The sequence below is a fragment of the Pleuronectes platessa genome, chromosome 2 (genome assembly GCF_947347685.1).
Source record: "Pleuronectes platessa chromosome 2, fPlePla1.1, whole genome shotgun sequence".
Classification (NCBI taxonomy): Eukaryota; Metazoa; Chordata; class Actinopteri; order Pleuronectiformes; family Pleuronectidae; genus Pleuronectes; species Pleuronectes platessa.
In genome coordinates, this window is record NC_070627.1 from 10,229,553 (window position 1) to 10,373,731 (window position 144,179).

General features: G+C 42.1%; 8 protein-coding genes and 1 long non-coding RNA gene across 10 annotated transcripts in view; 4 read left to right on the forward strand and 5 right to left on the reverse strand.

The window, feature by feature from the left end:
• The window catches only part of itga7 (integrin, alpha 7), a 36,905-nt gene extending 12,436 nt beyond the window's left edge, over positions 1–24,469 (reverse strand). Inside the window, exons 1-6 of the mRNA XM_053442924.1 lie at positions 23,970–24,469; positions 7,558–7,685; positions 7,122–7,201; positions 6,665–6,920; positions 5,339–5,470; positions 98–305 (exon numbers count right to left, since the gene is read on the reverse strand). Coding sequence (XP_053298899.1) covers positions 98–305; positions 5,339–5,470; positions 6,665–6,920; positions 7,122–7,201; positions 7,558–7,685; positions 23,970–24,187 — 1,022 coding nt within the window. The 5' untranslated portion in view covers positions 24,188–24,469. The remainder of the gene's footprint in view (positions 1–97; positions 306–5,338; positions 5,471–6,664; positions 6,921–7,121; positions 7,202–7,557; positions 7,686–23,969) is intronic.
• A 3,025-nt stretch (positions 24,470–27,494) lies between these two features.
• LOC128458205 (protein shisa-5) lies at positions 27,495–31,928 on the reverse strand. The gene is made up of 4 exons (XM_053442951.1): positions 31,534–31,928; positions 30,487–30,632; positions 30,005–30,154; positions 27,495–29,461 (listed from the first exon to the last, which is right to left on the reverse strand). Coding segments are annotated over exons 1-4 (447 nt in total). The 5' UTR covers positions 31,536–31,928; the 3' UTR covers positions 27,495–29,312.
• A 772-nt stretch (positions 31,929–32,700) lies between these two features.
• LOC128425005 (protein shisa-5) lies at positions 32,701–45,413 on the reverse strand. Of its 2 annotated transcripts, none has more exons than XM_053411492.1 (6): positions 45,074–45,413; positions 43,465–43,709; positions 41,654–41,807; positions 40,377–40,519; positions 36,153–36,434; positions 32,701–34,741 (listed from the first exon to the last, which is right to left on the reverse strand). In XM_053411492.1, exons 2-6 carry the CDS (start codon positions 43,529–43,531, stop codon positions 34,566–34,568), a joined length of 822 nt encoding a protein of 273 aa, XP_053267467.1. In that variant the 5' UTR covers positions 43,532–43,709; positions 45,074–45,413; the 3' UTR covers positions 32,701–34,565. The 2 variants fall into 2 exon arrangements, with proteins under 2 accessions (XP_053267467.1, XP_053267458.1); XM_053411483.1 differs by having other exon boundaries at positions 43,465–43,712.
• A 2,905-nt stretch (positions 45,414–48,318) lies between these two features.
• alas1 (aminolevulinate, delta-, synthase 1) lies at positions 48,319–53,603 on the forward strand. Its single transcript, XM_053411472.1, has 11 exons — positions 48,319–48,492; positions 49,495–49,725; positions 49,820–49,984; positions 50,085–50,231; positions 50,414–50,633; positions 51,152–51,336; positions 51,503–51,682; positions 51,797–51,961; positions 52,522–52,790; positions 52,933–53,095; positions 53,269–53,603. The coding sequence occupies exons 2-11, from the start codon at positions 49,518–49,520 to the stop codon at positions 53,427–53,429; spliced, it is 1,863 nt and encodes a 620-aa protein (XP_053267447.1). The 5' UTR covers positions 48,319–48,492; positions 49,495–49,517; the 3' UTR covers positions 53,430–53,603.
• Positions 53,604–59,226: 5,623 nt separating this feature from the next.
• Positions 59,227–61,542, forward strand: LOC128458612 (uncharacterized). The gene is made up of 3 exons (XR_008342039.1): positions 59,227–59,538; positions 59,618–59,686; positions 60,822–61,542. It is a non-coding gene; the product is annotated as an uncharacterized LOC128458612 (long non-coding RNA).
• Positions 61,543–63,916: 2,374 nt separating this feature from the next.
• LOC128459468 (B9 domain-containing protein 2) lies at positions 63,917–64,904 on the reverse strand. The gene has a single exon (XM_053444499.1). It carries the CDS (start codon positions 64,756–64,758, stop codon positions 64,231–64,233), a length of 528 nt encoding a protein of 175 aa, XP_053300474.1. The 5' UTR covers positions 64,759–64,904; the 3' UTR covers positions 63,917–64,230.
• A 1,658-nt stretch (positions 64,905–66,562) lies between these two features.
• Positions 66,563–100,026, forward strand: poc1a (POC1 centriolar protein A). The gene is made up of 11 exons (XM_053411677.1): positions 66,563–66,891; positions 69,432–69,516; positions 69,650–69,821; positions 70,036–70,215; positions 70,426–70,533; positions 70,993–71,108; positions 72,998–73,131; positions 76,558–76,626; positions 76,762–76,911; positions 88,293–88,565; positions 98,422–100,026. Exons 1-11 carry the CDS (start codon positions 66,886–66,888, stop codon positions 98,542–98,544), a joined length of 1,416 nt encoding a protein of 471 aa, XP_053267652.1. The 5' UTR covers positions 66,563–66,885; the 3' UTR covers positions 98,545–100,026.
• Positions 67,678–68,490, reverse strand: LOC128425158 (B9 domain-containing protein 2). Its single transcript, XM_053411688.1, has one exon. The coding sequence runs from the start codon at positions 68,359–68,361 to the stop codon at positions 67,834–67,836; it is 528 nt and encodes a 175-aa protein (XP_053267663.1). The 5' UTR covers positions 68,362–68,490; the 3' UTR covers positions 67,678–67,833.
• Positions 100,027–115,535: 15,509 nt separating the features above from the next.
• Positions 115,536–125,925, forward strand: dusp7 (dual specificity phosphatase 7). The gene is made up of 3 exons (XM_053434761.1): positions 115,536–116,082; positions 117,767–118,195; positions 121,108–125,925. The coding sequence occupies exons 1-3, from the start codon at positions 115,671–115,673 to the stop codon at positions 121,422–121,424; spliced, it is 1,158 nt and encodes a 385-aa protein (XP_053290736.1). The 5' UTR covers positions 115,536–115,670; the 3' UTR covers positions 121,425–125,925.
• Positions 125,926–144,179: the final 18,254 nt, after the last annotated feature.

Consider the following 144,179-nt stretch of genomic DNA (forward strand, 5'->3'; position numbering starts at 1 on the left):
ATCTTTTCCTGCGAGTCTAGGCGATCATCCCAACAACCTTCCCATAGCCACCCCACTTGCCACCAACTCTAAGATCTAGGCCTCAGCATTTCCTCACCCGTCCCTGTTCAGATCCGCCGTCGCTACCGAGTACCCAAACGAGGATGCCAGCTCCTCCCCCCAGAAAATGTGCTGTGGCACCAGCCGGTACACGTTATCCTTCCTCAGCAGCACCACCGCCCCTGTGTGATTGGCCCGGGGAGCGCCCGCCACAAAAGTCAGCTCTCCAAGACTCGTTATCCCGAAGGCTGAGTCCACAGAAAACCCTGTAAAAAGAAGGAGGAGAAGGAGAAGGAAAGGCAGAGTGGAGGAGGAGGAGGAAGGGTCATGGGTTAGTATTGAGCACGGGTCTCAGAGGCTAATCTCCTCTCAGTGTAGCGTGTGGTGCTCATCTTCTTACTAATGAAATGTGTGCCTTAAGTGACTATTGATTTTATGCCAAACTCATGAGGGGTATGAATGTCCTGTGTGCTGCGTTTGTGGGAGGAAGGCGAGCGGCTGTGCATCCACCAGTGAGAGCAGAAGGGCAGAGGGAGATGTATGATGTCTCCTGAGATTCATGATCTTGTTGTTCTGAATCAGCTGCCTCTGGTGAAGACAGTGTGTAAACACAGTGAGTGCATATTAATCAGATTTTTGGCCTAAAGCATCTCCTCCTTTGTGTGAGTGTGCATTGTGATAGTGTGCATGTGTATGCTTGTGTGTGTGTGTTAAGGAATGCGAGGATGTGTTTGCATATAAATCAGGTAAAGCAGAGGATTGAACAAGTGGAAGGGGGAAGGGTGTGTGTGTGTGTGTGTATGCGTGTGTGTGTGTGTGTGTGCTTCGTTGTGTTGTATTTTCTGATCAAGCTGTGAAAAATGGCACGTCATATCAAACATTTCACTTTAGCAGAAGCAGTCGCATGCATTTGCTTCGCTGGTTCATAAAAGAAAAGCGTGCAGAGGGTGTGAAAAGGAGGATAATCTATCAGGATATTTGTTAGTGCTGAGTAAACATGCAGAAGGAGACAAAACAGAGACAAACAGTGGGCAGCTCCAGGGTGGCAGGTGTGGAATGCAACAGTCTGCATCACAATTCCTGTAAAAGCCCAAATGACAGAGAGAACGGGCTATTTGTTCCACACAGGGCGGCTTTTAGCACACAGGCTTACGACAAGGTCGACACTGTAAAACTAAATGGCCGATAGAGGCTTGAGGGCCGCAGTGGGTTTTAAAAAGGGGGTGGGGCCCTGCATCCGCCTAGTAAAGGTGGGACCAGCGATAGTGATTTCAATCCACTGTGAGGATTCACTTTGTTTCACTGGCCTATAAGAAATCATTTGTAATAACTGGGTCCCATGTTATTCTTGCAGGGATTTTATTTTTGTATTTTTAAATCCTATTGCAACTCTAAGGCAATACAAATCCAAGTAATCCATATTAATACCTCTGCAAAGGAGGTGATGTTGTCATTTGCATTTGTTTATTTGTTTAATTTTCAGCAGGATTACGCTAAAGCTAGAGGACAGATTAGCTAGAAACTCAGTGGAAGGATGTGGTATTGGTCTGTGAAAGGACATATTCAAATTTGTTGATGATCTAAGATTACAATTTGTATACACTTTCCTTTAACATTGAGAGATTTTTTTTTTATGTTTTCGTTCATTTCTCAAAGAATAATTAATGGATATTGAGGGAAAAGGCATATTTAGGGGACTGATATTGAAAACCTGGAAACAGATGCAATAAATGTAACAACCTCAATTGCTAAAAAAAAATGGCTATTTAATCACGCCCAACTTAAATTAACACCCTATTAAAAACAATTTTTGTTTAATGATATCTTTAAGCCTTTAAGCCAGAGGTAAAAATTGATGAATGCCTTTTATATCCAGCGCTGCTCCTTGGATAAATAGACCAGTAAACCTATCTGTTGATAGATTTACTGTTTGTATTCAAGCATAGTCAATAAAAAGGAACAACTGGACTCCTGTGCCATGTGAGATTTAACAACAGTTTAGGATAAGACTTCAGCAGTATAAACAACACTGTCTGTCATTTTAGTAAACATGCAGGTGTGGCATATCATCTGGTTAGGATCAATGGAAGCATGTGAGTTATAAATGGAGGCTAGAAGGTCATGTGGGAATTAGTGTTGTCAAGGAGACGGCTCAATATGGTGAGTGGGAGGGTAAATAGGCGTGGAGGTATGTGAATGAAGAGATTTATTGTAGATCCAAACATTTAGTCAAAGTAGAGATAGGAACCACATGGCAACTGTAAACAAATAAAAAACAGCCTGACGATGAGTCATTGCACATCGACAGATTATCTACAAAAAATTAAACAAATGGTAATCCACCACTTTGGTCCAGACCGAGACCTTGTCCACACTACTGTGTCTTGATAGCCTGACGTTGTCAGACTCACAATTCTAGTCAGAATGTGAGTCTGAGACCGCTCCATTGGGCTGTGATTATGGGGCGTGTTTCAACTGACCAGGAAGTAAAATTCTTCTTCGCTCAATTGGATAGACCTACAACCAATCAGAGCAACGTAGTATGTGACGTATGCTAAGCAACGCATTGTGAGTTATTTACTAACGCCGGGTTCACACCGGACGCTTCAGCGCAGCGCCAAGCCTTAAATAACAGCTGGCTCCCATCCACTCCCATGTTAAAACTTTGTGCCGGTCACACCGGAGGCTGAAGCACCGCGAGGCAGCCTTGGCGCAGCGCGGTGCTTCAGCCTCCGGTGTGACTGGCACAAAGCCGTGCAGCGATCTACTGGATCAACGGGTGATATTATTAGCGCTGCCCGGCGGTTCAGCGTCGCTTCAGTGTCCGGTGTGAACAGCCAAGCGCCGGGGCGATAGGGATTAGCGCGGTGCTTTGGCGTCGCCTCCACGTTCTGTGTTCCTCTTTCAAAATGAATGCGCTGTCGATATCTTCTAAAACAGACTCAATGGCAGCATCTACACATCTCAGCTCGCCAGCGGCAGGCATGTTTGTTGAAAACGAATTCAACCCAAGGGCACTTTGATGACGTGGTTGATTACGTCACCGTTGATCATCTGTCAATCATCGTATAAAGCCCGCCCTGACAATCTGATTGGCCCGGTCGGGCATAATTTTTTCCCAACGGAGCGACTCCAGACCGAACTGCCCGACCAAAAATGTTGTGGGCGGGGCTAAATACGTCTGGCATCCAGGCTAGTGTCTTGACACAAAATACAATGCTCTCAAACAAGCATGCCAGGCCAATAGGTGGCGATAAAGTTCACATCAACAATCTGTCAAATGCAACAGAAGAACATTATGCTCAGTGATCTTATTCTCATTTGGAGGTGGCAACTTCCAAAACAATAGTAGCGCCTCATTTTTTGCTATCGTATATAAATTGGGATGGCAGTGGCCTGCGAATGCCGGTAATGTGGTAATGCTAAATTAAGCTGCGAACTTCTTATTAGACCTAGCAATGCTAAGCAAATGTAGACAAACCAGTATATATCCGCCTGTGACATAATTTTTCCAAATACTTTGATTTGCATGTATACAAGTTTTATGAAAATCTGAAAGCATTTCTATAAAATCTGATGAGAGGCCCAAAGCCTAGAAGAAAGTTCACTTTGCAAAATATTCCCACTCTAGTGTGTGGGCATGAAACAGACTATGTCAACAACTGCAGGATAGATTGTTGTGATATTTGATACAAACATTCATAGTCCCCAGAGGATACCACTGAGTTTTGTGATCCCCTGACTTTCCTCCAGCACTGATGTTAGATCAATGTTCTCAGTTATCCAATGAAAATATCTTGTTCCTTGTTTCCATGAAGATGCATCTTAATAACTTTCGGTGATCCTTGATTTTTTTATCTAGAATTATCATCAGGTCAAAATATTAAAAAAAGTTCCAGTACTTTGGTAGCGACAAAACGAACCTCCGCTGTGTGTTAGCTTTTTTGTTATGTGCTATCAGAAAATGTTAGTATTTTAACATTCTAAACTAAGTTAACACAGTAACCATTATACTCACTGAACATCAGTACGTTATCATTGCGAGCATGTTAGCACACAAATATTAGCTCAGAACACTAGACCTGGAGCCTTGGTTGTTAGTTGAACCCTTTTTATAAGTAAAACGACGACAACCCACGAGAAAACCACCGCCACCTGGAAAGCTTCGAACCAACACACACATGCAGACTGACTCGACACGCGACAGACGACAGACAAATCTACAGATAGAACAGACAAACACCTGCTGCTATGAAAAGAGACAACCATCTTTATCATTAGGCTACTAGTTAAAGACAAAACGGGGAAAAAAAATCATCTTCAAAAACAATAAATAAAAGGGTTTATAGTAGACTTTTGGTTTTGGATGGTTGTCTCTTTATAACAGCGAAGGTGAAACTGTCCCATGTTGTACACACTACATTTTATACACGTAGACACGAGGTAGACAGGATTAAGACGAAGAGGGTGGGACTACTTCCACTACAAGCCCAGTCCGGTCCAAACAACAACACGCCACGCCTACAAACCTAAGTAGCTATTATGAGCTACGTCCTCAAATGGCGTGGGCCGGCTGGAGGGCTCCAGAGTTTTGTACAGCAGTGCATCTTCAACAGGGCTAGCCATGAACAAGAGCCCTACGGCCCGAGACAGGAAGAGAAAGACAGAGAGACGTACAGAGTGCGGGAGGGGAGTGATGGGGTGGTGAGGAGAACAAAAAGGAGTGAAAAGAGAGAAAAAAAAGGGGGAGAAGGGAGGTGCAGGTGAGACAGGCTGTGAATGATTGGTGTTTTGTCTTTGCGGTGCCGCAGCGGGTTTCTCTTTCCCCTTGGAAACCACTGGGTACCCAGTAGAGAGATGACGTCCATGGCTCAGACTGTAGCCCGACACTGGACACCACCCACATTACGTTTTGACATGTTTTCCCATGGTTCATCTCTAGAAGAGGGCGGCGGATGGCATGGGGGTGACATCATTGTTTTGTTTTTTTAATTCATGTCAGGCCACAATAAGTTTGGACGTATTTGAGGAGTCCACCCACATTCATATGAGAAAATGTTGGAGGAGTCTTACACAGGGCCTCATGACTCACAGCAGAAATACTTCGTTGGGAATTACAGGGGACACTGAATCAAATGTAATCTCTACCAGTCAAAAGCAGTTGCTACTGTTGCTTTAGCCACTGTGGTTATGTCCGTCCAGTTTGGGGTTAGAGTCTGAGCCCTGGTGTCGCCCCTCCTCCGGCCCTTGCTTTCTCTCCTGTGCACCGGCAGCAGTGAGCAGGGAGGGCAGATCCTACCCAGGTAACTGTGGTAAGGCAGAGGGATGAGCTGAGCATTAAGTTCTTTCTGATCTGCCACCTCGTAGGGTCCGTCATCATAGAAACCGAGGTCAAGCAGAGTCTGGTTTAGGAGCTGGACACGCATCTCGCCTGGAATGGAAACAGGTGAGGACACAGCAAAGCAACACAAGAAGACATCGAGCTACAGACCCTCGTGCTCTTTGCTTCAAAAATACACACGCACATATGCATACTTACACAGTTTCACATTGTATATACGAAGAGGAAAATATACAGTTAAACATAGCATTAATCTTCTGTTGCAGACGATGACGATACCACTGAAGAAGATAAATCTCAGTACTTTCTTTGATTAGCTGGATGCTGCTGCTCTCCATAGGTTCACCGTCCAATCACTAGATTGGCTATTGAATCAATTACTTTCCCCCTGAGTCCTTTCAATAGTATGTCTTTAATTAGATTGTTTACATCCTAAGATAATCAGCTTTATATTTACCATATATACATGTCATTGTTTCAATATAACTCTTTTTTATCTTAACAAGACACCAAATAAGTATAATTGCCTCATTATTCCGTCATAAATCAGAGAAAACTCTGTACATGGTGATGGCAAACAAGAGTATCCAATGCAAAGTACGGAGTTCAATCCAATGTAAGTATTTTATATAGATACCGATCAAACATCTAACATCAGATTCTATCTGCTGAATGTGGCCAATTTCTGACAAACGTATAACAAACACATTGGCCATAACATTTAGGCCAAGAAATAATAAAGGCTGGTAATATACTTAAAGGGATAGTTCACCCAAAATTTGAATTGTACTCATTATCAACCACAAACTCTCACCACTATGGTGCATGTGAACGTGAATGCGGATCCAGAGGAGGATATCAGAGGACATTTTGGCTAAAAACATGGTGTAGATGAAGTCGTTTCAAGTCTAATTTGAATGTTGGGGCTTATGGACACTTGGATGACACCAAACGTGCAGTATGGATGCATTTTATATATTTTTTATGTTTGAAGAATCGGTCACCGTTTAGGTATTGGATTTGGTTGCAACACTGTTTACACCTGAAACTCCAAAAGTGTTTTGTGGACTTAAACCCTTCACCCAGCCCTCCATAGGATGGTCCTGAGTAGATAATGAGTGAATTCTCATTTTTGGGTGAACTATCCCTTTAATAGGCTTGTTGCTGCCGCCTAGAGGTATTCAAATTCGAAACATTTTTCTATATTAATAAAACATGCCTGTAATGCTATGCGAGGCTTTGTTTCTATGATCCACCCTTCAAAAGGCCAATAAGACTCCGTACCTTTCCAGTTGTATGTTCCCGGAGCACCAAACAGAATGAAGTTGTTGTCTGGGGTGAAGCTGACAGACAGGCCCTGCTGACAGAAACCAAACTGCTCGTGTCCCTGCGGTCGCCCCTCGCAGAACTTCCACTCGCCTCCGTCCAGGTCGTCTCGCTCCGTCAGGTCCTCACTCAGGACGTAGCAGCGTCCAATGGGGTCACGAGTCTCCGAGGGTTGATTTACACGTTGCCTGAGCTCGTACAGGTGAGCGCAGGTCTGATAAGAGACAACAGGCAACAGCACAATGTAGTTATTTTCACAATTTTAAGGGAGCGATGACAAAATAAGCTATAAAGGTTAATTTAACGGGATCCAAGGGAACGTGTGTCTATGACTGACGCATCTGAACTACAAGGTAGATAACACTCTCTATGATTTCCTGCACTAATGAATTTACATGATGTGGTCTTTACTCACCACCACCTTCCCTCCAATCCCCTGACTTTTCACGGTCACTCCCAGCCACTGGTTGTCTTTGCTCTCTCGGTCCAGACTCACTGAGGGAAAACACAGAAGGAAACAGCAAACATGGTCCGTATTGTAAACCAATTAGAAACTGAGCCAACACAAGCAAAAAGCACAATGCAAAAGAGAAAATGTAGAGGAAATACATTTTCTAGTTAGTTTTGAAAACAAAGGTATAACAATGTGCTCATTTTTCTGCAGCCACCCAGTGGACATAAAGGCTTACATCCGGACTCAACAGAAGGAAGGAAGTCGCAATAAATTCGTCTCAGTGGAAAAATTAAAAAAACAGAGGGTATGTTTTAAAAGTGCTTAAATCTTTATATAATATAATAGTGTGTCAATATTCTTTGAACATTAACTGACTGATCATTTCAGTTTTACTCACCTTCTCCGTCAATATCCACCCTCTCACAGTCATACTCCTCTGGTGTGATCGGACACCTGAACAAGGCTCCTGGTCGAGTGCCCCGCAATTGACCTAGCCCCGCTGCCTGCGGCGCCCCCACCAGGATCCTGAAAGAACATCAGTGACAATTCCTTTAATCACATGGTGTAATGACCGATCTCTTGTGTAGCATTGGTCTACACCACAGATTTTAAACAAAGATGGACGAAATGACTGCTTTCCTAAAATTGTCACAGATCTTTGCATATAATTTGATTGGAAATTTGATTCCACATCAGTCTCTGTTGGCTGAAGGATGGTTTTATAACAGCAAACGGCCCTTAGCTTTTCTGTCTTTTTAACTGTGATTTTAGGTTGTATAGAAACCCATACATTTTCAGCAGTAATGTAGGCTAGCCTGTATGTAACAGGGAGCAATACTGAAGATTATTGGTGTGAGTGCCAGTTCATAATCAGAGACATCAAATAGCAATTTGTTTATTGACCTTCTCCAATTGGGACTGTAGTGATCAAAATACCCAGACACAACCACAATGCATTGGACAACAACTGAATTCTGCAAAGTGAGGGCACCTTGTTACCCCATCTACAGAGGAAGTTACAACCCATGGTTGATTCACATGTGACTTTGGGCAATTTTCACCCAATGATATCCTAAACTTACTGAAGCAACGGTTGCTCCAAAGTATAAACACTGCTGCAGCTCAAACTGAAATCCTGCTGACGGCGCCAACAGACGAACTGTCCTGTTATCTTGACCCAGAATTGATTCAAAGCAGCTCTGTGGAGTCTCTAGCTTCTGTATCTTACTATCAAGGCAAGGAAAAGTTTTATGCCCAGTGAGGTGGTTGCTGATATTCTGGGGCCAGTGTCACTGCCCTCTGCCTTATTAGGACCGGCTGATTCAGACTAGGATGCTATTTAAAAACTGAGCGTTGAGCCACATTCCACCCAACACCGTCAGCCGTGGCACAGACTACCCTATGCATGGAAGCGAGACATGGGGTAAGTGAGCGAGAGCAGACAGAGCACAGAATGTAAAGATGGAAGGAAGGAAAAGAGGGAGAAAGAGAGGATTCAAACATATACAATAACAGAGACCAATCCTGGGTTTGGTGCTACAGCAGCAGTTATAATACAGCTTGGATTTAATTAAAACAATGACGTTGGCCAGGAAAAAGCTCAGCTCCACGTCGTAGCCACAACTATCTGCACTGCCTGTATTAAAAGTTCCCTCCCATCATTTCTACCGTGTTATGTACACACTTAAATTAGAGCTCTCTGGGGCTGTGAAGTGTTTTTGCCTATAAATACAGAGTTGCAAGTTGATAGCACTGCACTGACCCAGGCAGGAAAACAGAGAGGTGGACGTCTGAGTGTTGTCAGAGGGGCAGCCATAACAGACACTCCTCTACACTCTTGTGCTGGTTGGGTGTTTGATATAACTCATTTTAATATCGGTTCCACTCTATTTTGGGTTTCAGTAAGTGGATCACATATGATACACAGGCAACAGGTGAAGACACAATACTATTTACAACTACCATATTGGCGAGGGCATAATGAGGTTTCAAAATCCTTGTTCATAACTGCACAAGTGTAAGATGCTGTCGTCATCTTTTTATGTTTTCATCTGGAAGTAGCATCTCTTGGTAAATCTATCGGTACAATTCATCTGTAAAGCATCAAATCGAAACCTATATTATGTTAAGTCACTAAACCCAACAGTTCAGACAATGTGAACACGAACGGCGACAGTGGAGAGTAGAAACTCCCGTTCGTGTGGCAGAGAGAGTTGATTCAGTCTAATTGCTGCAACACAGCGTGATGTCACCTGGCAAGACGCTATTGGCCCGTCTCATACATTCAGGCTCATTCCCACAACTGCACTTCACTGCCTCACTGGTACATGAAACAACACACCCACCAACCCAGCCTTTGGCAGTGTTTTAATGAAGAGCAAATGTCTGTCTGAATGGGGCCTTATGCTGTGTCCAAAGCCACCCACTCATTCCCTATTCCCTACTTCACTATATAGAGATAACTATAGAGGGCCTAAAGAGAGCTCATCGGGTGAGGAAGGATTAGGACGTGCAACAACCTAAACGTTGACAACTGGAAAATCCCACAGTAAATTTTAATCTTTAGTCATCTTTAAATGTAGAAATAAACTCCTAATGCTCTCGCTCCTCTTGTCTCTCCACCATGAGCACAATGCTTGATGCTATATTTTGCTCAGTTAGTGACCATCAGTTATACACTACTTTTTATGATGCATTGTGGGGAAAAAACTTGTGCACTATATAGGGTATAGAAAATGTGGACACCACTACAAAACGGAGTACGCACTATGTAGTGAGTGAATTCGAACACAGTGTTAGTCATGGAGTGATGCCCCAAGTGCTTCTCAATTGGGCTCATGCTAGCTCTAATCCTACTGTTAGCATAGCTAAATATTATGACGTTCCACAAAACCATCCACTTTTCTTCCTGCCAACTTTTGACAGTAACTCCCATCCACAACCATTGTGGGACATTGAGCATTAACACTGGGGCCACTAATCACAAGGAGAAGCAACCATGGGAACCTTGACATGTTGAGGGTGATGGGAAAGTAAGGATGGACTCTAGTGTTCTAAGTTACATTATTGTGCTAATTTACAATCCAACAACAGCAGTAAATCTTGCTTTAACAGATACACAAATCAACTGTGATACCAACCAGACTGCGACACAGCTCTTTTCTCTTCTACTCCGGCCTTTCCTGCCTCTGCTGAGCTGCAGTCATGCATCAGGAGTGATTTCCCTATCCTTACTGAATGACAACCCACAACAGTGACCCAAAGCAGAGACATCTCATGAGAAATAATGACCACTAAACATCACCGGTGGTCCACGTGAAAAATCCATCCAAAACAGTGTTGATCCACTGTAAACATATTAAATAAAAAGGGATCTGGTTAAGAGGAAGAACGTATCACTAAAAAAAGCTGATTAGATCAGCTCAGCATTCCAGGGGCCTCTGGTTTATGTTTAGACGTTACGATGATACCTCTCTCTTTACCCCCCACATGTAGATACACAGGCAGGTGTCGGGGTGTGAGGGTGGGGGGTCTGCTAAGCTGTTTCACCACCACTATTTGGATTTAAAAACTGGGATGGTTTATAACATGTCTGAGCAGCAAAGCTTTATCTGTGGTCATCTGTACGACTCCAAGAGATGGAGGTGATTCTTCAGCGAGAAAACATCTTACTGTCAAATAAAAAATGATAAATGCTAAGATAGGCTAAAGATTTATCCTTGTTGGCATCACATTTAAGTGATGGTAGATGAGAACATGGATGGTTAGGGTTAGGGTTAGGGTTAGGGTTAGGGTTAGTGCACACCAGGGCATATCAGGTGAGGGACTTAACATAGGGAAAGACAGATGTGTGCTAATGTCATTAAGTCTTTTTGGTCCAAACCCTATAAAGCATTACTTGCTGTACATGCTGTAGTTTTGTATGCTTGCATTGAAAATATTTAAGTCTGTTTACTCCACTTAATCTCCAATAGAATGAAAAGCATAATTTTGTAGAAAGAAGAAAAACGTTTTGAAGATGCTTGGTTCAGGCCAACGTGCAACGAAATTTAGCTCCAACTGTTCCTGAAATATCGTGTTAACAAGAATGGGACAGACCTGAGGTCATGGTGACCTTTGAACCTCAACACCAAAATCTGTCACTCTTGATTACAAGTGTGTGAAAGTGAAAGGGTCTGCCAATCTGAAGCCATTTGTAAAGACATTCCTAAGATGTCACACTCAAGAAGATAAACCCACTTGTCCAAATCTACTTTCTCCAAACCTTGCTTCTCACATATGAAGAATGCAGCAGGAGATTGTCCAAGTCAGACACGCTCACAACAACAAGAACAAGTGATCAGATAAAGGACGGTGGTCAGAACTTGCAGGAGGCAGGATTGAAAGTCATGGCTGAGTAACGCTTTCATGTATTTGCCCTTTACCCACTGCTGAGTTCACTTCATTGTTCACTACTGAGTCAGATAGTATGATCACGATTTCCACTGCCAAGCTCATCTTTCAGCAAACCCACATTTGACATGGACTTACACAAGTGCTTGTATGTCTGTGTGTGTGTGTGTGTGTGTGTGTGTGTGTGTTTGTGTGTGTGTGTGTGTGTGTTTGTGTATCTGTGTGTGGGGGGGGGGGGGCTGTGTCTGTGTAATTTGAGTGGTTACAGGTATGTTGTTGCTGCTGCTGCACACTGAGCCTAGAGGAGATATAAGGATATCAGGGGGTTGAGTGTGAAGGTGATGGAGACTAGTGAAATACCCACATGGACCCAGACACCACAGGCACCAGCATGGCTGAAGCGTTTGTGTGTGTGTGTGTGTGTGTGTCTGTGTGCGTGTGTGTGTGTGTGTGTGTGTAGATAAGGCACCTGGGGCCTTACAAATCTGATGAACTGATTAAAACAGAGTCTGCAGCAATTCTGGCGGTGCAGTTGTGCTTTGAGCAAAATTCTAACATCAGCATTCACTATGCTCTTCATTTGAGTTTAGCCTGTTGGAACGCCAATGTTAATACATGTTAATATTCCAGGTCTATGGTTTGAAATCCCTTTACTGGACACATTTAATGTTTAACTTGATTATATCACGAGTGGAAAACGTAGCCACTTGGAACAATGGAATATAGGATGTATCCTCTTGGGAACATGCATGTATGATTTCATGGCAATCCATCCCTTCATCATCAATCACAGAGATGAATGGATCATTTCCTTCACTATGAACTTTTCTATACGACCATCTGAAAGTACCAGCGTAAATGCACCAAAGACACAAGAACAAGTTGTAATGCTATCGGCCAAACCAACTCCGGAGATGGTCAAGGACGAATTGTGACGATACTGAATGTATAAATGCATTTTCATAGTCAATAAACATAAACACATATATGGGTAAATGCAAATAATCACATGTGACTGAAGTAGCTAGGCAGATAACAACCAATAGCCAGTAGATCCACAAAGATCCTCAGTCTTCAATTATGGACGTTGCACAGGATATATGAAAGCAAGCAAATAAAGCAATCTCACATACTATCTATTGTTTGAGGTGGGGGGGTTCTGGACCCACACAAGTGACAGGAGGACTTTCTCCATGTGCCCGTGTGTTAGTCTCTATTTTCTTCTCACGGTCAGAACATGCAGGTTAGATTTATTAGGGAATCCATATTGCTTGTAGGTGTGAATGTGAGTTTGAATGCTGGTTTGTCTTTATTTGTCAGTCCTGTAATAGGACTGGTGACCTGTCCGGGGTTTACCTCACCTCTCACACAATGTCAGCTGAGACTGCGTCCAGCCCCGTGCCACAGTTAAAGGACAGCTGATAATGGACGGATGAATGAATGCCATCACTGAAGCAATAGCAGTGTACTCTGTCAAAACCATGTTTGACAGTGTTTTATAACCACATCCTCGGTCATCATCCTCATTCAAACACAACACAACACACAGCGGCCTCATTACACTGCACTCATGCTCATGTGTTTTTTCATTCAGGGGTGTGTGCAGTGACCCCAACACACTCTTTCCACAATCCTGTCTGCCCCTCCCCCTCGCCCAAACCCCTACACACACACACACATACTCAATTCCATCTTCATTCACTCCCCCCCCCCCCCCCCCCCCCACTCTTATAGGAGTCACATCCCAGCATAAACAGCCTCAGCAAAAGTGACAGAAAGAGTGTATAACAATGTGATAGAATTTAAGAAGAACATCAGACCAGCATGAACTCTGTAAATATCTCAGAAGTAGACGAGAAATAAAATGTGTGCGCGGGCTCATCTCATTTAAATGAATGACTGACAACCTTATAACATGATTAAGTCCAGTAATCTTCAGTCTGGCGCCCCCATACACTTTCACTTGCAGCTTGTTAAAAACCGTGTGGGCTGTTTTTATGTGTTACATTGTAGGATCACATACTCCTCAAGCACTGACACAACTCCCCAACTTTTGTGCTGCTAAAACATCACTTCATTGTCGCTCAGAAGTTCACTAACATGAGCCTGAAAACAAACTTACATCCACAGTCGAACAAAACTCACAAGCATCTGCAGAAGGATATCCAGTGAACACCCTTTCCATCTTCCAGAAAATGCCCAGAAACAATTTTCTAGACGTTTTCCAGAGTTTGCCTTTCATATATGAAGAATGCGTTTCCCTGCTGTATTCTCCCATGGGTTCACGCAGACATTTTTCAGGACATTTATCTTTGGGGCAGGAAACGTTCAGGAAAATGTCTGAAGCAACTGACTCAAATAGTTGGAGATTGGCACAGCTCAGACTAGTTGGCCAATCAACTCTCCCTGGATTCAAAAGGAGGAGAGACTTCATGAGAGATGAGCTGCAAAGCTAGGAGCAGGCTAAAATAGCTGGCAAGCTTATGTTAAGTGTTTGTGAGCTTATCTTTGACAAACTAAAAATATGCTGAGAAAGGAACTGGTTTGTCTCTGGCTGTTGTGGTGAGACCCCGCTGGCATCGTCCAATGCCAAACAGCCCCTCCAGAAAATAGTCCGGATTTCAATACTTGCCTGGGAGTAGCTTAGGATATTTCACGCATGTTTAAAAAAATCTAAAAGAAAGAAAAAAGTGGAAAACACATCCAGGCGCTGTGTAAAGGACTCAAACTTGTTTTTTCACTCTCAATTTATGCAGAAGATCCTTTTCAAGAGCAATTTAAACAGCAGAAACAAACTTCTTCAAAAGCAAACCCTTCCTTGGAATTTTCCAGGCGTGGGTATTTAAACCATTTAAAAGTTTGTGAAACGATGAACCAGTCACACCCCAAATATTTCCAATATTTCGTTTCCAAACCATCTCAGTCGTTGCCTTCTAATCCGCCTGCTCACACCCTTTAACATCTGTCCATCTCAGAGCAGTGTGAGGCTGCGGCTCTTTACACAGTGGCTCTACAGGATCAGCATGGGGGCCAGGGGCTCTTTAGGCCTTCTGTTGTTGCCCTGAGGCAAGATCGTGACCTCTGACCTGCACACACAAACACACGCACACACATACACACACACACACACACACACACACACACAATCACTTACACACTCACACACGCAGCATGTGCAAGCATGCAGACATTAACAGAAGCGCAGAGTGTGCAAATAACCAGAATTTATATGGACACACACAAATATGCCCATGTGCGGATACACACCAGACAACAGAAGGCTGTGCAGCAACTGTGTAAGCTATGGATCGACACGCTGTCTGCAGCCTGTCCAACAACATCCACTGTGACAATCGCTCCCATAAAACTGAGCTAAAGAACCCGTTCCAGAGAATCCCTGCTCTCACACCTGACCCCAGCTCCTGCTTTCAGTCGTGCTGAGGAGAAAACAGCAGCTGAGAATGAGGTGACCGAGCTCTGAATCATCTCGTTCGTAACATCTCAACTCTCTCCCCCCTTCAGAGGAGACGAGAAACAGGCTTGGTAATGTACAAATAATGTGGAGAGAGAGAGAGAGGGAGAGGGAGAGAGAGAGAGAGAGAGAGAGAGAGAGAGAGAGAGAGAGAGAGTGACAGAAACAGCTGCCAGTCCCTGCAAAAACCCCTTTGGGACGTTGAGGTTCACTGCCCACGGCTGTGACTCAACTTCCTGCTTAAACGATCCGTTCAACGGGCATCGCAGAGGGCACTTAGGTCTTTATCAAACTGAAACATTTAGCGATAAGCCCCTTTCAACATCAGACCAACAGCAAAAGTGTATTTCAGGAAGGTTGAAAGTACAACCTCCATGTTTTCCTGTGTATTAGGAGGAGGAATGTGACTCCATCCTCACTTCACATGCATCTTTAAAATACCCTGAGCTCACCACCTGCCCCACGGCTGATCAATACATGAAGGGCGGTTTCCAGGCAGAGCTGAGGTAATGATTGGCCCTCAGGTCCAAAGTGAAGATGACACAGCCCTGACACCGTCCCTCCCCTGTTTCCTTTTAATCTCCTCCTTTTCTCCTTCCCCCTTATCCACTCATCCATCTATTGATTTGAGCATATAGATACTTACTCAGTTCTCGTATAACACTTTCAGTTGCTCTGTCTTTCCTGTCCTTGATGTCTTTCTTCAAAAATAGGCAATTACCACATGGTTCAGCTAAGTTCATGTGCATCATCCATCCATCTTTTCAGGTTTCCACATCTCAGTAAATGAGAGAACAAAGAGCAGAGACAGCGAATCATTTCTCACCAAATCACAAATAAACCCTGATGTGAACGTCTGCTAATTTCCGATTTAACATTCAAGTCATATTGACACGGATGTGGCTTAATAAAAACCCTGCAGCTCAGCCCTGACCAATATTGGGATAATTATTTGTAGGTTGACAGTCATGTTCCCTGTAGTTATGGTAATTCTCCTGGGTCTACTTCATGTCTACTTGTATTGACTTCAATGAGATGAAAAAGCTACTTAGATAATGTATTTATCGAAACATGGTGTATTTCTGTCTGCTCCAAAACGACCCGGACACCAACTAAAGGTTTTGATTAAACTTTGAGATCTATGACAGATTTGACACCATGTCCACAATTCACTTAAAACCTGATTCAGTTTAATCTCACATTCATCTGAGATAATTCAGCCCACAACTGATGGAGGAAATTAGAAAAGGGGCTCTTGCACACCACAGACATCCACAATAGATTCTCCCTGCCCATGTTTCCTGTCCTCTACTGTCCAATAACAGTACAATGCCAAAAAAGGAATCTTTAATGGATGCAACGGGAATATATATATAAATAGCTTTTGAATCAAACAAAAAGCCTCCACCATCTTTCGCAATTTCCTGTTTATTTTTTGGCTTTTATCGCCGATGTCAGGTCAGTATCAGTTCCCACTGAAGCTGCCGCCCGCTGATTGATTATCCTGCATCTTTATCAGCCCGATTGCCTTCAAATGCACACAAACACACACACGTGGGCACACTTACACACACTCGAGGGCACACATTCTCCCTCTCTCTCTCACACACACACACACTCACACACACACACACAGATCTTTAATCAAAGGGACGGCCTGCCATGATTTATTCATCCCTGCAGCTCCCGTTCCCATCTGACCCTCTCCCCCTCCCCCACACACACACATCATACGATATTCATAGTCTTGTCAAGGTAATGCATTAACAGCTACTTTATCAAGCAACAGGGAAAGCAAGCGGCACTAGCACGAGCAATTCACACCAAACATAACGATTAGCTGCTCCGATAACGCAGCGAGACGCCGGCTGACATCGTGACATTCTCAGATGACCCCGTGTGTTCATCCCCTGAAGTGAAGATGCAGAATCTCACAGCTTCTCCTATCCGCTGCCAAACTTTGTCTCTGCATCTCCATCAGGTCTGAGTTGCATGTTTCCCCCTGACTCTGCAGATTGTCCCTTTCACTCCGGGGAACACGTGGTCCGCAGAGTAATATCCCTGAAAGCTCGGGGCCAGGCAGCGCTGCTCCCCATCGAGCTTTTGTCCAAACCGAGGCAGTGGAGGAATGGGAGAATGCTAAATAGACAGAGAGTAAGTGGGAGGTAGTAAAGAGCATTAACCGTGTGTGTGTCTGTGTGTGTCTGTGTGTATGTGTGTGTGTGTGTGTGTGTGTGTGTGTGTGTGTGTGTGTGTGTGTGTGTGTGTGTGTGTGTGTGTGTGTGTGTGCGTATACTAGACTGTAAAGCCCATGCTATATACCCTTTGCTCTCTCTGATTTCTCAAGCGCTGCGACAGGGTGAGTTCCTACATTTACGAGGCTTTCACTTGAATGGCCTGAGACATTTAGCAACAAGAGTTACTGTGGGACAAGATGAAGAGAGAGAGAGAGAGAGAGAGAGAGAGAGAGAGAGAGAGAGAGAGAGAGAGAGAGAGAGAGAGAGAGAGAGAGAGAGAAAGTCATGAATTGAATTAGGGAGGAGGAAAGGGGAAGGTTCATTCTCAACTGTTAAGCCGGGGGCTTAAAAAGTTCCTTTATCTTGCCATTTTAATGGAAATCAACAGAAATTCTTCTTTGTGATATGAATGTGAGACGAAGTTATGCTGTGTTCCATTTAAACACAATTATAGATGTGTGCATATGTAAAATGTAGGGTCCAGAGGATATTGAGTTTGTCCTTTCATCCATCTCCAAGAAAATGGAAACTATTGCTTCAATACAAAAACATGTTATCTTTAAGTGTCAATAGGAGTACTGCTGTGTGTCTTATCTTTTGCATTTCACTTCACCTTCAATCTCTGTAGCCTTTCAGAGGTCGTCTGAACATGACTTCCATGCACCACTCTTGTGTTTTAAGCTGTGTTCATCAAGCCTCTGGTTCAATAAGAGGATTTGTTCAGCTTCAGAAACCCCATGCTCGATTCTCACTCTGCCAGTGAGACCGAACTGCAGACTCGATGTCTGGGCTCAGCTACCTGCGGCCCTGCTACCAGTGAGACGATTCTGGCTCAGAAAGAAAAACCAGGTCCAGAGTAAACATGAACCTGGCTGCAAACCTGAGACTTTCTATCTAATCTTTGATAGCAACGCAGCAAGTTCTAGGTCTACTGACGCATTGATAAATCGAGGTCTGACAATACTGTCAATGACACGTAACATGCGGGAACCAAAAAAGACAAAATCATTTTTTTAATGTCTGAATTTGCCTCAGAAAGAAATATTAAGGGAAAGAGACAAGAACCAACCCATTAGGTTTCTCTCAAGGCGAAAAGAAACAACAACAGATGATTTGTGTCCTCCATCACAGCAGACCTGCCTTCCCCCACCTTTGTCGATGCACTCTCATACAGAACCTTTACATTAAATCACAAGTTCAATTTAAAGAAAGACAAGGAAATGGAAAAGCTGGAGCTTTTCCAGCCAGTAAGAGTATGTTGGATACAGTATGATTTACACGGCCGCTGCATTGACCTACACATTTATATCTGCAGAATGCTTCATGCTTTATCATCCTGCCATGGGGCTGTGGTATGTTGAGTCAGGACATTAAAGCCTGTCGTACTATCTGCTTATAGTGAGTATCTGTGTTTTCAGGCAGAAGAGCAGGGTGCTTCTAAGGACCACTGCGGTCCTGACTAAAATATTTCAACAAATATTAAATGAATTACCTTGAATTTCCTCACAGCGATGATGCCCAGAGGCTGAATCTGACTGACCTTTCATCTAGTTGGAAGTTTTTTGTATAATATCTTGAAAACTATTTGAGTTACAGTAAAACTTGATGTGGCGAACTTTTTTTGATATCTTTATGATATACCGTTATTTGTCCAATATTTTGGGTTTATTACCAAATACCATCAACGTTAATGACTTATCAGGTTTACTAATTCAGGACAAAGATGTCAAGAGTGTTTGTGGAGATAAGAGCTGACACATGTGTCTGTGTGTTTTCAAGAAAATCACGTGATCTATGCAGCAGAGTTAATACGTCACTTCCTGCCTCTGCCTGCTGCACCTGCCTGCTCCACCTCTCACCTGGATAACGTGGAGGATTTGATGCTGTTGTGAACGCATCTGCGCAGAGAACCTAACCATGTGTTGTGCGTATGTGAAAGGCAAACTCTTGGTAAACTCCATAGACACTTCAACTTGTGGATTTTACCCACAGGACATGTCTGAAAACGGCTTAACGCTGCTCTTAAGACCTGCTACTGCCCACGATGCAGGAGAAAAATACTTCCTAGATGGTCCAGGTCAGACAACAAATCATTCTCAACCAATTTAGATTTTTTAATCTGATTTTCCTGAACCCAGTACACAACATCCATCTGGCTACAGGAGCCCTTTGGCTCAAACCTGCGGAATATGCCTTTTACTTGGCAGAAATCGAGTTTGGGTCACGTTGCCTCCACAAATAAACCGCTCCAGCATTTGTTTTTGACTGTACACTAACTGTAAAGGGTCGGAGTGCAGCTGCTTGATTTCGTCCACACCCTAGTAGATTTGCACAAACTCTACGTGACAAGCAGGAAAACAAACCAGAGTCTGGTTCAAATGAACAACACCGGTAAGACAATCTGCTTTGAAGTGAAAATGTAAGCACAACATGAACATATACAGCGTTTATCCATTGCCACCACAACTTATTCTCCTTTTTCATTAGTGGTCGTATATAAACCGGTATTCTCCTGTTATACGTTATCTGGCTGATTTACGACAGAACAGAAAAAAACATGCAGAAGCTGTGTTAAGGAACACTGGCAGATGAGGGATTAAGGTCATGGGGGCTTCCTGTCTTCACCCGGCAATGAAACTATTCGTGGAAGCACGTCTCACAGCAATACAAATAGCAGACCCCCACATAACTCAGACTCAAATACCCTCTCATCCCAGCCTCTGTCTGGCATCAGCAGTAGCACAAGAAGCCCCCTGAGTTCAGCTTTGGGCCTCAGCTGCGGGACGACAACAACGGAGATGGAGAAAACAGAACGTTTGCAGGAGTCTGAGTTGCCAGATCAAGGCTCTGTGTGTGGCATACCCCGACTTCCTCCTGACATGTCGCTGAGCGGGATCTCCTTACTGGACGTCAATCATCGTGAGATCCTTGTGTCATGAGGGTTGACCTTTGCCCGGGTCTTTGGTGCCATATTGAAAAGGAAGTGGAGGGAATGGAAACAACTACAATCCTGTACTGAGCAGATACTGTAAAGCTGAACAAAGACACTCATTCCGTAGACCTGCCATATCTGTTCTTGTAGTTGACTCTTTCCGTTTCCGGATGCTGTGTAGCTTTGCTTTGAAGAAATAAACTTAACTTCTCTGAGGCTTAAGTATGATGGAGTATAGGGGTCGTATTGAAGGAAAGAAAGGGAGATATCAAGAATAAAGTAAAGTTGTAATGTTACAAGAATAATGTGTAGTCTCATGAGAATTAAGTTGTGATTTAGTGAAGGAAAAAAAGCCATATTTGAAGAAAAATCTGAAATAACTAGCATGAATTCCCTAATATTCTGACTTTCCTCTCTAAAATAGCACATATCCCAAAATTACAAAAAGTGTTCTCGTATTATTATGACATTATTCTTCCCCTTGAAGAGGCTCTACTATACTGTCCTACTTGAGAAACCAGCCTCAAACCCAAAGAGTGTGTAACTCTACAGGAGCGACCATATGACTAAGCTGATCCGTACGAGCACTTTAACAATAACAGGCTGCGTGATACAATCGTGAGTCAGCACAGGACAGCACATCAAAGCACATAGATCCTTTTCACCCTCGAATCCGGTGGCGTGACACAATAACGCGACATAGTGTGGCCACCGGCGACAGTAACACAAGCCTCCAAGATACAAAGAGAGGATGAGTCCACAGCGTCTGATTACAGCAGGTTTCGGGCAAATTGTCTCATGACCGTATATCAGAGGAGATGTGAGCAGAGATGATGGGACCACCTTGGAAACTAAACTCTGGTCTGAGCTGCAATAGCACAGAGAGGGTACTATCATAATGCTTAATGGAAAATGTATTATTCAGAGAGGAAACATAATTGCTCTGTTGCACTACCTGAATAATACATTATCTGAAAACGTAACAACAGAAACTCCGAATATTCTGCACTCCAAATTGTCCGTCTATTTTTAACGGGGATTTGGGGGTTTGAGGGGCCTGCAAATTTTTGATTCTATATAAGTGGTTGTTTTATAATCTATAATCCTTATTTCACTCACTATATACATTTTTGAGGTAATTTAAGCCCAAAATAAATGAATAAATGAAAAATAACCTATTTGAGTCATCGACAACTTTTTTTGTATAAAATTAAAAATATGAAAAGTACTATGACAATGTGAAAGGGACTTGTTTATGGTGAGGAATCTAGAAAATGATTTTCAGCTAACTGTCAACCTACTATTCTTTAGACTTTCATGTTGTTTTCAAATGCATCATGAAGCAGTTTTCACTGAACTAGCACTAAAAATCTACTGTTCATTATGTCTCAGCACCAAACAACAGACTGTCAGAGGTAGCAACTATCGCAGGTGAACGAAATGGAGCATGTAGAATCTAAAGATTCAGAAATACTCCTCAGTGGCTGGTGGAGACCAAAAATAGAGCTAAAATAGGCTGAATATTGGACTTAAATTCACAGAGCAACCAGAGGGATGTATTTATAATGATACTGGATATGTAATTAAAAGCATTTTCTAATTTTCCACTTCAACTTATAAGGTAGTGATTTATTGGTATGTGTTTAAAACTCTTAACTGCTGCTCCCAGATAAACATAAAGTAAGTTAGAGCTTATCGTGTGTTCCTCTATCGACTGAGAGCACATTCTACTTGTACATTTAAGGCAAATCAGACTATTTCTGAATGAAATTAACTGAATCACAAAAGTGAAAAGGGAAAAGGGGTTTTCCTTGATCATGAGAAATTGAGATTGAGATTCATATTTTTACAGAGCAACAACTTTCAAGTTGGAAAAGGGGAATATTTACAGTTAATCAAATGAATAAAATGTTAGGAATGAAAAAAGTTTTTCAAATGTCAAATGTTTTCTGGGTTGGGGGCACAATGAGCCATGACCTCAGTATTTCTACAGCAAGTCATGTACATATCCAGAAGGTGTGATGTCACAGCGTGCTGGAAGCAGCATTATTCACACCACTCTCTTCCAGTAGGTGCATCACATCAGCACATCGGGTTAGACTCATTTATGCACCATCTCCTGGCACTCTCAGCTCCTCTGATGCAGCGTGGGCCCTTTCTCTGCTGCACTTTGGAAGAGGCTGCAGCAGAGAGTGATACAACACTAACAGCTCCTGGTGAGTTTTTTAAATAAGTTCCAGGAATGCTGCTGGACGATGAGCAGCAGGTTTCAGAGCGGTGACACGACTCTCACTGACCGACTGTGTGACTGCTGATGTCATTCCCCCGGTCACCAGGCGACAGGGTGACTGCAGCCGTGGTTAAACTGAGGAGCCGACTGTTAAATGTGGAGCTCTAAAACAGGGACCTGTAGTCAACTAACTCCCCTTCTGCTTTGAGTTATACCACGCACCAGTGTTGCTTTTGTTTTACTGACAGGTGGAAATACCTCTGTGCATTTTGGGTAAATTTAAGTAACTTTATATTTATTCAGCACCACATTTCAAAGGGAAACATTGTACTTCAAACACTTATATTACAACTACTATTACTAGTTAGTGTGCAGTTACAGATTTTACACAATAATATAATTTTTTATCAAATTAAATATCATAATTATATATAATAAGTGATTTTATTTAAGTGATAATCAATTTAAGTGATAATCTATAGTTTAATACTCACTAGGGCCATTTTGTCTGTTTGTTACTCTAATGGAATGTTTTATATTTTAGTGCTAAAGGATCAGACAATTTCTTCCATCAGTGGTGAGAATTATATACATATATTTTTTTACAATCTGTACCTATGCAATGGCTTGATGCCTCACGTGTGATGCTTATTGTCTTCTCTTCTGAAGGTTAATAATATTGAGCTTTTGGGGTTTATAGGGATGTGCATGATAACCAAGTGAAGTTGAAGTGAAAAAAGCATGTTTTTGAGAGAAAGCATTTTGAATTACAAAATAATTCTCCATAGAACTTAGTCTGAAATATCTCAATATTTGAGGTTAAATAAGGTTGACCTCTTGTTTTCAGGCTCGCAGTAAACACTTCCAAACATTTACAAGCAAACCTATTGTTATGACTTATTCCTAATTTCTGGAGGACTTGTTCCAGTCCCACTGAAAAACACATGAAAATAGCTGTTGGCGAATAGCAGATCAGAGAACAGGGGACGGTCACATGGACAAGCGAACACACATGCACCAGTCAGCCAACACAAACACACACACACAGTGGGACACTTTAGAGTCTCCTCTCTTTGACCCATCTGAGGATCTTCAGCATCTTCACCTGAGCTGCTCTGGGACGATCACACACCTTTTTCTCCCTTTTACCGAAATCACTGCCTCTCCGGCTGACTCAGCAGAGCTCCTCTCATCCACTTACTGTAAATCATCATCTATTAACTCAGAGCTGAGGCTGCTCTCTCTCTCTCTGGACGTGGCTCACATAAACATGCTAAAACTCCTGCATCCCGCTCAGAGTTACGACTGTGGCAGGGACTGAGCAGGTCCCAGGATTGGTGCAGCACAGAAATGCTGACTGTAGTGGCCACACAGCTCAAACAAAACCTGCTTTTACAAGGAAAATTCATGTGTGTGGGATCATTTTGTATTGTTGGTGAAGGAGCAGGTGCAGATACACAATATCACACATTTAAAGTGAGTGTGTAACCACAAAAAGTCAGAAAATCACACATGGACACACACTCAAAGCCTGATCATCACTCACCAGCTCTGAGGCGTAGGGGTAAGCTGCTGGTGGAGGGCTAGAGAGAAACCAAAGAAGGTGCCGTGGTCTCCCAACTTGTGCAGAGTGTGGGTAGTATCCAGGTTGAACCCCCGCACTTGGCTTGTGAGGGTCAGCAGCAGCCAGAGGAGGGCAGTCCAGCCATGTGAGGGGCAAGATGAGAGGGAGACGGTGTTCCCACGTCCCACCGGTGCTGCCATAGCCGGGTGCAGGTCCTTCAGCAAAGCAAAGTTCAGCTCAAGAGGAAGCACAAAGGGGAAATAAGGGGGCAAATCCTGTGTGAGTGTCCTTTCCCTCCTTCCCTCTCCCTCGTTTCCAGTCCTCCCTCGCTCGGCCGTGCTGGCTCTCCGCTCCGGTTGCTGCTGTCAGTCTGGAGAGCAGGCTGTGAAAATGTGGCTGCTGCTCGTCTGTGTGTGAGTGTGATTCTCCCAGTGCATGTGCGCCTCCCCCCCTCCTCTCTGCTCCCAGGGAGACAGAGGACAAGTGCCTTGAATAGCCCGCTCACTCCTCCTCCCCCCTCCCCTCTCTCTTTCAGCCTCCCCCACCCTCCATCCCTCCCTCCCCTTCTCTCAGCTGACATCAACACTCAAGGGACTGCTGCCAAAATACCAGGCAAGGTTGTCAAGATACTTGGAGGCTATTGAATAAAGAGGAGGGAGAGAGCAGACTGTTTTATCTGTGGAGTTCACACGGTTCCAAACCGAGAAGCTCCTTCCGAGGCCGCACGGCGCCGCAGGTGCTCGTGGGGGAGAAACACTGAGGGACAAACCTGGAAGTTAAAAAAGCAACTGAATAGAAGGGTTGTGTTTTGTACTGCAGGACTCTGGAGCTTGAAAGGCCTGATATCTGACTTCTGGTGGCAGCGATCTGGAATGAATGTGGGAGACAAAAGGGCCCGAAATGTGCACAGTGACCCAGGAAACTTTATTACGGGCCTTTTCTGTGAAGGCAGAGGGGGAGAAACGGATGAGCAGTGACAGAGCGAGGTTTAGACAGACATAATCAGGAAGATTGCAGGATTATGATACAGCAATATCATCTGATCTGATCTGATATGATGTGTCTTGTCTTAGATAATAGCTCAAACAGCAGAATACCAGACTCTCTGCATTGTCTCCATGAGCTTCACCCACAGCTGCTCCGGTTTAACCAGCTGATTCTTTTTTGTTTCTCTCGAGTCGGTCTGTGCGCAGCTGTCAGTGAGTCACCTCAACTGTCCCACACTATAAACCTCACACTCAACAGTTGCACTGACACAAACAGGTGAAATGTTTAGTGTACAGGGTTTTCAGGAGGGTCTATTTCCTCTAGCTTCTGGTAACTCTCTTAAAAACGAGCTGACTGTGGTTTGAGGTCGTCGAGGGGGATGTGACTTGAGGCTTTTGGGATTTCACACCAAAAAAAAAGATAATGATCGCCAGACAAACCTATGGTGAAAACAATCACAAGAGCCTGCCACATTGTCATAGAAGTAGTCAAATCTTTATATTCAATAGTGTTTTCTACTGAGTCCATATACAGCAGCCTATATTTAAAATTTACCTTTAGTATGAATATATTTTTTCTCAACAAAGTCTTTTGAAAATGGTTGCAATAAACATTCAAAGTTAGTGAATCGTAATAATAACCTGGAGAAAAAAAACTGTTTCAACAGTTTTGACTGTCATTAGTTATCTCTTGTCAAGCTGACCAAAGTGAACTTGTTCCTTTTCAGTCTCACACTAATTAGAGGAGAGGAGGAACTGATGTATTTCACTGCATAACTGGGCCTCGGGGGAAAAGCCCAAATTAGACAAAACTATTACTACCTACTCGTGCAAATACAAATTAGTCCAATCTGACAACAGCAGTTGAGATTTTCATTTAAGTGTTTTCATTGCGTATTCTTCTGGCTAGAAGTGCTCGATTAATATATCTATTATTCAAGTGATCCCAGGTGTCTGAAAAGTCTCTGGGAAATCCAAATGAAGAGTCAAAGATTTAGTATTAATTATTGAGCATCAAAAGCAGGAAGAAAAGCCTGATTTTACAACGACAACACAAAATATCCCAGAGATCATGCTGTGGAGCTGTAGTGGCATGTAATATATGTGGTGCATTGTAGGTGCATGTGTTCTCAAACAGAAAAATGGCGTTAAATAATTAATTAAACACTGAATGAACTCAGTTTGAGTGTTGACAAAAAGGTAAATCTGCACATTAAGGAGGATTAAACTGACATAAGATGAATGTGTTGTCCTGAATGTCTACACTCACCAGGTTCCGGGGGCAGACGAGGTAGATCTCCTCTCATGTGATCTGGCTGGCATCACGAACAAGCCTCTGGTGTCTGCCCCCTGCTGTTCTTAAGTGGTATTTAAAAACAGCCAAAGAGTTTTTATCTTTATTCACCATAATGCAAATTCTGTCCATGATATTTTCGGTTTGGATAAAAAATCAAGCTTTTAGTGATACTTTGATTCACTTTATTAAAAAACACAAACATTTATGTCAAAAAAAGGAAAATTTAGGAACTTGTAAAAGTCATTAGGATCCATCCACTGGGGACCATGAATATCTGCACAAGCCGCTATAGCATATGAATGAAAACACTAAGAACTTCAATCTTTTGTTACTCAAACTCGTTATCAGGTATATTTATTGGCGGAAAAGATAAAAAAATATCCAGATATAAATAATGGCATCTTGTCTGTTTGTGTTTCTATGCATGAAGGAAAGTCTCCATCTCTTTGCAGCATCATGGCCGGAGACACACTGGGCAGTTTCTCCTCTGTCAGCAGCTGCTCCCACACACAATTCACCGATGCAGAGCCCTGAATCTAAAACCTGATCAAAAAGTAGATTTTAAACGGATGTCCACTAACACACTGTGCTCCTTGTCCATTGTCTGTGTGCCCGGATGTGAGATATTCTGTAAATACCGCAGTGGAACAAGAATAAAAGGAGTGGAATGGCGTGGGATGTCGAGAAAATGCTGAAAATATCGTAATGGCTCCTCGGGCTGGAGGCCAGAAAAATATCGCCTTGAGACAGAGGACAAGGAGGAGAGATAGAGGAGGAGATGGAGGAGGAGAGAGGAAGAAAGGGATCTAAATACAGGAAGTAAACAACAATGATGGGATGTAAAGATTTTTGTGCCACGCTGGCCATGACTCGGACATCTCTACACCGTAGAGCTCATTAGCAGTTTGAGCCACACTTCAAGGAGAGAGCTTATTTTAGACGACAGGCGGGCGGCAGCAGCACATGTTGGGGGGGGGGGGGGTCATTTTTCCCGTTAGGAGCCCAGTCACGTCGATGACTGAAATAGCCGCAGTCAGCACAATTACTGTATTGATTAATGGATATGGTGCGGGATGCATTAAGAAGGAGGGGCCGGGGTTATTATGGAATTAAATGCGAGCATGGCCACTCTGACTCTTTAACCGCACATGATCCCAATGTAGCTTTTTCATAGAGTAGGTTGGTAGAACTATAGAACATTATGGATCATACAACAAACACTGATTTCATTATAAGATTATTTATTATAAGTAGGCTAATAGATTGCAGAGTTTCTCCACTGCTTTGATGCACTGCTCGAAAATACAATCGTTTTTTACGGAGTGACACAAACACAAAAAAAAGAATTCCATGAGCAAAACTGCAAAGCTTCTATAGATAGTTCTGATAATGCATTTGCAGTTGTGATCACTGTGTTGACAACCCTTTATGATACAGCCTGTGATTTACAATGTACTTTTGGTGTGGTGAGATAACATAAAACTGTTCATTGGAAACAGGTACTTGAACACAGGATGAAAACAAGAGAGAAAACTTGAATTACAATTGGAGATTTAAAGGGAAGAAGAATTTAAGTAATTATTAAAATGTTTAAGAAAAGAGGAAAACTGCAATGTATTCGATTTGAAAGAGAATAAATGGAAACACCTCATTCTCACACTTATATATTTGTTCATTATTCTCCCAGGCTGCCATTAGAGTAAAACTGTTAACTTTATTATTGAACTGCAGCTTCCCTAATGCTCAATTACATAATTAATGTATATAAAGTAGTTACGAATGTTTACTCTCAGTACTTTTTCCGGTACTGTGCATGTTGGCAGAAGAAGGTCATTGTTCCTCGTGAAAAAAAATGTCCACTGTGAAGAAAGGCCTATTTGTTCATTTTGTACATCACCAGTATCTTTATGAAAGAGACCAGAACTTTCAGAAAACTGTTGTGCAGTTATTTTAAATGAACTAAAACGTCATGTGATTACGATACCAGGAACGAGCCATAATCACCAGTGTCATGATCAACCTCATATTATTATAGGTGCAACTGCTCCTTAATGTACAATATCACAACTGAAAATGGATTCAGGACGACAGGATAAAAAGTTTGTTTTAATAATCCATTCTACGTACTTGGGCCGAATAGGCAAGAGCTTGTACTTAATGATCTCTGGAGATGCTTTAAGTTACACAACACAGAGAGTGTTGTTGGAGTGTGGCTTTCTTTTGTTGTGCTGCAGATTCATCCAGTGTAAGTGCTGCAGCATTCTGCTAAAAATGCATCATTTTAAAGCAATTAAAGGCATCAGATGATTACACTGTGTTATTCTGTTGTAGACATCAAACTGGAAGTTTCAAGGTGGGAGTGTGTGAGCCTCGATAATTATTCCTCTGAACTTGAAACAGTGAACCATGTTACCCGGTTCATCGGTTGGTCAAGATGAAGGCACCTGGGATTTTAATCCGGGATCTTTGCGAGAAAATTAAACAAATGTTTTTTGTCAGGTTTATTTATTAGCATTTGAAACCACAACCCTGTGTAGCAACAGCTTAACGTTTACCCGTCTCTATACAGAAGTGGGGTGGTGGCGACCTCTAGTGGCAGTTTGAGTTCAATAAAAAAAAAGGTGAAGTGGACTCCTAGTTCAACTGAGAGAATCTAGACTTCAGGGCATTATGAATATTAATGATGGAATCTGAGTTGTACTGATGAATAATAATTATCAGTATAATTGGCCTTGATGGTTGTGCTCTCACCGATTTGAAATGTGTGTCTGATCTTTCCTTTTTTTTATACATTCAACACAAACATATATACATGATCATATCTTAAAATGGGAAACTGCTGAACAAATATACTCTAAATAAGTATAATAGGTGTACACATACAAAAAAAACATCAGCAATACGCAGCAATGATTTCTGGTAGCTAAGTTATAAAATTGTACTTTTCCCCAATATAATATTTCTAACATGAATGTGACATCGAACAAAGCAGCTTTACTACACACATCCACTCACTCAGTCCCATGAGAAAGATGCTGCAGTTCAGGCCTTTGGGCCAAATGAGGGGTTGTAGGGTGGATGTTCCCTGTCGTCTGAATATGGTGGCGGTGGTGGATAATACTGTCCAGGAGGTGGAAACGAGTTCATGGGCTGGCCCGGAGGAAATTGAACTGGAGAGTAAGGTGGATGAGCTAAAAAGGCAGAAATACATATTTAGTTTATAGTTAGCCTGCTAAAAATGAATGAATTGTTTTGTTCTGTAACAATCATGATAATAAAAAATCATGAACGGAGCAGGGTGTTGTTATTCTTTTTTTTTTGCTATTGTATATAAATCTATAAATGAGTTTAAAGATTGCCTCAAACACCTGGGCACTGTAGTTCTTTTAGAAAATATTACTCTATCAGCATTAAATAGTGAAGTTGCGACTATTTTAAGAAGCAGATGAATACATATTAGTATTATGATGATATAATTGATATATCAGGCTTTAGTTACACAGGCAGTAGATGTTAGTTGATTTCTGGTTTGGTGTGTGTGTGCGTGTGTGTGTGTGTGTGTGTGTGTGTGTGTGTGTGTGTGCGTGCGTGTGCGTGTGCGTGTGTGTGTGTGTGTGTGTGTGTGTGTGTGTGTCGACACTACAAAGATAAACCATATCACCAGGCCTTTATAACTTAGTGCGTGGTATGCAACACCAACACTGACTCCTTCATGTGAATCAAACAGCACTCACCTGCTTCCATGTATGAATGTGGTGGTGCTGTGGGTCCGGGCAGGCCTCCATATCCACCCAGGCCAGGCACAGGCTGGTATCCTGGGTAGGATGGATGAGGGGGGTGCGGCTGCATGGGTACGTTGACTACTTGGGTGGTGGTCGTCACAACTAAAAGTGAAGTCATAGATTAGGTTCGACATCTGGGTAGACTGAGATACAATGTAATTATATATCACTATCCAGAAATAAAGCCAAAATAAAATACGAATGCTACCATCTTACGGAGTCTCCTGCCAATACACGTCATAAACCAATTTTTTTAAATAACCCTTGAACACACAATACTGTGGTCAGAACTAACAAAATCACAGTAACCATCTTTGAGTGAAATGAATTTAACATCTCCATATCCAATCCACTAATGTGGAGGAGGACATTATACTGTGTTTAAAGTGTAGTTGCCGGCACAGAGTAAACTTCAACAAAGAAAGTTGTCCTACCTTGGTTATGTCTCTTGTGACAGCTTTTGTAAATCAAGCAGCAAGGACACGCGCAGCAGATGATCAGAACGAAAAGCAGGACAAAGCAAAAAAGAGATCCAAAGATGACTCCAAGGATTGCAACAGCGTTAAAACCATCTGGATACCTGGGGGGAGGGGGGGGGGGAGAGACATTCAGAAATGTTACTGAATGAATTTGATCTTCTTTCAACCCTCTCACGCATGGAGGTCACTACAAGATATTTTATTGCATGTGCCGGGGTTTTGATGGCATAGTTGCACGTTAGTCACTACACTGGACGCATGTGCATCGTCCTATACACTTCCAACCATTGGTTCTTTAAATTCAAACCAAGATGGCAGACAGGCAGCCAGAGATGCCTGGTCACTCCTGAATATCCGTCTTTTACCTTTGCTAGGAGACCCTCAAAGGTAAAAAAACATTTGTCACCTCAATTAACAACCAAGGAGTCGTGTATTTGTACATTTTTGTACAAGTATTGATTTGAGATTTGGAGTAGATTTTGATCTGCAGCAGTATCTTGTGTGGAAGTGTCTACAGCAGCACCACAAGCCTCATTGCTTAGTTTTATGGTAGAAACCCTCCGTGTCCAAATAGCTACTACAGTGATTCATTGGTTTGTTTCTTCAATTGAGTACAAGCATCTCAAAAAGGCTGTCATTATTCATGCATGAAAGGGTTAATACGCAGCAGGCGGTGAACTGATAGGAAAACATATTCTGTGAACTTTTAAAATTGTTTAGCCAAGAAGAGACACAGATTTAAAACCGGAACACACCTTCGATCACGTTATTCTTGTTTTTTACGAGTTAGGCGGGTGCTTACTAGTCCACTGCAGCAGTGTCTTGTGTTACAGTCTACACAACAGTACCACAAGCCACATTGCTGAGAGGTCACAGAGTTACAGTACAGCTCCACAACTTTCATTCACATACAGTACATGTCAATACAAGCTCAAAACAAGTGCTAATGGTCCTCATGTGATTTAAAATATGAAATCACAAAAGTGCAGATTATGAACTCACATTGCTTCACTGGATCCTTTTCCCTCGGTGACTTTTGATAAAACAGACAGAGTGTGTCCTAATACCTGTTGAATAGATACCAAAAGAGAACTCCCCCCATAAAGACAGGAGCCTCAGATATAAGGTGTATTAGGATAAGGAAACGACTCTGACTACACTGAGACAACCATTCAGCCCGACTGCCGGTGCCAACCTGTATCAAGTGACCCAACAACATTCCTCAGTTCATGTGAAAGACACACGCTGGAGAGTTGGTTCCAACACCCATTGCTGCAATAAATGCATGTAGGTGGTTATAGATACAACCGGCCTAAACCTAACCCTCTTGATTTTTGTTTTCTTTATTTCAGAACTTAATAAAATGATCTGAAGACTTTTAAACTGAAAGCAACCAGCAACCAGAAAGCAACCAGTGGAAACTCAGCTCAGGGGTAGGTGTAGCATTTTGACATTTCAGTTTCGTTTCCTGTAAAATTGAGCAATAGGGTGAAGTAAGTCCACCCAAATTCCTTGTCTGCATCACCCACCCACCTCTAATTCATGCACTAAATCCTATGTATCAGCTTTATTCTTCATATATTCAATATTTGAACCTGTTCAGTTGACCAGCTCTGCTCTTGCAAAAGAAAAGCCTCTTGGTTACATTTCTTAATTGATTAAAATAATGAATTCATCATGGTCCCTTTAGTTATAAATTCAATTACAAAGTACTGTATGGTTGCTTTGTTTTTATATATATTCATATTCATGTTTATATTTTTTATTTATACAGTGTATGCATTTTTGTTTCAATTTTTACATTTGTATATTTGTTTTTATTTGTTTCTTTATGTTGGTATATATTTTACATCTTTAAGATAATATATATATTGTTTTATGTTTATGTGTATGTTGCATTTCTTTGTAACCGTCCTAAAAGCTGCTGGAATCCTAAATGTCCTTCTGGATCAATACAGTATTTACATGTATCAACTAATTAATCAATCTTAAACTACATAGAAGAACAACCTGGCTCTGCTGTGAGAGTGATTCATTCCCTCATTTCTGTCTATTGCTTCAGGTTTTTCTTTTATCAGAACACATCTGTCAATTCAGATTATGTTGTTTGTTATGTGTAGTGTTTATACTTGAGACAAATAGCTGAACATTCAATGATTAAAATTGGGGGAAGCTGAAAATATATTTTATTGAACTCTGCAGGAAAAGCAGTGTTTTTTTGTTTTTTTTTACAAAACAAAAGTTGCACATATATTCTCAAAGTAGCATCAACGGCAATTATTCTTCAATGGGAAACAGAGGGAACAAGAATGGCTACAATTCACAAAAACAAGAGAGTCACCTTGAAGAATCAACACTGGCCAAAGGACGAAGTTCACGGGCAGATTTGACACACAAGGCGAATCCACGATACAGGCGATTGGTCGATACAGGGAACATGCACACTCTTCACAAATAAACTACTTTGGATATGTCACGATATTAGACCCCTGTCATTAGCTGATGTCCGGTCTGGTAAAATAAACCCCAGCATAGATATGACATTCTGAAGATAATACGAACATATAATGTAATTCTACTACTTTCTTTGACCACAATCAAAAAGTTGAACAGTCAGGCATCTGGTCTGTCACATGAGCTGCGACTTCTCACAAGAAAAAAAGGTCACTTTTGTTAAAACTATATTCAAGTCATTTCAGTGGACAGAAAGCAGGACAGGGGGACTTGACTGCAAAAACACAAACAAAAAGTGTTTTAATCTAAACAATAAAAAAAAATTACTGTAAAATCCCCACTGCAACATTGGTGCAACCAAAATAAAAGAAATGGTAAGAAAACAACTTAAAAACGGACGTGACGTGGTCAATAACTGAATACTGTATAAGAAAAGAACCAGAGCAGTTTGGGTTGTAACTAAAAGAGCTGAACGGTTTCAGGACAGTAAAGTTCACGCTGAACATGACACACTGCAAAATATTGTATGTTTTTTTAATCTGAGCCTTTATGCGGACAGTTAAGTACGAGTAACAGAACAATATTAGAAAAACAGAACCAAACACTCGAGAATAAATAGAAAATTTGACTGTAACGTGTTCTATACGAGATTAATAAGGTCTGTTAGTAAGGTAATAAGGCTAAGAAGGCACAGTTGTTGAATTCGCAGACGAGCTTTTATGAATGTTTGGTTGTTTGAGAAAAAAAAACTGCAGCTGCATTTTAGCTCAGTTAGACATGCACGGCAGTAAAATAAGCAATTTAAAGTGATTTAAACTAACTTGAAACAAATAAACACATACAAGTTCAATGTAAAGTTGACCTTTCTTGTGAGCAAGGCTTATCTTTGTATGTTGAATCTTCCCTTTTGCTAAGCAGTTAAACGACAACCCTGAACCTCTGAATATCGGTAATTGACGATGACATGATTCCTTTCTACATTTTGCCGGTCAGTATTGTGTACCAACACGTATGAAGCATAACACCAGAGAAAGGAGAATGAGAAAAGAAAGGCTTAAAGCAATTTGTCGGTCTGCAGTGAGGTCATGGCAACAGACACCAAAACTTCTTCTCCCAAATTTGAATGTGACGGCACTGAGGGTGTTGGATTAAAGAGGTCGAGCAGGTTCGGCTGGTGCACGTCACAGACAAGGACTAGGAGGGAGATGTTGAGACCTGTTCAGAAGGCTGGAAGAATGACAAAGCACTTCATATACTTTTTTAGTTTACAAATCAGACTCAGTGGTTTTATGTTTAATTCACCGAGATGACTAAATTGGCGCCATTGAGAAATATAAAAACAAAAGTAATCTCACCACTTCTATATCAAGTCGATGCAATATGAGGCAAGACGTGTCAACATTTTCACCTGGATACTCTTCTACAGCACCTCTACAACGACAGGCTCCCATATTAACACATGGATGAAGACCCTCCTGGGACAACTGTCATCTTGATTTAGATCGCACATTTCAAATTATGCAAAGTTCCTGAATGCTGCAGCATGTTTAAAGTGGCTGAGAGTGTAGCACTGTGGTCCATTATCCAGTTCGGGGTGCCATATATTCTGGGTTGTATGCAGGCTGGGTAAGGAAGTCTGTGTGAGGCGGGGCATTGGGCTCCGGCTTGGCAGGAGGCTGTAGAGGGTAGCCTGGCTGGCTGGGGGAGAACGCAGCCTGGCTGTAAGGCATCTGGCTGGGAGGGTAGGGAGGACCGGCTGCAGAGAAAAAGGAAAACACAGCATGAGGATGAAAAGGTTGAAAATGCTTACAGAGTAACCACAAGCTCAGTTTTGCCAAGAAAAGTCACCATAAATGTATCATGTTCCTATTTTACAAAATCCAGACATGACTAACTGTAAACCATCAGCAGTTATTCCACCTCTGCTTCCTGAATGCAGCTATTTAAGAAACAAAATTGCAGACTGTGCTCAACGTAATGTGACCTTACCTTGGGTTAAAGACTGCTTTTCTATAGCATGCAGTGAGTTACTATAACACTACACAATCATCAAATCTGTGTAATTAGAATCTTAATCCTAAAACTAAAAGCCTGTTTTCTGTCCATTCCCCCTGTTTTGAAAAAAACTGCCGTCTTAAATCGGTTCAAGCGCACAGTCAGCGATCATAAGAAAAAAAATTGTCTTAAATGAGGAACATGAGTTTCATTTTTCATTTGCAACATCAGGAAATCCAAGATGTGGCAACCTCTAAAAGAGTTGAGAAGTAGGTCCTCATTCATACTGTAGGTGGAGCCCAAGTTCAGAGGCCGTTCTAATTTAAATTTAGTTGTTGTCATTTCACAAAAAGGCAAATAAGCTTTAACCAATTTTAATCAAATCAAATATATATAATTAATCTAATTGAAATCAACAAATCTCCATGGTAGTCTTTTTTATTAGTGAATTTTTTGGTTGTCTAAGTTTTCTAAAGCTTCAGTTGTCACCTTCATGTAGTTTCTCTCATTTTAGAGACACTGATTACGGTTAATATCAGACTGTTATGTTTCACACACACCATCCCACTCATCTCACCGCTAAAACACAGATAACTCTCTGCTTTTAGCTTAGGGTGAGCAGCTAAAATATTGAGTAGCTTTATCTAGATTGGAGGAAATTTCTAGAAACACAACCTAGAGGATGATGAATCTAGATTGGATGAAATTTATCACGAAACAAATGAATTTATACTTATTAAACTACTTATAAAAAACAGGGGTTGCACTTATGTTACAATCACATCTACTGCCAACAAATGAACAAATGTATGTATTACTGTCTCATTTCCAGTGGGATTAAATGTAAATGTCATCCTCCAAAAGATGCAATGTACAATTCAACTCTGCTGCAAAAAGGTTGAATGAGACTTTGCATTAAAGTCTATAATATTAAATATCAGTTAATTTGTCCATTCATCAATCTTTAGCATCATCATTTAGTTTTTATTTATTGAAGGAAAGTTTAAAACTTTTCACTTTTGCTGTTGTTTGAATCTAATCAATGCATAATCATCATCGTTGTTTTAGCTTATGTGTAAACAGGAAGGCGTCTTTACCAGGACAACAGGCTATTGTCACAATCATACCGGTCACATTATAACTATAGTCATGAAAATAAAATGCACACTCACTGGCTTCCTGATATGTTGGAGGTGGCCCTGGTGTGAACGGCTGTCCCTGGTATGTTACTGGGGGCATGGGCTGAGCTCCATACCCCTGGGACATGGGCTGAGCTCCATACCCCTGGGGCATGGGCTGGGCGCCATATCCAGGCTGCACTGGTACAGGCTGGTAGGGCTGGTACTGGGCCCCCTGGTAGGACTGAGGATGGCCGGGAGATGCAGTCGGCTGCTGAGGGTAATTCTGAGGAGTGCTGGTGATCACTGTTGTGTGGGTGGTGGTAGCTACCACAGCTGTAAGTAAAGACAAAGCAGCAGATATATATATATCACATATAGACACCACACTGTCTGCTAAAGTATGTAACTAGGTTGACCACGGCAAGTACGAAGTGTTACAATATTACAAAGAGAAATTCAGGTTTCACACAGAGAACTCATCTTGTTATCCGTTAAGATACACTGGGACTTAGTTCAGACGACTTCCGCATTAACTTAACCAATTATATTACACTTTAAGACTTTTTTTTAAGACCCTAATGAGTTCAATTTAAGGCCTATGTCAAGTAAAATATATGAAGGAATATCCGTCCCAGAATTAACTTAGTAGAGAATAGCCCCCGAAACACCAAATTATCTTGCAAAATACAGGAAGAGACAGATATCCATAGTCTTTCCCACAGCCCCAATGAGTGAACTGAGATCAGTTCTGACCGGGGTGTTTGTAGTTTTATAACAGCGTTTTATTATCTGCAGCGATGACAAAGGCCTTAAATTCAAGGGATTGCATTTTTGAATCTTAAGACCTGTATGAAGTCCACAAGACTTCCAAAAAATTGACTGTCCTATTAATGTAACCATCACTAAAATTATACCACATTTTTACAGTTTCATTTTAATTTATACTCCAAAATTGATCTCAACGTTTATGCAGTAATCTGAACTGTATCTGCAAGAGGAAGTGTGTGTGTGAGGTGCAAACTGTCCAAATTTCACAAAGAGTGTTTTTTTTTCTGTTTTGTACCACCAGTCAGGGAAAGCATGTTACTGGAGTCATACACATGCATATAAATCCACAACCAAACCAGAAGAGAGAGACAGAGTGGGAGTCAGTACGACCACTTCCTGTAAATGACGTGGGAAGTTTCCCCCCGCTGCAGTTGTCATGGAAATTATGAGTCAAACGAGGTGGAGCTCTCACATTCCTAGATGTGATCCCAACATGCATCAGCCCGATTCAGGGAATCCGCATACTTGCTTGTGTAGCAAGCGAAGTGTCTGCATGGCACAATGTGAACAAGCTGGCTGAAGGAGCAAACTGACAGGACGTGCAAGAGTGTGTGTATTATTAACAGGAGTTCACATGAGAGAGAGCCAACACAAATACACACATGGTTCAAGTGCTTTTCCCTCCAGTGTGGGGAATTTTGAGAAGAGGGTCAGAGGGGAAAAACAAATGATATCTAATTGAATAACTGAAGAGACAAAAAACAGCTCTCTGGAAAGAGCAGTGGATAGAGACCACCGGTCACTGACAGCTCATAAAAATGAGGAGTCTCTTTATTCATATTTCTCACAAAATCATCACACAAATGTAAAACTCCAAGTGAGAATCTCACCCTTCATCGGCTTAAAATAAGGGTTTTGAAACTTTTTGGTCTGACTTGTAAATTAGTACTTGGGCTCTTATACGAGGAAATCTCTCTGTTTACGATACATCTATGTAAAAGTTCATGTATGTCTTTCTTGATATGTCATACTCTTCAGTATGAAAGAGATTTGATGGACAGAGACAAAAAGAAGATGAAAGTAAGAAGGAGGCTTCGTTACAAACCTCGAGGGAGTAATTTAAAGCTTTTTCCCAAGTCACACTTAATGATGGGGTAGGTTGACTAGTTTGATTCGGACGTCTTGCCTAAAAAATTTAAAATAATACTTCTTGTGGGAACATGCAGGTTGCTCAAAAGCAGGAGTGGTCACAGCCAACAGCAGCAGAAGTTAAACCATAATGTCGGTTCAGATAACGACCCACTCACATGAGAACGAGACCAAAACGCTGAGGCCGGAAGATAAAAACAGAGTGTGTGTGTGTGAAGTTTGGTGCACTAATGAGTACAGTGAGTTACAGGCAGTATGTGGGATTAACTCGATATGCAGTAAACTACAGTGGCCAAGTTCACCGCCATGAAGAAACATGTCGTTCCTAAATTATGTGATTAATCGCAGGCCGTTTTCAGACAAGGACTCAAGAACCGATTTTCTATACATTTTCCCGGACTTTGTCTTCCACGTATGAAGAATGCAGCAGGAGATTGTTCCCGTTAGATGCATCACAACAACAGGAAAATGTCCGGAAATTCAGAGGAGGGGTGAAGCCTGGTTACAACATGAAGGAGGCTGGGAATGACGTATTAATTCCACTGTGGAAGTCACACGTTTTTGTTTACAGCACATCACATGTCCATCCGGCATCAGAAACGTCAACAACACAACCACTCGCTCGCTGGGAGGTTTTTCCAGACATTTTCCTGCCGTGTTCTCACATGGCAGGAGAGAATAGCGGAAAATGTCCAGAGAACTGACCTGGACATTTGCGGTCTCATATAGAGCTTCTTGGAAAAGTTCAGGAAAATGTTGAGCGCATGCCTGAAAGCAGCTACAGAAAGAAATAACACCCTGGCTCTGAAGACACAGATGCTGATGTATTTCTCATGGAATGTGTTAACTCTAACAAAGATATGGATAAAAACAATACTTTTTAAAACCCTCTCATATCACAACAGCAAAAAATCGTCAAGTTTGATCTAAATCCAAATCTAAAACTATTTAGTAGAACTACACAGACGGATCTTCAGTCTTTGACTTGAGTGAAAAACATATTTTTAATTTTTCCCAGTGGCTCATATAGTTGTGATTTAAGGAACATTAGATTAGTTCGTTCTCTGCGAACCCAAAGCCTGTATTGTTAGTCAGACCTAGTTACTGCAGTAATACAAGTCATGTGGTGGGTGGGCCGACAAACCTCAAATGAGTTCCCTCATGTTCCCCTTTTAAAAAGAGACAAATACTCCAACACACTGGAAACCAAGAGTCTGACTCCTTCTTTTAAATGGAGGAGAGAAACCCAATCTGACACTGCATGTAGGTTGAGAAGCTCTCGACACCCAGACAGCCACTAAAAAAATACTGTTTGTTGCTAGTGTGCAAGAAACCAGCACATGTGTAGCAACATGCCGCTGCTGCAGTAGCAGCGCATGTCTACAAGCTGTCAATGTATTTCTGTTGTATCTCTGCTGTGGGTTAGTGAGTATTAACTGCCTGTTAATGTCATCGTTAAGGTTTTGTCACATGGATGTTTGTCACTGACTCTAGACTTTCAGTCACATGGTCAATGCTCAAACAACTTCAACATTCAAGTGAAAGTGAAAGTGGTCTCACACTTTGGACTAAGGTCTTTTTTAAATGGTCATTTATTTCACAGAGAAACATTTGCATTTGAGAAGCAGACAAATGTTTCTTAATCTTTAAGAAATGATTATATGTACTTTTACTTGTAAGTTTGGTTCATGTCCCATCCACTGACATGGAGGAAGCAGGGTTTATGACCTATACCTGGGGTCTTCAACGTTTTTCAGGCCAAGGTCCCCCAAACTGATGGCGAGATGGAGCAGGGACCCCCTACTATATAAATTGCATAAAATAGTGTTTATATTATTCTGGGCCTAGTGCCATGTATAAACATTGCTACCCTGTTATTGTGCATTCAATACTACCCTGGAGAATACCCTCCTCTCAGACTTATTTTTCAGTTACAGTAATGTTTTTTTTACATTGTACAGTGTCTATTTCTCTGTACATTTTTAAAAATCTAAGCAAAAAAAAGTCAAACAAACAACTTTTAGTTACAAATACGACCATCTACAGAGTTGGGTCCGCCATCTTTTATTTTTGAGCTTCGCACTCTTTAGACGTGAGCATAAACGCGATCTGATTGGCTAGTGCCTGTGCTGTCGTATTTGCATGAAAGGGGCTGTGAACCGGTGCCCAGCTTGAGAGAGCTACTGTGTGTAGCTGAATGTGTGCATTGCTGACTGAAAGATAAGGTCTTCTGCCTCAATTTATCCATTCGCTACAATATGTTGAATTCATGTCAATGCAAACCCGTTGTTGAAAATCTAACTTTAGGCCGAGGAACTACCAACAGTCAGGATGAATTGTTGGTGACAGGCTACTTACGTCGTGGCTTGCGGCACATTTTGTACAGGCAGCAGCAGGGACAGACACAGCAGCAGATGACGATGAGCACCACGACGACGAGGCTGACAATCCCGATGATCATGTGGAACGGTGAAGAATATTCCCTATCCGACTGGATATCACTTAAAAAGAAGAAGAAATACAGCAAAATGAATCACAAAAACATTGAAGATTAGTAGAGAAGATGCTGAATAATGTCAAGCCTACATCCTGGATATAAGCTACACAATCTAGCACTCCCCCCCCCGTCAGCTAGGCCTGCTGCTGCACACTAGAGAATAATCGTCCTGGCACTTCAGCTTTCCTGACTAGAGAGACACAATCTTAATGTCATCTACTGAATCGGGGGCTTCCCTGATTTCGAAACATTTTTTATATTTAGGACTTGAAACCAGGGAGACTCGTGTAGTTTGAAAGGGACAGCGAGGGCGAGCGAGCTGAAACCCACAATAGCCAATAGAGCGAGCTGACTGTGAAGCGCCACCAAACAGCTGTTGCGCTCACGTCCTGGTGTTTAGAACCAAAACATGGTGGCCTAAGGCATAAATAAGGCTGTGCCAGGTGTAGTGTAGACAAGGATGACAAACTTATGGAAATGAGGCAACAGTTTGAGGGCTTGTTTAATATGTCCTAACGTTCACGCAAGACATTACACAAACAAACCCACTACCTGACGACACGGTTTGTTTTTTACCCAAGTCGCTGGAATCCTGCGTCTCTTTTTATATATATATATATATATTTTATTGCACTATCCACTCCAGCAGCACAAGAACACTTTCCTACTGGACACTGACACAATCACATCATTGCATTCCATTCCTGTATCTGTATATATGATCTCCGTATGTGATTTATGTATGTATGTCAGTGATGTGCTTAAGTGTATAAGCTACTGGATGATCTAAATTTCCCACGGGATTAATAAAGTATCCATCCATCTATCTATCTATCTATCTATCTATCTATCTACAGGAATCCTCGATGTTCGTGGTTTCCAGTAATTTACAAAATCACTTAAGATTTGAAATTCCTCTAGTGTGAAGCAGGCATTTTAAAGACTGCTAGAGCTACATTTAGCTGGTTCGCCACAACTTCATGCTGGTGGTCGTGCACAGGAAGACGCTACTTCCTGTTTTTTAAGTGCTTAAACTTTGCATCATGGGTTGCAACAACACATCTCTCTTATGATCACACAGGAACAGAGAGAGCACACAAAGACAGTTCATCACCAAGGAGAGAATAAAATACAATACCAGTCTTCTTGTTTGTCCTCAGAAAGGTAATCGAAAGTATTGCTACAACAATATCTGTTGTAGCAGGAACCACAGCAAAACCCAAGGTAGCACGTTTGGCTAGAGTGTTCAACTTGGTGTATATCTCTGTAGTACAAACAGTCCTCGTCCCTGGCTGTAACAGAATAGAAGAAAAAAGAGAAAGGTTAGCCTCCGTAACGTAAAAGCCAAAAACACCGGGTCAGCGAATACACAAATATATGTTTAGATCCAATACCACGTCAAAGTTTATAAATTTCTCCTCAATTAAAATGCAATTTTCTGTTCCCCAAAATCACCTCTTCTTCTCTGTTCAAAAACAACATCTGCACTGTACCTTCACCGGCAAGTTCTTTATTTCAAGCGGTGAAGAGGAACTGTTTGATACTATTAAAAGGTCTTTTGTTTTTATTAACTTTGGCTGCACTCTAACAGCCATGCAAAGGAAGTAACTGTTGTGTATTGCTAGATGTATAATTATCATTCAGTTTTGACCACAAAACTAAATAATAAAAAAAAGGTATATTCATGGCATTCATTCTCTTGTTGTATTTGTTTTACATTCGGGTTTAACCTGAGCCAGGCCATACAACAATGATAGCGATCGTCACATCCATGCCGGGATAGACAGGGTTAAAAGGATTTGTCACAAGGATGTGTACACAAGTATGTATTTGTGTGTCTGTTACTTTTCTTCAAATTTGTTTTTAACCCTGTTCTGGATGCTATTTTTTATTTGTTATTTCTTCTGTATTCCCTGTCAAGTTGATGTTCCCCTTGTAACTAAACATTTGAAAGATTTTGTTGCAACTGTTTTAGAGACGCGTCAATTAAACATAGTGGATATTTTAGAGGATGTAGTCCTCAGTGCTGTTGACCCGCATCGCGCTACACACAGACGTTCTCTTTCTGTATTCCCCTCACGATCATTACAGCATGCATCCATCCTTTGTTCACCCTGTTTACACTAAATTACAATTGCATTAAGCACAACAAGCTAAAAACCTATAATTATGCTACCTTCATGGAGCTTGGTTACCGGTGTTGATTCAGCTGGAGGTTTTTACTTTGTGGTGCTTTTAAATATTAAACATTATACCTTTCATAAGGGCAGGGTTTACTTCATGGCTGCTTCAGACTTTATAGGCGGTTTGTATTATATTCCTGTTAAATGCAGTGTTATCTTCACTCTTTTGTTTCCCATTTGATTTGGTTTATTCTCTATTTAACTCTTTTGACATTATTTTTTTTAATGGACCATTTTCTTTGTATCGTTGCTCTCACAATGGGCCGTGATGTCTTCATGTTTGATGTAAAGCACTTTGAATCCCTTTGTGGTTAGAATAAGGCACGACAAATAAAGCTGATGTTCTGGGATCTGTAATAATTGAATGATTGAAGTTTGAACACATCATTATTTCACTGATCAGACTCCAGTGATGAAAAGGGACTCGACCATTTGAACCAGCAGCCACACTGACAGCTAGCTGGCTGACTGGTATCGGGTTAAACCTGTTGTCTTTTTCATTGTTAACCTTCGAGTCTTAACACATGGAGCGGGGCTAGGTTGTTTATTAGTTGATAAACTAGTATTTAAAATAAACAACCATTATATCTACGTTAACTTTTCCCGGACAGCTCTGGAGCTAACGTCACTGACATCGCCCCGATTCTAAATAAGGTGCGTCTGAACCCCCGAGCGTTACAAAAACCGCACAAAGCCCGACTTCCCGAAGCAGCGGCGACGAAATGACGAGCATTTGCAGTTTTACATGTCCACAAATCGCACTTACCGAACACATTGGGGGCCAGAACGGCCCAGAGGACGAGCACAACAGCACCGCACAGGCCTGACGCCATGGCTTCTCTTCAAGATTCCCGGATCCAGGCGCCGAGGTGGGAGTCTCCGCGGAGAGCAGAGAGGAGGAGCTATGTTCCAATGAGCTGCTGACGCAAAAGATCGTCTATACAAGGGGGTGAGTCACTCCGACAGAGTCCCGCCCTCTTCCTGGAAATGGCTTCTCTTTTTCTTTTCTTTCTTCTTTTAAAATAAAAGAATAGAACAAGAATGTAGACACGAGGTTGTATACAACAAGAAGCAGGGGACATATTCACAAACAAGCCAAGGGGTGTTGTACAATCAACGTAGAGATCATATCAATATCCTGTAGAAATTAAAGATACTCAAAGTTGTACAGCCTTTTATGGATGATTTGGAAATAAGGTTTACATATTGTTCAGTCTTTCAGAAAAATGAAATAAATCAGGGTCTTTTAATGCTATATTTGCATTTATAGATATCCATCTATAAATTTGATATCATTAAAAAATGACTTGGTAATTTGAAAAGTGGTGAACCTGGCTGTAGTTCAATGCTTTGTGAGGTTGTTGAAGTCTGCTTCTGGTGAGTGTTGATGGAACTTCAAATCCATCTTTACTTATTATTTACAGTGTTAATTTATTCTTTTCAGATTTTTTTTCATTTGTATTTTGAGTTTTCTGCTGATTTTAGGTTGGGTTAAGGGAAAAAGAAAACGACATGCCTTACTGTGAGAAAGCTTTTTGGATGACAACTTAAAAAACCTTGCAGGCTGATTACATAAAAGGTTACATCACGTAAGCGTCTCTTTGTGTTTGTTTTTGTTTCTATTGTAGTCATGTCTCCTTGTATTTTGTCTAGTACTTAGTTGAGTCCATTTTCCACACTTTATATATGCATAAGTTACTAGTTTGTAGTTAAAAAGTGGATAAAAAGTAATTGTTTAGTCAAAGAAACTAAATATGTGAGCACAAGAATAATACAAACTTTTAACTCACATTTTAAGTCAGTGCTTTAGTAGAAGAACTGGCCTGAAGGTAATAATGTGGCTGCCACTTTAAGATTCATTATGTGCTTTTCACTCCAAACTATTTTCCACATAGTTAACCTGGTGCCTACAGACCCTTCAATGATTTAAGGCCTGAGAGCAGTTACTAAGTTTTCTCAGCAGTTATCCAACCTTGTCCACAAGTGACATCTCTTTAAATGTCTGCTTTAATTTACCTAATTTACCTGACCAACAGTCCAAAACACAAAGATGTTTGCCTGATAGATGACTTTAAGTATGTATATGAGCTCGTACACATTTAAACAGCAACTGGTGACTGATGACTCCTTGAACTGTGAAGTCACATATGTAAATTGTAATTTGAGTTTCTCTCCTCTTTGTTTTTCTAACCGCCGTGCGTGCATGTGAGGTGTTTGTTGTCAGACGACAGTTATGATGAGGCTCACAGCTTGTTCCGGATTTTTTCGGTAGATGATAAATAGCACTTCTCCAGTCTTATCAACCACACAATGCACTTTACAGTAGAAGTCACATTCACCTATTCACAAATATACTCATAGAGAACTTCACCTACCGCGCTTACACTGTCGCCACAGCCATCAGTTGAATTTGAAGCTCAGTATATTGCCAAAGAACACATCAGTAGTTCCACCTAAGACCGCTTAAGAAACTTGTTCAGACTTTTCATGTCCTGAATCCTTTCACCGGTTGCGTCGGGTATAGTTTTGCACAGTCACCGGTTTATTTGGATGTCATAGCAGGCTTTTTGTTCTTGCACAATTCGAAAAGGATTCACATTGTCGTCACACAATTTCACAATTATTAGCAACTCTGAAGACTCTGAAGTGGCATCAAGGAAATCCACAAATTCCCCCTCTGAACATTTCCAAAAAGCTAAAAAAGTCCACTAGCCTACATGAGATTTACAGGTTTCCCCTATAGTGTATTAAAGGATGCATGTATATAGTATGCTGGATTTATCTGTATCTTGATTAGTGATAATTACCATTCAAACTCTCCATTCCGACTGTCACACAAGTAAACCGTTTTCAGTCCGACTGAACTATTCCGGTGAATTTCAACAAAATACAACCTGCCACAGGGCGTCCAGATTACAGAGGCCAATTGTGCAATTGCCTAAACAGATCGATAGGGGGCAGCAGAAGACAATGCAAAGGACGTAACTTGGAGGTGAAGTTAAAAACATACAAGACTCCTTTAACAGACCCAGAGAGACAGGGGCTGCAGCCGCGGCACTGAACCACACATATACACGCATTGCATCCAAGCCATCAAGAGTAGACACGGTGAAAATGTTTTGTATATCGAATTGAAGTTGTAAAACGAGGCTTACCTCTTTTTGGCAGTGGGTGATAATATCACTATCTTTACCTACAGACTCATAGATCTGTTCAGCTCAAAAACACTCTTGTTTCTCTTTAGATCGTATACATCTTTCACTTCTGCATAAGGCTAAGACATCAAAGATTAATTTGAGGTCATGATCACTGACACTTTGACATTGAAGCAAACTGATGAAAAGGAATTATTTGCTTATCCTTTACTTGTTTTATATGATGCATGGGTGGAGTTAAATAGTAAGTCACAAACAAGTGTTATTCTTTCAGCTTTAACCATTCGATACACAACATTGGTCAAAGGTGACCAAGCTCAAAATGTCATCATTCTTTATTTGTTATCCCCCAATTAACTTGTTTTTGATCATCAAAAATCTTTATTGAAAATGTTCCCTTTGTTACTTTTTGAATACAAATATTTGTTGTATCACTACCCTTCTAGTGCCCAACATGTATTCGTATTCATTTTCTGTGTTATTTCATGCACGAGTGTTTCTTTGATATATGTATGAAATAAATATATGAATTTTATCATTTAATGATTTAAGTATTCATTAAAGCCTGACGTGCCCATGAAGTTGGATGAGTTTTTTCGAGTATGTTCACGCCGTCAGAAATGCTCATTTTAAAATGGTTTCTACAGCACTGTGGGACCGAGCAGGAAGACCAGAGAGCCACAGAGTTTCTTTGAACGAAAAGGTGTTTTTTTTAATTCAGTTTCCATTAACAAGAAGTAAAAAGAAAATCTCACAACCGGTAAAAAGGCAAATTATCCTCAAGCAGCAGCTGGCGACCAGTTGATAGCATCACAACAACACAAAAAGCCCCCCTCGACTGAGCGATGGGAACATATATGGTGGCTGGTCAAGCCAATCAAAACAAAGAGGGGGATACACATAGACATGCTAACGTTGAAAACAAACTACCGCCACAACATAAAATCCCCGTATTAGACCATATAATATTAACTAAGGAAAATGAATTAAATATAAATATCAAGCAATAATTAAAGATTTAACAATTACAAATAGAGATAAGGCAATAATGTCCTTCCCCATGATGGCAAGAGACATGGTGCAGTCCAATTAGGACTCAAAGCCATTTAAGTTGGTCTGCTGCAGCTGGGTCTCCTTTTGCTGAATGGCCAGATGACTCCAGAAACAATCCCCCAGGAACTGGTAACTCAAAGAAAACGCAATTAATTATCACAAAAAGAAAATATTAAACAAATAAAAGTATGTTGTATGAAATCAAAATTTGTCCAGTTATTTTATTTATGAAGTGGGTGCGTGTGCAAAAACAAACAACTAAGCAAATTAGAAATCAAGAAGTTACCACCATGTTTCGGAATGTCAGTGTGTGGTTGCTGGTGCGGCCATCACAAACACACACACAAACCCCCCAAAAAGTAGCATTTATTGCAGGGCCACTATGTCAGACTCCATTAATTTAAGCAGTTTTTACTGGGCATAACTTATAAAACGGAAGCTGTCTCTACTCTGTTAATGCATAGTGAGTTTAATAATAAATAATGAATCTTATATTGTTAGTTCCATAACGATAGTGTAGATGCATATAGGCTTAGTCTTCCAATATATAGAGAGTTTGATATCGTCACACATTGTACTGCCTGTGATCAAGAACCAGCTCATTAAGCTTCAGTGACTCTGTTTCAACACCTGAGGTCTCACATGCTCAGGTAATACAGTGTTGGAGGATTGTGAAATGTAGTTTCTGTCCACTTATATTAATCATGGAGGGGGGGGGCTTTAATTACTCCAATTATTAATAAAGAATGACTAAAAACCACGATTTACAACCTTCAGCAAAGAGTCAAACGATACATTTATTCCAATTATCACCTTGTTTAAAAAAAAAACAGGGAAGTCTGCAGCAGCTTGTGCTGTTTTCAAAATGTTTTTTTCAAAGCGTTAACAATGATAGCATGAAGAGTTATATTTATTATTATAATAATAAAAATAACCTTTATTTATATAGGACTTAAAAATAACTGAGTCAACCAAGTGCTTTGACAGCAGAGCAAGAAATGTAAACATAAGACAAATAACAATCAGCAGGATGCGATGTGATAAGGAGACCAGACCACCACGTTTAGGTGGTCTGAAAGAAATGGTGTCCAATTTAAATGTATAAATATAGAGCTATGAAAACTTGAACCCATACAAGCAATAGTAAAAGAAAACAATAACATCACATGAAAGCAAGTGTATAAAAACAGGTTTTAAGAATTGATTTATTCCTGTGTGTTCTTTCATATGTGCCGTGTTTTTGTAAATTGTTTATTTTATTGTTTAATAATTCACCTGACCTGAATTGACCTTTACTTTTAACTGAACTGGAATGACCGGTGTCGTCCGTCCCACCCTGTGCGTGGGCCTGTGACTCACGCGAACGGGAGTCTCGCGAGACTCGGGTTTGGTAACCAAGCCTTTATAAGCGCACGCGCGTCCTGGTCCCCTTCGTTCGTCCTCAGTGCAGGATAACGAAGCAGCCTCACCTGCTCCTCACGCCCACCACACCCGAGTCTGTGGTTATAACACCTCCGATCAGCTGCTGCCATCTTCACCGCTACACGACCGATAAGCAGCCCCGAGACGATTTGATCCTTCTACTGGTGAGTCCCCTCTTAACCACCGCTTCATCTCCACTTCTGATTTTAGCTTCCGGAGCTAATGCTAGCAGCCGAGCTAAGGTGAAGCCCGAGGAGACGAGCTAAGCTTCGGGCTCATCTTCCACCAGAGTTTGCGTTAAAGAAAAAACGATTTGGCCAAAACATGTAATGTACATTTTTTTGAATGGCTCTCCATGTTGGTAAAAAGACACGAATCGTGACTGCTGTCCTCCTTGTGCGTAACTGTGCGTCAGAGCCGAGTCGCTGGTGAACGTGACTGATATTTCTCAGCTTTTTATAACCACAGCGAGTGATCTGCTCTCAATGCCTCTGTTGTTGTTGTGTGGATGGGATTCACACCTTTGGTCGTGAGGATGACATAAGGATACAGTTACATGGTGAACCCATGGCTCGAATTAGTGGAAGGAAATCGGTAAATATGAATTTAAAAGGAGTCTCGCGCTCTCTGGTTTTCGTATTGGCTCTTGTTCAAAGGGGTTAAACTGGTAACTGTGTGTCTACGTGTTTTTTGTTACTTGTCCTCGAACGTTTCCCCATAACTTGAGATTGGAAAAATGTACGCGAGTGATTACTCTGTCGAGGAATGTGTGGCCCTGGGTCCAACTTGGTGAAGGGGGATAACAGGGTCATATGTAAGCCTCGAAAGATTGTTTTACGCAATCATTCTTGAGCTCTTACGTGCCTGCTACTTGGAATGATCAAACACTTGTTGCGTAAAGTAGTATTTCATGTGGGAATGGATACGTGGCCGAAACCTGATACTCCCTAAACCATGGAACTGTTCAGAAAATGCATTAATCAGGATTTATTATCAATAGGTTGGATGATATTCCCATAATGCATATCAAAATTTCAGATCAAATTTCTCAATTGCTATCTGCTTTTCTTTAGCACAGTTTAATATAAGGGAATACTCTGTAAACTTTGAACTTTAAGGAAGTACTTTTTACTACTTTTTAATAATCCCACTACTATCTCATTCAGATCTCTGGACAATCCTCCCGACTATGGATGTCATTGTGCGTCGCTGTCCGTTCTTGGCTCGTGTGCCCCAGGCTTTTCTCCAGCAGTCCAAGTCGTCTCTGGTGGTGTATGCCCAGCGATGCCCCATCATGATGGAGCTGGCCTCAAAGCCTATGGCTCCGGCGATGGTACGGGCCCTCTGCTCATCCTCCTCCAACCACAGGTCTGACGACACCATGTCTGCTGTTGAAGGTATTAATTAAGATGAGTTATTGCTGGCTATTATATTGTTATTAGGTTGTCAGTTTAGATACACCTCAGGTCTTAACTATCCCTTGGTTTGCAGGCTCCAGCCGGCCTGCTGGTCACCCTATGCCCCCCCAAGGCCAAGCCGTGGCCTCCAAATGCCCTTTCCTGGCTGCTGAGATGGGCCAGAAAAACAGCAGTGTGGTCCGCCAGGTGGGCATGGAGTACCAAGAGGATGTTCAGGAAGTCCGCACTGTCCAGAAAGGTAAGAGTTGTTTGGAATTGATTCGATTATTCCGTTTCTTACCCAGTATTTCCCCTAGTATTCAATGCTATTCTGTTTTTCCTCTCTTTGCCATTTCCAGAGGTTTCCCCTTCCCAGCTGAAGAAGCCGTCCTTGGCCAGCAGCATTCAGGGCATGGGAGGGGAGCAGGCTGACATAATGAAGTCTCTTTTGAAACAGAGACCTAAAAGGGTCTCCCACTTGCTGCAGGACAACTTGCCAGGAAGTCGTAAGTTCTTTTTAAGGTTGTTTTACAATATTCTAATGGAAAGGTATTGACACAGACCTGACAAACCAGTTTGAAAGGCCGGGACGTTTACTTACTGAAACCACTCCAAGACTGTGGTCATACTTGCCACAGCTGTTAGCCATTTCTTCACCCAATAAAACTTTTGTTTCCCGTTCTCACAGTGTCCCCCTTCCACTACGATGAATTCTTCGAGAAGAAGATTGAGGAGAAGAAGAGCGACCACACGTATCGCGTGTTTAAGACCGTGAATCGTCTGGCCAGCGAGTTCCCCATGGCCGACAACTTCACTGACTCTCTAGCGGAAAAGAGGGAGGTGTCTGTGTGGTGCAGCAACGACTACCTGGGCATGAGTCGACACCCTCGGGTCGTGCAGTCGATAATGTGAGTATTTGGGATGGGGGGGCGGGTTGTTTGTGTTTGAGATGCAGGTAAATACACCTGAAGCAGTCCCTTGGGTTCAGATGGGCTGACATGTAATGGAAAAACCTGTTGCTTTTGTACCTTATGTCCCACTGAGAGTGCCAATGGAAAGAACCTGATAAAGGAGACACAGCACCTAATAATTAAATACAACCTGACACCCGGTGTCTGTTGTTTGTGGGGTTTACAATGTTACTTGGCCTTAGTTCACATCTAAACCCCAAAGGCCCAAGTGAAGGTGTTTTGTTTTTCTCTTTGCTTGTTTGAGCTTGTTCAGATCGTATTCCCTCTGCAGCCGTGACTCCTTTTCTTTAATTGTGGTGTCAATTACTCAGCATCTCCTGTGCTATTCTATTTGATATTTCCCACTAGGTACCCTTATCTCAAATCTACATCTGACTTTAATGTGTGAACCAATTTTCCCAGTGATTCCTCTGAAAAACGGGTCAAAAACAATTGTTTGTTCTTCCCATCTCCAGGGACACTTTACGAAAACACGGGTCGGGGGCCGGAGGCACCAGGAACATCTCTGGGACCAGTAAATTCCATGTGGAGCTGGAACAAGAACTGGCTGACCTCCACAATAAGGACGCTGCTCTGCTCTTCACCTCCTGCTTTGTGGCCAATGACTCTACTCTCTTCACCCTCGCCAAGATGTTGCCTGGTAAATTTTTTTATTCCAAAGTGTTTGTTGTACAATAAAGCAGACATTCCCCAAAATATTGATCTAAATAATGGTTGTCATCTATTATTGAAATGGTCAAAGCTATGCAAACCCTTTAAAAACATTTACCATTCTCACCAGCTCTCTCTACTTTGATCTGTTTTAGGTTGTGAGATCTACTCCGACGCAGGCAACCATGCCTCAATGATCATGGGAATCAGGAACAGCGGTGCTAAGAAATTTATTTTCCGCCACAACGATGTCGCCGATCTGAGAAAGATGCTGCAGAAGGGAGATCCCTCCAAACCGAAGATCGTGGCCTTTGAGACCGTCCACTCCATGGATGGTGAGTTTCAGATGTTGATCTATTTTGTCAACAAAACCTGGTTGTTGATAAATGTTAGAGATGGGGATTTCCTTTTTATAACTTTCTCTCTTTGACCCTCCTTCTGTAATACAGGCGCTGTGTGCTCGCTGGAGGAGATGTGCGACGTGGCCCACGAGTTCGGTGCCATCACGTTCGTAGACGAGGTTCACGCTGTGGGCCTGTACGGACCCAGGGGGGGGGGCATCGGAGACCGAGATGGCGTCATGCACAAGATCGATATCGTATCAGGAACACTAGGTCAGCATTTAATCTCTACTCAATTAGATAACTCGTTGTATTATATGAATCTTTTTGACTGTCAAGCCGACCTCAAATGTTACAGAACCATATCTAATGGTGAACGTGCATAAATCTAGTGTTATAAAGTGTTCTATATTCATATATTTCTATTTACCAAAGAAAGATGCTCACAGAAATCCAGTAGATGTTTGTTCCGTCACTGTAACAGGAGTCAGCTGTGTCACCCATTATGCCAGAGGGCTTAAAGAAGCTGGAGCAGCTCTGTTGTTGCTAGGAGACTGTGGGCTTTTGTTGTTCACTTATTGAATTACCCGCTGTCGCTGTGTCTTTCAAGCTGAGGGGACAATTATGTCTGACTGAGAGCTCCACAGCGCTTGTACTTCTGCAGCAGCCATTTCACAGATCTGGGGTGTAGGATCAGAGTGGGCGATTTTGACAAGGACCACTACAGTGACCTCTTCAAGGATCATAGTTTGAGGGATAGAAACCCATGTTTGTAGGGCTGTTCCTTCAAAATCAAATGATAACCACCTTTTTTATGTCATGTCCTCTTCCAGGCAAGGCTTTCGGCTGTGTGGGCGGGTACATCGCGAGCACCTCATCCCTGGTTGACATGGTGCGTTCCTTCGCCGCCGGTTTCATCTTCACCACCTCTCTGCCGCCGATGCTGTTAGCGGGAGCCCGGGAGTCCATCCAGGTCCTCAAGGGGGAAGAGGGTCGCAGTCTGAGGCGCAAACACCAGCGTAACGTCAAGCTGCTCAGACAGATGCTGATGGACTCTGGGCTGCCCGTGGTGCACTGCCCCAGCCACATCATCCCCGTCCGGGTAATTCTTTAGGAAATCTAGGGCCCAATCGATCTTGTAGACAGAGCCACATTTAAATTTATAACAATTATGAAGATTTAATTTGTGTGTCTTCAAAATGCCCCCAGCCTCATTATTCTATTTGTTTTATTGTAATTTTCAGGTGTCAGACGCAGAGAAAAACAGCGAAGTGTGTGACATCATGATGAGTCGTCACAACATCTACGTGCAGGCCATCAACTATCCCACCGTTGCCAGGGGAGAGGAGCTCTTGCGTATCGCACCAACACCTCACCACACTCCTGAGATGATGAAATTCTTTGTTGGTAAGATGGTGTTTTAATTTTGTTGATATCAAACGTATTCAGAAATGTAACCACATGTTAATTTGCAATGGCATAAAGTTAGCTTTATAGTTATGGTCCTGTTTTTTTAATAGTACCTGTAGCTTGATCTTGATGTTATATTAACCTCCCTTCTTCTCCGCTCCCCTCCTCAGAGAGGCTGGTGGACACATGGAAGGAGGCGGGTCTGCCGCTGAAGCCCCACTCCTCGGCAGAGTGCACCTTCTGTCAGCAGCCGCTGCACTTTGAGGTGATGAGCGAGCGAGAAAAGTCTTACTTCAACGGGCTCAGCCACCCCATCTCAGCCTGTGGGTAACCATGCTCGCCACCGCTGACTCGAGACGGCACATATACACACATTACCCATTCCTCTGTCACTGTCATAGAATGTATTAATTATCTATGGGATGTCCTCCTACACACATTATTTAAAATATTCTATGTTCAGATGGTCTATATACCCCAAATAAATCATTAGAAAAATAGAAAATTCTGTGTGGTGGTTTTTCTTCTTTTTTCTCAAGTTTTAAAAAGCAAATGTAACCTAGCAGAGTTGATGAGGAACCATGAAAAGAATATAATACGAGGTGGTGTATCTTCTACCGCTGAGGTTCTTTAGACCTACCACTGGTTGATGTTAGTGACATGTATTTAAGATGGTGGAAGGTAACCTAGCTGAGGCTAATAATAAAATGAGTTCAGATGATTGTAGATAATTGATGTAATTATCCTCTACTGGGTTAATGATGTTATGAACATATCACAACAAAGCTACTGATGCTGACAGATTGACTACTTACTGGAGATTGTTTGAAAACTACAAAAATAGGTCAAAACAATTTGTCCGACTCGGCACAAACGGTGTCACAGTCTGTTGGTCACCCAAATAATTCTGATCCACTGGCCCACTTGTGCCTGTGGGACATTACAAAAGATTGTTCGCTTTTGATAACAAACAATAATGTCGTTTGTAGCAAATTTCCAATGAATCCATTTGGAAAAGTTCTGACACACATTCAGGGATTGTAATCAAATGAATTAATATCTAGGCTTGCATATTACTACACATCAAAGTTAGATTTGAAAGGGACTGACCGACAAAGTTTTATCATTTTTCTTAGATACATGCTATACAACCTTCGGAAACACAACACAATATTAATCCAGAACGAACAGGTTAAAATTGTTTGAGTCTGAAGGAGACCTACTAACCCACTGTCCTTTAAATTCAGACAGGAGTGACATAAATGCAGCTATGACACTTAATATGACTCAGATCCACAATATTAAAGGCTCCGCTGTTCACAGCCAAGCAAGCTCACATCCTCCAGATCCACTTAAGCCTCACAGCGACTCAGAAGGCTCATGTTCGCCATCAACAGTGTGTTTGGGCATGAAACCACACCAGGCTCCCCGTCCCCCACCACGCGGACAAACTGATTGTTTTGTCTCTCGCTCCTATCAGCTCTTATTCATTCAGATCACACACCGGTACCATGAGTTTGCATAATTCCGATCAGCTGTCGTAATAAAGCCACAGTTGCCTCAGAACTGCTGTGAAAATGGAAGTGAGACTAATACTTGCAAATGTTTTGTGTAAATGAGGTGACTTCTGCTTTTCAGATGACTCTTCTAATGTGTGACCTGTCATTAACATCACAACACTTTCGGGGGATTTATATCGTAGTGTAAGAACAGGAAAAGATGATGCTTCACCTGCTTGCCTACATTAATTGATGCTTTTATTGATAACCAAAACTACTACACAAACATGTTTCATATTAGAGGAACATGCAAACAAAACAAGGCAAAATCCAACACTGTGAAGACCTCTACACTCTGGTTCAACAGTAAGGCTGCAGTGTGTAATTTGTATAAATAGTCCGATTCAACCGTGTCACACTTGTATTTTCAAAATACAGCAGTGTGAATGTGTACAGCAGAGTAGCACTAACGCAGTATCATCCGGTTAATTGACTCCTCAGCTATTTGTATACTCTCAGCTATGTGACTCACACCACTCCTCCACACATTGATACATCAAAATAAACCCATGTGTATAATGCCTGCATTTAAAAACAAGATTCAACACATTTAACGACAAATGCAGTCGCCATGGCTGAAACAGTTGTTTGGTTGTGCAATAAACAAGCATTCATACTGTAGAATTAATGAAAGTAATATTTATAATAATAATGATAATGATGATAAACCTTTTCTAGGTCAGCAGTTCGATCCCAGTCTGCGCTGTGGTAGAGGTACAACTACCGAGGGCTAGTTCTAGATCTGTTCCAAAACTGAATCCACGTTTTCTGAGAGATAGCGGGTGTGGCTGTAGTGTCTTTATTTATTTGTAGCACAGAAGGAACCAGGCCTCAGCAACCAACTGTCCTGTGTTGCAGGCAGAAGGAAACAGCCCCTGGCTACTGAGAAATTAGCCGTGCAGCTCGACTGATTGAAAGATTGAAGTCTCTTTTAGAAAGGTCACTTCCTCATTACACAGAGACAAACAGATGACATTTAACGAGGCTCCACTGTACATTTAGCAGACGCACACACACGCAAACATCATGAACACACAATATGTAAAATGGATGAATTCTCTGCCTGTGTCCCTGTCATTTTGTGTCTTTGTAGTTCTCTGGTGCCGAATGAATCTGATTAAAAAATGATTTAATTTGTTCATCTCAAGGATTTAAACATTCCTCAGGGAGTAACCCTGGTCGCAGCTGGGTCTGGAAAACAATTCATCCCTTATGAGGTTTGCAGAGTCATCTTTCAAAATGAATTTAGTTTGAAATGTAACATTAGTGTCTCATCCCTCTGTGTTCCCCCTGTGGTTTTCAAAGAAGCACAGGGAGGCGTTTCTTTATTGGGATCAGTAACCTTAGCTCTACATTTGATAGCTTAAAAATAGCTGCAGGAGAGTTTGACAGAGACAAACAGACAATAAGAAAATTACATAAAATACAAAAAGACAGTGATGCAGAGGGTAAACTTAACATCATTTCTGCTTTTCAATGATTTAATAAATTACTTTCATGGCTTTATCTAAATAGATACGACTGTTGAATTAATATACTGCTATAGCTATCTACTCAATGAGGTTTTATTTGAATAGGAATAGTAATTCTATCCGGTCTCGTGCTTCAGTTTTCTTTGGCACTGACCTCATCTCTCTTTATCTGCGTGGGTGCAGCCGTCAGGGTCCAGATAAGTGCAGGTCCTTGAGGCCTCCTGGAATGCTACCACGTGACTGACTAGTTTGGGAGGTGAGGAGGGCATGTGTCTGACCAAATTGCGTGCAGTCATATGCATAGTAGAAAACGCACCAGAAGGATACACGAGGACAGTGCTAGTGTTACAGAAGCTGTGTAACCTTGTGTTTCTATAAAGCATTAAAGACTATGGAGGCCCCGGCCTTCTGATTGTGTTTGTAATTCACCATGTACATACAGCACAGAAACTATTTGAATCTTAACATTAACATTTTTGCACAACGATCAAATGATGTGCTGTACAGTTTATGAGTTATAAAATATTATTATTGTACCAAAAGGTGCCTGTTTACAGCACAAACTCCATTCATATTCAAAGCTGCACACTGAGCGGCCATGAATAGTTTGATTGTGGGGACACGCACAATTATCAGTCATCTATACGCTGATGTAGGCTATTAAATGTATTAAAGCTTCATTTATTCCTGTTGCATTAGAACCTAAGCCACTGCATTAAAGGTAAATTAGTTGAATATCAATTAAAACTATACAATTTATTACATGACATGGCAGCCCAGTGTAAAGCTGAGAGCACTGAATAATTTGTCCTTGCATGTGTAAATGTGTTGACATTGAGCACCGAGGACAAGGGGTTATTGCACTGACAGTTGCACAATTACAATCTGTTGTGAAGAAAAAAGAAAAGATCACAAGAGACATGTTGGTTCTCGCAACACTGCAGAGAGGAATGAAAAACCCCCGGAGAGCTGTAATTAAGACTTCCTGTTTAAGAAACGGGAAAGACAAATTTCCCGGAAACTCCAATTTGATGCACGTAATGATAACAGCAGGTTAAAAAGTTACAGCAACACAATACATTCTCACTTTACAGCCTTGTTTGATCATAACTTACTCATCAAACAACTGATACCAAATGCGTGCAACATGCAGTATTTACTGGGTGCAGCCATGGACTGTATGTGGGCAACACACAACTACAGTGATAAGCTTTGTTTATTTACTGCAAATCTTTTTGTTTGTGGCAGCAGAAGTTCCCTCATTGGCATGAGACCACAGAGGAATGAAACTCAGAATTCTGGCTGCTCAATGAACCCAACCCTGATGTGTGTGGAATGAATGACAATTATCTGTTGCACTAATTACGTGAGGCTTCCTTCAAAGTTCACCGACAACTGGCATCATTGATTCAAAGAGGAATGTATCTGTGTCTTTTGTACGTAGCCTGGTTGTTATCACCACTGTCTGTTTGTTAGTATTTATTTTAGTTTTTGTTTGTGAGCAAGATGATGCAACCGCAACTGGACAGGTTTCCATGACCCTTGGTGGAAGGAGGCATGATGGGTCGGAAAGAACCCATACAATTTTATATTTTTTGTCTTTTTCATCGATTTCCAAGGGAATAATTCATAGTTATTTTTTTTTTTTTAATCAGGCACGTTTAGGAGACAGATCAACTGTGCGATTGTGAAATTTGCTCCAGATCCAAATAAAAATCAAAATTTAACAGATGTAAATGTTGTTTCATGGGGGGCAGAAATAGGACTTGAAACCTATGACTACAACGGTTTGAGAGTTACGTCCAAATTAACATGACAGTTTTGATGTGGAATGTAATGGGACTGTTGGGCTTAGCAGACGTTTAAGTTGGCAAATTCTAGACATGTTGGATTAAATGTTTATATATATATATATATATGTATATATGTCTAGTTGATACCTACGGAAGAGGATTAGGGCCACTGTGGAAAAAACAAGTGAGTTCTGAGTTTAAACTCAGAATTCTGACTTTTTTCTCAGAATTCTGACTTTTTTCTCAGAATTCTGAGTTTAAAGTCAGAATTCTGAGTTTAAACTCAGAACTCACTTGTTTTTTCCACAGTGGCCCTAATCCTCTTCCGTAGATACCAAATCAACAGTTCTTGAATGGCAACTTATTATAAAAACGGCTATAGAAAATATCATAAATCACAGAGCCATAAAATAAACTTTTACCAATTAGTTCCATAATAAGTGTAAAGCCTTGAAGCTGGATAATCAGTCCTAGAGAAAGAGATTTAAGGGTTTGAGATTAAAGCTGGCCTCGTTCCTCGCTCAAAGACATGGACACAGTGGGCCAGTGTCCAGAATCCCCAGCTGGACATTCCTCTCCCTCTGTGACCTGTCATGTCCACTGACCTGCTTTAGGAACACCTCCACAGACTCACAAGGTCATGTTACAGATGAGGGCGAAACAGGGCCAACCTGAGAGAAAGAAAAACAACTGCTATTGCTTCTCAGTTTCATATTTTCCAGTAGTAGGTAATCTGTTATTATTATTTGTCAAGGACCTTTTTTTATGTTTTGAAAGATAACATTGTATATTAGTCTGTCTGTGTTATTATTTCTAATGGTAGTAGTAGTTGTCAGACCTTTTTCCCATCAGTCTGAGGCCACACCAGGAACAAGGATGTGTAAAAGCAATGTAGCTCTGGTAAAGGCCACCACCTCCGTCACTGACACTATTGCTCAACAGTTGTGGTAACTTTTCACTATTTAGTCCACACCTTCCTCCTCACGCTTCTTGTGTTCGATTCCCGTCTGTTTTATTTAGGTGAACAAAAGGCAATAGTATTTACTCATGCACATACAAAGTTTAGGAACTAATAACTGGAAAAAGTTTATGGAATTTTTAAATTTTACTCACAAAAGCGGGAGAAATCTGAGAGTGAAGACATTTCTCCTATTGCACACAGTCAGTAAAGTGGTAAAACAATACGTTGTGTATTAGATTGTGTGTTCTCAATGACATAAAGAGCAGGCGTATTGTTTTACAGTGTACGTACATGTGCGTGACACCATAACAGAGGCTTGGATAAGGTCAGGCTAAGCAACACACTGGTCTTCCTGTGTTTCATAGAAGCCCTGCTGATAAAATATCAGTTCAAAAAACAAATCTGTCACACAACTAATGCCGCTCAAGCAAAACCAGAGGATAGCATGATCATGAATGTGTTTGTTTGATTTCACAAATTGTCCTTTCATGGCCAGTGTAATCTGTGTTGGTCCTGTGATAGCACTGTGGGTGAGAAGGCATCACAAATATCAGCAGGATCACGACCGTTCTTCATGTTCTGACTTGTTTCCATGCCATGTAGGCGAAGGGTATCTGGCGAGAGACCTTTGCTCTCATAACAAACAAGGCCACAGGTGAGTGTGTTGGATCATTGAATAACTTAATTTTACTGCTTTGATCTCCATGTACTGTTCTTCCGCCATTCCTTCGCAGAATTCTTCACAAAGGTTGGAAGAATCTGTTACTGGAAAACAGGAATGAAACGCCTACTATGCCTGCTTGGTAAGGCGACGCCCTTAGGCTGCACATTTATACAAGTTCAGCGTCTCCACTGCCAGTATTTACTTCTTTCATCAGCTCTCGATGTGGGAATGAGAAAATGCTCAAACTAACTTCAAAGTACAAATCATTCATTCATGATTCAGTTGTACATTTCACAGTATTATGTTTTTTTTGCACAAGAAGATAATATTGCTAACTAAATCTTCAAAATTCTGAAAGGATTCAGTGTGACTGTGATGCAACTGATGTTTATCAGAAATAGATCCTAAAAGTTTGTCACAGATTGTTTTTGCTTCTCACCTCGACAAAGCAGAATCAATAAAACAGGAAGATTCAAAACCACATTTAAATTCACTGGACCCAGATTTTTATTCTCAATAAATATCAGGCCCCTAAACATGCCCGATTCTCTTCATGAAGATCCATTAATTATTCTCTGATAAATCAATGAAAATGTTGAAAAACGCCCCAATTCACAATGTTAAAGAAAGTGAAAACAAAATGCCTGGGTCGGCCCCCTTGTCTAGATCCACGCCTAAATGTAATGAGTTCTTCCCTGACCCATACTGCATCCCTCCACCAAGTTTCATGGAAAAGGGGATGATCCTGTCTAACAGCTGGCCGCTGAAAATACAAAAACAACAAATGATGCTCATATTCTTCCTAGTTTCCTTGAAATTCAAAAATTGTTTCATGTCCAATCATGTTCACCTTGTGAGTGTTGGAGTCATCCTCAGCTTCAATTTTCACACATCCTTCAGACAAAAAGCTTTGTTTGACCTTCCTGAGCACTGAAAAAGAAAAACAATGCTTTATTACTTAACTTAGACAATACCAACTGTGTTCATGGCACTGAAAACACAGTTGGAGAAGGTCATGCACTGAACAACAGTGCTGTGCGCCTGTAGGGAACACAAACCTACAGTGTATACTTTATTTTTAAGTTCATTTCCTTTTGTGTTGCACAAGCACTGAAGTAAGCTGTGTTGTGACAGACAACACTGCAACAGCAGGTCTGTAGCTATCCGGAGCAGTTTAGTGCATCTGCGAGTCTTTGAATTTCCTCATTCTTGAGTTCTTTCACTTTTGTCTTTGAAAAATGAAGCTAAAATAGATTTCATTGTTGTGCTTGCAGGCGACACTTGTGACCTAACGCTGTGGAACAATGGAGTGAAATTCCCTCTTTGCGTTTGTCTGGCTCTATAGGAGCTGACAGGGTGAAGTTGCCTTTGAGCAATCGTGGAAGACGGATGTTGTCGAATTCTTCTCTCACGTAACTTATCCATTACATGCAAAGCTATTGTTGCTTACAATGCAGCTGTCAAACACTGCAGATCTGTAGTTTTCCACAAGAAACCACAACGAGTGTGAGTCAAAGTCTGTTTTGTGAGACTTTATCTCACACACCTCATCGCCAACATGCTGTCATCAGTAGACACTCATATGACAAACGCGGTTTCACACTGATTATGTGTTGTTGTTTGAAGAACTACCAGTGAACAACATTACCTCAGTCTCAGTAATAAGGACAACCTTTGTTTTAACACCATTTTGTCTTCTCTTGCCTTACTATGTTTGGCCATACTATCAGAAATTAATTTTGTCTCTTGATGTCATCATTGCATCTGACTGACAAGCTGTTGACACAGGGTCCTGCTACAAGACAAGGCCACTTGATGGGGGATTGAGGAACCTTCATAATTGATACTGGACCTCAATGGTGCAAATTTCTTGCAACTTTGTGTTTCATAAAAATATTTTGATCTGATTTAATTTGGCTTTCCTCCACATCATGATATGGAGCAAAGCTGAAATCTGGGTGTATTCACAGAATCATTAAATTGTGGTTGACAAGATTCCAGTTAGTTTTCCTGCTCTTCCTCGTTCCTCCTGCTCTTCCTTATTCCATTCATCGTCTACTGGAAACGAGTAATTAAGATGCATTTATTAGTCCCAAACACATGTACAGACACACTCATGCAGGTAGGGAAATTTAACTTCTGCTTTTGACCCATATGGTGCAGGACACACAGAGCAGTGAGCAGCCATGTACGGCGCTCGGGGAGCAGATGTTGGGGGAGTAAGGTGCCTTGCTCAGGGGCACTAGACAGGGTAGGGAGACTCTTGGATTTTTGGACAGATCAATTCAGGTTCATCTTTTGTTGTCTCTCCGTGGAGTCGAACCAGAGACGAACCAGAGACCTTCTCTGCCCATAGTCCAAGTTTCTGCCACTAGACCACCGCCTCTCCAATTAACAATTAACAATCATTAGTAAAAATTCAACAGGTGTTGATTTATTGACCAGAATCATTTCAACCTTCAAAGCACGTTCTGCAAATCTCATGAGACTTGCACCAGGTACGGGAACAGTCTGGGATCAAACAGTATAACAACTGTATACAGCCGCGTTGCTTTGCATGATGATGTTTTCTACTGTCGTGTATCAAAAGAATCTATACTTCTTATCTGTTACTGTGAAACAAGAGAACCTAAAGCCATGGCTCATGCAGAGTGTAAAGCGTTCACTGTCTATTTTACTGTAATTACCTGTGTGAGGCTGTTATAGCTTTATTTTTCATTATTATAATTTTATTTCTTCCAGGCAATTGTATTGATTAAAGCCAAAACCGGTAATGATAATTATATGTTTGAGAATGTCAGACACTTGGGTTGAATAAGAATTAACACCTTCAAGAAGTAACAAATGATGTGAACCCTTACTCACATACAATTAGTTTAAAATAGGTTGAGGAAGTAATTATGATTCTGAGAAAATGTGTCAGCAGGTCAGAACAAGTCTGGTAGGTTTTGTAAAAATCATCTGCTGAAGGCCTCAAGGTACTCTGAAGTAAATATGTAAAGAACGTAGAAAGTATTTTCTAGATTGTTAGCAGATGCAGCTTGTTCCTGTAAATGTATCCAGTAAACAGACATGACTAGGTGTGAAGATAACATGAAAACAACCTGTTAGCTCACAGTCTGTCATAGTACACAAATACGGGCGAAGGAGGTTGACCTATTTGTGTTGTGTGAACTGTTGGATATGTAACAAAACATCCCTACAATGGAAAAGACCCACAGGGGATTAAGTTAAAGAAAGGGCATATGCTGCACAAGCAAACAGATTTGATCCTTTTTTTGAGTGAATTACAACTGAAATATCACACTTGAATACTAACATTTTGCGTTTGAATGTGTAGTATTTGTATACCACTTAAAAATGGACAAAGTGCACAATGAGAGCAGAATATCAGCACGACATGATAAAGGCCTGGGTCCCACTAACTGATGTTGAAGTCCTGTCTTGTCGAAGATATCAGTTTAAAAATCTTCCACCTTCAGTTTTGTACTTACTGTATGTATGGTACATTTTCCAAAATATGTGTTTAACCATGAGAGCTAGAGAGTGTGAGGGATGGGAATTTGATTGGGGCTCAGCAGCTAATAGTTTTTGTTTCTGGCCTTTCTCGTATTTTACTTTATTAAGTACTGTGGGCGAATGCTGAATTGCTGGAATGTAATGTAATGTTTCGGCAGAGGAGGAACTTACAGCGGCTGTGTGCTAAATAACCTGTTGTGCAGTAACAGCTTTAAGGCAAACAGTGCGAAGAAAGGCCACTGTCAGTTTTACATTATGATTCTAGAACTTTCCAGACCAAGAGCCGTACGTCAGTGAACTCCTGACATCTGGCGGTGAAAGTGTGTCCCTACACTTTGAACATGGCCTGCACAAGGAGCTTCGATCGATTATCTAGATCGAACGATTGATAGGCTAGTTAACTTCTTCAATGGCCGTGCAGCACTTTAATGTCCCCACGCGCGATGACATGTGGGGTATTGGTGCAGCGTACCCTTTAAGAAGTCTGTCAGCTGCTCAGTGTGTGATCGAGGCGCGTAAACGGAACTGTGTTGTCGGTGGTTAGCAGCTAGCTGTTAGCTGTTAGCTTATGTTAGGAAGTGTAGGAAAACATTTTAAGAATCAGCTCACTGCGGCAGAAAACCTGTTGTCCATGAAGATTCTCTTTGTAGAAAACCCAATAATCTGCCACCTAATTGCTATTTTTTTCTGTGGAATGTTTAATCATGGGTAATGTAAGTCACTGGAAATAACATGAACATGGAACCCAGTTCGTTAAGACAATACTTTTATTTTTTTACATTTACTTGGAATATGAAACACAAAAGCATTTTAGAAAACAGTAGAATACTCTGATAAACAAAGTGGCCCTCTCCCAGCTCAACCGAGTAGCAACCGTCACCCATTGGTTTGTGAACTTCCGTTTTGAAGCCAAGAGATTCGAGATTTAATCATTGCATCTTGATTGTTTGCCAGGAGCCGAGCGGCCTCCAGGTCACGCAGCGGACCCGGTTGTGTCCGGGGCTGGACGGGACGGTTTAGGATCTCCACAGTATTACATTTTTAAGCACTTTTTCATAGGCTTCTTCTTTTGGAACCGGAAGCACCGTCCATCTTTATTTACGGTCTATGTACATAACACGCAGTCCATAACATTGTTCAGGGTGTCCCTTTCATTTCGCTGCATTAACTCTCAATGCCAAATTTGTCGAAGTGCCTCATGATGATGCCAAGCTCTAGTTCCACGGTGCCCATGGCTTCGGTGTGCAGTCTGTATCTATCTGCTCCACTGTAGACGAGCTCCGGGCTGCGGAGCTGGGGTCCTCCGCCAACGAACATTTGTGCGAGCTGCTCCTGCCAGGAGCCGAGCGGCCTCCAGGTCACACAGCGGACCCGGTGGTGTCCGGGGCTGGACGGGACGTGGCAGTATCCGTACCCGAACAACTGGCAGCGTCCGAAAGAATCCTGGTGCCACACCTGGAGGTGAAGCATCGGCCAGCCCTGGATTCCCTTGGTCGCGTAGTGCAGATCGATCGGGTGACCCCAGAATGCCATGTCTCCAATCTGGGGGACATCCACCTGGGTCTGACCCTCTTTCAGCCCGGAAAGCAGCTGCCATATTCTTCCCACGTGAACTCCCCATTTGCAAAACAGGCTGTTCTCTGGGAAACCACTTGCCCCGACAATCTGGCCGATAACATGCAGCTCCGCCATGTCACAAACGCCTCTTCATAAAAAAGCATGAGGCAACGACATCCCTTTTTCCAGAGTTTAACAGCTAACTGAGATTAGCAGCCTGCGAGCAACACAGCTCACAGTAAGGGATGCTCAAATCATGGCAGCAGTAGCGCTTTGAAGTGTCAAACTGCCACGATATGTAAAGACAGCCTTTGTTGCAACACTGCTTAAAGGCAGCTGCCTTTGTTTCCACACTATTTGGCATCTGCCTCTGTTGCATCAAGTGTTTGGGGCCAGTTGTCACTGCTCCTCATTGTTTTATGAAAGTTCATTAGATAGTTTTTTAGCTCTCAGGGGGTTGGACTCAAAATTTGTCAAGAAAAGCTCCACATCTATCAGATCCATATGCATGATCTTAGTGTCCATGGATATGTACTGATATTGAACTGTTATGTAAACTTTCCTGGCTAACCATTCATTTCCAGTAAAACTCCACTAAGGTTACCAAGTACAACTTGAACAATATAAATAATGTTGCTTTTGATGGCAGATATTCATAATGTGTAAATAATCACATTTTAGTTTTTATGTTTGAGTAATTATACAAATGCACATCATAATAACTAAATCGATATTTATAATATCTCTAACTAAAAGCACTAAAGAGCTGCAATATCAGACATTGCACAAGCAAACAGTTTGATCATTTTCTTGAGTGAATTTTGTTTGAAATACCACATTTGAATTCTTACATCAGTGTTTTTATGTGTGGTATGTGTTCACCACGATCCCTGGATAAAACGAGTTCAACGTTATTTGTGTTATTTTATATTTTGTCTTCAGTTATTGATAGATAAGGGCAAAAGGAGATCAAAATATCAGCATGTAAAGATAAACGCTTAGGTCCCATAAACTGATGTTGAAGTCCTGTCTTGTGGAAGATATCAGTTTCAAAGTCTACCACTTTCGGCATTTTACTTACTGTATGTATGGTTCATTTTCCAAAGATATTTGTATTAACCATAAACCTCACAGAAATTCTGGGGTGGGTGGTATTCAAGTTAAGAAAACTATTCAAATTGCAAAAAGCGTGCGAGGAATGGGGATTTATTTGGGGATCAGCTGCTTATAGTTTTTGTGTCTGGCCTTTCTCGTATTAAGCACTGTGGCATTATGATACAATCTGTTGTCATAAATATGTGAGCACTTTATTAAGTACTGTTAGCGAATGCTGAATTGCTGGAATGTAACTTTTCCGCAGAGGATGAATTTATAGTGGTTGTGGAGGAACAATCAGATTATTTGACCGCAGAAAAAGTATCATCATCATCCTCGCACCAGTGCCGTATCCATTATAGGGCAGGGTTTCCTTTTAGGGCAAGATATGGGACCCAGTGAGCACCCACAGAGGATCGGAGAGTCTTGCGAAGAGAGACACTGATTAATGGTGTTGATTCCCCACTTTTGTAGATTATCCTGGGTTTTGCCTTCTTTGGGCAAGTAGAGAGCGTTCTCACGGTGCCCCTGTTAATCACTCCCGGAGACAAGTTTCAACAACACACACTGCGCCACATCCAAACAGGGGCGCTGAAGGGTTTAAGCCCTCGGCCCCTGGACACGATTTTAAAGTTGAAGAGAAAGTAGCAAGTTCTTTCATCCACATAAACATATCTGCTGTTCAATAATAGAATCAAACAGTGCAAATCAAGGTCAGTGTCAGTATTACATTATGTTAACAGAGATTTCCCCAATCAAGAGTCAGTGAACTCCTGACATCTGGTGGTGGAAGTGTGTCACTACACTTTGAAAATGGTCCGCGCGAGGAACTTCACTCGATTATCTAAATCGATCGATTGATTGGTTAGTTAACCTCCTCAATGGTCGTGCAGCACTTTAATGTCCCCACGCGTGATGACATGTGTTGTGTGTTGTCGCCAGGGACGCTAAAGGTGCAGCGTCCCCTTTAAGAAGTCTGTCAGCTGCCCGGCGCGTTATCACGGCGCGTAAACTCAACTGTGTTGTGGATGGTTAGCAGCTAGCTGTTAGCTGTTAGCTTATGTTAGCGCTATTCTCATTCTTCAGCGTTAGCTAAGTGGGACGCGGTTTAATATCGGTTGTGACGCTCGGAACGAGAGGCTCTCAGCGGGCTCGTCTGGAGGAAACATGACGGTGAGTGGGGCCGCGGGGCTGAAGCTGGTTTGTTACTGGTGGTTTCACTACTTCAGTTCTAATGGGACAGATTCATAGTGATGGAATATCAAGGTGGGAGCTTTCTCTTCAGCAAGAGTTTCCCAAGTGCTGGAATAATTTGTTTACAGTCTTTAATTAATACTTCAGCAAATACATATTATATCATTATGTATTCTTTTGTACCAATTATTAGAATTTGAATTATATGTTTTTCCAGGGAATCACATACGGTTGTGTTTGGAGCACAGTAGGAAACAACTTTAAAGAATGAGCTCACTGCAACAGAATCCCTGTTGTCAATGAAGATTATCTCTGTGCAAATTAATCAACACAATAATCAGCTTAGATCAGATCGTTACCAGGTTTTAATCAGATGTGTCTCCATAACGTATCTTGTCAAGGTCCGTTATTAATACACAAGTGTAATTTACAATAACAACATGCTGATTGTTTTTTTTAGTGATCAATTGTTTTGTAATGCTCAAAGATAGCAAAAGTCATATTCTGATTTTCCCACAGAATTAAAATGTGTAAAGTTTAATATGATGAGTTACCACGAAAAGCATTAACTCCGTATATCTGAGAATATAGAAACATAAAATACTTGATAATTTTAATTTAAAAAAGGATTTCAATCAGAATTCAATAACCAAAGTAATTGCTGTCAAATGCTTAATCGTTGCACTTCAATCAGGTCACTTTATGGTGTGACTGTTATTTATAGGTAATGTAAATCAGTGGAAATGGTATGAACACGGGACCAACTTAGTGTAGACAATAGATATATTTATTTACTTGGGATATAAAAACACAAAAGTATTTAAGAAAACAGTACAAAGCTCTGATAAAAACAACATGATCCGCTCCCTGCACAACATAATCCATAACAGAGTAATAACAAAGTCCCTTCCGTTTCACGCATTAACTCTCGACGCCATATTTGTCGAAGTGTCTCATGATAACACCGAGCTCCAGCTCCACGGTGCCCATGGCTTCGGTGTGCAGTCTGTATCTGTCCGCTCCGCTGTAGACGAGCTCCGGGCTGCGGAGCTGGGCTCCTCCGCCCACGAACGTTTGTGCGAGCTGCTCCTGCCAGGAGCCGAGCGGCCTCCAGGTCACACAGCGGACCCGGTGGTGTCCGGGGCTGGACGGGACGTGGCAGTATCCGTAGCCGAACAACTGGCAGCGTCCGAACGAGTCCTGGTGCCACACCTGGAGGTGAACCTTCGGCCAGCCCTGGATTCCCTTGGTCGCGTAGTGCAGATCGATCGGGTGGCTCCAGAACGCCATGTCTCCGGTCTGGGGGACATCCACCTGGGTCTGACCCTCCTTCAGCCCGGACAGAAGCCGCCATGCTCCTCCCGTGTGAACCCCCCATTTGCAAAACAGGCTGTTCTGTGGGAAACCACTCGCTCCGACGATCTGGCCGATAACATGCAGCTCCGCCATGTCACAAACGTCCCTTCACACAAAAACATGCGGCGACGGAGGTCCTCTTCTCCCGGGAGCTAACGGAGATTAGCAGCCTGCTAGCAACAAAGCTCACGTCTCCTTGGCAACTTTGTCATCCGGTGTGCCCTCAGTTCAGTCTGACAGGCAACACTTCCGGTTAGCCTGTTTTCACTTCAGGTATTTTGAGATGAGGTTTAAAAAACATGAAGTCAAATCTCTGCCACATTAACCGAGTCTTTTTCACTTAAACATAGTGAATTTGGGTGATTGCGTGCATTTGGGCCAGTTTACACTTTAGAAATTGTACCTGACAAGTAAGCTTAAGGGCAAATTACTCCCGCTGCTATCTGGTGTCCTTGTTTTGACCAGTTTCTAAAACACACTTCAAAACAGCGCCACCCCGCGGCTTCATAACGAGCTCTCTTCGCAGCAGAAAATGTACCATACATTTGAATGCAAAAGTTTAAATGTTCCTCATTTGTAAGAAAATAAGATGTAATAAAATAATAAAAAAGTGATTTCCTCAAATATTAACTCATTGATACTTTTTTATTTCATAAACTCAAAAATGACTTTAAAACATGTAAACCGTGATTGTTTCACATTTAAAAGTGTGTTCAACTTACTGAGTCAGTACTTATCGAAAAATTGGAGGAAAACTCCTATCCAAACATAATGCCATTCTAAGAATCCAGGTCCAGGCACTCAAAATGTAGAAGGCCTTTTGAAGCAATAAAATACACCTACGCGTATCGGCTTATGCCTTCATCAGGGTGAACTCTGAGCTGATACACGTTTGTGTATTTTCATGCTTCAATTCCATTTAAAAAAGTCATTTTACATTTTTCAAACCACTTTGAGTGCCTGGACCTGGATTCCTTATGCCATTATGTTTTGACACAAGTTTTCCCGGTATTCTCTTCTATGAGCACCAGTGGTTTTAGGGAAACCATTAGCGCTTCTGCCACTTCTCTCTTCTCTCAGTAGTTAGTTGGCACAAAGCTTCCGTTCTTTGTCTGTAATCAATATGTCACTACTGCAGTCTCTTTGTCTCTTTTTCCACATAGACCGATCCAACACTCGAGAGACATTTCAAGGGTCACAAGGACAATGTGACAAGTGTGGACTTCAGCTGCAACATGAAGCAGATCGGTAACTGTTACCTCTTGCTTTGTGTTGGTGTCTGCTTCGCTGTTGTCTTCTTGTTTTGTTTTTGTTCAATGCTTTGCTTTATTGGTCACACGCCGTGTCCCTGCTCCCTCACCTGTGCCTCCTGCTCCACCAGCCACAGGCTCCATGGACTCCTGTGTGATGATCTGGAACATGAAGCCTCAGATGCGAGCGTATCGCTTTGATGGTCACAAAGATGGTGTGACTTCTGTTCAGTTTTCTCCCTCTGGCCACCTGCTGGCCTCCGCCTCCAGAGATAAAACCGTACGTCTTTGGGTGCCCAGCAGGTGCGTTTTTATTTGGAACCTTTTTCTGTTAGAAAACTACCACGAATGACATTTCTTCAAACTCATAAAAGCAACAAAATTAGCTGTTCTTAACAAATACAATTCCCCTGCTGCTTCTACCAGCACAGAGGAAGGCTCGCGTTGCAGAACACTCACTGCTTTTTATTGTTGTCTTAAATTTTAATGTTGTTTTGGTGTTTGTGTGTTTGCACAGGAAAGCTGAGTCAATAGCTTACAGGGCTCACACGGCTACTGTGCGCAGCGTTAACTTCTCTGGCGATGGACAGACTTTGGTCACAGCCTCTGACGACAAGACTATTAAAGTGTGGACGGTCCACAGGCAAAAGTTCCTGTTTTCTCTCAACCAGCACATCAACTGGGTCCGCTGTGCCAAGTACGATACATACACATACATACTGTTTTCACAATTAGCCATGAACTGCTGCTCCAGATATATAGACTTTACATATACTAAGATTCTATATTTTACGATTCTGAATTGTTTTACACCTTAAATGAATAGGCCTACGTGTAATTAATACAGTTGTAGCTGGGCACTTGGCTGAATGTGAGTTTTTGATTTTCAAAATGTTATTTCTTGCAGGTTTTCTCCAGATGATCGTTTGATTGTGTCATGCAGCGATGACAAGACTATTAAGTTGTGGGACAAGAACAGCAGAGAGTGTATTCATTCTTTCTATGAACATGCCGGGTGAGCAGTTAGAAAGAGTTGCACTAACAACAGAGACCAAGAAGATTCTCTATTCTGTGTTTACAAATGAATAATATATAGGAATATATTATGTACTGTAGTAGTATATGTTATGGGACACTATCATCTCAGATGATTTCATAGTAGTCGCTGTTTTTAGTTCCTCTAGTTGCAGCCAGGACATAGTATTTTAAATAGACTTGCATTAAATCACATGTTTCAGCAACAACAAGGAAAAGAGGTGACTCCTGATCATACATCCTCTTGTTAAAACACTATTTCTGTTTCAAGTGTTCAAAAATTCCAAGTCAAATATCCTCTACTGGTGTCTTCCTCAACATTTCAGAACAAATGGATTATGTTAGTTCAATAACCTACTGGAATGATTAGTGTTAGATCTATAATAGTTTGACTAAATGCCTTACTACATTATATCTTGTGTTTTTTCTTCCTCTCAAGTTATGCAAACCATGTGGACTTTCATCCCAGTGGAACCTGCATTGCTGCTGCCAGTACTGACAACTCTGTTAAGGTTTGGGACATCAGATCCCATAAGATGCTACAACACTACCAAGGTAAAGCAATGCAATTTGCACCCAATCAAAGCATATTTGTAGCTTTATTTATTTTGATTTGAAGTTATTATTTGTTTTAACTAGTGTCCGCTCTACACCTGTCACAAATCTGCTCACCTGTGTATTCAGAGTTTGGTGAAGCTACAGTATTTCAGTACACAGGACCTGCACTGGAGAATCAGCTGTGCAGGTCCAAATTGAACCAAATTCCACACTGCACTTTGTTTGGCCTTTAACAACAAACATGTCAAGTGTGAAGTCAATAAGATAAACCGTTCCTCGAGATATACGAGCTACAGACAGACCAAGAGATTTGTGAACTTTTTAGATGGATTAGGTGAGAGATTAAATACGAAAGCACATCTCAGTGAAGACTTATTATTTGTTTTTCTAAGGCTCTCCAATTATTCAACCCTGTTGCCTTACACTGAATATATTAATGAAACAACACAAGTGACTTTTTCAGATGGCTATTATATGCTGGATCACTGCCACGATAAAGAAGGGTGATGTCTCTTTGATGGTCACTCCTTTTCCCAATCCCACTGGAAAAGCTTATGTGGTCATCCACTCTCACCATCCAATTTCCTTACTACAAATAACTGAAATAACAGCAAAATAAAATAAAGATTAAAGCTCACCACTAAAAGTGGTAATCGATCAATCAATCAATTAATTTGTCTTGCATATTCAATGAGGCAAATGTTGATGCTTTTTCTAATCTGTTGCCTGGCCTGATTGCTCTAATCAGCTCTTTTAAATGGATTTAAGCAGCGAGATCTAATAATGCTTAATCACATCTGTCTGAGGAGATGGAGCATAAAGTTAAGAGGTTTTCCTCGGCCCTCCCCTGCACCAAGCTGCACTTCACATGCTGTACTTAATTATCTATTTAACCAGCCTCAAGTGTTAAACTGTGGATCAAATGTGGTGTGGTTACTGTTGGATACTCACGGGAATTATACGTAATTGCGATAATTGCAAATTAATTTGTGTGATGTAAGGTTAAAACCTCCCGATTAGAAAAAGCCTTAAAATACTGTCTCTTTAAGGAGTCATGTACGAATATTCTGTGTCGTCTTTTCACCATCTTTGTTTGCTGGTGGGTGATTACCTCAGCTGGTTTTGTGTTTATTGAACTGTAGTGAGATATCATACACAGGTTATTTCAGTGTGTTTTACAGAAATAATAGAAGCATAACATGCACAGAAAAAAGGAACAATTTAATTATGGGACAACAATGTAAAAAAGGTAAAAAGCACAAATTATAAATCAGGTTATGTCTAATTTAAGTGTAAGATTAAGTGAAGGCACAGAGGAAGCCATTTCATAGAATTGTTCATCCTATTCTTGCAATGAGAGGAACCAGAATGTTTTATGTGTGTCGTAGCATGTTGCGGCCAGCAGAGGGACCGTGTCGCTTGTTGAATGTCTGCTGCTGTCCACATTTATTTTTTTTCTCCTTCCAGAGGTCGTTCACCACATGTTAGAATAACCTCAAGTCTGGATCACTTTCAACAGTGCTTTCCCGCTCAGGGCCTGAAGGGCTGGTTATAGCTGACCTAGTCCTCAGATTTCCTATATATTATAAAATGATATTAATAACCATGTCAATAATAACCTTATTGATACGGCACTTATCAAAATCCACATTACAGAGTGCATTACAATGGGAGCAAAATAAAACAGACTACTCACCATCAGATCCTCTTTATTGATTAAATGATATCACACTCAAAACATTATTATCCCAGTAAAAGTCCTCTGTAATGATTGGCGCTGCAATAATTAGTTGATTGAGCTCTTTGATGTATTATATTTTTTCCTAATAAACGATTTAAATAACCAATTAATTGTCTAAGTCACCTTTTTCTGTGTGTGTTTCCAGTCCACAGTGATGTGGTGAACAGCTTGTCTTTCCACTCGAGTGGTAATTTCCTCATCACCGCATCCAGTGATTCCACCATGAAGATACTGGACCTTGTAGAGGGCAAGCTCCTGTACACACTGCACGGACACCAGGTAGATACACACACAAACACAGACACACACATGTGCACGCTGTTAAGTTATCCTACAGGTTTAACTGCTGGTTACCCAGTCGTGATCATGTCTGAACTCTGTTCTGTCCTGCTGTACCTGAGCGTGTGTATTTCTGTATTTGTGCGTATGGACAGTTCCGTGTGTTATGAGTGTGTTTGACATCTCCTTTGTGCATGTTTGAATCTGTGAAGTTTGTGTGTGACTGTGTGCATATGATGCCTTTTTTGTATGTGGTATATTTTAGTACTTGCCAGGCGAGCGGGCGGCCCACTCATGGTGACTCATCTCAGGGTGGTTGGGAGGAAGCAGCACTGTGTTTGTGCCTCTGTTCTCCTGGATCTTCTCCTCCTCCTCCTCCATCTCTTCATCCTCCTCTCTGTTTCCGTCCCAGCCTTTTAACACACCTCTCTTTCGGTCCTCATGTTTTCTGGGGATGTTTCATTGTTGCCACCTTGATTTCCCTCTTGATCGTCGTCTAGTTGCACCTACAGGACACCCTCGCTTTCTCCCACATCTGATGTGAATGTTTGGCCCTCTTGGACTAATTGTCTGGACGGCTCACTGACTGTGTCGTTTTGTTTGAACAGCTGATGAACTGGCTCGCTGGCTAGTTTGGAAACCGGTAGCTTGCCAGTACCACATGTGGTCCGTCTGTTTATCCATCCCTCTGTTCACGCCGCCTGTCTCTCACTCAATCCTTTTTATTTTTTTTGTCTGTGTCACCTGTGTTTCTCTCTGTTTGCCAAGACCCATTGTCAGATAACAAAGAAAAGGCTATTTTCCCCTTTCTTTTTCCACACCTCCAAATTTGTCATCTCCTGCATCGTGTCTCCTTTTCTGTTTTTGGCCAAGTGGTGACTCTGCCAATCTGTTGGAGCTGGGAGCTCACAGGGTGTTAATTGTCTCTCCAGTCGCATAGCTAGAGATGGAAGAGACCCCCATCTGTTCGATGTGGGTTTATGTGTATTTATGTGTCGGCTTGAACGTGTGTTCTACTGTGTTTGTGTGTTGGTCTATGTGCATGAAATTTCCAATGAGACACACAAGGGCTCTGGGGGAGTGTTTTGCTGTTGGATCTGATAAATGTGTTGTTTACTGCGCCTCGGGAGGACCTTACCTGGCTGAACACAATCCTGTTAATCTGGATTTATTTGTCTCTCTGCCCCTCTGTCTCACAACTGTCTTTACAGTCTGATCCATTGGGTGCAAAGTTCCTCTAGCTCTGAATTAAATGCAAATAGTTTTCAATACATAAATGTGGTAATAGGGTGGGGGGTAAGAAACTGATCGAACTTGAAAACTCCTGCCCATAGATGCACTGTGTTAATGGGTTAATGGCATAAAACTGTACTGCAAACCACTGTGAGTACTCATCAAGACTAGAGAAGCTCTATATAAATACAGACCATTTACAGTTCTAGCAAAACAATAGATCTTTGAAATTTAATCTTTTTAGATATTTCCTTTATTAAGAAAGGTACATGTTCTCCATTGAAATTTGCCCCATCTTTATACTTTTCCTCTTCCATCCATCACACACATTACAAAGGAGATGGAGGAGGATAAAGAAGAGAGACATGATTTTATACCAGGAGTTGGCTATAAAGTGTGTTTGACTGGTGTGCGCACACACAGATGTTGATAATGTTGGTGATATACTGTTGTTCGCCACTATGCATACAAATTACTGGTGTAGAGTTTATAGTATTGTAACATTCAAGGTACCGATGAGACACTTCTTCTCTTTTCATAACTGTTTAATAATCATTTGTTTCTGCACTTCTGTCTCCATGTTTGCAGCCTCTTTGCAACATGGACAACGAAATAGTATTTCACGTGGATTACTGATAAGTCTTATTTCATATATATAACTTTTGTTAGAAGTATATTTTATTTCACTTAAATAAAATAACTAGTTATCTCTTGTATTATTCAAATTTTGATGGAGAGCAGCAGGTGGGGCCTGTCTTGTTTCTGTCAAACCTATTAATCAGTACATGGAACGTGCCAGTTAGGTTCACTGCCCTGTCAGACTGTGTGTGTCTGTGTGTCTGGCCATGGCGAGTGCCAGCCTGGCAGCAGGCATTAGTCAGAGCAGAGACGGAACATGCTGTCTGTCAGACCGCCGCGTTGCCATGGTGACACTGTCTGCTTCTCTCAGGTGCTTCTGGGAAACCATTCCTCACCCGAACCAGCCTGTCTGAGTGCCAGCCACAGGACACGGCTGCCTTCTCCTTCCCAGCAGAGGCCCCGTCCATTTCCTTCCCTTCCTTTTGTTTGCTCTCTTCTTCATCTTCTCTTTGAACACAGTCTGAGAGCTCGGGCCGGAGCGGTTGACCCTGTTCTGCACTGGGAACAGGAGAAAAAAGAATAAAACCTCAAGCGTGTGCGATTTCTGAGTTCTTAGAGCCCAGTCCTGTCTACGCTGCAGGTTCCAGCGAGCACATTGAAGCTCACCCGAGCAGCATGCCAAACTCCTGACATCCCCAGGTGATCCTTTTTGGCTCTGACCAAGTGTGACCTTACCCCACCTGAGGCTCTATCTTCTGTTATTGATCGCTCTGCTACAGTCGAGCACAGACGCACACAGACACACTTCTGTTCAGAGCAAATTCACTTCCCTCACATACTTTAAAGAAGTGTTTCCTAGATTTCATGAGCCACCGACTCAGAAAACCTACCTTTTTAAAAAAACTAATTTGTGTGATGTATTTAGTTAAATTATGTGGGGTCTATTGTTTTGCAGGTTTTACATTAGCACCTACACTTGAGCAGCAGTTCTTGTAAATTACTTGGCAGAGGAAAAACATTTAATTATTCATATTAATCAAGGTCACTGTGTAGAGCTTGAAAATCAATGGATAGACCGAATTCAACACGTTAACGGCACCACTAAGGCTGTTTTCATTTTTTAGAACTGCAGTTAATCATTAGGTCTATGAAATGTTGAAAACCAGTAATATAACGAATGTCCGTCGCCATTTCCTAAAGGTCAAGGTGATGTTTTTAAGGTCTGTGTTTTTTAGTTCAAAACCCCAAAGATATTCAGATCATTTTCACAGACAAAGGCAGGCAGCCAATATCCAGCACAGCAGCAGTTTTCTAATGAGTTTCTGATTAATGAGTCTGTCGATTGAGTCATCAGTTATTTTCAGGAATTGTTTTTAAAACCTCAGCCTGAGACTTTGTACTGGCGTGGGACAAATGAGCTTCATGCTTGTGCTTTTGTTCCTTACGCTCTGCTTGACATTGTTCTGAATCTGCAGACATTGCGTCAGTGAGATTGCTTTTTGTCTTCAATTTGAACATTTAGTTTCAGGGTAAGAAAGATAATGCGTAACTGGAGCATAATTCAATTTTTCACCTCCGTTCTACTTCTCTTTGTTTCTCTTGCCCTCACTTCAGGGTCCCGTGACCAGTGTGGCTTTCTCCAGGACAGGGGAGTGCTTTGCCTCTGGAGGCTCTGACGAACAGGTTAATGACCAATTAATGACTTTTTTTCCAACTGATCTTAAAATGTCGATCTTCATATTCCCAGAGTTCTTTGCCTGCTTGTGTCTTGGTAGCCGTAGATCCTGTGCCTTCCTCATAACGCTATTCGCCCAACAGGTAATGGTGTGGAAGAGCAACTTCGACAGCAGCGACTGTGGTGACACCGTCAGGCTACAACATAAAACTACGTCCAGCATTCAGGCACCTCCAGCCAGCTCCACGGCTCAGCCCGACTTTAGCATGCGTCCACATGTGCTCCGCAGCCAGGTGAGTCTAGACAGCTGGAGTCAAACACCATGAACTGACCGCAGGTCTACTTTGATTTGGATCCAGCATATTATCCCTCTTGATCTTTTACATGAATACATTTAATTTGTTTAGCCCCGATGTCCACACACACCAGTCAAATAACACACATCCATTCCTTTCCCTAACATACCTCAGCCATTTGTTATCACATTACAAATGTCCTCAGTTAATTATTTGAATTCACTCTATGTAGAGTTTATCTGGCCATACATACAGTTTGTATGTTTAATTCAGCTTGATTATTTACCAATGTAAAAATTAGGTTTTGGCAGATTTTGATGTGAATCAGGGAATGTTAATGTTTTAACCAGTTGTACTTCATTGGATACCCGGACAGTGACGATACAGTACACACTGTAGATTGTTGTGTTCCTCTTATGCAGACTTTCTACTCAGATAGCTTTGAAGCCATCTCCTCCACACCTCTCCATCATCAGGTACAGGGGTTCTGTGTCTGACTATTTCTGTGACTTTCAACTACAGACAATCCGCTTCAGTTAGTGACTGGTTATCTGTGGGAATGTGAAATAGCAGCAAAGGATTTAACTTTTTCATTTGCTCCACAGCTATTTGTGCCACATGTGAACAACCAAATGCAACAATCTGAAACTTTGTGCCTTTTATTCCTGCTTTCAAGAGATATAGCATCTCTACCCTCTCTAGGAGGCTGTTTTCATAAAAACTGGATTTCTGATGCGGTCAGACATCATGTCTTTTAGAACGAGTTCTGAGAGACCAGGAAGTTGCTTTTAAAAACATACTGTCTCACATATTGATTTAGTTGTTTCCAAAGTTGTAAATGTTGAACCTTCTGATTTCTAGGCCAAGGAGTTCCATAAATGCAGCTGTTCTAAGACCAGTTTAGATCAGACACTTGAGTATGTCACTACAATTCCAACCACCAACACACTGATGATTTATATAAACTGTGTCTTGGAGTTACTTATAGTGCGGCCAAAATGTTAACTTGACTTTATTTTACTTTGAAGGCGGCTCGAAATAAATCTCAGTGAAGACTTTAAATTGTTTTGTGAGGGTCACTTAGTTGTTTGGTTTAGTTTGTATGTTCAAACACATGTACACCCACAGATCACTTGAAAAATGAAAGTGCTCACTTAAGCACCAGAAAGACTAATTGAATCATCATGTACACATATTTTCATGCATGTGTGCCAACTTGGCTGAAAAACAAACATAAAGAGACACATGCACAGATGCCCCTCAGTACTTCAAGCTGCCAGTGATGCTGACTTATTTCCTTATTGCATTTCCTTTATTTGCAGTGTAGCTTAAAGCCTCATTCTTATCTCACATGCAGAGCGAATAACATACCTAATTTATTCCGATCTCTACGCTTTGATACGGGGGAAGTTTTATTTCATCCATGTGACCACAGACTTTAAGTACTCGTTACTGATGCTAAGTTACTCCTTATATTTATTTATTTATAAATTGATTGATTTACTGTCGTTTACAATCTCATCTGATCGTCTCTTTTTCGGCATTTGCAACTTAATAATATATTGTTCTTATTCCTAATGTCACTGTAGTACATGTGACACTGCACTATCCTTAATCCTACTGTGTTTATTACATTTGACATCTAAGAGGTTTGGATAATATTATGTGGGTTAATAAATGACAAAGTCAGTTAAACTTGAAAAATATGTTCCGATGGAAATCAAGCCATCCGGACTACAAAGCCCATTTTCGGAGCAGCATCTCCTCCTTTTTCTTGGCAGTAATTTAATCAAACATCATTCTGGTTTTCTTTTATGGGGCTGTACTTTCACTCACTGCTGTGTCAATGTGTCCAGGGAGAAAGAGTAGTTAATTTACTGTCCAGCAACTTCCTGTGGATCCATTAAAGAAAATGCAACTTCTCAAACAAGAACATTTGAATGATCATACAGTTTCAAAAAGCATGGGCTGGGTTAAAGACGTTTTAAAAAATATATTTGTGATTCAATTCATTGTGATTCAGACCATTTCTTTGGGTTTATTTAATTTCAAGCTGAATGTAATGCCAGATTGAGATGGGCATGGTTACAGCCACTATGGGGAACTGTAGGTGTTGGGGGCGGCTGTCTTGTCAACACGCATGCATTACGCTAACATGCTAATTCCATCCACAGCCGCTGAGAACTGTTTACCTGATAGGATTTAATTGAGGGTTTGATTTGCCACGACTAAGTATATTTTTTCCAATCAGTAATTCAAAAGCATGTACACACACACACACACAAACACACACACAAATACACACACACACATATGTTGTCATAGGTCACCTTTACCTATTTACAAACAAACACGCAGAGTTTCAGAGGCTAAGTGGGAAACCTCAAGGAAAAGTTTCAATTTCAACCTCTTTGACATCTACAGTTCTACTTACATCAGCAAGGGCAGAGCTAAGGTCCTCATGCACACGCACACACACAAACACATGCAGACACTCATCCTGTCTCTCCTTTCTGTTATTGATCGCACTGTTGGAAGTATGCGTCCAACCGCTGCCTTTCCTGATCACTCTATCGGAGATCCAGACAAGCCCCATAATGACTCATAATCAAGTAATGTACGATGGTGTGACATTAAACTGGCATTGAATCTTAATTTCTCTCAACTCCTTCAGGTTAGTTTACGCCTCGAAAACTTCTGACTTATCAGCAAATCCTAAAGAGCAGAGTAAGTGGTGCAGAGAACGAATCAATATATAAACAAAAACCTAATTTGATTGATGTGGATGAAAAGCAACTATAAAGGGAAAATTCCTCTTGGTCAGACTCATGGATTGTTGTGGTTGCTGGAGCTGCATATGAGCAATACAATGTTACATCGACACTTAAGTGAGAAATAACAACCTTTTTCTCACAGAAAACAGAATTTGATAATACTCAATCATTTGTTTTAACCTTAGTTGAACCAGTGATCAGACAAATCAGAATTTTTCGACAGTCATCATTTTTTTTCAAGCATTTGTTGAAGCAGCTATGTGATTATTTCTTGCATCTCCTTAAAATTTACTTAATTTCTTAAAGCCAACTGTGGACCCTGTGGGTCTTGTCTTTTTTCGCGCTGTTTTAATACAGGATTGTAAATGGATTTTATTAGCTCCTGCACTTGACAGCGTTTATTACAGCCTTGCCTAATAGGGTTATTATCAAATGGGCAACTGAACCATGTGAAGAGAGATGATGAATGCAATGTTTGAGACCTATTCTCTTATTCTGAGAACTGCTGTTCTTGTAAAAACCCCACTGAACCCTAACAGCAGTCTGAACCGTCAGTACTAATGGGAAAAAAAACTGCACTTTACATCTGCCGTCGTCCGCTCTCTGAAAGATATGCATTGACCAGACAAATGCTTCATATTTGTTCTCGGGTTTTACCCTAAGTACCAAATAATTGCATTTAATGTTTTCGGCAACTCAGATTCAATCAATATTCTTTAAAGCCTGCCAGAAAGTCAACGTTACTACCAAAGGTAAAATTGCTGTTAAATTGCTGCCATATTCAAGGCTACACCGTTGAAATATAGTCCTCAAGAGTCCTTATATCTCCACTACTGTTTATAAATGAGAACATACTCAGACAGGTTAAAAGGAAAATGTAACATTAAAGGAGAAATATGCTTCTGAAAATGGGGAAACAAAGTTGATTGATCCAAGCCACAAAAACCCCATTCCTGTAAACTGGCAACAGGGGGCGTTCCTGCTTGTTTGCAAAGGCTGAACCAGATGTGCTCCTCTGCTTCTTCCTCTGGTTCTGGTGGCTGCTCTTCCTCTTCCTGATTCTCGTCTTTGAGCTACACCATGATAGTAATAAAGCATACAAAAAAACATCAGACATTTTATTTTGCCAACTTCGTATAAAAATATTTTTCTCTTTACAGCAGCTGTCACATTTGTTCCGTTGAAATTACAGGTTTTCATCAGTATAATTAACCTCGTTCCACTTTTCCATTTCAGTTAAACCAAAGTAAGAAGAAATTATAAACAATCTCAGAGATATAATGGAGAAATATTGCCATGTTTTTTTTTTCGATTTTAAATTAGCAAAAAACTGTGTTGCTCCTTGTATCACTATTGGTATAGTGTGCATCTCTGTTACTTGTTAAACTTACTTTTCATAATATTACAGAGACTATTTAAATATTAAAAGTCTTATTGTCACTTTCTACAGTTAAAAAGTATCACGCTTACTTATAGTACCTTCAAATAGACGCTCTGGATTCCACCATGTAACGTGTATTGCACCAAAAACGGTCAAATCCCATTTGTTTTTCAATCTTGATAGGCAGGAAAACTTGCAGGTACACAATAGCTTAAGAAATTTAGTCTCATGCCTGTGATGATAATGATGTCATTTTTCTTCCATGTGGATAAGACAAATGCACGGTTTGAGGAAAACAGACACACAGAGCTATGAATGCATAATGTGGAGAATTAATCACTGCAAAAGCCACGTGTACACAAAGTGTTTGTTTTCAATTCGATAGCCATTTGAAGTTAATCAAATTTCTGCATAGAGCATTCCTTTCGGTGGACCTTTTCCGTGTGTTGTGTGATTTAATGTGTAACATTACTGTGACTAATGTTCCTGTCACCATGAAACCTTTCTTACTCAGTGGCAGGCAGTATCCAAACACATCCTTCAGCTTTAACTGAAACAACAACATCATAAAACATATGGTTTAATGATTGATACAACAATAATAGCTCCAGCTTCCTGACTAAGACCCAAAAGAAGCATGAACTGCTACGAGAACTACTGGCATAATGTTTCCATAATACTGTATCTACTAAAATGACCGATTGTAGGCACACACTGAGTTACACATCAACCTTGTCAACCTAAGTTGTTATTGATATTTGCTTCATCCTCTTCTATAAATTTTAAGGTGCAACTTGTCACAGATAAATAATGTTGGCACCTGCACGTGGAAGTGGCAGCTTCCTAGATTGGTATTTTCATGTATAATTTATCCATCCATAATTTATTATTAATACAGCCCCTTTCATCTCTCATAAAGTCACACACACATCTCACACACACACGTGTTGCCTGAGAAAAATGCTACCAGCTCTTATAAACGTGTTCATTTCCTTCAGTCTTAGAAACAGTTTTCAATGGTTTTATGCATTTATGTGGAGGGGAAAAAGAGGAGAGGTAGTCTGGTATAGGAAAAGTGGCTCTAATGTGCTGTTGTAAAAGACTTATTTTCAAAGAGGTAGAATATAGTTAACAGGATGTTCTTTGGCGAAATGAAACCATGAAAAGTGTTTTGGGACACGGCTGTCACACATTAAACCGAATACCAGCCTGATGTTGCCTAACTGAAGACACACACAAAACTAAAGGTTTGTTTACTCTCAAGCTTTATATCAGAAATCTGTAACCCTATTCTGTTTTCTGTAACCCTGTTATTACAAATTAACATGTTTGGCGATAAATGCCCCCCAAACCTGACCCTAACCCTTTCCTTCTACCGTTTGCTCTGGCTTAAAGGCATTTTGGGATACATGGTTACCTCAAGTTCCCACAAGTTACCTCCCAAAGTATCGTTGTTAATTTGAGAGGAAGAAGAACAGTTGCGGTCATATTGGACTCTACTACTTGTGGGCTTTGAATTGAAGCAGTTCTCGGTCTCGGTCTACGAAACCGATAGAGAAATGACCAAGTACATCCACTTATAACACCTGGCCACAAATTGAGCATGGAATGACCTCTTCTCTATTCATAATATTTTCCCATTTATCAAGAACAGGTTTCAATAACTACAGCTCCCACCACAGCTAAGAATCATGGAGTATGTTGCATATACATGTGCTTGTATTTTTCTTTCAAGAAGTACAGTGATATTTAAGTCTATGATACAAACAGAAATCTTAAAACAAATGAGATAATATATACCCGAGACTTGTGGTACCGATGCAGGACTTTGGCTCTTTTCTCTGTTTTCTAGGTTGTGTAATGTGACCTAGGTGTTAACACCAATCCCTCTCGCTATGCCGAACAGCCACTATTACACATCACCGCCTTAGGCTAGAATTCACTTCACCAGGAAGAAATTGACAGTGATGCTGTGTCTATTCATACAGAAGCAAAGGCCACCCATGTCTGCTGCCCTGTCGGAACCGTATCTACAGGGAATGTATTAGTAGCTAAATTGATGTGCTGATCCCTTAAGATACCTGGAAGCTCTCTAATAAGTTGCGATGATGGGCACTATACCACAAAATGTTGATGAACACAATAAACCAGCTTCAAAATGGGGTCTTTGTACCTAGAGACTGAAAATGTGTGGTTCAGTCAGGCTCTCCCTGCTCAACAGAAGAGAGAGAGCAAATCTTTATTTGCCACTGTTTCATTGAGTGAAAATAGACACATAGGCATATATGTGTGTGTTTGTGTACATGTGCATGAGTGCCCACCATTGCTGACAGGCAGATCAGCGCTCTCTGATCACATCCGCCCTAATCCAGCTACCCCCCCGCCCTCCAGCCCCCATCCCGCATCCCCTCCTCCCTTCCTGTCTCTAGCTTCACATCTGGGTCTTTCTCCCACTCACGTGTACAGACAGACGAGCTGCACGCTCGTAGCAGGCATCCTTTCACAGCTCTAAACACACACACACACACACACACACACACACACACACACACACACACACACACACACACACACACATGCAGACACACCACTGCACTGCACCGCTCAGCTTTAGGATGTGGATTGGAGCGAGGGGAGGGGGTTCGGAGACTGCAGTAGCTGTGTGAACTTCTAACTCCTTTACATGTTTTTTATTTATTTACAGGAGCTCATATACCTCCACCACGACGCATTACATAACAGACACTTTCCTTAATTAAAGACTGAACCGCAGTGGAAGCAATTACACCAATCGTGGATTGCGTTTGACTGTAAACAGCAGTTTCTGATATAGTGTTTGTGGTGCATGTTTGCATCTCTATGGTACTGGTATGGAAAGGCAGGTGGTATTGTCCTAACAGTGGGAGCTGAATCCGTGACAGCAGGGGAAAGAAAGAGCAAGAGAGGAAAAGGCAGGGGGTGTGACAAGGGAGTGTGGAAGACAAGATAGAAATGGAGTTAAAGAGGGCTTAATGGTCTAGTGGAGCGAGAGAGCAACAGCGAGGAAGAGTGAAAGGTAGTGAAAGCGGAAAAACAGGGTGAGCACGTGAGGGGGCCAAGTAAGAACACAGAGCCATGGAAAAAAAATCAAGATGGGAAGAAGAAGAAAGAGAATAAAAAAAAAAAGACTAAAGTCATTACCAGACACCTGTTCATCCTTATTACACCAAAGACTCTACCAGTACTAATTGCTAAATCAGTATGACAAGCTAAAGCAGTGCACTAACTGAAGTGCACAAGAGAGATAACTATGACCTGTACCGATGAGTTTACTGAGTCATATAAGGACTGGTACAACTGGGAGATAGAAACAACACAGTCAGAGATAGATAGCTGCTGATTCAACTTGGCACCTAGATTTTTGTGACTTTGAGTGAGAGAACAAAAAGGTTATTTTGATGTTGACATTTTTATGGAGAGATTGGTCGGGATAAACAATAGTTAATTCCTCAATGTTTATTTTAAGGTGGCTTTTTTTCTATGTGGGTATGTGAGAGACAATCTGTGAGTGAGATTGAAGGGTCATATGGCTGGAATGATGGGTTTCGTTGGGTGTCACCATTAAATTGAGAAACCATGAACACACTCCTTATATTGAGGACTCTGTATGTTGATTGGCCAGCTTGGAGTCTGGGGAGCCAATCAGCAGCAAATACCAGACTTTACAGGTGGACTTCAATCAGGCTTGCTAGTACCTGGAGAGACACACCCTGAGGGGGGAGGGGGGGGCAGACCAAACTGATGTTAAACCAGATCTTACTCTTGGAAACTGATAGATTGTAAAGAAAGAGACTAGATTCTCCTGCTCTTTGTATAATCCGGATAAAGACACAGGCTATTCGATTCTGTACACATTAAACATGTTATATACAAGTTTTCTTTCCTTCCATAAAACCATATTAGTCAATTGTAGAGACGCATGAATGCATTACCCACTGCAGACATTTGATCTGTTTATCATAGAAAAGGCACAGGAAACCTATAAACAGAAACAGCTAAATGGAATTCAGCCATTATTTGATTATTTACACCTGTGTTTTTCGGCGCCTCTGGGGTTTCAGGATGGATCAGGAAAATGTTTTGCTTTGCAGATGTTACATGAGGTTGAACTTGGCCCTTCAACTATTAGCACATCACCCTGCTGCTGCTGTAATAAGAGGGATATAATATATTATTATAATATAATCATTGTCATTCCTGTTTTAGCTTAATATTCTTGATTGTCTTTATTTCATAAGAATTGTCTAAGGTGAATTTCTCTTCAATCTGGTTCAGATACAACCAACCTTCCCTCGTACTCAGAACAAACCTTGATAAATACATTAGCTGCTGAAGCACATAAGGGGAAATTTCATATTTCACTTCCCTTCACTTTCCTGCTTAATTCTCTGAACATCTCACGCAGAGTCCTTCTCCGTGTGAATGTGTGTAGCTAGACGAATGGTTTTTCATGCAGCCTGCAGGATGTATTGACGGCCGGCTGTGTCAGTCCAAGAGTTTAATTTGGGCCTCAGGAAATTTTCCACTGTTGGTTTTTCCACTCCAGGTGATTCATTAGGAGGGTGGTTACAGTGTGTGCTGTGTTTGCTTGAGCATGTGTGGACACTTAAGCATATCAGGGTTTTCCCTGGCCCCACGTAACACTACTACAGGACAGGACGTGTTGAGTTTGCAGAGCAATATATATTGTTTTATTATTGTCACATTGTCCAAGACGCTATGTAATAAGACAAATTAGACGTGCAATGGTATAGTCAGTGTATTTTACTGCATAACTGCTGATGACTGCTAGGATGATTACTTTTATGACTTATCTGGAAGACAGTTAGTCATGATGATAAAATTTAATTTTGATTGTAAAGCATCTAATCTGGTTGACTTGTGGAGAATGTTTAATCTAACAGTGTGAATCAGGTGGATAATCCTTTTTCTATCAAGGACCATTTCAGTTTTAATGACATCCTTCAGGGCTCATACAAAATTATTGAAAACATAGAAAAGTTAACTCTCTAATGTGATGTCTGGAAGTGAGACACCGATCATTGGTGAGGGGTCAGATGGTAGTGATGCTGCAACGGATGGCTGGATTCAGCCAAAAAAGAACTTCCTCAAACAAATCCTCAACTTTGGTTGTGCCATGCTTTGTTATATAGTGCGCCTATTCTAGAGCTTTTGCATCACAATGGCTGATTGTATGGTTGATTTGAATATAGTCTTTCATTTATATATTTTGAATCTTGTGGAATAGCCAACGACAGTGTTTTGTGATTATACAAGTCTAGTTCTAGTTAATTTGTAACTTTGTATTGTTTTCTCTCATGTTGTTTTGGACATTCAGGTGTCACATTACGGCATCCGTACTTCTCTCTAATATACTCCACCTGTTGAATGCACTTATTGAATTTTCTGAGGTATTTCCTCATTAAATCTAAATCTATTCTATTACAAAAAAAATTACATATCTAAAATATGAACAGTTTCAGCATGAAAAATATTCATAATATAGGCCGTGAGGAGTGAAGTGCTATTATTTATATTGCTGTAATTGTGATTGTGTACAAAGATGATGTGTATCAAATACTCAGATTTTAGAGTCTGGTGACACAGCTGAGGCTTTAGTGACAGCTGCACAAAAAACTGACGTGCACAATGTCATGGATACATTTTGATTTTGACAAAAAAACCTCTTGCTGAGTGTTTGGACAATTTCTTTCCTCTTAGAAAAGTTAGGGCCAACACCTCTGTTTGCTCAGTCTAGGCATGCACCGTGCACTGAGACAATATTGAGCGCAGAACCGATTGCAACTTGGCTGCAACATATTTGAGGGCAATGAGTTCAGGTTCTGCCATTTTCTGCCCCAGTATACTATTGATTCTGGCCCTGTCATCTCCTTTCCCCATATTACACATTCTGGCAGAGTTTGCCTTTCTACAACCAACCTTTATACTATCTGAATCCTTGTCACTTTCATGCAATATCCAAAGGCTACGGTTTTACACTTTTCTGGTCATGTATATTATTATTGTTTCAGTCACTGATTGCCACGTTTAGTAAAATGTATTTCCATGAAAATTATGTTCTATTTATTTTCTTATTTTGCCAGAAATCACGAAAAAGTACGATGATGTACCAAGAAAGATGTCACAGCACAATGTGTGTGGCTACTGGGAACTACTGCCCCTTTTGTTGTGTATTTATTACTTATTGTCTGTGGCATCTGCTGATGGTTATTGGATGGACACACACACTTTTCAACAACCACACTTTTTCAACAACAGAGGTCTTAAGAAAAATGAAAAAACCCATAGGAGTGTGCTCACAGCTCAACTAGACATGGCTATGCAGAGATGTGGTCACTGACGCTCATGTGTTTATGTCTCATTGAATTAATCACAACACACGCACAGTGTGTGTGTGTGTGTGTGTGTGTGTGTGTGTGTGTGTGTGTGTGTGTGTGTGTGTGTGTGTGTGTGTGTGTGTGTGTGTGTGTGTGTGTGTGTGTGTGTGTGTGTGTGTGTGTGTGTGTGTGTGTGTGTGTGTGTGTGTGTGTGTGTGTGACGCGTGTGTGTGACGCGTGTGTGTTTGTGTGAGACTGATTCAAAATGGTGCCTCCTTTAGATTCCATTTACTTTCTCAAATCAGAGTAACAAGCTCCTTCACTGAAACACAATTCATCCAAGCAATTAGATTGGTTTCCATTTACTGGGCACATTTTAGGTTCTATAAGAAAAGTGAATAGTTGGTATAGGGCTGAAAAGTCAATCGATCTGTTGATGGAAGGAAAATAGAAAATTAGGGTTTGAAATCGATTCAGCACCAGGTCCAGCTTCTCAAGTGTAAAACAACTGTGTCTTATATTTATGGTTAATATTCCGCAATTTCTGACAACAGCAACTGCAATTATAATTTGGTGAAAGTTATTTTGGTTTTATTGTCATAGCCATTTTCCATACAAACAATTGGACATTTCCTCTCCAGTATTATACTTATTGAACATTAAAGCCAAAAAACACAAACTAGGTTAATTTGCCCAGGGGTGGTCAAACTTTTGATAATAACTATGTTGATGACACACTGCTTTCCAATTGAGATGTTCTTTTATCGATACCATATTGTATGTGAAACACTTCCGACCCCTTCTGAATTTGAACAGCTCTTAACCTTTCATCCTCTCTGTTTTCAGACCTCTGACCCGTCCGAAGATTTTAACAGACAGGATTTCCAAACTGCCGCCCATCCCCAGAGCAACAGTCGCAGCAGCATCCACAACAGAGCGGCTCAATCCCACACCAGCAGAGATCCCACCTCTTCCTCCACCCATCGGACACAGACCCCGGGTGTACCGCAGAATTCGTCACATGTTCAAGAGCAGTCCCAGGCCTCAGATGGAGGGGTCCACCCTGGTCTAGCCAGCACTCTGGAACACATCATAGGTCAACTTGATATTCTCACTCAGGTGAGTGGAATTATAACAGCATACACGGTACTGTTCCTATGCCTCCCACCCACACTGTTAAGAACACAAGCTTCCTTTACTTTTCAGCCTGTGGGCCAGATATACAGAGACACAAAAATACTAAAAACAGAACCACCTTTTCTCTGCTGTTTGAACTACATGAGACGGAGACAACAAGTCATGGACATGTGTGTATCTCTCTACTATTATATTCTAAACTTCACATTTATAATACATTACTTTATTTCATAGGGAAAAACTTACTAAAGATGGTAGTAAACATGGATATAAAATGTCCATCAAAGTATTAATTGTGATGCTAAATTGCACAGACACTTCATTCAATCTTTTATTACGTGACATCAATTTACTGGACGTGTCTTAACCTAATGTCCTCTGGTTACTTTGGTTATCGCCACATCATTGTACAATTATTTGTTTGTACAACTTTTCGTGTCTTGAACTTTTCTTCTCTTGATGAATCCCAAATCATTTTATTGTATCTTTCCTGTAATAACATGCAGATTTGCTAACTATATTAATTTCATGATTCAAGTTGACATTCTATCGAATTGACTCGTTCTAATCTTTTTTTAATCTTACTTTATATTCTTAATCATGATATAATCGAATAACACTAAATCGGATATTGACACACTTGGGACCGAACAAACTGTTATTGTTTTTATCCATCATGGATGTCATAATAGATGTACACAAACACTCTCTCACTACACACCAACACACACACACACACACACACACACACACACACACACACACACACATCATGCAGGCTGTGTGTTCTATACTCGCAGTGTGAGTGCTCTTGTGGCTGCTGATGTCCAGACTCAATTGGAAGGCAGATCAAACCAGAGTCTGCAGGACGAATAAGAACATAAAAAACAATAGAAGAAAATCTGTTTCTTCAATTTTTGTATGTATGGATATCAATTTGTGGGGGGGGGGAGAGGAGTGACCTGTTGAAAGCATCTTAACATTGAAACATTCGAAGCTCTGCTCTTAACAAACTGAAATCACACCTCAGGCATTTAGCTGACGGATCTCTCCAGAATATGCAGTTAAATTATTGGCAACTTTTATTAATCAATCAATTCAGTAGGATTTTTATTTTCCCAACCTATCTGCTATATTAGCTCAGTGCAAGGTGTTCCTTATTTCATAGATATCATTTCATATTTTTCTGGTCTCCTTGCTTGGGTTCAGATGTGGTAAATGAAACTCAACACTTTGTGCAGATGATTAAAAGCCATGAAAGAATCGCCAGATTATTTTTACACTTGCTGTAGTCACTGGCCATTCCTGACTTAATCACATAAACCCACATTTTTGACGTCAATTCAAAGTTGTATACCAGCTGGGGGAGGGCATCATTATCATGTAATTGCTGCATGTTCTGTCCCGAGTATTAAGTTTAAGCTTGTTAAAAGAATGACCGAAAAATGAATCACAAGATGTGTGATGTTTTGCCAGGAACTGTTCTTAGACATCTAATCTCAGGGCAGCATCCATGATCCAGTTCTCACCAAATACCAACAGCTTCTTGCACATATCTTTGTTCTTTATTGAACTGAGGATCTGCATATTTCTTTGAATTATGTGTGCTGTTTGTCCATTTAAAATTGAAACCTCACTTTAAAGTTATAACAATACACATTCACTACTTGGTGTTCTTTCTTAGTATGAACACCACAGCAGTAGAGGACTTAGTAAGACATATGCTTACTGTAAAATAACTCTGCCCAGGCACAGCAAATAATAAATATACATCATCTATAATATACAGTGATAGTAAATATGGCATTGCAGAGATGCATACAGAGAAACAGCAGTCCAGCATGTGGGAGCATTCAGTTCTGGCCCTGGACAGCCAGGCAACTTACTAAGCTCTCCCAGGGTGGTGGTGCCATCCTCTGCCTTTCAAGACCCACGTACCCCAACCCTGATCCCAGATGGACAATCTGCATCTGGTTTCGAACCGTCAAGTCTTTGATTAACAGGTTTCATTTTTCAGTGGTAGATTCATCCTTGGTATATTTTTTAAGGTTGGGTCAATAACCTGAGAAAACAGTTAGATAACTATGCAAACTTCTGATAGCAATAGTTTATCTGCAGTGCTGTCATTAAAAAAGCACTGCACTTCCCATTTAGTTGTGTCATACCTGTGCGTCATATCTTTTGTGGCTGTCATTCGTTCTCTCTCTCTGTTAGTTTTTGTAAATTTGCTCGAAGTCTTTTCTCTTGTTGGTAAAACCTCTCTACGATCCACAAAGTAACACTGTGCTGGAGACATCTATTCTCAGTGGGAACTTAGTTTGCCTTGCCTCATTGAAACACACCTTGCGTCTGTTTGTGTCTTTTCCTCCCTCCTGTTCACTGTGCACGCTGACATTGGCATGAAAAAACTCAAAGACGAGCAAATTGTGTTTCAAGGTCGGGGAATTATACAAGAAAACAATTAGAGTGCATCTGGCGCTGGTTGTTTCACCGCTGGATAAATTGGACCCATAGACATATAAAATGAAAAGGGAGAAAAAATTATAATCAGAGAAAAATACTATAGAAATACTGAGAGATGAAATAAAAGTCTCTATCTTAAAGGTTACCTTGGGGAGTTGTTTAATCTTTGATCTCTTGATAATGAATGAGTTCACAACTGTTTGACTCGTGCACGCGCTGTGTGCAACGACTGCACATTACTAGGTTTATTTAGAAGGTTTTATGTCTAGATAGAGTTTTGGTGCTGGACTCTAGAATACTCCACGGGGCCTTTAATTCCCTACCTGTCTAAAGTGAGGGTCATGAAAATATACAGTGCCTTGCATAAGTATTCACCCCCTTTGGACTTTTCTACATTTTGTCATGGTATAACCACAGATTAAAATTTATTTCATCGTGAGTTTATGTAATGGACCAACACAAAATGGTGCATTATTTGGAAGTGGGGGGAAATATTACATGGATTTCACAATTATTTACAAATAAAAATCTGAAAAGTGTTGAGTGCATATGTATTCACCCCCTTTACTGTGAAACCCCTAACAAAGATCTGGTGCGACCAATTGCATTCACAAGTCACATTTGCAAGTCACATAATTAGTAAATAGGGTCCACCTGTCTGCAATTTAATCTCAGTATAAATACACCTGTTCTGTGACGGACTCAGAGTTTGTTGGAGATCATTACTGAACAAACAGCATCATGAAGACCAAGGAGCTCACCAAACAGGTCAGGGATAAAGTTGTGGAGAAATATGAAGCAGGGTTAGGTTATAAAAAAATATCCAGAGCTTTGAACATCTCTCTGAGCACCATAAAATCCATCATAAGAAAATGGAAAGAATATGGCACAACCGCAAACCTACCAAGAGGAGGCCGTCCACCCAAACTGAAGAGTCGGACAAGGAGAAAATTAATCAGAGAAGCAACCAGGAGGCCCAGGGTTACTCTGGAGGAGTTGCAGAGATCCACAGCTGAGGTGGGAGAATCTGTCCACAGGACAACTATTAGTCGTCTACTCCACAAATCTGGCCTTTATGGAAGAGTGGCAAGAAGAAAGCCATTGTTGAAAGGGATCCATAAAAAATCCCGTTTGGAGTTTGCCAGAAGCCATGTGGGAGACACAGCAAACATGTGGAAGAAGGTGCTCTGGTCAGATGAGACCAAAATTTAACTTTTTGGCCTCAATGCAAAACGCTATGTGTGGCGAAAACCCAACACTGCCCATCACCCTGAGCACACCATCCCAACAGTGAAACATGGTGGTGGTAGCATCATGCTGTGGGGATGCTTCTCTTCAGCAGGTACAGGGAAACTGGTCAGAATAGAGGGAAAGATGGATGGAGCCAAATACAGGGAAATCCTTGAAGAAAATCTGATGCAGTCTGCAAAAGACTTGAGACTGGGGCGGAGGTTCATCTTCCAGCAGGACAATGACCCTAAACATACAGCCAGAGCTACAAAGGAATGGTTTGGATTAAAGAATGTTAATGTCTTAAAATGGCCCAGTCAAAGCCCAGACCTCAATCCAACAGAGAATCTATGGCAAGACTTGAAGATTGCGGTTCACAGACGGTCTCCATCCAATCTGACTGAGCTTCATCTTTTTTGCCAAGAAGAATGGACAAACCTTTCCATCTCTAGATGTGCAAAGCTGGTAGAGACATACCCCAAAAGACTTGCAGCTGTAATTGCAGCGAAAGGGGGTTCTACCAAGTATTGACACAGGGGGGTGAATACTTATGCACCCAACAGATGTCAACTTTTTTGTTCTCATTATTGTTTGTGTCACAATAAAATTTATTTTGCACCTCCAAAGTACTATGCATGTTTTGTTGATCAAACGGGAAAAAGTTTATTTAAGTCTATTTGAATTCCAGTTAGTAACAGTACATAATGGGAAAAAGTCCAAGGGGGGTGAATACTTATGCAAGGCACTGTATCCTGTAAAAATCCTGTAAAAATCAATATCTGTAAAAATGCAGCAAATAACAAAGTAGGCATAGATCTGACACCTTAGCACTAGCTTGTGAGCATCTGATCTGTTTCATACCGGTTGAAGAACAGTTATTAAAACGGTTCCTATTGTAAACAATGTGGTTTAGACCCCGTTAGTCACATTTGATTTGAATTATACTATTGGAATCAGCATGTAACAACTTATTCAGACAACTGGAATTTTTAATAGCTATGTAATATAGCACAGTGCCTCAGAAACAGTGCTTGATGAAGCACATAGTTGGCTCTGAAATCCAAATCCTAAATTGTGTGGAATCTTAAACTGTTTTGTGCTTTATTAAGCTTTCCAGGCAAAGTTTACCCCATGATGTATTATATCCCCTAAAATACAGACTCCATAAAACACTTACTTTAAATGCAACCCTGTAGAAGCATCTGTCAGACTTTATAATGCACTCGTGCAGGTTTTTAAAGCACCACAAAGTGTGACGAGACTCCAGCTACAACTCGTGCTCTAATTTCTGGCTAATATGGAGGCTTAAATTACCGCTGCCCATCCTCTGGAGATTAGGCCGATTTAGGAACGTTATTTATTTCGGCACTATATTCCTGCTCCTTTTATGCGTCTTTTACGCAGCATTATTTTTCAGTTTTATGGCTCTTTGTAACCCTAATAGTCGAGGAGACTGAGAGGTAAGGCGATGAATTATTCAGCGTTCAAACAGTCTTCCGAAGCCACAGTTTGCTGTGTGAGCTTCTTTTCGTTTCTCTAACTCCCCAAGCCTCATCTGCCCATACCCCTTTTTTTTCTTCATGTTATTATTCATTGCTCTTACATATGAGCCTGCAGTCCGGACACGTACCCCCTTCTTTCACACCCCAACCCTTAATTATGAAGAATATTAAATAAAGAATGGCTCTGCTCAGTTTAATTTACTAATTCAAGTGCAGTATCACCCGTTCTTCCTCCATATACCACGAGCCACGAGTTCACTAAAGTAGAGTTTGTGACTTTTCTCTCACATAGCTCACGAGAGAAACCGTAGCAGAGCAAAAGTGCTGCATTTGAATTCACTCCTCGAAAACAGCCTTGCCGTCTAACTGCCAAATTATGCAGCAGCAACTCCGCCTTGTCTGCTTCAACCGTGTTAATGTGACGATAGATATGATAGATACAGACTAATCCCCTGAATTCATCTTCCTAATAGAACATCTGTATGTGGAAGTTCAAGGAACGTGGCAGAGAGTAAAGAAACATTGATGTGCAGCTTCTATATTTTTCCCCCAAAAAACGAAACTGCTCGCCGATCAAATGTTCTTTGAAGGATGGAAAGTTTAAAAGGTGTTAATGATTTTAAGAAACTGGATAACTCAAGTCACCTTTTAGATGTGAGATATGAAAGAACTGACATCGCCACCCATCATCAGCGCCACTCTGACGTATTCCGCTATTGTAGGGAGGGTCATACCAAAGCTATGAGACTTTGTAACACAGGCCAGTACCGCTCGGGGCAATGGAGAGTATAATGTGTTCTGGAGAGAAAAGAAAAACAGCTCACTCTATTTTTAGGAGCATACAGGTTTGGTTTCTACTCCAGATGAAAACTATAGGCCCGTATAATGTTGCCGTTGCCTGGGGACACGTGCAGAATCAGACACACACCAACCCCAATAGCTGGCTGAGCAGAGGACTGGGGAGCCATATCAGGTTGGTAAGACAAACAGGCTAGTATTGATCTAGAAAATGGAGACAGGCCGACAGAAGGAGAGAAAGAGGAAATATAAGACCTTTCTTTCCCATGATGCACGAAATAGCCGGAGATGTTATCTGGCTCGGTGGCTCAAAAGAAAACACCCGTCGCTCACACTTTGTTGAATTCATTGTTGTGCGATGTGTGTGTTGGACTATGGGATTATCTGATTCGAAGATTGGCGTCACTTCCTTCTTGATTACAATGTTTGTAGAAGTGCCGCGTGTTTGAATGATTTACAGTCATTTCTGATTACTAGATTTGAGGAATAATCTGTGGAGGGATGAAGTGAATGCAGATTTCTTTCTAGATGTAGGAAAATCTCTTTCAAAATCCGACTGCCTGTAGCACAAGTTATTTTAAACTTGTGTGGTTTATTTGATATTTCAGTTTTTTCGTGGACTCTCACAAACACGGTGTCCCACAAGGCCGGTGTGTGTGTGTGCTGGTTGAGTGTCACATCGTGATGGATGGGAAGAGTCTACTATCGAGTGGAGGGCTCATGGTTTGTTCAGACATGTCTGTGATAACAACGAGACAGAGAGGAGTGAACAGGGTGAGACAGACAGGGACACAGATAACAAGATGGACTGATGAGAGAAATAGAAGATAGAATAGAAAAGAGCATTTCTTGCATGTGACATAATAACTTTTGATCTCCATTCACATGGATCTTACATGATGAAACGTTGATGGATAGGTCAAGTGGTTTTGGAATGAATGAATTTGGTCCAAAACCTAAATTACATCTGTGTTAAAAATGTTATGATGAAATTGAAGAATTGACAAAATACTTTAAATAACCAACTGAGTCCTTTAACCTGAATATCCAGGGCTTGTACAGTTTCTTTTCTTGCTCCACTTGTGTGTTTGACTTTGTCCCTTGCTCTTTCTTTTCAAATGATCAAAACTACGGAAGTTTGGGGCCTGCCAAGAAAGTGTTTTTCTTTGGCATGAGGACGTGAACATGAACTTCATTCTTCTCCTCATCAAGCAAAAGATCTTGATCTAGATTTCTGTTCGTTGAATCGGGATATCAAGACACCTTTAGAAATAGAATATTGACTTGAATTTTTTCAGTAGATATTATTATAAGCGCTGGCCTGGTTGTATCAAGTGGCCATTAATTGATCATAAATAGAGACGTTCCTGGAATAGAAAGGAAACAGGATCCTACTCATATCATATTATTAGACGTGCATATCATGTAATAGTGTTGAGTTACCCATCATGTAGTTGAGATGAATTAAGCTATAAATGTGTTATTTTCCATTGTTGACCTGAAAGCTTGTGAGAGACGATGACTTCTGAGGTAAACTTGTGAGTCCGCACAGGACTGGTTATGTTTTAAAGGACCCATCGTATGCCCATTTTACCACAGTTGACATATCAAATTGTTCCTTGGGGTCTTAATGAAATGTCTGTAACATATTTTGGTCAAAATACCACAAGGATCATTTAAAACAGCCCCCTTTTTTACCCTGTCTAAAACAGCCCTCCTAAGATTGACCTGTTTTGAGTGCCCCCCCCCCCCTAACTAAATTCTAAATTACACTCACTGACACAAGGCAAGTTTATTTATAAAGAACATTTGAGACACAGCAGCAATTCAAAGTGCTTTACGTAAACATATGTAATTGGTAAAAGAGAGGAAACAAAACAAACAGAGACAAACTGTTGAATTACAGTAGTTTTATAACATTTTAAAACAGTGTAACATTTTTAAGTGGCATCAGGAAATTCAATGGAAAGCTGAAACGTTTTAAACCTTCATTTATAAGTGAGGTGGGACATAAATACTACAGGCCAATCCAGAGAGTACATCCGTCCTTGGTTGATATTTTTTTACCTTTTGGTAGTTCCAGTTGTAAACAAAATATATTTTGCGAATACAAACTATCTGAAACTGCTCACGAGCTGGAGCTGTGTTTGTCACGACGCAATATTAGCTCAATATTAAGCAATTATGTCAGAGATGCAGAGGGAGCTGTTGCCACTTAAGTGTCTGCAGAAGAAGACTCATTTAAATGACTCTCCTATCCCTGAGGATGCTCTGGTGTGGAGATATTCTCTCTGGTTAATAAAACTATTGGAAACTGCCAGGAGGTGCAACTTTCATCAGTTCCCTGACGCGTTGGAGATATTTGGGCCCAAAGCCGTTTTCAGACATGACCCACAGTTTGCTTTTATCACAGATGCGTTCACAACATCAACAAAGTCTACGCATTATTCAGGCGAGAGGTGGAGCATCCGGGTGCAGCAGGCAGAGGCAGGACGTTGCGTATTAATTCAGATTTTTCATTTTTGCATCTGTCGCGTGTTAGAAGCAATATCAACCAATCCAGTGGCCAACTCCTGCTGTGTCCTCACATCGGATTCTCCCCACTTTCTGCTACATGGTGGACTGGGTGAGAAATACCGCAGATAATCCAGAGGCTCTCAGGTTCACACTTTTCCCTCCTCTGGAGAAGGTGCGGATAGTCTCTGATAGCAGCGTTACACAAGTAATGTTAACTAGTTATCAATGGACCAGTCATCACCTAACAGACACGTGAAATAAACAAATGCTACACAAACATAATTGATTTATTTCTGGACTGTCAAAACAGCGTCTTCAAAGTTCCAGGCGTGTTTATTCAGCCGCGTTGCAGCCGTCTGCCACCAGGGGCAGGTCAAGATGTTTGGGCTCCACTTTTGGGAGCTGTCATGTTGTCCTTGTGTATTTACTGTCACTGCTTTAGACCCATGTCCTTGTGTATTATTTTAGCCTCATAATTATAAATACAAGCCTACATCTAACTCTATAAAGTGTTGCTGTTCATTAACTGTTTAATCACAGAATCATTCTGCATGCTTCCGTTTCATGATGAAGAACCGCTGCTGGTGATAAGTCAGTCCGCTCACATGGCTTCTATTGCTGCTAAGGATTTGTAAATAAAATATCCTTCTTAAGACCATTATGCTGGCAGTACAATTAACGTTCTCAATCCTCCTGCTTGTATCCGGTGATAAAAGGCTCATGTAGTGGTCCTCTGAACAGACGGCTCTGTCCTCGGTGATCGGCTCATTCAGACAGTGAAGATTCCACCTGGAGGCTCGTCTGATGAACAGGCAGAGATGACACGGCTGCTCAAATGTACAAGTGACATAACAAACGCTGCACTGTGTGAGGATGCTGAGAGGAAAAGTATGTCGCTCTGTGATCGCACTACCCACACACGCCGGTCCTGTGTGTCGGAAAGTGACTTTCTTGTGCTCTTTGTGAGCGTAAGTGTGTTTATGCAACTGTGTGAGAGCGAGAGAACAAGGAGAACAAGAGAGGGTGCGTGCCAGACACAGAGACTCTGCTGTGTTCGGCTCAGGCAGCAGATCTCGCCACGATAATCAGCTGGATTGTGTTGCACGCACAACATCTGTCCCGAACACACACTAACTGCCTCTTTCACACACACAAACGCGGCCATTATGTAGTCATTACTGTCAGGCTGATGCTGTGCAGCCCTCTCTAACATGCTCTGTCTCTCTCATCCATCTCCTTCCTTCCCCCTTCTCCCTCTCTCTCTCTTTTCGTCTTGTTCCTCTCCTCAATCGTCGCTCCTCTCTCCCCCCCCCCTTTTCCTCATCCAGACGGTTTCAATCTTGGAGCAGCGGCTGACGCTGACTGAGGACAAGCTCAAGGAGTGTTTGGAGAATCAGATGGAGATCAGTCTGCAGCTCCAGAGACGACAGGGGGAGGAGGAGGAGGTCTAAAGATGGCGGCATCACGGCGAGGCTGAGCTGCGGCGTGAGGGGAAACGGGGTCACATCCTCCCCCCGAAACAGAAACTAACATCATTGTTGTTAGATCAAAGTAAAAATGTGAGATAAAAGTTCACAGACAGCGCAGAGGACTTGGTCGTGAACAGTTCAACTGACCGGACCTTAAACGCACCTCGAGCCCGACTGCTGATTTACTGTGTGTGGTTATTTTGCTAAGAGATATCAGGAGTGAAGGAGGTGAATATTAGAGAAGTTGTTCCTCTGCAACAGTGCTGAGAGTGCAGTCCCCTTTTCTGCTGACGAAGGACCTGCTGCTACCAGTCACCGTGGGTGTGTGTGTGCGTGTGTCTGTGTGTGTATATACAATGGCTGCCTGTACAAAAGTGTAGACACACGCAAGAGACTTTGTTACTTGCCTATGCACTGTACATGCTTGTTTTTCTGTGTGTGTGTGTGTGTTTGTGTGTGTGTGTGTGTGTGTGTGTGTGCGCAGGCTGGCACAGGACGACACTAGCTAAATGATTTATTTGCACTCAGGCCAATACATTGATTTTAAATTGCCGACAGAAACTCAAAGCTTTTTTTTTAATCCGCCTGATATTGACCTTGTTCACTTTGTTGCCTGCAGATAGTTTTTTTCCAAAAGTACCCACAGTTTCAGACTTAGTAAAGCATCACTGCAGTCAACACGGGGCCTTTACTTTGAAACTTCTCTGTCCGATGGTAACTTTCAGGCAGATTTTGAAGGATTGAGCTGCTGATGTTCTTTATTTTTCTTATCGTCAACAAATCTCAGAGACCAAAACCAACATTTCATTTGAGCCAAATCCTGATGTATCAGTCAGCTCCACAAAAACAATTAAAAGCACTCCGCACCATTAATGGCACGTTCCTACATTACAGGGGAACTGTAGTTTATTGTGAGTCATAAATCTGCACCGGTCAATACCAGGGATCAACAGATTCCATTTGTTCCACATATTTAATCCACATTGTCTGTGTCATTTTAAATATTGTATTTCCAGCAGTTTTTCTTCACCTCAAGCCAGTATATGGGTTTTAGTGATATCCCTGGCCTCATTGTACATTACATGGAAATGTAGATTTTATGGAAAACATTTAAAATTCTGGAAAAGTGAAAAATTTTTAGGATATGTGCTCATTTCTGATTTGACAGACCGCAATCAATAAAGACAAGTTTGAATCGCTGCATCCAAAATTTATATTTTGAAATAAACTTTACTTTGAATAACGTTTGTTTAGTAGTGTTATATGTAAAAGAATATAAAGAAGACCCTATATATGTATTTGTGACAAGTGTGTCAGTAGGAGCGACCCGGGCTGAGGGCACAGACGAGGTGGGGAGTCAGAACGTGCTGATTATCAAAGTCATTCTTGGTTTTGATCTCTTATGATTTGTTGACAGGGAAATTATTATGTACAATATCAGTCATATACTTGAAATTTGTGTAATGGTGCTTTTTGCATTGGCTACAAGTTGGATTTGTTTTACACTGTAAACTCCTTATTGTAATAAGTGCAGTCTGGTAGATAAGAGTCTTTCAACTTTTATACGCTCACAGTAAGTTATTGTGTCCTTTTTAATAAATGTCTCTGACTTGAAATTGGTTGATAGAACTATTCCTCTTCCACAACACTGGGGTTTGTCTGCGTATCTGGTGAAAGTTGGTTTATTTTCATAATCGCTGCCAAAAACAATGAGGTCACCCTTTAATTTTAAGAGACCCGTTTCCACTCTGATTGGTCCACAGAGCCCAGGCGGTTACCCGAGAAACCTCTACATTGTCCCCGGCTGGGGGGCGGGGGGGGGGGGGGGGGAAGAGCTGTGTCATCCATCGTTCACAGCCAGTCAGCTTCAAGCCGTTCTCTGCCAGATCCTGACGGGTTTGTTACAGAAGCGTGGGGGCGTCAGCGAAATCCTCCGGCTCCCGCTCCTGTTCAAAACCCTCATGTTTCACCCCCTGAGTAATTTACGCAACCTGACCACTGATGCTGGATCAGTAACTCTTATTTTTAGAATCTTCAATGAAAATGAACCCGAGGCTGCGCTCAGACGCTCACTGGGATTTTCTCGAGGAGCAGAAACATTTTGAGCCATGAAAGAGCTACACATTCATTTGAGTTTTTCTTTTATTGGGCAAAGTGGTTCTATCTTTACATACTCAAGTAATGAGTCACACTGAGGCCTAGTGCAGAGGACTCACAGAACAGCGTGGCGTCATTAAGAGGGGGGGGGGGGGGGGGGTATTAATGACTGTTTCTTTAAGACCCGGCTCAGGCTCCGCACTGATGGAAAAAGAAGAAAAACAAAACCGGAATTCTGGAGCTGTACGGCCGGGCCCACGCTCTTCCTTCCTGTCTGGGGCCCATGGACCCACATTCACACATATATACACACACACACACACACACACACACACACACACACACACATATATACACACACACACACATATACACACACACACACACACACACACACACACACACACACAGACAGACACTCATGCCAGAGAAAAACAGTTCCCTTTACTATGGGCCTCAACCAGACAGCCTGCCAGGAGCTCTAGTGGAGGAGAGGAGGGGTGTGCGTGTGTGTGTGTGCATGTGTTCAACTTAAGGGTTAATCTTAGGCTTATGTTTGGTTCAGTTTAATTCTGGATAATCAGTCAGTGGCAGATATGACTACCTTTTATCAAGAAGTTCACAACTAACTACATATAGTAACTATGTTTCTACGTCATACTTCTACTCCATTACATACAGTCTATTGGAAACTGTATGTAAATATTAATACGATGAAATACTTACATTTATCCCCGGCTACAACTTCCTATTTAATGTTCACACTACAATACATCACCTATAATTAGTGAAGGAAAGCATCTCATATCATCCTGAAGGGTTCTGCATTATCAAAACTCTTACTTTTGGTACCTATAGAATATTTTGACATCAATACTTTTACACTTTCTCTCAAGGAAAACGTATTTATACGTATTGTGTTTTCTGCACCGTTAAACTTTCACACTGTCACTCAAACGTCGTGAATCATTCGTCTTAAACTGGCCTCCGACAGAGCGTCCTGCTAATGGCTGGGCTCGGTGATTTCCACGTGAGGGTTCTGTCCTCACATGTATAGCTGTGTAAGTGTGTGTGCCGTTGTGATCATGACAAAGAAAGAAAAGAGAAGTCGGAGAGCGGGCCTCTGTAATATGTAGCCCATGTGTGGCCCACAAGTGTGTGTGTGTGCACATGTGCCTGTGAGTGTGTGGGTGTGTGGGAGGGAGTGGGTTACTAATCCTATGCGGAGAACATCTGGATATGTTTTTCCTGGTGTGCTGTGGTTGCAGTGTGTGTGTGTGTGTGTGTGTGTTTTAGTATTTTACTGGTTCAGTGTGTCAGGCCTTTGTACTCTCTGGCTCGTCTTGGCTTTTTGTTTCCTCAAACATTTCGTCATAATCTGTCAGATTTATGAGATGGAGATGATACCCAGTCGCTGCTGTGCCCTGGTGCAGCAGGTGGAGGTTACACATCCACACACATGGTTTCACCGGACCCGAAAAACAAGCAGTTTTCACAAAACATGCACTGCCAGTGTGTATTCTTAGAAGTACAAGTTGTACCAGCCTGCGTTATAAACTCCCTCTGCTGACCTAAACACTGCAATGATCACTTCATCAGCGTGGTGAAAGCACTTTTAGGGACTTTGTGTTGTATTTGGAAGTAAATCAGAGGCAGTGTGAGGACACAGACTACACGGAACAGCTTTTTGAGGAACGTAGGACAGAAAAACACAGTGTTTCGGAAACTATAGGCTGGGATGTACAAGAGTTTCCAGTGAGTCATCGCAAAGTCAGACACTGTTGCGTAGATGTGTGTTTTATTTGTGAGTCCTCGAAGCAACATGAGCCAACTAACACAGCTCCAGAGACACCACGAGACGTTTGACCAACATGCAGGTGTGTTGTTTCAAAAAAGGTCAGATGTATTCATGTGGTAATTGCAAACATCCAAACATGACACTGATACTCGCCACTTTTAAGCACTGTCATCATGTCGCCATTTTCTAGGCAAATTTTGCAGCAATTCCCGAAACCTTTTTACGTCAAAACATTCGAGATAAGAAGAAAACCAGAGTGAGGCTGCTTCAAACATCAAAGACTGTTCCGTGAGTGTGGCTGTGCTTCAGACCAGGGAGTCCCAAACCTTTCATGTACGCTGTGTAGTATTGATGGGGGTGGAGCCGCGTCAGCAAAGTTCTGCTGATTCACGCTCTCGACCAATTGAGATAACTGTCTAGAAAAGTCTGTGTGATTTAACTTAAAAAGTGACCTTTTACTTTTAGACAATTTGGCTTCACTTGGGGAGCAGACATGTCGTCCATCTTAATTCACAGCCTATGGTCCTCACACTGATTTCTCGTGTCGGGCTGAACGAGGAAAGGTGGTGATGACCAGCTGGATACCTCACATACTGATAATTAAAAAACAATGTGCTGGGAGTTAGATGTAAGGATTCGGAAAAGCTTCCTCTCTGTTTAAGGCAAATCACAAAAGATCTTTATATCTTTATGTGAACAGCCTCCACTGCTAAAACCATTTAAAGACAGAAACCCAAATGTGGTGTTTACATTGTGTTGTCTATCATTTGTCTTTCACTAGATATTACAGGATGATGAAATAAATATATAACAATTTAAATGATGAGTCGCATTTACATGATCCTGTACATGTGTTTGACTTTACACAAAGTCTTGACAGGTTTGTGTTTGAGCCTCTGTCCACCGCTGGATTTTGGCAAAACTCCCCCGTGCCTCATTTCCTGCTTCACCCCTCGTCTCCCCTCCATTCTGTCGTCTCATCGCCTCCCCCCTCTGAGACTGCGCCGTGGTTGTCGGCAGTGGCTGAGGTTTGGCGCTCTGCTCCTCCAACCCACGCCTCGGCTTCTGCTCCAAAACCAGCTTTTCCATTCGATCCCAATGGGAGTGAATGGATGGAGGGAGTGAGCTTTCTTTTCCTTTTTTTCCCCCCCTCTGGTGTAAGATGATACAACAAGAAAAAGGGTTTTAATCTTGTTGACCAAGTTGAACGGCAATCCGAGAAAAGAAACCGCAGCTCATCTTAAAAGCTTCTTCTGTTTGTATTACATTAGATCCGTGGGTTTATATCTGTGGAGCGAAACCTAACTTTGTTCACATGCGTCTCAGAAAAGAAACTTCATTCTAAACACATCTGTAATTTGTCATTTTGATTCACTAAATATATCTTCAGTTCTGAGAACACACAGTGGAGCATGACGGTTCAGTGTCAGCTGCTCCAAGGTCAGTTCTTGAATCCCACATGGCTGCAGAGCCACTGCTCAGGTAACACAAATGAAACCGGCTCGCACACGCTCCGAGGGGTGTGACTGTGCTGATGGTTTCAAATTGATGACCTACTTTACAACCGGCCAACCCCGTAAAACAAACGTGGCGATAAGTCGAGAGCGCCCGCACCCTTCGCACAACCACGGCTCACCTCTACCCCACCTGTGTCCTACTCACACCCCCGCCATTTAAAGCGGCCTCCAACCGGAAATCTGAGCTGGCGGCTGAAGGCGAGAGGCCGTAGCTCACTATGCTATGCTTCTGTTCGATTTGCTCATTTCTGGGGCAAAACTTGTATTGCACAACAATGTCATAGTGATGTCTCGAAAACAGGAAATAACACAAGGTGTTTGTGGTTGCGAGTGCAGAAAAAACGTTGAGCTTGGAGGATGTTGAACCATGTGGAGCTGCAGACAGATGGTGAATTGTGAGTGTGGGCTACTCAAATCAAATTTGATGATCCAAATGTCAGTTTAACTATACGTCTAAGTCAGTAGCCAAAGTTCCATATTCTCAGTTGTGAGTTGTTTGAGCGATTTCTAGTCATTTGAAGAAGTCAGTTTTGACTTGCGTACAGTCCAGATGTGACGCACCTAAACCTTGGCAGTTTGATGTTTTACTGTAAATCTGAAGCGGAAGTAGTTATGTGGTCATTTCTATAGTTCAACACTGCTTTCATAATGTGTTGAGGTTGTGTGAGTCAACTCCTCTTTGTCGGGAACAAGCTGAGCTGAAACGGAACACGAAGGCAGAAACTCCTCAGGAGATACAACAGATCATTAGTGTTATTTGACCACCTTTGACCATCTACCTTTATGGCCCCCGCCTGTTAGCTGTCATAGTGATATAATGGGGCTAGGATGAAGGCTTTGTGTGAGGGTGTGTGTGTAAGAGAGTTAACACACGATGACTCACATTGGTGCTTTTACAATCTGACCATACGCAGGTACAGTGTGTTTGCTCTGCAGGTTATTACAGTAGGCAGGGTGAGGATTACACATATCTTTTAAAAGAATACGATTTCAACGTTCAAATAAAGAGTTGAACAGATTTAAGCTTTTCTGTTGTTGGTTCAGTGATTTATTAAATCATCACTTGGACTGAGAACCAGTCAAATGTGTTTCCAGGAGCCGATCCAAACTCGGAGCAGCAGCGGCACCGGGATTTCCGGTCGACAGGTCTAACGTTCAAACCCTGATCCAGATCAGAGCCCAGTCAAAAGAGATTTTTAGGAAGAGAAGAAGCTGCGCCCAATTGCACACTCTCAGATATCAGGTCCCTAAATATGCCTAAATTTATTTCCATCAAAATCCATGAATTATAAGTGTTGAAAAAAGATCTCATAATGTTTCAGAGAGTGAAAAAACATCCTGTTGTTCCTGGTGATTCATCTCATGGTTCTTGTGTAATCTGGCTTACACACAAAGTTTTTGTTTTTATCTATTGGTGCAGAAATTGTCAATGATTCCAAAGATGACGTTATCAAACCCTTCTGACGAAAAACAATTTCCTTGATATGTTACATTTTTTAATTAAGAAAATATTACCTCACAGTTTGTATGGTTTCGTGTCATTTCATCCAGATGTCCGTTCTCTCTCTCTCTTTCATTCCTGTGTGTTATGTTAGTCTCTCTATCTCTTTACATCTTTCCAGTTTGGTCTTGAATAATGAATTTTGCCGAGAGACGTCTGTGGCTCAGGATTCTCAGTGTTAGCACGTGTTCACAATACACACACACACACACACACACACACACAGACACACACACACACATACACACACACACACACACACACACACACACACACACCATATTCAACCTATCCACTCGCTGCCACACCTGGACAATCTCAAGATTCCTGAAAAATTCATGGCCCCCAATGTTTGCACACTTCCACTGCAGACACCAGCGATGACACTGGCTTTTCTTTCCACTGGTGTGAAACCGTGAGCGCTGCACCAGTTCACCCCATGATCTCATCCCAGATGTTTCATGCTGTTTCAGCAGCTGTCTTTGAGAGAGAGCGTTCTGTTCTTCCATCACATTTGTCCAGAATGAAAGCATCAGGTCCATGATGTTAGCTGCCTCTGGTTAATTTATACCAAAACGCACATGCACACGTAAAACTATTGTTTTGCCTGAAACATCCCTGTACAAATCTGAGTGTAATAATATAATCTTGAATAAATCTAGAAAGACAAGCAGACAGTGCATAGTTCCACCAACAGTCCCCTTATGAGACCACATTTCAATTCACTAGATCCAAATTCAAGCTCATAAATACCATTCAACAATTGTTCTGGGGAAAAAAATCTCGGGTTACGCTCCTTGATTCAGATATGCACAAAAAACGAATGGCTCCTTCCCTGACCCACAATGCATCCCTCCACCGAGTTTTGTGAAAATTCGTTTCAGAGTTTTTGTTTTATCTTGCTCACAAATGAACCAACAAATAAACAGACAAGGGTAAAAACCTCCTCGGCGGACGTAATGAAATAAAAAAGGAAATCTGCACATCCTTTCTTCAAGATTAATGAAAGATTATGAATTTGTATTGACGTTTGAGTTCCTGGAAAGGGAAATTGATAGGAATGATTCGATTACAGCCACTCTTTATTTTCTTATCTGAGCTCGAAGAATCTCAAAAAAAAATTGAGATTCGGATTCTGTGTGTGTTGGAGTAGATTGTACGATTTTAATGATCACATTTCTCCTCAAATAACCCGACACGAGCACAAGCGGAGCCGGAGATCTTCTGGTCGCTCCTTATTAATAAACCTCAGAGTGAGGTTTAAAACCAGAGAAGCTTTTTACGTCCTCTCTTGAACCACACAGACTTGGTCTTTATCTCTCATTTCATTTCATACATATTTACCAGTAAGCTTTATCCCTATCAGTCCCAGTGCCTGCACAGAGTACGTCTGGCATATTACTGAAGAGATACAAAGCACAGAACAGCCGAGCAGAGACGGAGGCAGATCTTCCTGATACATTTTCCAGGCCTGTGGTTTTTTTATGTGTTGTCGACCTGAGTGTTTGGGGGCAGAGGAAACAGCAGAGGAAATGCCAGCGTTAGCGTGGGAGAGGGGTGGCCACCTCTCTCCATCACTGAGGTGAGTGGGTTTAAACCACAGTCGGCCTTAAAGAGACATCAGACACAAACACCGAAACAAGAAGAGGAGCTCAATGCCTGCCAGGTGTTTTCCCAGTTATCTTTAGGAAACAAGGGAAAGAACTTACTTTGTAATGGTGCAAAGGCAACACATTTGTATAAAATGTAATTGATTTTACCAGGATAAAGCACAACAGATTCAAATAAATTTGAGCTACGAATGTCAAACTGAGCAGAAACAGTTCAGTCTTATGAACATGAAGTTTAAATCTCTGCGGGAGCCAGAAACGAGAACATTTTAATCTCTGAAAAAAATGTTTTGGAGCCGTTCCACTGACAATGAATGGGAGACTTTTTCTGAACACTGGATACAACCCAGGGTGATTTTCCAGGAATATGGGCAGATCTTCTGGTTCAGAAATCCTCAATTTACTGCTTTTCATAGTAAAGAAAAGAGCAGACGAGTCCACAAAGATCAGATCAATCTCCCATTCAACCAGTCGGAAGTGCATTTTATTTCCAGAGAGACTCATCAAGGCTGAGCTGAACGTTTAATTCTCCTCACTTTTTGCATAAGGAAATATAAATTATTAAAATACTGCCGTTATCACGCATACTCCAGGCGGGTGCTGCCTGGACCACGTCACAGCATTCACACACAGAATTCTGCTCCTGGATTAAAGTAATCACACTGCAAAGATTCAGCTGTTTCATATGGAACATGGGAAGGTGCAGTGGCTACCAAAGCACCTTTTTTTGGCCTTAAAAGAAGGGCGTACAGGACGGAACAAGTTGTTGCAATGCTCTGTTTAATATGCACCATATGGCGGGGGTGTTGTAAATGTGTGCAGCCGTCAGGTGCTTATTAAACCCTGCTTTCAGGCTGTAAGAAGCCAGGTGAGGTGAGGTGAGTCTGAATGAGTAAAAGGTCATGGTGGATTTATGGTTCACGCACTGGATCTTTCCTCAAGAGGCTGAGTTTTGACTCGCATGTTAGAATTAAAAGTTGATACTGGTTTTCAGATGATATTCAGTTTTCCCATTAATAAGTCTTTTACACTGAAATTAGCAGGAATCAATCAATCAAAAAAAATTACCAATCAATCAATAAAACTTTATTTGTATAGCCCTTATTCACAAATCACATGCTTTGTTCTTAACCCTCAACAGTTTTAAGGAAAGGTATTTCTGTTCCTGAATTTATCAAAGGAATGAACAAAGGATCAATGGAGCAAAGGACGTGACTATGATCTTTGTTAATGTTAAAGATCAAAGTTGCACTCTCTGGATCTATAAAGGTGCAGAAAACGTCATTCTGTGTCTACAATCCTGAAAAGAGCAGAAGCAGTGTGAACTCTCCACGATCCTCAGACGAACTTGAGTCCACGTTTCTGTCGTGTTTCATCGGGAAGTAGATCTGCTCCGTTTGTCGACCATGCAAAACCAAGACATCGTGGCGAGCTTCCGAGCCGAACTCCTCCAAGCCATAAGTCAGATTAAGGCTCTCAAAGAGGACAACTCATCTCTAAAGGAGCAGGTCGAGCAGCTCCAGGAGCAGGTGAAAGTAGGAGAAGTTCTCTTACAAAAAGAGAAGAAGAAACGACGTCGTCGCTTCAGGGCCTACATATACATCAGGGAAGACCTCACTGTGTGTCAGGCCAAGTGTGAGACCTTGGAGGCCAGTCTGCACCAGGAGCCGGCTCAGCCTGAAACAAGCCGAAGCAGGGAGGTGGAGGTCGTCCAGGAAAACCAGGCACTGAAGGAGGAGGTCGACCTGCTCAAGACCGGACAGAGGATTCTTGAAGATGAGCTGAAGAAGAAGGACAAGCTTCTTCAAACCACCCCCTACCTTAACTGCCCGGCCACGCTCACGGTCAAAGAAAAGGAGGTCAACAAGAGTCAGTTAAAGATGCAGGCGGCGAAGCTGCGGAAGGAGACGACTCTGACTGAGGGAGTGAGCAGCAGGGAGGTGGAGGCCATTGAAAAAGAAAACAAGACTCTAAAGAAGCAAGTTGACAATCTAAAAGGTGAACAGAAAAATCTCCAGGAGGAGGTCAAATGTAAGGAGGAGCTGGTGAAAAAGGAAATCAGGAAACGACAAGCTTCTACCAGGTCTTACCTAGACTGCCTGCACAAGCTCAGTGACTTGGAGAACAAGCTGGAGAACGTGGAGAGGAGTTATGGACAGAAAGTTCGAGCAGCTTGAAGATGGAGGACTAAGATGAACTCCTTAACCAGGAGACGGATCAACCTCCAAAGATGACAGGAATGATAGGACGTTTGCCCTGAAACCACTCACCCTTTTTCCTTCACACCTTCTTACCCAACCCACTACCTACTCCTCCCCTCCTCCCACTGCCCACCTTCCACTCCCACCCCTCTCTCTCCCACCCCTCACCCCTTTCCTATTCCCCAAAACAAACCCTTCAATGACAATCTCCAACCACTAATGTATATAATAACAGATGTATAACATCTACCTGTGTGTGTTTTTCAGTATATAAAATAAATGATTCATAGTTCTAATAAATTATTACATTGTCATTGTTTTTTTCTTTCTATATTTAAATATGTCACAAGATGACAATAAAAGTTCACCTATCATTAATTGGTGTGTGAATCACTGTGGTGATGAGTTGAGTCTTCTTAAAGAGCACTGGGTCCACACCAGTGCTCCCTTCACATACATTGGTATCATTAACTATTAATTAATATGAATAAATACAGCGACCTGTTACACATAATGTTTCCTCCAGGTAACCAGAACACTGATGTCTCTTAAATACACTGTTTTAACACCATTGTGCGATTTTTGGAGCATTTCCCAATGAGTATTTTGTGCAAACATGTTGATAGTGGAAGTAATGTATCACACCATATAATAGTGAGTTCAGATATTTCAGGATCTGTCACTGTTTCCCTGTTTCACTGTTCAAGGGGCTGTCACAGCAGGAAAACATGGATAAAACCTAATTAAGTTAAAGTCAAACAAAAATATTTTTGAATCTCAGCTCAACAGAAGATTCAACAGTTCTTTTCTGGATGGATTTTCACTTCGTCTACATTGTCGTAGTCTTTAATTTCCTGAAGGAAATAAAGTGCTCCTCTAATCCCCGATAAGAAAAAAACTTCACCAAAAATATCTTCACATTCACATTAAAATGTTTCCGTGTTGTTTGGGTTCTGCTTGGACTTGTGTAATATTTTTGGTGGGAAATGTGGCTTTTCATTCAGAAAACCAGCTCGTGAAACCAGCGGGGGGGTGGGGGGCTGGGGTTTCAGTCTCAGGTCTGGATTTACTAACGCGGCTCGTCTCAACAGCGTGCTTCAGAAAATGACATTACCATCCTGAAGTATAGACTTCAGATGAAATTAAAGGCTCTTCCATCTGGCAGGAGTCTTTGTCCGCCGGTGAAAAATGTCTCGCTGTGTCAACAGACCAAGATAGATTCATTTAGCATATATTGCTTTTCTGCTTGAATGGCTTCTGCTCTACAGTTCTATTCCTATGTGTGGCTCTTCTTTGTATTTCATTTCAATATGAGAACAATAAAGCTGATTAAAACCCTGTAGAGCAGCGGTGAGCGGAGGAGGCCGGTTTTCTGCAAACTTTTCTGCAAAACACGGAGTAGAGTTATTGTGAATCAGGAAATGCATTCGCTGAGACCGACCTGAAAGCCTCTGTGCTTTCCAATATTGGCAGATTAAAGGCTTTTGATTCATGTATGAGCCAGAAGACTCACAATGGTGGGTAAGACTGGCAGCGGCTCTATGTCTTTTGTCATTCAGACACTGGTGAATATATTCCGTTCTTTACATATAGGCTTATCTTATTCTGCTTTTCTTTGTAACACATCCTGCTTGGTACCACCAAGACTCAGACGAAGAATTTAAAGACACTGAAAATGTATTTTCTCAGTCAACTTCTCGTTATGACTGACGAGGCCCCACATGAACTCATGTCTCAGTCGGGGGAAAGAAACTGGCATCACATGCTTCTGATGATGTGATGATGATTGTTTGTTTACACGTCAGATCAACCCACACCCACACAGTCTCACTGAAGAGATTAGTTGGGTTTTCCAGCCTTTAATGACCAGTAATATAAAATTGCTCCAACTTTCACATTGATTGTTGGTTGAGAATATTTGAATATATTTGAATCATGACAGGCGTGAAATCAAATGGAAATTATTGTTTAAGATTAATGTAAGAGAGTTTTGCTTGTCTCTTCTTTAATGGAAGTGTTCTGGGACACATGATTTGTTTGTTTTTGTTTTTTTTTTCTTGGTTTGCTTGTTTGTTTTCAGGATTACGCAGAAACTTTTCAACCGATTTCCACCGAACTTTGTGGAGGGCTGGGCCTGGAAAGAATTCGTATAAGAAAACTATTACCACTATCAGACCACTTCCTTTTTTGTCTTACTTTGTCTGCAATGAGATTCGAACATGTTTCTGTGTAGGTTTGCTCGGCCTTGACGGAGGTTGTAGTTGACCACTTGGACAAAGCCTGAGGCACACCCAGCCATAGACTGTATGAAGATGGACGACATGACCCCAACAGTGAAGCCATTGTGTTACTAAATGTTCATTTTTTGCTGATGTAATAATAGGGTGAAATAATGATGATTGGCAACTGACACGGACTCATGATTGGTTTAGCCCACGTTTGAGCGAGACATCGCAAACGTGGCTCCATCCCCCGATCACTACTCTGGCTCCGTATGTGGGTGGTCATTCTCCAACAAGAAGGTTGCCGGTTCAATCCCCACTCTTCCCCATCTGCATGCCGAAGTGTCCTTGGCAAGATACTGAACCCCTAAAATGGCCTCTCATAAATGTTAAGTGTACTAATTGTAAGTCGCTTTGGACAAAAGCGTCAGCCAAATGACATGTAATGTAATGTCATGTATGTGCAAAATGGCAGCGTGAGACATGTCGTCCATCTGGATATCCAGTCTAAGCACAGAGCCTGTTATATATATATATATATATCCATATCCAAATCTAACATTATAACTGCCGCTACAACCCACGTGTACAAACCAACCAATTACCATATGAGTTGAAATGGGTATGCTGGTATGCTGGTATGCTATCCTAACGCTACTTGACCAAAAACATGCTGATGTCCAACTGTCTTTGCAGAACGGCCTTGATCCAGCTTCACTGTCTCCTCCTCTTTGAGCACTGCCAGCACCAAAGCTTGTTCTTGGTTTTGCTAGGTTTTTTGAAACATGAGAGAAGTGCAGATGAATAATGGCTTCGGACGAAATGTGTCTGCGTAAATCAGTTTTACCGGTACGTCGTAGCACTAAGGCTCACCATGCATTCATCTCACATAGCCCCACAATTTATATTGTGCACATCCGACACAGATGGCAAATAAGACATTATCACCCTGTCTACTGGGGCCTTCAAAGCGACAGGTTGTGTTCCTCCGACGAATTCCGATGGAGTGACACCGTAAAGAAAGTCACAGTCCTCCGCTGTGAAAGTTTTAGAATAAGTAATCATAGTTTTCTTTACCACTGGGAAGTAGACAAACACAAACACACACAGTGTCTGCACACACGCTCAGAGAGCCTGTTGTTGTCCATGAAGGGAGCTGAAACACAAGAGGCCTAAAGTCGGTGTGTATCCGTTTGTGTACCTGCGTGCACGCGTCTATGTGTGCGTCTGCGTTTTGTTAGTGAGTGTGTGCATGTGTGTGTTTGCGCGTAAGTCGCTAGGGGGATAAAGAGCCATTGTCTGCAGCTGGTGCATCCCCCGCTCCTCCTCTCTGCAGCTGTGAGGAAATCAAACACTCCTCTTTTCCTCGTTTCCCCCTCTCTGCCTCTGTCACAACCTGCTGATGTCCCATTAGGTCATTCATGGTGAAACATAGCGATGACCTAGTGGTGGGCTGTGTTGTGCAGAGGCTACACAACCCACCACTGAGCTGCGACAAATAGAGAGAAGATCCATAACATCGCCATGATACCTGACGATAATGAAAGATAAATCATGTGGGATAGCCGTCGTTTTTACTGTCCTCACATGGCTCTGACTATAGAATATAAGTGTCATTTGTCTGCTTAGGGACAGGATTGACAACTATTGACTCATAAAAAATAGTTGGTAGAATGAACTGATTGACACTAAATTAATTGGCAACCATTTGTGCGATCTATGAATCAATCCAAATATAGCATCAAGTGGAAAACATAATTTCAAAACTGAGGAATAGCTGCTTTGCTATGACAATCTGCACAATATTGTTTATATAGTAGAAAATCATCTGATCATAATTAAATAATGGATAATGCAGCAAAATACACAATGCATGGGCAAAAATGACTTTGATGGACAAAAAGCTTTTATAATCAAATAATTAATTCCAGGAATTTTTCAGGTAAAAATGTGAAACATTCACGCGTTACAGTGTCTCACGTGGAAATATGTGTGTTTACCGTGTTGTTTGGGCAAAATCACCAATGTAAAGACTTCACTTCAAGCTCTGGACACATCATACTCATCATATCATCATATTTCTTTTATGTGGATTCAACACTTCTCCATTAATCCAAAATGCTTGAAGATGAATCAGGAGTTGCAGCAGTACTTTCAGCTCCATGACCCTGAACTAGGATGATACTGTGAAATCAAGCTCACAGGGACACCTGTGCTGCATTATGCATTCTCCCCAAATGGGTTTCTAAATAATTCATGTTCTTATTTCATGCAGCTCTGATTTGGAAAGAATTTTGTTAAAATAAGAAAAAAACAGATTTCCACTGAATGGCTTTTACGTGGTCGTTTCTTTTTTCCCTTTGCCATTAATCTCAAATGAGGTTTTGTCTGTTGTAATTGATTTTATATAATTTACTGTCGTTGATTCTAAACGCAAAAGTTTTTTTTAAAAGCACAATGCAAATACATGTATTATTATATGATTATTACTATTATGAGATTACTATGTGATACAGCGTCTGTTGTGTCATCAAGGGGGAAAAAAGCAAGAGGAGAGATTTGGCTGAGGTTTTCACTGCCCGACAGAGACATCAGAGTTTCTGCGAGCACACTTTGGAAGTGTGTGTCGATTTGTATCACTGTATTAGTTCTGTGTGGTTTGCAGCAAAAAGCAATTTTCAGTTGGGAACGTGTCCAGTAATTGATTTGTAACTGAGTGTGTGGAGGTGTGGATGAGATGTAGGTGTTTTCGATTGAGTGAAGGTTGTGAAGAGACCGGAGGAAAATGTACTTTGCACTCCTGCTTGTGTGAGCCAAGAATTCAGTGTTACACCACTAAAGCAGTATTACATTTAATGACTGTATTAAATGAACATTAAGGTAACAATCCCACCTGATACCTACTGCTTAGTGTTGAGTTAGGAGGTAACACAGAGTTGGGATTATAACTAAGAGAACGCTGAGAAACAATGTGAAGTCGAGTCGATTTTAATCTATTTCACATTCCAACAGCAAATATTACACATTTCCAGAGAGGCCTTGGCAATCTAAAGAATAGACAACATTCTGACCCTTTGACCCTCAGTTCAGATAAGGAAACGCACCAGAGGAGAGATCCCTGCTCCAGTGAAGACACCACAGTGTCCTGCTCCACATAAAGGAACAGCACAGGTCGCCATGTATTCTGACTTTCATTTGCTTTTATCCGATTTAGTTTTATTTGGCATAAGCAGCTAACAGAGGGTCAACAGAACAATGATAGGTGTTGGATAAGAAGAACCCGGTCAGCTCAGCAGTGCAGTAGTTCAGTTAAGATAGAAGCAAATAGAAGCAAGGTACAAAAGAGCTTAATATATATAATATATAAAAAGAAAAGTAAAGTTCAAAAGTAAAACTATTTAAAAGTAAAACTATTTTTTTGTATCATCTTTATCATAATTTCCCCATCATCAGCCCTTGTATCATGTTATTTGGTTTTTATCATCGTTTACTATTATCATAATCATTGTTTTATCTTTATTATGTTTCATTATTACTATCTCACTACCAGACAGTGCTGTGTGGCCGGTCAATGACTGGACAGCAGCAGTGAAGTGGTGAAAACAGCGGGTTCGTGCGGCCGCTCTGCGCCTTTAACTCCCCGCTCCTCCCTCCTCTCAGCAGCTCAGCCTCTTGAACGCATCCCGCGTCGGGCACAGACCAGAGAGGCTCCTCGGGCCAGCGTGTGGGACAACAACCGGAGTCATGGACTTTAACGGCGGCAGCTCATCCCGCACAGCGAGCTCCTGAGGCGCTTACGAGGCTTCCTACGGGGCCGTGTCATTGGTCTGCGGGACGCCTCGGAGCCGGACGCCCGGATGGACGTCGATGGGCTGGAGTGAAAAACTCCGCTTCTCCTGGCGGACTGACTGGGGGGGAAGAGAGAGGAAACCTCTGCATGTTGGAGCCTCCTGCTCCAGCCAGAGGGGCATCGGTGCGCGCGTGTCGGATGTGTGTGGCAGCGTGTGCTGGGTGCGTGTGTGTGTGTGTTTGTGTGTGCGCGCCCTCGGAGAAGCGGCGGTGTCCGGGAGGACAAGTTTTTTAGCGCCGTGATTTGCTCCTCTTCTCGCTGCGTGCGGTTCTTCATGTCACGGCGGCGGAGCGGCGGAGTCACGTTTCCCCGATGGTCATCACTGACCCGTGGAGCGGCTCCGTGATCGCGACCACCACGATGATGCTGTCCGGGAAGAGCGTGGAGTGGCTGCAGGAGGAGCTGGAGTCCGGGGCCGGCGCGCTGCTGCTGCTGGACTGCAGAGCCCACGAGCTGTACGAGTCCTCGCACATCGAGTCCGCCATCAACCTGGCCATCCCGGGCCTCATGCTCCGCAGGCTGAAGAAGGGCAACCTGCCCATCCGCTCCATCATCCCCAACAACGAGGACAAGGAGAAATTCGTCAAGCGCTGCAAGACGGACGTGGTGGTGCTGTACGACGAGGCGACCTCCGAGCGGCAGGAGTCCGGGCTGGGGAGCTCCGTGCTGGGGCTGCTGCTGCACAAACTGCGGGACGACGGGTGCAAGGCTTTCTACCTGGAGGGTAAGACCGCTTTTATCCAGTGAATACGAGGGTCTGGATGTTTGTTGTTGTCCATTTAACATAGAAACTCAGAGACAAGTGGTGTCCGAACATTGTCCCATTTTGAGGACATATGCAGATCAGCATGTTAGTGTCACTTCATCTCAAGAACACCTAGTATGGGATCATAAAGGTCTATTTGGATTATTTATAATGAAATGAATGGATACCTGTGTTGGGTTTCATCTCCAGATGTTTGCAATGTGAGACTAAAACACTTCAAAGTCTGTCTGCTTTAGCAAAAATATACTTAAGCCACTAATATTAGCTTTGACAAAGTGCTATTACAGATTATAATAAACATCGCATAAATCCAGAGGTTTTTTCCTGAGCTGTTATTTATTATTAATCAGAATGAGGCAGCCTCACTTGTGTCTGTTTATACTAAAGAATTATTACATCACCACAGACACACTGTAACAGCGTGTGAAGTCATAATGAACTTTGCTGTTCGACAGGATCACTTCTCTTATCATAAAAACGTCGTCATTCTCAGTGTTAATTATTATCCGAGAGAAACATTGAACAATTGTTATGGAGCCGGGTCAAAGATGTTTTCAATTAAATGCGGCAACAGGGAAAAAAAAAAGAAATGGCCCCGCCATGTTGTGTGTTCCTTTAGGAGAAGACTGGCTCTTTTTTTCATGAATGAACAGGGAAGTGAGGAATCGTAGACACACTCTGAAACCCTCCACCAGCGTGCGGAGGAGAACGAGTTATGAAAGCAGCACACACACATTACATGGAGCAGTAGCAGCAGATATGGGTTTGATTGATTCTAGAATATCACAGCAATGTTTGAGTGGTGTGACAATCCCAGCTGCCATTCACAAAAAGTCCACAGAGCTGTGATGAAGCAGAGCTGATGACTGCTGACTGACTGACTGACTGACTGACTGATTCTCCCCGGGCTCAGCGGTTCACAATGGAGCACATCCATGTCCAGCCTCTTTATTCATAATGCTTTAAATGTCACGTTTAACATCATCTGCCACATCAGTGTGTGTTGTAGTGCTACATTAAACTATGGTAGACTCAGAGGAACACTGGTGGGGCTGGGCGATGAAACAATAACAATACTTATCGCAATATACTATTCATCAATAGCGATATAACAAAGGTTCGATCTGTATCGATTTTAATCTTATGCATAAAGCACGGTGGGGAGGTGTAAGACATCACTGATCTACCTCAGATTTGTACATTTCACTTAAAATAAATAATAGTTTAACCTTTAACGTGATAATTATCAATATCGACTGAAATTAAATGTTTTATCTTGATATCATTTCTGTCCATAACGTCCAGAGTTCATTTCAAGTGTGAATTGCATTGACCTTCACTTCTGCCTGGTTACAGTTAAAACATGTGATGTTATTAGAATTTGGTTTTTATTTGAAGTAAAATGTGTCTACTTAAAATATAAGTACGTATTTTTATTGTTTTTATAAGTATTTTATTTACTAGTAGTGTTAATATGTTGTTATGCTTCTTGTTCTGTTTCACCTCTTGTATAATGCAGTTGCCATTTTGAACATGCTCAATTGTGCATTTTACCACAAACTCACAGTTATACAACTGTTGGTACTTTCTTTTCACCATCCAAATATTGACCCTCTCCTCTGGTCCTCTCCTCGTCCTCCAGGGGGATTCAACAAGTTCCAGTCCGAGTACCCCGACCACTGTGAGACCAACCTGGACTGCTCCTGTCCCAGCAGCTCCCCGCCGACCTCCGTCCTGGGTCTGGGGGGGCTGCGCATCAGCTCCGACTGCTCCGACGGGGAATCGGACCGTGAGCCGGGCAGCGCCACGGAGTCGGAGGGCAGCCCCCTCCCCAGCAACCAGCCGGCATTCCCCGTCCAGATCCTGCCCTACCTTTACCTGGGCTGTGCCAAAGACTCCGCCAACCTGGATGTGCTCAGCAAGTACAATATCAAGTACATCCTCAACGTGACGCCCAACCTGCCCAACATGTTTGAACACGAGGGCGACTTCAAGTACAAACAGATCCCCATCTCCGATCACTGGAGCCAGAACCTCTCGCAGTTTTTCCCAGAGGCCATTTCATTCATCGGTGAGTAGAGGTGGAGTGTGCTCCAGTTAATGTCGTGTATGAATTTGTTAACAGCAGTATTTTGATCATTGATTGATCTGCCGATAGTTTTCTTGATTAATAGAGGATTTATAAAAGGTCAAAAGTCAACTATAAACATGGTTTTGTTTAGGGTTAAACTACATAATAACTTTCATTATAATGTAATGTTATATAATTTCAATATAATGGTCGTTTCAGTGGTTTACAACTTTAAAACAAATCATTATTTAATCATGATACATCATCATCATCGTCTGTTTACCTGCTGTGACCAGTTCACCCAAAGAAATATAAGATAATAAGGAAGCGAAATTATACAGTAATTTACACAACAAAAGTAAAACACGTGAGAGTCTAAAAATCTGCATACTTGTGTGGATAACATAGTTAAAATGTTTCTTTTCACCATCTCAAGACTTTTCGAGCAGATGTTCAAACATCAGAAGCAGAAACCAGTGAATATTTTGTAATATTCCCCCGAAAAATTATTAAAATGTCAAATGAATGATCAAATCGCAGTGACTAGAGACGCAATCAATGTTCATCCTCTATCGATTTGTCGTTTCGTTTATAAAAATGTCATCAAATGGTTTTAAATGCACATCGCTGTTGTTGCGAAGGCTACGTTCATCTTCAAATTGCCTGTGTTGTTCAGCCAACAGTCCAAAACACAAAAGATTAGATTTTCTCTCACACAGAACAAAGAAAACAACAGCGCTTTTCGTTTCGACTCTCGTTATGTTAGATTACATTTACCCTCCTTTATTAAATCTATATAAATCAAGAAAATGCTTTTTATTTGCATTGAAACAGTTTCCTGGAAATCGTTTCAGACAGAATTTAGAGCATTTCTATGCTGCACTTTCACTGATGAAATATTAGAATTTAAAAATCACGAAACACAAAACAAGGTCTTGAATAAAACATGGAAATGGATCTTTGGGAGACTGAGAGCACACTGAAGCCACATGACTCTCATCCGGCTTCTTCAGCATCGTTCTCATGCATTTTCCCATCGTTCCCTGTGACTTAACTCCTCGGGAATGAGCGAATTCCCTCTCTGATGACTCGGTGCCAGAGCTTTTATGTTTGTCTTAGATTGTCCAGACCCCTGACCTTTCTTTCTCTTCGAGGGGGGGGGGGGGGGGTAATGTTTCTGCGTAGGTGTGAGGAAGTGTGACATATGCCAGAGCCCGAGGTCCTGGCAGATTGGGTTCATGCTGATGGTAAACGGCGCTGCCTGACTGGCTGTAATGTGCAGGAATTACATCACATCTTAACCGCAGGGTAATTATGGGTAAAGGAGATAAGCTCGGGGGTTGAAAAAGATGTGACCTCGCGCTGTGCTAGTGCTGTAAACTGCGGATTCCTTAAATGTCTGAAATTATTATCGAAGCAGGTTTTTAATGCGTAGAGGGAGGGGGGGGGGGTATTCTGTTATTTTCACAGCCTGACAAATGGAAGGATGTTGCAGTGACGTAATGCTGCAAATGCTCTAAAGATCAGCTCATTGCCGATTAACTCCTGGTTACTTATTCGACTTCTGGGACTGGTATCGTTAGGTTCAAGTCTCCCGACGAGGATGTGTCACCCCTTTCTTTTGTTGTTGAGAGCAAGAACACATCGCATATGAATTTAATTTGGCTTCCGCTTGGCAGCCTGAGCTGGTGAGCCATCTGACCCCAATCCTGCAACAAGAGATGCAGTCGGAGGCAGAGTGAGGAGAGGCAGAGAGCGATAACGGAGAGGATGAAAGAGAGTGAGAGAGGGAAGAAAGAAAGGAAAGAAGCACTTAACTCTCGCCCTAATGGCCTTTAGTGATGCAAGTGCGAGGGCTCGAAAAAGGTGGATGGACGTAGCTTGTTAATAATGTAAGATGTTTCTTTTTTATTCATGTTTTTATACAGACTGAGAGCTAGAAAGCAGAATGAAGCACGACTGGCCGCTGTCATTGAGACATGATATTCTGAATTGCACTTGTAAATTAAATGAGTCTTTTTTTCATTTTGAAAAAAAACAAGGTCAGATTTTCTTTTTTCCATATTTTGCGTGGGAGTCAATGTGTTATACAACAGATGGTGTTGAATCAGGGCTGGATGATCAGTATCAGTCTTCAGTGACCTTCAGTGACCCTGTTTTTTAACTTAAAAATGAAAAAGAGAAAACGTTGTTGAGTGATGTCTTTAAAGTGATTCTTTTGTCAAACGAATTTTCTGCTAAATGTAACATGTGATCATACAAATGATAATTCAACTGTCAAAACTTGCCAATTGAATATTGGTTACATCACTACTTGCTATGACTTTACTTGTGACCACATTTGAGCTGCGTCTAACAAATCATTTTAATACAAAGGGGATTTTGTCGTAATTCATCATTTGGTCTTTAAAATATCAGGAAAAAAAGATCATATAACATCCATCACAGTTTCTCAGGACACGTCTATATTCGTCCTACTTCGTCAGAGTACAATAATTATTTAGATTCTTCATTTGATCAATGATCTTGTCCTTTTGCATTTTAAGTTGCTTAAAAAGACTAATAATTCTTGTTTGTTGACACAGCAGAAGTGTTTGTTTTTGTGTGAATGAGGTCAAATCAGAGGTCATCGCTTTGATCAGTTTACATAACTGGTAACTCGTTTTTTATATTGATATTTGGTTTTATATGGAGAAGGGTGATGAAACTAACGATTGGCTTTCCCCCTAATTCAAAACGTGCTTGAAATCTCAACAAGGCAATTCGAAATTTTATTAGAAAATCTTCTGGCTCATTAATAATTTAAAGTCTTAGATGTATGATACAGGGTTTTATGGACTTTAAAAGTTGTCTTATCCTCTTTCTCATGCTTTCTCCCATTCTCATGGTTCTCCCCCCCCTCTCATCCTCAGACGAGGCACGTTCGAAAAAGTGTGGCATCCTGGTCCACTGCCTGGCCGGGATCAGCCGCTCGGTGACCGTCACGGTGGCCTACCTGATGCAGAAGCTCAACCTGTCGCTCAACGACGCCTACGACTTCGTCAAGCGCAAAAAGTCGAACATTTCCCCCAATTTCAACTTCATGGGCCAGCTCCTGGACTTTGAGCGGACGCTGGGCCTCAACAGCCCCTGCGACAACCACTCGACCTCCCCGCCACACGACCAGCTCTTCTTCACCACGCCGACCAATCACAATGTGTTTCAACTGGACACGCTGGAGTCCACATGAAAATCAGAGGGAGAGAGGGGAGGGGGGGGGGGGCCGGGTCAAGCTGGTGTTGTTACCATCGTAACAAGTGGCTGCACTTGAGCCTGCTTCACCCAGCCAGTTGTAATGAATGTTTTGGCCTCCTGAAGCTCGTTGTCCTAGAGCCTGGCCACGGAGCAGCGTCGGACGGACAGCGGAGGTCACAGAGGCCACGTTAACACGGGGAAGGCGAGTGATTTAAAACAAAAAAAAGAAACCTAGAGCGAGGAACTGACAGACAGAGGCGTCTTCCTCAGAGTTGACTGAATCTTGAGGAAGAGCTCAGAGAGGAGGAGAGTGAACCGATTGAGAACCTGAGCGAAGGGTGACAGCTTCATACAAAGGTCGGGGGCAGGGGAACGTCTGCGGCGCTCGACTTGTGATGCGACGGCGTCCTCCGGTCCTGTCCTTGTCTCTGTCTCGGCCCCCCCGAGCTGAGCTGACTGGTGCCAAGTGGAGAATCCGGGATTTACTCGTAGGAAATCTCGCTCTACTGAATGTAGAGTTTTTAAAAACCAAGGAATTAACACACACACACACACATGCGTGCACACGCATAAACAAAAGTATGTATGTTTGTACTGTATGTATGTTAACGTACATAGCCGAAATTGTATGGGCAGTCCTTAACAAGTATGTCTATATGCATTTTGTATATTTTTGTGTACATTTATGCACAAATCTATACGATATATAAATATTTACACAGAACTTTTATCTTTGTCCAAAAAAAACAAAGTAATCCAATCCAATAATGGCTCAAGAGATTGTAAAACTAAAGGAGAGTGGGCGACGCCTTCAAAGGAACCTTGTTGTGAGTTGTCTTCTTTTTTTTGTTGTTTTTTGTTTTTCTTTTAGGTTTGTAATGACCTAATGCAGTTTGCACAGTGGTGTAGCCATTGACTTGTTGGCACTTGGAGCCGGTGCTGGAAGCAGGCAGATAAATAGACATTCAGAGGGGAGGAGGGGAGAGAGGAGAGAAGAGGGCCAGTCCCAGGCTGCGACGAGTCCAGACAGCTGCACCGTGCAGAGGGGGGGGGGGGGGGAGCTGGGCCCAGGGCATAGGACCAGGGTTCAGGGTTCAGGGATGAGTTAGAGTCAAACTGTGGGTTAGACCAGACACGGAGTTGCCAGTTGAATTGTGGTCGGGTGTGCGACCAGATTTGATGTTGGCATGAGATTTCAAGTGCAACTTCCCAGTTCCTACTTCCTTCCCCAACATGACTGTTTATCCAGTTGCCTAAGTTGTTTCATTTCAGTCTGAAACCAGACTCTGAACTTCCTTGGTTGTTTCATCACAACGTATTGTCTTACTGTGTTTTTGCCAAACTGGTTTTCTAACCGCCGGGACTCTTGTACTTTGAGGCTGGGACTTGGGCGAGAGCTTCGAGTTGGGGTTGGAGAATCTTGGGTAGTTTTAACACTTCTGGGGCAGCTTATTCCAGCGACGTCGGGCAAAGAAGTGCCTCAACTCTCATGTATTACCTACACTGCAAACTTCTTCCTGCCCAAGAGGAGCTGGTTTGATTTGTTGGTCTATCTTCGGTTCCTTTCAGGTTCCAAATAGATGCCAAAAAAAAAAGGGACTCATGGACAAGGGACTGTGATTGTAACTCGGTTTCTGTGTCAGTGTTGTGGTGTTGTGGACGGGGACTCAGCTACAGACTGCACTTAACCTACTTAATAGCTTCACGTCCCTTAGCTGCAATGGAGAAAATGGAAAGGAAGGTCTTTCTGGCGGGGGATCCCCTATTTCATCAAAGAATCGGTTGAATTACCCTTAAGCCTCGGGTACATTCAACGAAATAAACACAAAAATGATAAATAGGATGATAGAGGCTGGATGTCGATTCACCGGGTTGGGAGATGAACGCTGAGGACTGTTTTTTTAACTGCTGTTGCTGCTGAACATGGCGGCGACAGCATGTGGTCAGGGAGTTTTCTCAGACCCGGTCCACATTAGTAGCACTTAAACTTCTTAAATATGAATTGAAAAACAAATCAAAAAGAATCCTTCAATGATTTTAAGAAAAAATATCAAAAAAAAAACGTTCAAATGAACTTCTGCTGCATTAATTGTGTAAGTAATGTAGGTTATGGTTAGGCTGGTTTTAGGGCTGCAGCACATGGACTTTGGGCAACGTCTGTAGATACACTTGGGCTCATGCAAGAACATTTTCATTTTCAAGTTGGATTTAGAAATTATTAACAAAGAGGTACATTTTCGTAAATCGTGGCCATTACCTTAATGGGCACCTAAAAATAACCACGTGAAGCGACGTGTCTCGCTCACATTTGTAAGAAAGTTTTATTCACAAATATGTCACTGCGATTTAAATAAGCAGAAGTTCATACTGAGGACCATGTCAGAAATCAGGAGACCAAAACACATCAGTCGGTCGTGCTTAGGGACCCAAAAACACAGACAAGTAGCTGAGTAGATATGAGTTTGATGCCAAAAAATATCTTGCTGCAGCAAAGTGGTTGCTGATAATTAAAAGTGAGACACGGCATACCACCAGGCGACAGGTGCTGTTCTGTTCCAGATGGAACATCAGATGTTTGGATCTGTGAACAGCAGAGAGATGCTGAGGCAGCTGAGACTGAACTCTCATGCCAGTCAAAACTTGAACTCAAGCATTTACGTAAGTCTGGAACACATTCAAACCTTCAATTCATAAAGATTTATACGTCAAACATGTTTCTCTCCGCCTGGGGGAGAAAGGCAGACTGTTGGTGACTCACACGACAGGTCCAGACTACTCATGAGTTTTTCTTTGTATTGCAGAGGAAACAAGAGTTGAATGTAACAAGTTAAGAGACGTCGTGAGCAAATCCAGAAAACCTCAGTGGAATGGGTGCTGGATTAAGGCACTAACATTCCAGCTCCTTTTAGTTTTATTAGTGACGTTTCCATCTAGAGGTCTTCCTCAGGCCTAAATCCAACTTAGTTCTCACGAATTACTCACATGTGATAATAACGGACCTGTTTGTGAGAGTGTGTTTTTGCATGAGGCCCAGTGTCTTACAGAGAAGTTCAGAGCGTTAGTTTGAAAGTGAAAATGTGGACGGGGTCAAAGCAGAAACAAAGAACTGGGTTTCCGAGGGGACAGCAGCAGAACAGGGCTGGTTTCAGCTGGCCTTATATAATCTTTCTAACTTGTTTCTAATGCTGACTGTTCAATACTCTTTGTATCTCACTTTAGAAAAAAGCATTGTGTAAAAAAATAAAAATAAATGTTTGTTAACTGTTATTTGAATCAGAACATGGTAATAACGGACAGCCAGCTGTCGTTTTACCATAACGGGTCACACGAGGTCGTGTTTGTTACTCTGCAATATATCAAAACACCTTTTTTGCAGTATTTTGTAGACTCAAGACCTCAACTTTTTTCAATTCTACTTCTTTTATACTCTATATATCTCTTCTATATGATTATACAACATCCAGTTCGATTATGGCTTGTGGACTGAAGTAACATTTCTCCTGGGGTGTCCAAAAATGTAGGGCCGCTGTGCCCAGTATTAACCTGAAAGATGCCCTCTTTGACACACACAAACACAGACACACACACAGACACACACTGCTTCACACAGCCAGAGCTGTGGTTCAGCATGCCAGTTATATTTCACAATAGAAGATTACACCACCTGGCTTAAATAATTACAAGGTCTTTTTCCGTCTTGTTTTGATATATTGTGCTCTATGCTATTCCTGTGGCCTTTCTATATGAATATATATATAAGTATATATATGTTATGAATTTATATGCAAAAGTTCCTCTCTCATTATAGCATCAGAGATGAAAATAATACTACCATGCTTGAATGGACTTCCCTCGTCCGGAGTCATATCCCACTTACAATAAGAAAAAAAACGCTGAGGACTTGATCACTTGCACCCTAGGATTGAAATATATTTCAGTACGGAGCTTTTCTATTTAAAAAAAGGAAATGGTTGATTTCAAGCTGCTTTCTTGAGTTTTTGTGTCTTTGTAACAATGAAAGAGAAATCAAGTCTTTTTCTCTGTTTGTAAATTTGCCAGATCGCGGGAACGGCAGTTTCTGTGTCCTTAAACTTGTAGCTACATCTCGGTAAGAATGTGCTCGGGAGGTAAAGACATGAGCGAGCGGGAGCAGCGGGAGCGGCGGCCTAAAAACACAAAGTGAAAGAAAAAGTGAATGATTTAAAAATGTTACCTCAGTGAGGAATTTTTCAGGGATTTTTTTGACAATGCATCTTGCATCGTGTTACAGCTTCAGACACATGTTGAAAAGCTGTTTCGTATTGTGCTGTAAACAGTTTTTAAAACAAGATGCAATCTGTCTGTGTATAAAAACAAGGGTGCGTGTCAAACCGAGGCAGCTTCACCTTTCTGTCCTCTGAAGGAAATACGACTGACCCTATGTAATGTACAGTGTATGGAAACAACATGAGACATGTTTATACCGCAAATAAATATTGAAATATTTTTTTCTTTAATATGTGTTTTCTTCGTTGTTCTTACTGCAAGGTGACATTAAGAGCTAGATCCAGTTGAAGCCGAAGAATTTGTCATCTGTTGTCCAGCATATGGACAGAATCTATTGTGCAGTATTAATCTGCTCATTTATTTATCAACACACAAACTTCAGGGTCAAGATGAATCTGATGATTTCGCAAGAAACAGGATAATGGAAAATGAGAAGAAAAAAATATTGCGACACAAAGTTGTTCATATTCGCAAATTTCTCAACAACTGACTTGTTGTGTAATTTTATTGATTTAGTTTTCTATAAATTATTTAATAAACACAAAAAAATTGATACAAATCCCATACAACATATAGACAGTTAAATGGTAACAATGCATTGATTAATAAGTTAACTGTTTGTAGCCACATTATAATAATGGAATAAGTGTAGTGGAAGCATTATATGTAGTTAAACAAGTTTGTTTGGTTTTACTTTGCCTAAGACTTCCCCTTAGCTTCTTTAGCACACGCACACACACACACACACACACACACACACACACACACACAAAGAGTCATTGTCTGGTTGCGTCCTCGCTGTGGAGTTAAAGGTTTCTGACCGCCACACGTTGGATTGCTTAAACTGAAACTCCACCACTTCCCGTCTCATACGCCACAGTGTGTTTGTGTGCAGTAAAGAAGGAACACGTTTGTGTTTGTCTTAAAAGACAGGAAAATACTTCCTCAACCACTTTGATCACAATCCAACTGTCTTCATAGATCGATTCCCTTACGTTCATAGATTTGAAGCTATGGCTACTGCCTGGCTTCAGTCAAAGGTGTAGAAATGAGCTCGGCAGCACCTCTAATGCTCCATATTTGAAACATTATACTGAATCTCATTTGTTTAATTCGGACTTGGGTTAGGGTTAGGCTCCAGGGCTACCCTAACTTGTTTGGACTTTCCATTGGTTTCCTGACAACAATTCCAAGAATTATCCTGGCACATAATCCACTTTTAGAAAGCTATGGAGGCGTTAGGAACAGCTGCTGTGTGTTTGACGATCCGCTCACGCTACCTCTCTTTGGTGCTGGCTGGTTAATTTGGATAATGAATGAAACGAGAGGGACAAATGGAATTACAGATCTTTGATGCCCTTAAACGTCTGGGGCTTCACACTCATAAGTGGATCAGCGTATGTCTCCCCTTCTCCGAGACTCATGACCAGAATCGTGAATTATAATCATATTCCACGAATGAGAAATTCCCAGTAAGCAGGGGTCATATGCTTGCGTTGATTGGGTGGGAGCGTTGGATCTGTAATCAAATGAGCTGTTTCCCAGTAGTTATGTTAAGCTACGCTAAAAGGCTTCTCACTCCCGCTGCATTTTTCCCGGACAGCGGTCAGAGTGGTATCGATCTTCTCATATAACTGTTGGTGAAGAAGGTGAATAAGCTCTTCTTATTCTCATATTCTTCTTCTTCTTCTTCTCCAAGAAACAGTGGTTCTCTCCCTGATTTCAATGTGTCCATCAGCTGCGTTCCAACATAACCTCTCCTGTCGTTTCCCTCTTCTCAACTAGTGTGTAATAATGGCACATGTGCAGATGAGCCAACAGTTAAGGGGAGAAAGAGAGTCAGCAAAGCAAGTGAGAAGGAGGGTTGATACAAAAAGAAGAACATCTTAAAGACGGCACCGTGCGCCGAGCGGAGCTGAGCCGGCTATAAATATCTTCTCGTCTCCTCCAGTGTTGTTCTCGCTTCTCGTTCTAACCTTGAACAATGGCTCTCCGTCATTTCTGCTGCAACTTTCTCCGCAGTCATGTGAGCCGTTCACCTCAGTGTCACTCAGACAGGACAGAAGTTCAGTTTTTGTCTGGGTCGACGGTACAATACAAGAAACAGGTCAGAACAATGACTAGAGCACTGGAAGTATGAAATGTAAAATAAAGGATGACAAGATAAGATATAAACAACAACACTGTGTATATATGAGCATTCATGTTTAAAAGTAAAGGTCGAGTATGTAGCAGCCCTGGTTCAATGACGGCAGCAATGGTTGCCGTTTATTTCAGTGAGGACGGAGGTGAAATAAAGGATTTCGTGGCTCCACCCTCTCTGGTGACAGGGTTTCCCACATGTCAATCATCATCGTGGTATTTCAAGTAACTGTAAATGTTTCCCGATTTAATTTGAAGTAATTAAAGCCGAGGGTTTAACAAGATCCGGGATAGTTAAAGGAATTAATCGAGGGCACTGTTACACTCTCTCTTTTGTCTACTGAAGAACGTCTGGGGGTTTGAAGAGCTGCAGACACACACGCTAGTGAAGATACTCCACCCTGGTTTCCTAAAGGTGAAAGATCTGAAGACTAAAAGTTTTACCATAGAATACATATCACATTCAGACACTCCTTTGTACTCATTCTAGGGATTTCAATGTAGAGGACTTTATCAGTATCTGTATATAAAGATGGACAAGGCGTCTCCACTTCCTCCCACCATCCAGTAAGCAAAAAAATTCCGCTCTACTGAGATCCCATTGATGCTTGTGCTCTACCAATCCTGAGTTAGTCTCACCTGTCAATCATAATGTTTCATCCAATTATTTATAACATCAAACAACTAATTAAAACCATATTTACTCAAGTAAAAGTGTACATTTATTTTCTAAAATCACTATAAGTAAGTAAATGAAATATGGCAGCAGGAAAAAAAAAATATTCCTCTACCTGTCAGTCAGTCATGAAACTTTGTCTTTGTCTGTTCAGGAATGTGTTTGATTTGCACCAGTTGTTTCAGACGTAAACCCGGGGGGGGGGGGGGGGGGGAATGAAGGGTCACAGCAGAAAGTGCATTTGCTGCAGGTGCCGACTCGCCCTCCACAGCGTATGTGTTGCTGTCTATATGTAGGTGTGTGTGTGTGTTCTGCCAGCTGCCATTTTCACGCCCCTGAATGCAACACGGACCTATGTCAGGAATGGCCTCCCTCTTTGTCTCTTCAGCGATTCTCCCGGTGTTCTCTGTGGGATTGACAGAGATGGAATTCTAACAGATAAATCACATAAGCTGCTCTGGTGCTGTTTCTTTGATTGGCTCAAATAATTACAGAGAAACGCTGCTGCTGCTGCTGCTGCTGCTGCTGCTGCTGCTGCACTGAGGTAAACACTGTCCTCCCACTGTGAGTGCTTCTTTTACTGATGCACTGGACTCTCTCTCTCTCTCTGTACACACTTACATAAAGAACCAGTGCAGCACTCTCCCCAGCGACTCGCCACTTCACGAGCACAATAAGAGGGGGCTGTGGGCGAGGAGGGAGAGAGGCGGGACGGGAGGAGCGAGGGAGCAGAATGACGCAGATGTTCATGTTTCATCATGTTGAGATCCACATACCTGTCGAGTGGAAACTTTGAAAAAGGACAAGGAAGCTGACATCGACACCGTCATCATCAAAGATTCTGAGTGTTATTGTCTTTGTCTGTGTCAGATGCCTGTAAGGCTGCAGCTCAGGGGGAAGAGAGAGTTGAACACTAACCGGAAAGTCGATGGTTTGATGCCCGGTTCCTATAGTCTGCATTCCTAAGTGTCCTTGGGCAAGATACTGAACCCCCAATTGCGCCTGTAGTGCCGATAATGTGTCATAGAAACGTTTCTGTATGAAAGTGTGTGTGAATGGGTGAATACCAATTCTGCAGTAAATCGCTTTGAGTCGTCGATCATGAATTTGTTGGTCCAGACCCGAGACTGTCTAGAAAGATGGATGATGACAGCTTCCCAAAAGTGAAGCCAAAGCATCTCTTTCGCCACCTGCTGGCTGGCTGCAGTATGAGGAAATGAATCTGGCCTGCCCTATGTTAGTGGATGGGACATGGGCCAAACAAAAAAGTCAAAAAAACACTTTAAACACATTTTTGTCAAAGGTGATGTCTGTCATTTTAACGCAGTTCTAATCACACGGATGTTTGTTCAAGTGTTAATTTTTCCACTGATTGGGTTTGAATTAGTTCAATTATCCTATAAGAGAGGGTGTGATGTCTTGATTGACAGCTGGGACTGACTCACAAGTGGTCGAGCACATGAATATCAGGATTGAGCCGGACCTCTCTGCCATGTCTTCATCCCCACATTCGCTGCTGCTCAGATTCTGGCTCCAACTGAGCAAGAAGGCAGCGTTCAATATTTTGGTTTCATTGCTGTACAGTGGGAGAAGGTGGAGATGCGTCGTCCATCTTTATCAACAGTCTATGTTTCAGGCTCAGTATTTCTCTTTCATTATCCTCACAGTGTGGCGTGCACTCAGGGGTGTGTCCTCTCACCCAGTGGGTTGATGGGTAATGTTAGAGGCTGTAGCTATATATACTTCCCGTATGGGGAACATGTGCCAGTTCTTACTTGCTACCGAATAAACCACAGTAAACAGTACCTGCGTCTCTGCCTTTCCTTGTCTTGCCACATTGGTGACCCCGTTTTTTGGACATGTTCGAGGTAGAGGAGGATAGTGTCCCTTCCTCATCGGGGGAAGACGTATTTTCTTCCCCGGCGCCCGTGGACCGTGTCTCCACAACGACCATGGCGCCGCAGCTTCCGCGACCGACCAGCTCCGCGGAGCACGTTAAACTGCCGGAGACAAGCTACTGTCGCTTCCCGGTTTGGGCGATGGTTCGGCAGTGGACCTGATGGACGAGATGCTGTCGTTGCTGGGCTCCGAGGATGATGGTTTCCTGTTCCCGCACATCTTTCTGCGCCAGCTCCCGCGGCAGGTTCGCGCAGCCCTCGCCAACTCTTCTTGTTTGGCGGCCGGCGACTTCCGTGGATTGGCTGAGCAGGCGGACCGGATCCTGCTGACTTCGAGGAACGTCTCCGTGCAGAGTGTGGCCGTGGAGTCCTTGCAGCCGACGTTGGAGGACGAGGTTCCGGCATTGACGGCTGCAGTTTCCACCCGCAGACAGCGCGGCCAGCTGTGTTTCTTCCATCAGCGCTTCGGCAGCAAGGCGCGCCGCTGCGTTCCTCCGTGCGCGTTCGAGGCACCGGGAAACGGAAGAGCCGGCGCTCGGTAGCAGCCGTGGGCGCTGGCGAGCAAGAGGAGCTGCTGTTCGTTCATGACTCCATATCAGGTAATCAGTTCCTGGTGGACTCCGGCTCGCAGAAGAGCCTTCTCCCTCCTGCAGCTACGGACCTCTCGGCCTGTGGCAGTGGTCCGCGTCTGACAGCGGCTATAGAGACGTTTGGTACCAAGTCTGTGACTGTGTGTTTCAATGGACGCAAATTTCTGTGTGACTTTGTTGTAGCCTCCATTACGGTTCCTATTATCGGAGCAGATTTTCTGTGCACTAATGGGTTGTTAGTGGATGTAACTAATCGCAGGCTCATTGATGCTGTGTCTTTTGCGTCTTTTCCGTGTCAGACAGGGGGACCCGGGCCGTTAACACACGCTAATTTCGCGGCAGCAAAGGATGTCTTCCAGCGCTTACTGGCGGAATTTCCTTCGCTGACAACGCCCGCATTTTCTGCCGCGGTTACTAAACACGGCGTGGAACATTTCATTCCCACTGCGGGTACGCCCGTTTTCGCACGTTCGCGTCGCCTCGACACCGTGAAGTTAGCCAACGCGAAGGAGGAGTTTGCTACCATGGAGCGTTTGGGGATCGTTAGGCGGTCCAACAGCCCGTGGGCTTCGCCGCTCCACATGGTGCCCAAGGCGGACGGGTCTTGGCGGCCGTGCGGTGACTTCCGCCGTTTAAATAACATTACGGCCCATGACCGTTATCCCATTCCGCATGTTCAGGATTTTTCGATTCGTCTGGCGGGCATGACAATTTTTTCTAAAATCGATTTGGTGCGAGGTTATCATCAGGTGCCTGTGCGGGCAGAGGACGTGCCCAAGACTGCGGTCATTACACCGTTTGGGCTTTTCGAGTTCCTGCGAATGCCGTTCGGCCTTAAAGGCGCAGCGCAGACGTTTCAGCGCTTGATGGACTCGGTGTTACGTGACCTCGCGTTTGTTTTCGTCTATTTGGACGACATCTTGGTGGCCAGCCCGTCGGTTGATGAGCATTTGTCGCACCTTAGGCAGGTTTTCCAGCGCCTTGATGGACATGGTCTCATTGTAAACACAGCCAAGTGCCAGTTTGGGCTGTCTGTCATAGACTTTTTGGGCCATCGCATTTCGTCGCAGGGTGCGGTTCCTTTGCCCTCGAAGGTGCATGCAGTTGCGGATTTTCCCCGTCCGGTCTCAGTCAGGTCGCTACAGGAGTTTTTGGGCATGGTAAACTTTTACAATCGTTTCTTGCCTCGTGCGGCCCAACTCCTGCAACCATTGTATGGTGCTTTGAAGCTTAAGAAAGCCAAGGACCAGGTTGACTGGACCCCTGTGAGGATCCAGGCTTTTGAGGGGGCTAAGGCTGCCCTGGCTAACGCGGCGCTTCTGGCGCACCCCGCGTCTCGGGCGCCCATCGCCCTCACGACCGATGCCTTGGATGTGGCTGTCGGTGCAGTTGTTGAACAGCGTGTTGCGGGTGCGTGGCAGCCCCTTGCATTTTTTAGCCGCGGTTTGCGAGACAGTGAGCGAAAATACAGCGTGTTTGACCGGGAACTGTTAGCGTTGTACCTGGCTACGCGTCATTTCCGTTTCCTGCTGGAAGGCCGCCCTTTCACAGCCTATGTTGACCACAAACCATTGACGTTTGCTATGGCGAAGGTGACAGAGCCATGGTCTGCTCGCCAGCAGCGCCATCTAGCGGCGGTCTCCGAATTCACAACGGACATCCAACATGTGGCGGGTAAAGCGAACCCGGTGGCAGACTGCCTGTCGCGGGTGCTGGTGTGCCCTGTGCATCTTGGGGTTGATTTTTCAGCACTGGCTGCCGATCAACCTGGGGACCCAGGTATCGTTGCACTGAGAGCTGCGAGTACCGGTCTGGAGCTGGAGGAGGCAGTGGTGCAAAATGGTGGGCCTGCCCTCCTTTGCGACGTCTCCACGGACCGCCCCCGCCCGGTGGTGCCGGTTGCTTGGCGCCGTCGGGTCTTTGATATGGTGCACTCTCTTTCTCATCCGGGTATCCGGGTGTCCGGGCGTCGGTGAAGTTGGTGTCTTCGAAGCTTGTGTGGCCTGGCCTTCGCAAAGAGGTCAAAGAGTGGGCGGCCACATGTGTGGCGTGTCAGCGCGCTAAAGTTCACCAGCACACTAGGGCGCCCCTCGAGCCATTTTTGATTCCGGCCAAGCGTTTTGATCATGTGCATATCGACCTTGTGGGGCCTCTTCCCCCTTCCCAGGGTTTTACACATCTCCTTACCATGGTAGATCGGACCACTAGGTGGCCAGAGGCGGTTCCTCTGTCTTCCACGACATCTGCGGACGTGGCACGCGCTTTTCTTTCAGCTTGGGTCTCACGTTTTGGTGCACCGTCTGATATCACCTCTGACAGAGGCCCGCAGTTCATTTCGGATCTCTGGTCGGCGCTAGCAAAGTCTTTGGGCACACAGGTTCACCGTACCACTGCCTACCACCCCCAGGCTAACGGTTTGTGTGAACGTTTTCACCGGTCGCTTAAGGCGTCATTGCGGGCTGCGCTCTCAGACGCGAACTGGTTGGATCGGTTGCCGTGGGTGATGCTCGGGTTGCGCTCGGCTCCTAAGGCTGACCTGGATGCCTCGCCTGCAGAGTTGGTGCTCGGTCAGCCGCTCCGCGTCCCAGGGGAGTTTCTGCCTCAGAGCTCGGCCCCCTTTCCGGTTCCTGTTGCGCGTACTGCGTCACAGGCCGCTTGTGCACCGGTGCCCGTGCATCATTTTTCTCCTCGGTCTTTCGTGCCAACGGATCTCGCGACCACTCGGTTTGTTTTCGTGCGTCACGATGCTCACCGGTTTCCCCTCCAGCCCCCGTATGACGGCCCGTTTAGAGTGTTAAAGGCGGGTTCTAAAAGTTTCATTCTGGACATGGGCGGGCGCAGGGAGCGCGTTTCGTTAGACAGGCTTAAGCCAGCTCATCTGTTGGCCGGCGAAGAGGTGCTACCGGCCCGGGTTCCCCGTCGTGGTCGCCCCCCTTCTAAGACCCCTGTGTTGTTTTCTCCAGTTGTGCCTCCTGATCATGTGCCTGTTGTAAATGATGTCCCTTCTGCCTGTTCCACCCCTGCGTTTGCGGACGGGGGTCGGCGTAGCCGTTATGGTCGCCTCGTTAAACCCCCTGAGAGGTACTGACTTTTGTCCCATTTTTTTTTTTTTCCCTCTGGGTGTTCGGGGGGGGGCTGTGTGGCGTGCACTCAGGGGTGTGTCCTCTCACCCAGTGGGTTGATGGGTAATGTTAGAGGCTGTAGCTATATATACTTCCCGTATGGGGAACATGTGCCAGTTCTTACTTGCTACCGAATAAACCACAGTAAACAGTACCTGCGTCTCTGCCTTTCCTTGTACAGAACAAAAAGGCAAAATATTGAGCAGATAATAAGCAAAAGAAAGAAAAAGGCAAAAGCAATCTAAACAACTTTACTGAGGTTACTGAGCATATTAATAATACATGATGGAATAAAAGCCACACTGTGGACCCGTCTAACCTCCACTGTACACAGATTCTGTATAAATCACCCAAAACAACCTTCAAAATTCCTGTTTGTCACTCGAATGTGTTTTTCGGCATTTGCTGAAAAGACTGAAGCATTTCTCAGGGGATCAGTCTCATTACCTCTCAGCAGGAGATAACAAAGTGCCGCCAGGTGTAGTGTTTCCTGGCTGCTGCCTTTCAAACTGAAGTAGTTCGGCCTCAAGTTCAGACGGTTAAACGCCAAGTGTGTGTGGAAGGATTTATTTGTGAGGACAACAAACTGAATGGTTTTATTATTATAAACCACATGGAGAGATTTGACCTTTACCCTCATCCCTGCCATCGGTTCAGTAAACTTCAGTTCAGATTCAATCCAAAACACTTTTCATTAGAGCCAATAGATCTAAATTTGTATTTTAGATTGACTTGCAAAAGAAATTCTTTAAAATTACACAATTTCTTTTTACTAGAAACTCGTAAATATGCAGAATTATATTTATGCATTTCAACTAAAAACACATACTGACTGATATTGTTTATGTTCACAGAATCCAATCCTGCCTCAATGCCAGATTTGTCCATAGATATAGCAGCTCAACATGGAACTTTATGATAACGGCCTATTTTCCATTGTGGGGGACTTCTCACCACCCCCACAAAAAATGGCCTGCACCTTCAGATTTGACCATAGTTGGTTATCAAATTGTTTTTCCAAATGAAGCTACTATAAGTTCAACGAAAACAAAACGATAACAAAACCATGCATTTTCATCTGAGCCAAAACACAGGATCAAAACTGGGAAAATGTAATTTTTAGACTTTTAACATTTCAATCCCTCTCTGGGGTAGTGGAGCTCGAGATACAAACGCTAACCCTGAGACTTTCTAGAGCCATTCTCGACCTGTTCTTTCCAATCAAGCATCAAAATAGAACAAACAAAAGCCTGTCATCTCCACACCTTTCGCCATACATGACGAAAAGATGTGAAATAGGTTCTTACATGCAGTTCAGTGGAAAATGGTCAATAACCACTCTTATGACATAGAGTTTCTGGAGAATTCACACATGGCCAGTGTATTTGCGTCAGCTGACGGACATCCTGCAAGCTCATCACAAACACACAAACAAACACACACACAAACACACACACGCACACCCGCCAGAACAAAGTCCTGACACACCAGGTCCCTGACATCTTCTTTAACAGAGTGATGAGCGCCATAAAAGCAAAACATGGAAATTTGCTTTTAATAACTTATTCAAGTTGTTTTAGGAGTAAAATAAATGTCTCATGTTTGTTGGTTGTGTTACTGAGGCCAAATACAGTTGTAGATTGGCAGGAAAAGACAGATATGCTTTTAGACTATGATCTCAGCCGTTGTTCCATCCAGTGTGTGTGTGTGTGTGTGTGTGTGTGTTGTTACATCCTCACTAACATCAGACCAGCATTGACCAAAGTGATTGAAAGTCTTGATGAAGATCTTTCCTTGGGTTTTATTCCATCCTCATTACGATCACTGAATGTTAAATCCCACGACCACCGTCCAAATGACTCAGGGTGTTCGATAGCGGTCGTGTTGTTCAGTCAATTCAGATTAAGGAGCAGTCCCTAGTGTGGTGGGATTGCTTGTGGCTGTAAGGTGCACGTTCAAGTTCAAATCCTGCCTGGCTTTGTAGCACCCGGTGCTTCATTACCAGTCTTGCTGCGGGGGCGTCTGGCGCCTGTGGGTGTGTTCATGGGCCCATGTGATTGTTTGACTTTGACCCCGTCTGTGCAGAGCAAACACAGTCTGGACTCAGCCCTGTTAGACACGACCTCAGAGGCCACTGTGGTGTTTGCTTGGGCCGTGTGTTTCTGAAAAGGGTGTTTCATGGCAACAAATTGACTTTGTAACTTCTAGGGGGCGTTTTAAAAAAAAATATTACAACCACGTGTTTCCCTTCTAATCACTTTCAGCCGGTGGTCCATGTCTTACTCTCGGTGTAAAGTCTCAACAGTATCTCATGACCTGGGGTAATATGGCTGCAGACAGAGTGAGGTGATCAGCAGGATACAATAAAGTCACGCTGGTGCTTCAAAGTTAAACAGTAACAGTAGGTGATTACCACATTAAGGTCAGTGGCCGTCATGTGTGTACAGTATGTGTGTGAATAGGTTTACACAAGCCCCATATAAAATCTATTAGGATTATTTATTATTCAAGTGATTTTGAATAATGGGCTTAATGGAGCTTTGGAGGTTTTTCAGGAAAGCTCAAAAACTGCTGGGGAGTATTGGGGCCGGATCCATTAGAAAACCCCAGATCCAGATTAATGATTAATAGACAAATTTCCATTTACTTTTTCAGAGTGGGTGATTTGTACAAGTCCTGTTATTTTCAGATAAGATTTAATTCTGAGGTAATTTTTTTCAAGCTGTATTGTCTTCTTTCTTTTTCTTCTTTTAACTGGTTGCATTATATTGTAAAACACAAGTTACTCATAAGTGTGCAATAAAAACTACTTTCAGTGCAGAAAGTAATCAAGTTGCTCATTACTCTACTTTCCTGTTACTTTGAAAAGGCATAAAAGTTATACCTTATAATGGCACCATGTTTGTTCAGGATCTGATTGACTCCTACAGATGTACAGGATTTCGATGACCATTCTATTCACATGCCTTTCATTTGACCAATCATACGGCTGGAAATGTGCCTGTTTATATTGGATTGCGATATTATGATCAAAGTCTGTGGAGTATTTTTTGCAGTGAGTTAATCATGACTTTATTCTGAGTGATTGCTTGTTCAAGTTCCCTGTTGTGAACATGTAACAGTGACACGTACAAAACTTACACTGCTTTATGAGACATTAGCTCATAGTCTCTCCTGCAGGTTTGTATTTTTACACCGAAACCCCAAACATCCTCCTTTAAAAGTGCAGTAAATCACATCTTTCATTCACATCTAGTCACTCGTGTAGTTGCAAAATATATCCAGTCATTTTCCAGCCAACAGGTGACATGAACCCATCAAATAATCAGTGATAAAACCTGCTCTCTGCTCTTCATGAATGATGAATAAAACACGGTGGTGTGCTCCCCTGACTCGGATTAGCGAGCCATTAGCACGTTGACTCCTTCAAATTGCCTGATCGTCTGAGGCCGCACCTCGCTGGCATGAGATCGGCTCCCAGCGTTGCTCTTTCATCCCGGCGGCTCCACAGAGACAAGCGATCAGATTAGATGGGACTGTCGGATGTGAAGCAGACACCCACAGGTACGAGCTTCTGCATTTGGATCACATTCACAACCACGGCAGCATTTGTATGCAGCTGAAAAATCAGCTGAGATGCCCCACGAAGGACAATTTTAATCTGTGTCAGTTCTTTTATTTCACATTATGCACTGAACTGATGTGTGAATGCAAATGTTCAAGTAAGAGCCTTTCTCCGCCTGGCCTCCTCCTCGTCTTCAGCCTGTAGAAAGTCTGGAGGAGCCGATGTGAGAGAGAGAGAACACAGCAGGAGATCCTCCGCAGGATTCACTGCAAGAGAGTGGGGGGTTGATGACACAACAATTCTAAGAAGAAAGAAAATAAATTTCTCAGGTAGTGCCACATGTAGACACAGAAGAAGATGTCAAGAGAGTTCATGGGGATAAGAGCCAGAACTGGGGTTGATGTGCTGTAAACCAAAACACGTGATCTTCACAGCAGAAGGAACACATGCACTGCCTGCCGCCCCCCCCTCACCTGGACGCTGCGGAGATGTCTGTGCTGTGGTGAACACGTCTGAATGGAGAATCTCCTGCTGCGTTGTGTGAAAGTCTGGACCCAATTCTCTGGCCTCTGGCTCATGTTTTCAGCTATAGTTACTCAATGCACAGTATTTGAAGTTTGTAAATACCTTCCAGCATAATGATGGAGACAGCGCATCTGCACTGAGCTCTCACTACCTGTTTCTTTGTAGTTTTTCCCTCACTGTGTTCAGCTCGACTTCCTCCCGGGAAATAATTTTATTGCCATTGCGCTCAACACACCTGCCTCCCGTCGCCGATCCAGTATACACACACACACACCTGCTCACACACATCTTCCCTGCCACGTTGTCTCTGTGGCTCATGTCGCACTGTCCAGCGCTCACTCCTCGTGACATCTTTATTACACACTCGAGAAAAACCCAGAGCGCAGAACACTTCCTGTCTGCATTTGTCCTTTTGTTCTGTGTGTGTGTGCACTATACGGCTTATTTGTGAATATCAGAAGCTTTTAATAAACATTTACAATACATTCAGTATATAAATATTTACATGAACCGAGCTTGCGACCGACCGCCTCTCTGTTTTCTCATTTCAGACTCCTCTCACATTATTGTCTGAGATGGCTGCGTACACTCCAGCTGTAGTGTGAAACCTGCGAGGACACTCAGTCCCCTGGCTATATGAGGCAGAGAGATGGGGAAGTGGAGATAAAAATAATTTGTGCGGCCCGATCCATCTGATGATAAGAGTTCTCCTTTGCTGTTGCCATGGTAACCGGGGACAGGAAGGAAGTGGATTTGTTGCCGAGCTCAGCAGGGCCGGCTGACAGAACCTTGAAGAAGTGATTACAGGTGGTAAACGAGCCTGCGGTGGGTTTTCCGGCGGATTAAAACGCTGCACGACTGTCGGGGGCTGCTGTGAAGCAGAAAGCCTCCCATGACTGGATCCTTCTTATTAGTGTGTTGTGGGATGTTGTGGTTGTGGTGGTTAGCTCTTATCATCGCGCCCTGGACTCTAGCCACAGCCTTATCTGACCCCATTAGATTATCTATCAGCTTGCATAATCAGCCTCTGCAAACTCCCGCTGACCTAAACTGCACTGGGCTGAACCCACATTAACTGTGACTGAGCAGTTCAGTCTCTGTTCACAGTTTAGATTCATCTCTTTTCCCTCAGGTGTTGCAGTTCTGAGTCGCAAATATTTTGATCACAAAGTAAAGATGAATATGTGTTTCAGGGATCAATACTGGAGCATGGAATATCTTTTTACAGTATTTACAGAGGAGAGAGGTCCCGTAACATCACATCCACCAGAGGTTCACTTTCTAGTAAATGTTCTAAAAATAATAATAAAATAATAAAATTACTAGACCTGATACTAGACCTCTAATAATAATAATGACTGCTTAAAACATTTTCAAGAGGGAAAAACAGAATCTCATCTGAGGTAGGAAGTTTAATTTCAGCAATATGTTTACATCTGTGACAGATGTGACTGTTCCTTTGAGGGCTTGATCTCTCTGACTGGACTTCAGGAATGTGTCTGCAGCTGAAGTCAAGGAGAATGGAAGTATTGATAGTGTAACTGTCTGCCCACTGAAACATGGCAGCATAAAACCCTGATCATATAACCACAGGCAGGGAGCTGGCAGATGAAAACTCACAAAAAAATGTATAATGTATTTTTGGGACCGTTAGTCTTCACAAATGGTCCAAACTTTAATATTAGATAAGAAAATCTATGTAAAGCAAAGGGAAAAGTGCTTAGCTGAAAAAGTTCAACAAAAAAATCAATAGATTCACAAAAGTATTTGGCATCTGTAAAACCATTTACCTTCTCCCTCCAAACAAAACAAGAACAACAACGAACAACATTATGTCTCCAAGAAAAACAAATTACATCAGCGCAGCAGTAAAATGGCAGTGAAAATTGCTGAGGCAGCACAATAGCCTCAGACAGAGATTATAATGGCTACATTTATTAGCCCCCAAGTCATCACAGAAAAATATAATTTGGAAAAATAGCTAAACGTTTACTCAAGGTGACAACTGATCAATATTTGATGAAATGCCCTGGAGGCAGACGTGATCCTATTCATGAGGCTGAAGATTTATTTGGGGAGGCCAACGTGACCTTGAACTTTGACCTTCAGTCTTTCAAATGTAAAAAGTTAATCTGTGAGTCAAAGTAAACATTTGTGCCAAATTTGCATTCACGACGTAAGAGAGAGTTTTGAGAGTTCACAGTGACCTTTGACCTCCAAGGGCATTCCTTTAGTCCAACTGAATGTTCAAAACAATTTAGAAGAATATCCCACATATTGTTCAGATATCGTGTTCACAAGAATAGGACGTGCGTAATGATTCCAGACAGTTCTACAAGAGAGTTTGGAGAGCAGATAGAGCCACTGTCAATATTTCTAAGAAATCTTATAATAATAATATTGAATAATAATAACAACTATAATACAGATTATGTAAATACCCTTCTCTGTCTAGAAAGCATCTTTGGGAACAACAACACTCTCGTTGCTGAGCTACAGGCTCGTGAATCTATGGCTCCAGTTCCATTTGTTATCGTCCATTATCAATCTTGTCATCGATCCGAGAAAGAAAGATGTTAAACTAATTTCTCAACATTTTGAACCGCATTTTAACATTCACTGCATCCATCATTTTATCCATAATTTCTGCTGAGGAGCTCTCGAGCAACAGCCAGACTCTCATTGACAGAGTTAATTTGTTCCTGGGAATTTGTCTGTGCTACAAAGAGCTCACGATGTCCACTGCTCCCTGAGTGAATAAAGATTTGTGAAACTACTCTTTAATCCTCCAATAAGAGCTTCTCCTCATGTGCTGAAGCTGAGAAACGATCCCTCCCGTGCCCTTAATTTCAAATTCCGTGTTCCCATCTTTGTGCGAAGGCTTGAACTACTTTGGGTTGTGTTACATAATGCGACAGGATTCCCAGCAGAGTAGACTACACACACAAGAATAAAATGACTGCATATTAGAACTGCCTCCACTAATTATTCAGATTTTGCATTTCAGTTGTGTGTTCTGTTCCTCTCTTATTTAAAGTGATTCAAATACCAGGAGGTCGAGATTCATGCTTGATGAATAAATGCATTTTTTTGCATAATATCGTGAAAAAAAATGAAATGGTTGCTCCTGTGTAAAAAAAAACTTCAGCAAAAGTGAAGAAAACCATTTTTTTGACATCTAGTAATTCAGATTTCTTTGTTTGCATTAGAGGTGCTCAACAGATCACACCATGCAGCTGAAAGCAACAACACTGAATGAAAAGCTGATCCTGAGCCATGCGGACTCATTGAAGGCTGTTTATTCATAGTGCTGTTTTAAAAATAACACCTCCGATGAAAAGAAAGAAACGTTGCATAATCAGCGCTCTCTCAGCTCCACTTCCCTCAGGATTGCTCAGTTGTGCTCGGCGTTAGATGCGAATACAGAAACCGACAGAGGCTTCTGCGTTCATTTCGTCCGTATTTGTGGACATCTGCAGAAATTTAGGATACAAAGGAAACGGAGCAGTACCCCCGGTGATCATGTGTGTGTGTGTGGGGGGGGGGGGGGGGCAGTGTAGCCAATTGTTAAATTGAGACGATAAAAAGACACAAGAAAGACATTTCCACAATGGCAGAACTTTTTGAGGTCGAGGCTTCGGCTTCTTTCTTAACAATATCACACACTTCTTCACAGTCGACATGTTGGTTCAACCCTGCGCTGCCCACTAGATATGGTATTGCTTAACAACCAAGAAAACGTAAACAATACATGAAGTTATGCGAGCAGTGACGATCAGTTGACCACTAACAAAAGAGTGGACCAGCTGACCAATCAGAGCAGACGGGGCTTCCTCGTGACTCTTAAAGAGGCAGGAGCTAAAACAAAGTTTGTCAGACAGAGGCTGGACAGAGGAGCTGCAGCAATGGACAGTATGATTGAAAAACTCATGTTTTTTTCCTGACATTAAACTGTATCAACCTGTTCAAGTTATAATCAAGCAGAACAAATTGCATCTCTGTCATTACCTTGATTGAGGCCAGTTCGGTGATGCTGCAGGATGTCAACACAGAGGAGTCCTGCAGAAAACACTCACGCAGATGACGCAGAAAAGGTCAAATATCAAATATGTGCAGGCAGATGTGGGAGTAGAAGCCATAAAATGAATCGATAGAATGCACCTATATTAAGTCAGGTGACAAATGATGTGTAGAGAAAGGCTCATTTCATTTTTCAGGATTATAAGCGATTCCAAAATGATGAGTCGATTTCACTTTAAATTCCACTCCTGTCTCGGCGAACTCTGCCTGTGCTGTTCAGGCTGATCAACGTGCGTGTCAAGTGTTTATTATTGAGGCGTACATGCGTTCTGAAATCAACGTGGGACGAGAGCTCTCTGGTGGATTTAAAATAATGATGAATGTTCTTTCCACATTGTAATCTCATTATGTGCTCACAGGGTGTTCTCGTTTCATTCAAACACACGTAATTGTCTCTGTGGCTAATTCATCCCCGTGTCTCGTTTTCCTCTTATCCAACGAACAGTTTTGTTATGAGTTTCTCTCTCTCTCTCGCTCTCTCTCTCTCTCTCTTTCTCTCTCTCTCTCTCTCTCTCTCTCTCTCTCTCTCTCTCTCTCTCTCTCTCTCTCTCTCTCTCTCTCTCTCTCTCTCTCTCCTGTCCCTGTCTTTACTTCTCTTCTTCTGACTCTTCTTGTCTTTGACTCACTTCATTAGCATCCATTATCTGTGGGGAGAGCTAAAGAAGCAGCGTTGTGTGTGTGTGTGTGTGTGTGTGTGTGTGTGTGTGTGTGTGTGTGTGTGTGTGTGTGTGTGTGTGTGTGTGTGTGTGCGGCAGGGCTACTAATGAGCTACAAATCCCCGGGTTGTGTTGCTGCCCAGGCTGCTACTTATTGGCGAACATGAATCTGGGACTTACAACACAGCAGCTTAAACATCTGTGTGTTATTGTTCACACACACACACACACACACACACACACACACACACCAACATGCACACACATGCACAAATGTACATGCACATGGATTAGTTTCTATCATCATACTAAGTGGAATCCCTTCGAGTAGAAGAGGGATTCCTGTTCTGTGAGTAATAGCTCGATAAATTACACTTGCTCAAAATAGCCTGATTACTGGAAAACAACTCCCCATCATTGGTCTTCTCTAAATACGTGAAAAAGGTTATTTCTCTTCCACAATAACACCACATTGTCACATTTTAAGTGTAAGTGTCTGAGATGTAGAGAAACCCTGAATCATTAATAACTTAAACCGCGAACAAACATGTTTTAGTTGCCACAATATAAGCTGTAAGTTGTTAGAAAACGTTTTTCCTGTCTCAGATAATTGCATTCTTATTTATAGAGTTATAAATCTGTTGGGACGTTTATCTAAATGTTGTCTTCAGAAGTTTTTCATTTCAATTACAGCAATTTGGATGATGATGATGATGATCAGTCCCGTAGCTTATCTTTCAAGTAAGTCACTAGCTATAGAAGTTTGGTAATTCAACCACTTTAACTACTATAATGATTAAATATACATTGTGGTGACCAATCACTTTATCTATTGACACCCTCTCATTTTACATTTAACGATGTAGAATAGTGCTTTTTTCAATGAAATAAATATGAGCTTCTCTCTCTCTCTCTCTCTCTCTCTCTCTCTCTCTCTCTCTCTCTGTCTCTCTCTCTCTCTCTCTGTGTGAGTAGAGGGTCATGATATCATCTCGGCCGCCCTCTGCTCAAAGCAGCATGTGACAGGGTCATGTCTCACTCTGTCACTTAACAAGCCACAGGACACAGGGTGCGCTTTCTGAGCTGAAAACAGATCATTATGGGAGAGTTTCCGGTGTGGAGAGGAGAGGAGAGGATCATCCATTTATCACACACTGTTGGCAGCACACTTCTGTTGGTGCTTTGATCGAATCTTTACTATGAACTTAACTTATAAATATTGTCAAAGCA

Coding starts and splice junctions, on each gene's coding strand:
- LOC128425005 (XM_053411492.1), bottom strand. CDS start 43,531: ATGGCGTCAGGCCTGTGCGGTGCTGTTGTGCTCGTCCTCTGGGCCGTT. Junction 41,808..43,464: donor TCTGGCCCCCAATGTGTTCG/GTAAGTGCGATT, acceptor ATTCTGTTACAG/CCAGGGACGAGGACTGTTTG. Junction 34,742..36,152: donor TCCAACATATCAGGAAGCCA/GTGAGTGTGCAT, acceptor TTTTCTCTGCAG/CCGGTCCTCCCTACCCTCCC.
- poc1a (XM_053411677.1), top strand. Junction 69,822..70,035: donor CGTCTTTGGGTGCCCAGCAG/GTGCGTTTTTAT, acceptor GTGTTTGCACAG/GAAAGCTGAGTCAATAGCTT. Junction 70,534..70,992: donor TCTTTCTATGAACATGCCGG/GTGAGCAGTTAG, acceptor CTTCCTCTCAAG/TTATGCAAACCATGTGGACT.
- dusp7 (XM_053434761.1), top strand. CDS start 115,671: ATGGTCATCACTGACCCGTGGAGCGGCTCCGTGATCGCGACCACCACG. Junction 116,083..117,766: donor CAAGGCTTTCTACCTGGAGG/GTAAGACCGCTT, acceptor CTCGTCCTCCAG/GGGGATTCAACAAGTTCCAG. Junction 118,196..121,107: donor AGAGGCCATTTCATTCATCG/GTGAGTAGAGGT, acceptor TCTCATCCTCAG/ACGAGGCACGTTCGAAAAAG.
- LOC128459468 (XM_053444499.1), bottom strand. CDS start 64,758: ATGGCGGAGCTGCATGTTATCGGCCAGATTGTCGGGGCAAGTGGTTTC.
- alas1 (XM_053411472.1), top strand. CDS start 49,518: ATGGATGTCATTGTGCGTCGCTGTCCGTTCTTGGCTCGTGTGCCCCAG. Junction 49,726..49,819: donor CACCATGTCTGCTGTTGAAG/GTATTAATTAAG, acceptor CTTGGTTTGCAG/GCTCCAGCCGGCCTGCTGGT. Junction 51,683..51,796: donor GACCGTCCACTCCATGGATG/GTGAGTTTCAGA, acceptor TCTGTAATACAG/GCGCTGTGTGCTCGCTGGAG.
- LOC128458205 (XM_053442951.1), bottom strand. Junction 30,155..30,486: donor TCACAAGAGACATAACCAAG/GTAGGACAACTT, acceptor CTTCACTTTTAG/TTGTGACGACCACCACCCAA. Junction 29,462..30,004: donor ACATTCATACATGGAAGCAG/GTGAGTGCTGTT, acceptor CTGCCTTTTTAG/CTCATCCACCTTACTCTCCA.
- LOC128425158 (XM_053411688.1), bottom strand. CDS start 68,361: ATGGCGGAGCTGCATGTTATCGGCCAGATCGTCGGAGCGAGTGGTTTC.